The sequence below is a fragment of the Melitaea cinxia genome, chromosome 25 (assembly GCF_905220565.1).
Source record: "Melitaea cinxia chromosome 25, ilMelCinx1.1, whole genome shotgun sequence".
NCBI lineage: Eukaryota > Metazoa > Arthropoda > Insecta > Lepidoptera > Nymphalidae > Melitaea > Melitaea cinxia.
In genome coordinates this window covers 4117191-4256944 of record NC_059418.1, presented here as the reverse complement: position 1 = coordinate 4256944, position 139754 = coordinate 4117191, and the positions used below count along the sequence as shown (strand labels likewise).

Sequence of the window (139754 nt, the reverse complement as noted above, 5' to 3'; positions counted from 1 at the left end):
TTATGCGGTATAATACAACGTAGGTCGAGGAAAAAAGCGTCAAGTAAAAACACATTATTAGATATAACTCGAAAAGTAGTTGCTAGATCTCAAATAAATTTAAATGGGACCAATTGGCACACACCACCTTTCGATTAAAACAAAATTTGTCGAAATCGGTCTACCCGGTCAAAAGTTCTGATGTAACATACATAAAAAAAAAAAAAAAAAAAAATACATTCGAATTGAGAACCTTCTCCTTTTTTGGAAGTCGGTTAAAAAATAAGTTGCAAGCTTATAGCTCTAAAAATTAAGACACTTCTATACAACTTTTCATCCGCTCCTTTCAACCTTGTAACCTTTTAACCTTTTTCGCATTAAAAAGAAGCCTATATCCTTTCTCTTGCACTATACTATCTATGTACCAAATTTTATTTAAATCGGTTCAGTAGTTTTGGCGTGAAAGCGTGACAGACAGGCAGACAGAGGTACTTTCGCAATTCTTGCTTCAAAAGGACTAAGGATGATGAAAATGAAAGTAAAGTCGTACGTAACCAACTTCAAAATTATAAAATACTAGCTGACCCGGCGAACTTCGTATCGCCTAACACAAACTTTATCGTATGGTCTTAAAGTTCAAATTGACTTTTAAGTATTATGACAAATCTTTTGTATGGGAGTATAGAAAAGTGTTGTTTTTAGACTTTTTCAGGAAATATAATTTTTTTTTTTGAATTTTTCTCTCTGTAAGAACCATCCTCGTACTTCAAGGAATATTTTAAAAAAAGAATTAGCGAAATCGGTCCAACCGTTCTCGAGTTTTGCGCTTAGCAACACATTCAGCGACTCATTTTTAACCGACTTCCAAAAAAGGAGGAGGTTCTCAATTCGACTGTATTTTTTTTTTTTTTTTTTTTTTTTTTTTTTATGTATGTTACATCAGAACTTTTGACCGGGTAGACCGATTTCGACAAATTTTGTTTTAATCGAAAGGTTTTGTGTGCCAATTGGTCCCATGTAAATTTATTTGAGATCTAACAACTACTTTTCGAGTTATATCTAATAATGCGTTTTTACTTGACGCTTTTTTCGTCGACCTACGTTGTATTATACCACATAACTTTCTACTGGATGTACCGATTTAGATAATTCTTTTTTTGTTGGAAAGGGGATATCCTTAGTTTGGTACCATGATAAGCAAACTAGGATCTGATGATGGGATCCTAGACAAATCGAGGGAAACTCTCGAAAATCTGCAATAACTTTTTACTGGGTGTACCGATTTTGATAATTTTTAATTTAATCGAAAGCTGATGTTTATCATGTGGTCACATATAAATTTTATCGAGATCTGATAACTGCTTTTTGAGTAATCTTTGATAACGCGTTGTTACTTGACTATTTTTTCGTCGATCTACGTGGTATTACTAGTTGATGTAATTGAAGTCGGTTTTTTTTTCGTTTGCGAGCAAACACAATTATTATATTATAGATTTATTTAATCATTTCTGATTAACTAAATTAAAATATGAATTACTTTGTACTAAGTAAATTTATTTTTCACTTTTTAGTTTCCTTTTTGAAGTCGGTTTTTTTTTTCGATAAAAATTATTTCATTAAATAAATTTTTATACACGGATGGTGGTGGTTATCTTTAAAAAAATGTGTCAGTACTAGATTAATAGGAAATTAACAAATGTCCCACGGGCCATAGGACGGTATTTTTTTTTTTTGGAAAACTGATGGAAGGCACAGATTCAATTCTTTCAAGTATTGTTAAAAGTGTGTGTCAAGTTGTGTGAGGTTTGGGCGAATCTCGTACACAGCTTTAGATGAGGATTTAGTAAAATAATCATATATTGGACTGGATTGTTGGGAAATTATGTTTACGGTATATATTAATATGAGTTGTTTTCTTCTCAAATAAAGTGGCATTTCCCCCGATTCTGCCAAAATACTCATGATTGGACTTGTCTTAAATGCACCAATACTTAGCCTTAAAGCATTGTTATGAATACTTTCTAAACATTTTAAGCTACGTTGCTTAGCAGAATCATAGAATATAGAACCATAATCTAATTTTTGTCTAATACGAGCTTTGTATGTATTAATCAAACAATTTTTATCAGCACCCCACGATAGTGATGACAACACTTTTATTACATTTAATCTTTTATTACATTCAGTTTTTAATTTAATTATATGTATGTTCAAAGTCATTCTAGTGTCAAATTTTAGTCCTAATATTATAATATTCTTTACTTCTTTGATTTTGTGTTCATTCAAAGACAATTGTATCTAATAGTTTATTTATTTTCTTTTTTTTTTTGTTAAATATTATGTATTATGTTTTACTTTTTGAAAACTTAAATCTGGATTTTTTAGACCATTCTCGGAGATTATTAAGTGTATTTTGGATAAATTTGTCTCTAGAATTTCATTTGGCATATTCAGAAGACGGGAAGGTTTTACAGTTACAGTTTTTGAAGACTCACTGGTGGTAGGTGAATGTATGCGTTTAATTCGTTTTTGATCAGCTGGTGGCTGGGTAACAACTGCGTTAGGGCTTAGTATATGTGACGTCTCCGCTGACCCACTCCGACGCAGACGTACGGGGGCAAAGAGGAGACGGTTTGCCCACCTCCTCCCCCCTCGTAATAGTGGGGCCGATAGTCGGGGGACTTCGGCCGGCCGGGCGACACGGCCCCACACGTCTGAGGGGTGGCCTTGTGAGCGAGGCCACCCAACCATTGTGCCGGGGCCCGGAGGCTTTATCCGGGGTGAGGTGGCGTATGCTAACGCGACCCCATCTCGCCCCACCCAGGCGGACGACTGCTCACACGTGGTGGTTTTTAGTCAGTAGGAGTCTAACATAACCCTCTGGCGCCCCCGTGCTGGAGGGTATCCATGATGGATCTTCCACACGTAAAAAAAAGGGCTTAGTATACGTGTAGATTCTAAATTGTTATTATTAACAATAGTATTTTGAGTATCAATCGTTTTTTCTTCTTCCATGTCTTGGGGTGTAATTGAAGAAGTAGGTCCAGTTTTGGACAATTTTTTGCGATATGACCACTATTATTATGTATTGCATGAAAAACATTTAAGGGAATCTGATGATATATAGATCCAGTAGTTCGTACCATCAAAGTTTACCTCAAAGAATTCTGGGAGGTGCTTTTCATCTTCAGGACTTATATAAAGTTGTCTTTTGAAACTTAATTTGTGTGAAAAAACAGTATCAGGAACTCCAATTTTAACAAATGAAATAGGGGATACAATTTTTATTTTTACTTCTTTAAACTTTTCTTCTATTACATAATTAGGGATCACTGGATAAACGTTGGATAAAACTACGCGCTTATTTCGAGTAACTAGTGGTTTTATTTCTAATGTAATATTCTTAACCATTCATTTCTTTTTCTCATCAATAAGTTTTCTGCGGTTTTTTTGGAGTCTAAATAGATACAAATTCTTCCATTCGATATTCTTCATATAAATAATTATTATAAATAATTATATATATATTATATTTTAATATATTGATGAAGCAGGTATCAAGGATGACAGCGAAACAATATATTCTCTTATCGTTATCCCATCAATGGAGCCTAATATAATTGCCTGGTCTTTTTGTACACCTATGCTGACGCTAGACTATTTCCTTTGCCCTAAGGTTGCCTGGAAGAGATCGCTTTTTAGCGATAAGGCCGCCCTTTGTACCTAATGAATATATTGTCAATATTTTCTTTCTTTCTTTGATATGTATTATTTCTGTTTTTGGTGTACAATAAAGTGTATTATTATTATTATTATTTTCTTGGAAACGCTAATGACGACGTCACGTTGGCGTAACTTGTGAGTTTAGGTGCTGGTTGTAATTGTGCGGTGGGTTGAGACATAACGGTGGATTGAAGTAAATCTTTTATTTGTATTCAATTATATGTAAAATGTTATTTTTATATTTTTTTGTTGTTAACTTCGTCCTGACATTAGTGAACACAAAAAAAGAATAATCCATTTCGGTGCAAACGTTCGTAAGTTATGAGTGTACCTGTAGGTATTTGATGATTTATTTTGATTTGTATAAAATCTCAGAAAATAAAACGACAATTGTATAAAATGTTTCTTATTATTAATAATACTAATCAATAAATATAGTACATTAATATTCGCAATAATAATTTAATGTTAAGCCTTAATATAATAATCATTATGTCACTCTTAAATATTACGTCTTTTTCACATCACAATATTTATTTTTTTCTTGTAACACTTCAAAAATAATTATAATAAAATACGAATTTAATCTGGAAAAAAATAATAAGGGATACAAATTTGTGTCGAAAAGGTCCGAAAAAAAAATTTAAAAAAAATGGTGTTCGTAAAGTGGTGTCTGCAAAATTGATTTACGGACGATAGTTTAGCGTGATCATTACAAACGCAAGACTGGAGTTTACTCCTTCAGATGCAAAATGCACAAATAATTTTGTTTGCTCGTAAACGAAAAAAACCGACTTCAATTACATCGATAAGTAATACAACATGAGTTGAAGAAATAAATTAACAAACGCGCTAGTCGTCACTACAATTCATCATCAGATCCTGGTTTCCTATCATGGTACCACACTTGGGACATCTCATTTCCAACAAAGAAAAAGAATTATCAAAATCGGTTCATAAGCGACGAAGTTATTTTTAAAGTCGGTTAAAAAAGGCATACTAGTCGAAGAAAAAGATTAATACCATATCAAATGGTAAATAAACGAGTCAATTTCATTTAATTTCAAACAACGCCATCTATTTACGAGAAACGGAACTCATTCGTGCTGTGTGGCTACGGCACTAAAGAATTTAGCCACCCCCTCTCTTCCCGTGGGTGTCGTAAGAGGCGACTAAGGGATAGCAAGGTTCCACAACCACCTTGGAACTTAAGAAGCCGAATGGCGGGATAACCATCCACCTACTGGCTTTGAAATACACAAGCCGAAGACGGGCAGCGGCGTCTTCGGTGCGACAAAGCCAGCCCTGCGGTCACCAACCCGCCTGCCCAGCGTGGTGACTATGGGCAACACACATGAGTTCATGCCATTTTTGGCGCGAGCTTGTAGAGGCCTGTCTAGCAGTGGACTGCGAAAGTCTGATGTGAAGTAAGGAAAACATCCTCAACTTGATCGAAGTCTATTAAATAAACATAATAATTTGTAGATAATTCAAAAACCACTTGTCAGATCTTGCTCAAATTTAATAAATTTAATTGAGCTGAGATTTAAAAAAAATAACTTTTAAGACTCTTCCTTTTTTCGAGTCGGTTAAAATATGAGTCAGTTATCTTTAAAATCAACATACAATAATTGTGTTTGCTCGCAAACGAAAAAAAAACCGACTTCAATTACATCGAAGAGTAATAAATACAACGTAGATCGATGAAAAAATAGTAATACTTTGTTCGTATTCCATATAACGCGACATTATAAAATTGTAGAATTATGTAATGTTCTACTGTTATTTCTAACATTTTGTTAGCGATTGTAGGCAGAAATTTCATAAAAGGCCCGTCGTCGATTCGCGCGAAGCGCTGACATCGCTTATTACGGCGGGTTTTTTAGTTGAAGCGGATTTATATTGAATTACGGTTTATGTCTTTTTTATTAAAAATATGTACTGTTCATGTTTTCACACAGCTCCGATGCACGACTGGAGTTTACCCCTTCAGATCAACTGTCTAAATAGGCACAAAAAGGCTTACTAGTCTGAGAAATATATTATTACTATATCAAATTGTAAATAAATGAATCTAATAACGCCATCTATCAGAGCCTAATTGCGTTATTAGAAAACGTCTGAACGCCATCTCTAACAAGGTCATTCGTTCAGTAGATTTTACTGTTCAATTTTTTCATTCCGGGGCCGGCACGTAAAATAGCCAAGTAAATACCCAGTATTAGCGATAACTCAAAAATTAAAAGCACAAATATATTTATAACGAATAAACTGCTACTCTCTACTCTAGTGGAATATTGTAATTTGATCGATAGTCAACGAAGTAATTTCATTAAATTTTGATAGATGGCGTTGTGGCAAAGTATTGAACATGACCACAGTCGTCTTAACATCGTCATGTAAATACGTGTCATCAAAGATTACTCAAAAATTGCTCATTATATCTCAATCATGTTTAAAACGGACGACATGGCAAGTATTAGCTTTTGATTTATACAAAAAAGATCAAAATCAGTGCACCCAGTAAAAAGATATAACGTATAATACAATGTAGGGTGACGAAAAAACCGTCAAGTAAATACGCAATATTAGATATAACTCACAAATTACTAATCAAATCTCAATTAAATTTGAATGGGACCACGTGACGAATAGTAGCTTTTAATTTATATAAGAAACGTCAAAATCGGTGCACCCAGTAAAAAGTTATGAGGTATAATACAACGTAAGGTGACGAAAATAATGTCAAGTAAATACGCGTTATCAAAGATTAATCAAAAAGTAGTTATCAGATCTCGATAAAATTTATATGTGACCACATGATAAACATCAGCTTTCGATTAAAGTAAAAATTATCAAAATCGATACACCCAGTAAAAAGTTATTGCGAATTTTCAAGAGTTTCCCTCGATTCCTCTGGGATCCCATCATCAGATCCTAGTTTCCTTATCACGGTACCAAACTAGGGATATCCCCTTTCCAACAAAAAAAGAATTATCAAAATCGGTACATCCAGTAGAAAGTTATGCGGTATAATACAACGTAGGTCGACGAAAAAAGCGTCAAGTAAAAACACATTATTAGATATAACTCGAAAAGTAGTTGTTAGATCTCAAATAAATTTAAATGGGACCAATTGGCACACACCACCTTTCGATTAAAACAAAATTTGTCGAAATCGGTCCACACGGGCAAAAGTTCTGATGTAACATACATAAAAAAAAAAAAAAAAAAAAAAAAAAAAAAAAAAAATACAGTCGAATTGAGAACCTCCTCCTTTTTTGGAAGTCGGTTAAAAAGTACAAATACAAAATCATTCGCGTCGAGTGACGCTCAATCTAAACATTATATTTTAAGGTTATAATAAATAGGCTTGTCATCTATTATGTTGTTGATGTCTCCAATCTTGGGGTCGCAGTTGGTCCACATTGGTTGAGGGATGTCCATTTCACTCGCTCCTGCCAATGAATCTTGACCCATTAGTTGACCCTGTTAAAAGAAATTAAAATTAAGTTTCGCTACTGATAAATGCTCCGATCTTTTGCCGATGCAAATTTTTCTCGATAGAAAGAGGCGTCACAGAGTAAATCAGTCGATCAATCTGTCAAGACTGGCTGATTTTTACCCGCATAATCTGTTACCTATGTTAATCCTTGTTATTTTTACTTTTCGAGTTATATCTAATAATGCGTTTTTACTTGACTATTTTTTCGTCGACCTACGTTGTATTATAACCGCATAACTTTTTAATGGGTGTACCGATTTTGACGATTTTTGTTTTACGTACTTTGTATTACTTGTCTGATTTTTTTTTTTTTCGTTTGTCGTCAAATACAATTATTTAAATAATCATTCATTACGCTTATCCTACAGGTAAGTTATTATATAAGATGCAGATCGACATTCTGGAAGGTTTTAATTATATATTTATATTTATTAGGAACACATGCAGTTTTGATATACATTAGGACATTAGGAATGTTCGGTCTGAACTGATATTTTTTAACCGACTTCCAAAAAAGGAGGAGGTTCTCAATTCGACGTATTTTTTTTTTATGTATGTTACATCAGAACTTTTGACCGGGTAGACCGATTTCGACAAATTTTTATTTAATCGAAAGGTGGTGTGTGCCAATTGGTCCCATTTAAATTTATTTGAGATCTAACAACTACTTTTCGGGTTATATTTAATAATGCGTTTTTACTTGACGCTTTTTTCGTCGAGCTACGTTGTATTATACCGCATAACTTTCTACTGGATGTACCGATTTTGATAATTCTTTTTTGTTGGAAAGTAGATATCCCCAGTTTAGTACCATGATAAGGAAACCAGGATCTGATGATGATATCCCAGAGAAATCGAGGGAAACTCTTGAAAATCCGCAATAACTTTTTACCGGGTGTACCGATTTTAATAATTTTTAATTTCATCGAAAGCTGATGTTTGTCATGTGGTCACATATAAATTTTATTGAGATCTGATAACTACTTTTAGAGTAATCTTTGATAACGCGTAGTTACTTGACTATTTCTTCGTCGATCTACGTTGTATTACTCGTCGATGTAATTGAAGTCGGTTTTTTTTTAGTTTGCGAGCAAACTCAATTATTTATGTAATAATTGTGTTTGCTCGCAAACGAAAAAAAAACCGACTATTTATGTAATAATTGTGTTTGCTCGCAAACGAAAAAAAAACCGACTTCAATTACATCGACGAGTAATACAACGTAGATCGACGAAAAAATACTCAAGTAACTGCGCGTTATCAAAGATTACTCAAAAAGTAGTTATCAGATCTCAATGAAATTTATATGTGACTACATAACAAACATCAGCTTTCGATTAAATTAAAAATTATTGAAATCGGTACACCCAGTAAAAAGTTATTGCGGATTTTCAAGAAGTTCCCTCGATTTCTCTGGGATCCCATTATCAGATCCTGGTTTCCTTATCATGGTACTAAACTAAGGATATCTTCTTTCCAACAAAATAAGAATTATCAAAATCGGTACACCCAGTGAAAAGTTATTGCGGATTTTCAAGAATTTCCATCAATTTCTCTGGGATCCCATCATCAGATCCTGGTTTCCTTATCATGATACTAAACTAGGGATGTCTCCTTTCTAACAAAAAAAGAATTATCAAAATCGGTACATCCAGTAGAAAGTTATGCGGTATAATACAACGTAGGTCGACGAAAAAAGCGTCAAGTAAAAACGCATTATTAGATATAGCTCGAAAAGTAGTTGTTAGATCTCAAATAAATTTAAATGGGACCAATTGGCACACACCACCTTTCGATTAAAAGAAAATTTGTCGAAATCGCTCCACCCAGTCAAAAGTTCTGATGTAACATACATAAAAAAAAAAAAAAAAAAAAAAAAAAAAAAAAAAAAAAAAAAAAAAAACAGTCGAATTGAGAACCTCCTCCTTTTTTGGAAGTCGGTTAATGAAACCCTTTGCAAAAGTAAATTTTGTAGATTGATACCAGTTTGTAAAAATGTTTATTGAAATAAAGCTTATTATTATTATTATACATTAAAATTAAATTTAAGTGATTAAATAAGTTACCAGTGTAATTAAGTTACCAGTAAAGTCTTCACATAAGTGGCTTTGTGCCATTATTACTAAAAACTTTTTTCCGATTAAGTCATATTTTATGGTATATAATGTGGTACTCACGGGCCTGTCCGCCCGTCGCTTGCCCCTTGCCCTCTTCGGCCAGGGCTTCTTCAAGTGCACGTATGTTATATGGGCCCGTTTCTCACTCGCGTGCTTGAAGCACTTGCCGCACATCTCGCATTTGAACGGCTTCAGCCCTGTGTGGATCTGAAATGAAAACATACTCTCTAGTTCACTTGTCCACTACATATTGTTATTCATACAAATTTTGTGAAACTGTTGACTGGCAATAATTTTTACGTACGATCGGTTATGGCGTCACGTATCACACTCACGAACATGTGTCGCTGTCGGTTGCTGTGCGTGCTGAACGCCTTCCCGCAGAGCGCGCACGCGTACTGCCTGCGCGGCGCGTGCACGTGTGTCACACTCACGAACATGTGTCGCTGTCGGTTGCTGTGCGTGCTGAACGCCTTCCCGCAGAGCGCGCACGCGTACTGCCTGCGCGGCGCGTGCACGTGTGTCACACTCACGAACATGTGTCGCTGTCGGTTGCTGTGCGTGCTGAACGCCTTCCCGCAGAGCGCGCACGCGTACTGCCTGCGCGGCGCGTGCACGTGTGTCACACTCACGAACATGTGTCGCTGTCGGTTGCTGTGCGTGCTGAACGCCTTCCCGCAGAGCGCGCACGCGTACTGCCTGCGCGGCGCGTGCACGTGTGTCACACTCACGAACATGTGTCGCTGTCGGTTGCTGTGCGTGCTGAACGCCTTCCCGCAGAGCGCGCACGCGTACTGCCTGCGCGGCGCGTGCACGTGTGTCACACTCACGAACATGTGTCGCTGTCGGTTGCTGTGCGTGCTGAACGCCTTCCCGCAGAGCGCGCACGCGTACTGCCTGCGCGGCGCGTGCACGTGTGTCACACTCACGAACATGTGTCGCTGTCGGTTGCTGTGCGTGCTGAACGCCTTCCCGCAGAGCGCGCACGCGTACTGCCTGCGCGGCGCGTGCACGTGTGTCACACTCACGAACATGTGTCGCTGTCGGTTGCTGTGCGTGCTGAACGCCTTCCCGCAGAGCGCGCACGCGTACTGCCTGCGCGGCGCGTGCACGTGTGTCACACTCACGAACATGTGTCGCTGTCGGTTGCTGTGCGTGCTGAACGCCTTCCCGCAGAGCGCGCACGCGTACTGCCTGCGCGGCGCGTGCACGTGTGTCACACTCACGAACATGTGTCGCTGTCGGTTGCTGTGCGTGCTGAACGCCTTCCCGCAGAGCGCGCACGCGTACTGCCTGCGCGGCGCGTGCACGTGTGTCACACTCACGAACATGTGTCGCTGTCGGTTGCTGTGCGTGCTGAACGCCTTCCCGCAGAGCGCGCACGCGTACTGCCTGCGCGGCGCGTGCACGTGTGTCACACTCACGAACATGTGTCGCTGTCGGTTGCTGTGCGTGCTGAACGCCTTCCCGCAGAGCGCGCACGCGTACTGCCTGCGCGGCGCGTGCACGTGTGTCACACTCACGAACATGTGTCGCTGTCGGTTGCTGTGCGTGCTGAACGCCTTCCCGCAGAGCGCGCACGCGTACTGCCTGCGCGGCGCGTGCACGTGTGTCACACTCACGAACATGTGTCGCTGTCGGTTGCTGTGCGTGCTGAACGCCTTCCCGCAGAGCGCGCACGCGTACTGCCTGCGCGGCGCGTGCACGTGTGTCACACTCACGAACATGTGTCGCTGTCGGTTGCTGTGCGTGCTGAACGCCTTCCCGCAGAGCGCGCACGCGTACTGCCTGCGCGGCGCGTGCACGTGTGTCACACTCACGAACATGTGTCGCTGTCGGTTGCTGTGCGTGCTGAACGCCTTCCCGCAGAGCGCGCACGCGTACTGCCTGCGCGGCGCGTGCACGTGTGTCACACTCACGAACATGTGTCGCTGTCGGTTGCTGTGCGTGCTGAACGCCTTCCCGCAGAGCGCGCACGCGTACTGCCTGCGCGGCGCGTGCACGTGTGTCACACTCACGAACATGTGTCGCTGTCGGTTGCTGTGCGTGCTGAACGCCTTCCCGCAGAGCGCGCACGCGTACTGCCTGCGCGGCGCGTGCACGTGTGTCACACTCACGAACATGTGTCGCTGTCGGTTGCTGTGCGTGCTGAACGCCTTCCCGCAGAGCGCGCACGCGTACTGCCTGCGCGGCGCGTGCACGTGTGTCACACTCACGAACATGTGTCGCTGTCGGTTGCTGTGCGTGCTGAACGCCTTCCCGCAGAGCGCGCACGCGTACTGCCTGCGCGGCGCGTGCACGTGTGTCACACTCACGAACATGTGTCGCTGTCGGTTGCTGTGCGTGCTGAACGCCTTCCCGCAGAGCGCGCACGCGTACTGCCTGCGCGGCGCGTGCACGTGTGTCACACTCACGAACATGTGTCGCTGTCGGTTGCTGTGCGTGCTGAACGCCTTCCCGCAGAGCGCGCACGCGTACTGCCTGCGCGGCGCGTGCACGTGTGTCACACTCACGAACATGTGTCGCTGTCGGTTGCTGTGCGTGCTGAACGCCTTCCCGCAGAGCGCGCACGCGTACTGCCTGCGCGGCGCGTGCACGTGTGTCACACTCACGAACATGTGTCGCTGTCGGTTGCTGTGCGTGCTGAACGCCTTCCCGCAGAGCGCGCACGCGTACTGCCTGCGCGGCGCGTGCACGTGTGTCACACTCACGAACATGTGTCGCTGTCGGTTGCTGTGCGTGCTGAACGCCTTCCCGCAGAGCGCGCACGCGTACTGCCTGCGCGGCGCGTGCACGTGTGTCACACTCACGAACATGTGTCGCTGTCGGTTGCTGTGCGTGCTGAACGCCTTCCCGCAGAGCGCGCACGCGTACTGCCTGCGCGGCGCGTGCACGTGTGTCACACTCACGAACATGTGTCGCTGTCGGTTGCTGTGCGTGCTGAACGCCTTCCCGCAGAGCGCGCACGCGTACTGCCTGCGCGGCGCGTGCACGTGTGTCACACTCACGAACATGTGTCGCTGTCGGTTGCTGTGCGTGCTGAACGCCTTCCCGCAGAGCGCGCACGCGTACTGCCTGCGCGGCGCGTGCACGTGTGTCACACTCACGAACATGTGTCGCTGTCGGTTGCTGTGCGTGCTGAACGCCTTCCCGCAGAGCGCGCACGCGTACTGCCTGCGCGGCGCGTGCACGTGTGTCACACTCACGAACATGTGTCGCTGTCGGTTGCTGTGCGTGCTGAACGCCTTCCCGCAGAGCGCGCACGCGTACTGCCTGCGCGGCGCGTGCACGTGTGTCACACTCACGAACATGTGTCGCTGTCGGTTGCTGTGCGTGCTGAACGCCTTCCCGCAGAGCGCGCACGCGTACTGCCTGCGCGGCGCGTGCACGTGTGTCACACTCACGAACATGTGTCGCTGTCGGTTGCTGTGCGTGCTGAACGCCTTCCCGCAGAGCGCGCACGCGTACTGCCTGCGCGGCGCGTGCACGTGTGTCACACTCACGAACATGTGTCGCTGTCGGTTGCTGTGCGTGCTGAACGCCTTCCCGCAGAGCGCGCACGCGTACTGCCTGCGCGGCGCGTGCACGTGTGTCACACTCACGAACATGTGTCGCTGTCGGTTGCTGTGCGTGCTGAACGCCTTCCCGCAGAGCGCGCACGCGTACTGCCTGCGCGGCGCGTGCACGTGTGTCACACTCACGAACATGTGTCGCTGTCGGTTGCTGTGCGTGCTGAACGCCTTCCCGCAGAGCGCGCACGCGTACTGCCTGCGCGGCGCGTGCACGTGTGTCACACTCACGAACATGTGTCGCTGTCGGTTGCTGTGCGTGCTGAACGCCTTCCCGCAGAGCGCGCACGCGTACTGCCTGCGCGGCGCGTGCACGTGTGTCACACTCACGAACATGTGTCGCTGTCGGTTGCTGTGCGTGCTGAACGCCTTCCCGCAGAGCGCGCACGCGTACTGCCTGCGCGGCGCGTGCACACGGCGGTGCGCCACGAGCCGCTGCCGCATGCGGAACCGCTTCCCGCACGCATCGCACGCGAAAGGTCGCTCGCCGGTGTGCGTCCAGCGGTGATCCTTCAACAGCGCGTAGCTCTGGGCATAGCACACAAATACGGTTAGTTTACCGAGTGTATCAGCCAGGAAATTAGTCAAGTTAGGTGGTCTATCCACATCGAAGTATTTAAAAGGCAATTTAGACCTTTGGTGATGGCGTCACATATAATCCAGTGTTATGCGTTCCTATAGATGATAAACAGCACTCACAATCTTCCAGATGTCTGAACACCTAAACAACATTTTTTTTCATCTCTACTAATTGTTTGCGGGAAAAGTGCTCTTATTTCAAACGATATTAGTGTACCAATGTGTTAAAATACGGAAATTTTTCGACCAAGAGTTAAGATAATAGAATATCTAACTTAAATAAAATGAGAATCTTTGAAATCGGTCCAAGAAGTACAAAGTTATGAAATAACACACACACTTCCTCCTTTTTGAATTGGTTAAAAATTACCAGACAGTCTCATCACTGATTATTATGATTTCTTCCAGCATGACAACATATTATAAGATAACATAATATAACATAACATGAAATAACATAACATGACATAATATAACATAACATGACATAACATGACATAACATAACATGACATAACATAACATAACATGACATAACATAACATGACATAACATAACATGACATAACATAACATGACATAACATAATTGGTACTCACTTGAAACATTCGTCCGCACACTTCACACATGCAGGGCGACTTCATCGAGGGGTAGTTGGTGCGGTTCTTGTCCGGATGCATTCGCCGGAAGTGGCCATGATATGCTCGGGAATCTTCCAGTTGGAGGCCACACTGAACATATGTTACAGATTCCGTAGAAATATTTTGATATTTAGATTTTGGATTTGTAGGAAAATTATTTAAATATTTATTTCAAAGACTCCTCGCTTCAAATTCTTATTCGCTACACACTTGTGATGTAGAAATAGAGAGCTGAGACTCCTTGAATATATATTATCTATACATATAATAAAATGGTAGGAAATTCAAAACTGTACATTGAATATTTTTTTTTAAAAGAATACTTGGGGTGTGATCTACAATCGATACCGAAGCCAAAAATATAGTTTTTATAGTTTTTGTCTATTTGTCTGGTGGTGATGATGATGTAATTTAAAGCTTGAAAGAGGAGGATAGAGAAAATATTTGTGAGGATGGATGGATGTTTTCACTTTCACGCGAAAACAGCTGAACTAAATGAAATTAAATGAAGTATGTAAACAACCAGAGATCCAAAACACATAGGCTACTTTTTGTTCCATTACCATGAGATCGAATTGACGAGGTTCAAAGGCCGCGAGACGCGAAGCGTAGACAGTACGTACATGTATATTACCTGTTCACAAGGTATGGGTCCTTCAGCTTTCCTCATCTGACTGGGGTATAACTTCTTTCTTTCGTCATCATCTGTATTTTCAGTGTCTTGCTTCTTCTCTCTGACTGCACGAGTTCTTTTTCTCGATTTGTTCAATTCCTTCGAATCCCTATTTACATAATACCATATAATTAGGTAAGGCACAAAAGAACACATCTTGATCAAAGTCTAGAGTAAAAGGAGATAGAAAGCGTAAAGCAGCAACGGTATCTGCTTACCATTCGGTGAACCGTACGCTTGTCACCCTCGTGGCATAATATATTCTAATCTTAGGATCGACTCATTATTACCTAATTTACACCCCCTCTTCAATACATCGTAGCTTGATGTTTGAAAAACTAAAAATTTCAACACATATATAATCAAATCGGTAAGCGTGCTTACAAAGTACACATGTCAGAAGTGAAACTTGTTTGGCAAACTAATTTTTAAGTCTCGTTTATATTTATACAACTCTAAAGCTTTGGATTTCCGTTCCAGCGCCATCTAGTTAGTTTGCAATGTAATACTATCGATATTAATGTAACAACCTTTGTAATTTCTATAGTACACGCTAGGTGGCTCTGTTGTTCGACAAAAACAACAAGACGCTATATCGTCATCGTCATCACCATCACCATCACCATCACCATCATCATCATCATCATCATCATCATCATCATCATTATTATTATCTTACTGAATGTCACTCCGCCTTATTATTATTATTGCGCTTCATCTGTAAAAATTTTACCCTCATGCGCCCAAAGAAGTTTAACTTCCAAAAAAATTACTATTATATGAACTTTATGACTTTACTTGTGACGATATGGCTAATACTAATACCATTTGCTTAATCCATATGGATATATGGATATTTAATCTATACATGAAATAAAATTGAAATGTCCGTCTGTGACTTCAAAATAAGTGAGTTTTATCAAGTACATTTTATGATTTATAAGACACTAAAACACAAACAAATTATAAAAAAAATTGTGTCTATTTGTCTTTCTGTTTGTCTATTTCTGTTTTCAAAACGACAGAACCTAATGTTATAGGACTTTTACTAGAATAGAGGGGGTAGTGGAGCAACAGGCAACTTTTTAACCCGAAATTCACGCAAAATCTAAAATTCGCAGAGGACACCGTATTACCTACAGCTCAGATAGATATAAAATAACCAAACAATTGTTATTAAATACGACAATTCTTGCGAGCAAATATGTACTGATATTATAAAGCTGAAACATTTGTTTGTTTGTTTATAGGCGCTAATCTACTAAACTACTGATTAAAATCGAAAAAATATTTTGGTGTTGGATAGCCCATGTACCGAGGAAGATGTTAATTTGAGCAAAAATGGCCTATAAAGACCAACCGCGGGGCAAAGCTAGTTAGTACAATTTTATTTTCGTGTTACCCACACATTAAGGAATTCTAACATTTTTAACCGACTTCCAAAAAAGGAGGAGGTTCTCAATTCGACTGGGTTTTTTTTTGTATGTTACATCAGAACTTTAGACCGGGTGGACCGATTTCGAAAAATTTTTTTAAATCGAAAGGTGGTGTGTGTCAATTGGTCCCATTTAAATTTATTTGAGATCTAACAACCACTTTTCGAGTTATATCTAAGGGGATATCCCTAGTTTGGGACCATGATAAGGAAACCAGGATCTGATGATGGGATCCTAGAGAAATCGAGGGAAACTCTCGAAAATCCGCAATAACTTTTTACTGGGTGTACCGATTTTGATAATTTTTAATTTAATCGAAAGCTGATGTTTATCATGTGGTCACATATAAATTTTATCAAGATCTGATAACTACTTTTTGAGTAATCTTCGATAACGCGTAGTTACTTGACTATTTTTTCGTCGATCTACGTTGTATTACTCGTCGATTTAATTGAAGTCGGTTTTTTTTTCGTTTGCGAGCAAACACAATTATTTAATATCATATCAAAAATCACTTCCAGCGGGGATCGAACCTGAGTCTCCGACTGACCGTGTCGGTGCTTTAGCCAATTAAGCTATGGAACGATGCCGAGCGATGATGATGGTTTTATATTCGGTTCTAAGCGACCGTAGCGCCGTCTATAGTGAGTTCTTTACAGAAACCACATACAGACGGCGCCATGGTCGATTTTTGATATGATATTTTTTAAAAAAAGCTACTTAGTAAATACCTACTAACAAAGTTTATTTTATATTTATACTGAAAAAAACTATGCTTTGTTTGGACTCGACTCGTGAACGATTTGCAAAGCAATCTCCAGTCAATCGCCGAGCGCTCAATATCCGTGAATATAAGCATATCAGAGGATGATGGTGATGATGAGAGGATGGTGTTCAGGGGATGCATGAGTTTAGATGTGAACTTACGAGTCGCTGCTGTTATGCCTCGCGGAGACGTGCAGGTGTCTCCTGTATGCTTCTTGAGAGACGAACCTTACGTTGCACAACTCACAGAGCGGGCCGTCGTCGGGGATCTGGAACAGAGAATATTATTACACACTTACTGTCGAATGACTATATCGTTGGCGCAGTTTGTGGTGACCCTACTTTCTGCTTCGCGGGTTGTGGATTAGTTTCCTAACCCGAGTCTGGGTGTAATATACATTTTTTTTATAAAACCAGGTCGCCACACGAGAATACCGCTAACTTGATGGCTAACCTGATGGTAACCGACTAACGTAGCCTAATGGAAACGCGTTTATGACACAACCCTCAATCTCCCCAGGACCTCTTATCACACTTCTCGCGACAGAAACACAACACTGCTTGAAATCAAGTAATATGTAGTTGTGATTCTGTAAGGTCGAGGTACTTCCCCAGTCGGACTGTTCCAGATTTCAAGCAGGATATTTCCTAATATGTACGATTTTATTTTTGTGTTACCCACACATTAGGAATTCTAAACATTTTTGAATCTCATATGTGGTATCGTCTCCCGTCAAAGATTTTCATCTATCTATAATCTATAATATATATAAACGCGAAAGGTCATTCATCACGAAATCTCCGAAACTAAAACACCTACAAACTTGAAATTTGGCAGATAGGCTCCTCATAGGGCGTAGCCATTCACTAAGAACGGGTTTTACAAAACTTGACCTCTAAGGGGATAAAACGGGGGTTGGAAGTTTGTATGAAAGTCCTATGTTTTTGAAGTAAGAGACTTGAAATTTAAAATGTACGCTCTTTAGATAGTGAGAAGGTGTCCAAATAATGTATCTTTAGTAGTCAACTCCTTTTTGGGGTCAAAACGGGGAATGGTAGGTTGACTCCCTCATCACGAAATCTCCGAAACTATGACACCTACAAACTTGAAATTTGGCAGATAGGCTCCTTATAGAGTGTAGACATTTGCTAAGAACGGGTTTTACAAAACTCGACCCTTAAGGGGGTAAAACGGGGGTTGGAAGTTTGTATGAAAGTCCTATGTTTTTGAAGTAAGAGACTTGAAATTTAAAATGTATGCTCTATAGATAATGAGAAGGTGTTCAAATAATGTATTTTTAGAAATCAACTCCCTTTTGGGGTTAAAACGGGGGATAGTAGGTTGACTTACTCATCACGAAATTTCCGAAACTATAACAGCTACAAATTTGAAAATTGGCAAGTAGGTTCCTTATAGGGCATATACATTTGCTAAGAACGAATTTTATGAAACTCGATCCATAAGGGGATAAAACGGGGGTTGGAAGTTTATATGAAAGTCATATGTTATTAAGGTAAGAGACTTGAAATTTAAAATGTATGCTCTATAGATGGCGAGGAAGTGTCCAAATAATACATCGTAATCTATATATATAAAAATAGGTAAAAAACTTTTTAAGTTAAACGGTTTTATGTTAAACATACATTGCAATGTTTAAGATAAATGTACTAAAAACCAAAAAATAATAAAATAGATACAGTCGTGGGAATTATAAACATATGCATAGACTAGACTAAAATAAAACCGTGGGGCACGTCAATTGTCTACAAATTATCGACTTAATGTGCGATAGAAGAATCGTTTAATTCGTCGTTAAAATAGGCAATTGACGTGCCCCACGGTTTTATTTTAGTCTAGTCTATGCATATGTTTATAATTCCCACGACTGTATCTATTTTATTATTTTTTGGTTTTTAGTACATTTATCTTAAACATTGCAATGTATGTTTAACATAAAACCGTTTAACTTAAAAAGTTTTTTACCTATTTTTATTTTCTAGTTTTTAGTTTTTATTTCGCATTCTGTTTAATTCATTTAGTGCTTCATTATTGCAAGGCCCATCTTAAATATTGAGGTTGTATAGTGCACTGTATTCTTCTTGTCAAGCGCTTTTATTTGATACCCATATTGGTGGGATTGATAAAAAATTGTTATCAGACATTTGGTAGCGGCGGCCAGCTTAGATTTCAATTTTGCATAGTAAATTGTATTCTACTTGTTGAGACCTTTCATTTGATACCCATGTTGATGGGATTGATAAAACCTAAGTTATCCGCCATTTTGTAGAGGCCGCCATCTTGGATTTTAATTTTATATAGTACATTGATTATACTGGTTGAGCACATTCATTTGATACCCATATTGATGGGATCGATAAAACCTACGTTATCCGCCATTTTGTAGCGGCCGCCATCTTGTATTTCAATTTTTTATAGTATATTGTATTCTGCTTGTTGAGCCCTTTCATTTGATACCCATATTGATGGGATTGATAAAACCTACGTTATCCGCCATTTTGTAGCGGCCGCCATCTTGGATTTCAATTTTTTATAGTATATTGTATTCTGCTTGTTGAGCCCTTTCATTTGATACCCATATTGATGGGATTAATAAAACATAAATTATCCGCCATTTTGTAGCGGCGGCCATCTTGAATTTATAATGATAATGAATAAACATAATTGTATTGTCACCAAAATCCAAAGTGTATACAAAATTTCAGATTAATCGGTTGACAGGAAGAGGGTGATATTTGAATTACTAAATTTGACCCAAGAATAAAAAATAAAACAAACGGGGTGAGCTAAATAAAACCGTTTAATAAAAGAGAAAGGTCACTGATTGACATCACGAGAACTCAAAAACCGCTGGATGGTCCATCCATCCAAGATGGACAAAGATGAAATTTGGCACGGAGGTAGATTATAGTTAGTAGACGTCCGCTAAGAACGGATTTTGCGATATTCCATCGCTAAGGGGGTTTAATTGGGGTTGATAGATTGTATGAAACATATACAGTAGCAACAAGTTCGCCTGATAGGTTATTCATACTGCAGCCTGAAAATAAAACTAAAAATGTGGTGTATAGAGAGGTTTTATAAAAATAACTATTAAATTATACTAAATTGTGCTTTTGAAAAAGTTGCTCAGAGTGATAAGCATTTCACGTGACTGAAATAAAAAAATAATTTGCGTTAAGCATCTTAATAGTAATGCATATCTTCATAACCACGCGGACGTAGTCGCGGACAACAGTTAGTGTATTATAAAACAAAGTTCCCAAAAGCGTATGTGACCGATTCCCTCAAAATCTACTTAACGGATTTTCATGCGGTTTCACAAATGGAGAGAGGGCTTCAAGAGGAAGGTTTACGGAACGGCAAAGCCGATTTTGATGAGAGTTTCACTGGAAGTTTGCCGGGAAAACTTTGTGACAAACTGATTTCAACGCGGGCGAAGCCGCGGGCACAGCTAGTTGTAATATGAAACTTTGAATAGTTACGGGTCTCTGTAAAGAACTCACTATAGACGGCGCCACGGTTCGCTTAAACCGAAAGTAAAAATCATCATATCAAAAATTTCGCTCTAGCGAGTACATCGTTCCATAGGTTAATTGGCTAGAGCGCCGACACGGTCAGTCGGTGACGCGGGTTCGAATCCCGCTGGAGCGGTCAATTTTTGATATGATATTCAAAAATGTTTAGGATATTTCCTGTTGTGTCCTACCTCAGTACATTGTTTTTATTTTTATTTACATATGTATTATTCATATACATATTTATCGAAAATAAAAAATAGTACCCATAACACAAGCATTAAGTTGCTTACTTTAAGAACTGACGAACGAGTACGTATGTTAAAGATATAAGTGGTGTGTGAGCAGTGTGGGCGCCTAAACACCGACGGTCGCGGGTTCGACTACCTCTCGGGACGGATATTATTTATTTATTGTTTGACGGATTTATTGTATTTGTTCAAGAATTTTGAAGTAAACCTTCTTTATGCACGCTTGACTTGGGGAGTAAGCTGGTGAATTCGTGACGATAGCGTTACGAAAAGTGTGATCAGTCTAGGCGAACGGAAGTTGAGAGGGAGATTTAAGTTAGTGAAGATAGAGAGAGTTACGTTTCGTTTCGTAAGATTTACTTCAGTCATGTGGTCTAAAGGACACTCGTTTTTATTTGGTCAAGTTCGTCGATCGCGGTTTTCAATACACGTGTATAGGCCGATTTAAAACATACCACTCCGTCGTGCAGGCGATGCTTGAGTTTCTTGTGCAGCTCGATGCCCTTCTCGCTCACGAAGGAGTACCCGCACAGGCTGCACACAAAGTCTGAGGGATGCTTGATCCGAATATGACCCATGTACGTCGTGAACTTTCTGAAAACACACCATTTACTACAACTATATATATATATAGCTTTACTTATACCACTATGGTGGTAATTGCCGTTTGGTGTCGGCCGAGTAGAATAGCACCACCCCCTTTCTACCCGTGGGGGTCGTAAAAGGCGACCGAGGGATAAACCTAGCTCAAAATCATCAGGGTCCTGGAGAAGGAAAACTTTATTTGAAACCCGGAATGGGGTCTCCGTCAAGCATTCGTGGCATAGCTCTAAAATGCGAAAGACTCCTGCAGCCGAACTGACTCCACACGTATCGACCTTCGTTCCTGTGGGCCTAGCCAGTGAGGTCGAGAGGGTGGCGCAGAGCTTAGGCACCTCTGTGTTTTCCTGAAGAGTGTCCTAGGCAACACAGTGTCTGTCTGACACTGTCTAAATCGTCTGCAATAGACGGATTAAGGCCAATGATTGATTGATTGATTGATGGTGGTAAACAAACTTATGATGGTTAGCGGATACCGTAGCCTATGAATGCCTGTAATATCAGAAGCTCTGGCTACCTTACCACAGGAACACAACAATACCCCCTGTAACCTGTGACCCCCTGTAACCTGTGACCCCCTGTAAGGTTGAGGTACTTCTTCAGACGTGCTGCTTCAGATTTTGAGCAAGATTATTTCCTAGTCCTACCTGAATAACCGACATCTGTATGGTCTGTGGGGTATGGTCTGTGTGGTATGGTCTGTGTGGTATGATCTGTGTGGTATGATCTGTGTGGTATGATCTGTGTGGTATGATCTGTGTGGTATGGTCTGTGTGGTATGATCTGTGTGGTATGGTCTGTGTGGTATGATCTGTGTGGTATGATCTGTGTGGTATGGTCTCTGTGTGTGTGGGTGTTACAGACGTCCATAAGTTTTTGATTCTATGGGACTTACTGCGGGTTTTATTTTGAAACTACCGATATTTCAGCGAATTTGCAGGCGCCGTGGTCGTGGGTAACTCTCATTGAGTCCCGTAAAATCAAAAATGTCGATGCTGACCGTTAAAGATTATAATCTCATATCGTCTAGCAGACCGTATGCTTTTTGCCAAAATAGTTGTGTAAAAAATATATACAAAAAAAAATTGAAAATCCAAAAGTGCACGCCTCCTAGTTGTATTAATTATTGAGTTGTAATTAATTATTGAGTTTACCACTCATGAGAATACAATTTATAACTTATTGTCGTTGTTACGTTGTGACAAAGTTTTTGGGGAAAATATAAAATAATACAAAGAGTTATTTACATACAAGATTTATATACATATTTATTTACATACAAACAAATAAAATAATTAGTTGCTACGATCGATCGGCAACCGCGCGCTTTAACTAGTGTTAACATCCTACTACCGTATAAGGTAATCGTTTTGTTTTGGTTTATAGATAGCAAAGGAGTTACTAGCTCAAAGATAATTTAAAAAAAAATTAAAAGATTAACAACTGAAATTATTGTACACTATCAAAATTAGTGATAAAATGCCCTGCCTCCGCCCTCAATCCACTGCTGAACATTATTCAATTAGTTAGAACCAAATGTTGAACGAGTCATAATGCGAAGCATTAAAGATCGCAAACATTTGGTGCCTGTTTTCCTTAACTAAGTATTTTTGACATTGAACGCTTTTTAATTTAGAGAATTATTTATTTAATCGACGCTTTCCGTACATTTCATTTTGTGAGAATAAAGCAGTCTTCTCGGAGGCGTGCAACAAGTATAAAAATTACTTACACAAACTCATCTTGACAGTGAGGACACTGATACTTTGTGCCTTTGTGCCACCTCTCGTGTAGTCTCGCCGTCTGTCTGTTGGCAGTAATATGTTGAACATTTTGTTATTACTATGTTCTTAGTAGTCATGTGTCTAGAATTAATTGATAAATTGGTAAAATAATAAATTTACTTAATAAAGTGACAAAGTGTTTTAAAGTGATATCGCGTCCAGACATCGTAAATTTATTCCCTTCAGCCTATCGCAGTCCACTGCTGGACATAGGCCTCCCCAAGTTCGCGCCAAAAATGGCGTGAGCTCATGTATTTTGCCCATAGTCACCGCGCTTGGCAGACTGGTTCCGCAATTAGTTTTGCATAAACCATCCAATGTACGCGGAAGCCCGGTTACTATTAGATATTTATATTTATACTAGCGACCCACCTCGGCTTCGCACGTGAGCAAAAACTATCAGTATTTCTCTACTATATTGTGCATGTATTATACATATAAACTTTCCTCTGGAATCACTCTATTTATTGAAGAAAACCGCATCGAAGAAACGTTGCATAGTTTTAAAGATCTAAGCACACAGACAGCGGGAAGCGACTTTGGTTACGTAGTATAACTTTTTTTTTTTTTTTTTATTTACACAATACACACACGGCCGTCTGTTCCTAAAGTAAGCAACTCAATGCTTGTGTTATAGGTAACAGCCGACTGGTATATAGCTACATATATTTTTTCGATAAACATATAAATAATACATATATAAATATATAAATAAATATTTATATTACACCCAGACTCGCGGTGGGAATCGAACCCACAACCCTCGGAGCAGAAAGCAGGGTCACTACAAACTGCGCCAACGGGCTAGTCAACTGAAGTCAAGAAGTAATACGTCGAATAGTAAGTGAGGAGACCTGTGCGTGGTGACGTAGACGCAGCGGTTGCAGCTGAAGCGCTGCGTGTGGTGCGCCGTGATGTGCTTCCGCAGCGCGTGCGGGTGCTTGAAGTGAGTCTTGCAGATGTCGCACTCGTACTCGCCGCATTGCTGCTCGAGGACGATTAGGGATCGCGTCATGTATATAGCAACTTTGTGACCCCCCCCCCCCCCAACTTTGTACCCCTCCTTGGTGATATGTGCTGAGATTTTAGACTACCCTACCCCCATTTTTTAGTGCAAAGTATAATTAAATGTTTCGAATATTTTCTTTAAATAGAGGTATAATATGATTTTGGATAATTGTGTTTGCTCGCAAACGAAAAAAAAAACGACTTCAATTACATTGACGAATGACACCGTAGATCGACGAAAAAAATAGTCAAGTAACTACGCGTTATCAATAATTACTCAAAAAGTAGTTATCAGATCTCAATAAAATTTATATGTGACCACATGAAAAACATCAGCTTTCGATTAAATTAAAAATTCTTAAAATCGGCACACCCAGTAAAAAGTTATTGCGGATTTTCAAGAGTTTCCCTCGATTTCTCTAAGATCCCATCATCAGATCCTGGTTTCCTTATCATGGTACTAAACTTGGGATATCTCCTTTCCAACAAAAAAAGAATGATCAAAATTGGTACATCCATTAGAAAGTTATGCTATATAATACAACGTAGGTCGACGAAAAAGTAGTCAAGTGAAAACAGGATCCCTCGAGCGACAGGCTGGCCTCGGCGAAAAAGCCAGGCTTCTCCTCCATAGGGACTGTCTAGCTCACCTCTGAACAATCCCGACGACACCGTGTCTAGCAGGACCGAGTTCCCATCCCGGCCCGACACTGACACAGGGGCGTTACTAGAGGCCCATTAAGTAGCGGCTCCTACGCACCCCCGTTTGTCGCCTGCGGAGGGAGGCCTCATCGGCGAGGAGAGCCGTACACCTATTTACCCCCGCACTAATGAAAGAATCACAGGTTCAACTCAATATAACTACTTCTAAGACCAACTTACGTTAGTGTGTCTTGTCATGTGTCCGTTATACGCTGTTTCATCTAAGAATCCTTTGAAGCAAGCCGTACATTTGTACATAGAATTCTTATAATTTGATGTCTCCCGCCTCTTATTTATCTCTGCAACTTGTTCTTCAAACGTCAAGTCAGTTATAGTAAACAGTGTTTCATTCAAATCATCATTCAGGAAGGGTTTTCTCCGTCTATCTATCTTCGGTTCGTTCTGAATCTTTTCAACCTTTTTTCTCTTCTTTTCCTTCGTCTTCATCTTTTTGACTTTCTTCCTCTGAGTTTCTAGAGGTAAACTATCGTCTGACGAGTAATTTGTTACAACGAAATCATTATCATTATTTTCATTAATTATATCATTATTACTCTCGGTGTATATTTCATTAATGAATATTTCTTCATTCTTCTCGCTTTTAATATCTTCTATTTCCTGTATCGGAGTTTTGTCCGTTTGTTCGTCTTGTGCTTCATTATATTCTATGTAAGAATCATAGTGCTCGGGTTCAAATAACTTTTTAGTCAAAACCGAAGCTAGATGGTTGTCTTCACGATTGATTGCAGCGATACTCTGTACTGTTATCTGCAAATAATTAATACTACTTTGACTACGCGTTCGCGCAACGATCACAACACTGGCTTGTGGCTGTTGCGCTGGCGGTCGCGGGTTCGATCCCTGCACATGATTCATATGTATTTTCCATACTGATGATTGTAGTGGTCTGTGAGTTTTCGCTTAGTGCTATTGAGGGCCGTTGAGTGCAAAAAATAATTGTGTTTGCTCGCAAACGAAAAAAAAACAGACTTCAATTACATCGACGAGTAATACAACGTAGATCGATGAAAAAATAGTCAAGTAACAACGCATTATCAAAGATTACTCAAAAAGTAGTTATCAGATCTCGATGAAATTTAAATGTGACCACATGATAAACTTCGGCTTTCGATTAAATTAAAAATCATTAAAATCGGTAAACCTAATAAAAAGTTATTGCGGATTTTCAAGAAGTTCCCTCGATTTCTCTGGGATCCCATCATCAGATCCTGGTTTCCCTATCATGGTACTAAACTAGAGATATCTTCTTTCCAACAAAAAAAGAATTATCAAAATCGGTACACCTAGTAAAAAGTTATTGCAGATTTTCAAGAGTTTCGCTCGATTTCTCTAGGATCCCATCATCAGATCCTAGTTTCCTTATCATGGTACTAAACTAGAGATATCTTCTTTCCAACAAAAAAAGAATTATCAAAATCGGTACAGCTAGTAAAAAGTTATTGCGGATTTTCAAGAGTTTCCCTCGATTTCTCTGGGATCCCATCATCAGATCCTGGTTTTCTTATCATGGTACTAAACTAGGGATATCTCCTTTCCAACAAAAAAAGAATTATCAAAATCCGTACATCCAGTAGAAAGTTATGCGGTATAATACAACGTAGGTCGTCGAAAAAAGCGTCAAGTAAAAACGCATTATTAGCTATAGCTCGAAAAGTAGTTGTTAGATCTCAAATAAATTTAAATGAGACCAATTGGCACACACCGCCTTTCGATTGAAAGAAAATTTGTCGAAATCGCTCCACCGAGTCAAAAGTTCTGATGTAACATACATAAAATAAAAAAAAAATACAGTCGAATTGAGAACCTCCTCCTTTTTTGGAAGTCGGTTAAAAACTTATTTAGTTGTTTCTAGTTGGCTTAGCGGCTGTGTGGTTAGGGCAGATAAAAATATAGCCACCTCCTCTCTTCCCGTGGGTGTCGTAAGAGGCGACTAAGGGATAACACAGTTCCACTAAAACCTTGGAACTTAAAAATCCGACCGATGGGGGAACCATCCAACTGCTGGCTTTGAAATACCCAGGCCGAAGACGGGCAGCAGCGTCTTCGGTGCGACAAAGCCAGCCCTGCCGTCACCAACCCGCCTGCCCAGCGTGGTGATTATAATAATAATAATAATAATAAACCTGGCAGCTGTCAACTGAAATGACGCTTTTTTATCTTGTCATTAAATTTATTATTTTAAAATATATTTAAATATGAAAATACAATTAAAATATCACAAAAATGACTAATACCAAGAAGATAAAATGAATAAAGCCAGAGGACGACGCGCACAAAAAACACCAAAGGTTCCATCGAGCTCCGAAACACAGTCAACGACAGATGACGAATATCAAACACCGCCGTCCACCGCGGAATCGGATGCTGACGATGCTGACTCATCTACGAGACCATCTAACCGTCGACGAGTCATACGCCCGCCACCAGCTTGCTTGGAGATTCAGGGACAATGCGCTCCCACAAGAAATCCCGCTGCCGGTGGTGCTGTGCGCCGCATGAGATGGACTCAAAAAATGAATGAGAGTGTCATGCGAGCGTACTATGAGGCGACAGGTGGGGGAATTAACCTCACTGCGTATCGTTCAACGATGTTGTCTCTGTTTCAGGCGCTTGAACCAACCGTCACCGTAACTGCACAACGACTATCGGATCAAGTACGAGCCATTCAGCGTTGTCACCTCCTGGATGAATCAGTACTTGAGCGGCTGCGTACAAATTTACCACAACTTAATACTGTTAGTCACATTCGTGATATACAAACATCACAAAAAGAGCAAAGAGAGGTAATAAATTTTAATATAAATCATATATCTCCTAACAGTGTTGATTTGTCGGTAAACGAACAGGATAATGAGCCTATGAGGAGAGCTTTGGAGGATGCTATTTTGAAATATAGATCCTTGCCACCAAATATTAGGCCACAGCTACCTCGTTTGCCTATTCACAGACGTAATTTGGCTTTAGTAGGTGTTATGGATAAAATTTTACAACAATATTTAGACAGCACTCAAAATTTATCCGATACTCACTCACTTCTGTACTGTGGAGCTGCAGCTGTTTGTAATGTAGCTAATGTGAAGTTTAAATCAAATAAAATTACTTTACCATCCCATACAGCTCCAGCTTGGCAGGCCAGAATTGAAAAACGAATAAATTTAACCAGAACACTAATAGCCAAATTAACATGTTTCAGGGCAGGTAACAGGCGTCCAAAAATCATGCGGTTTGTACACCAGGCTTTTGCGGGTACAAATATAAGACCCAACGAGTACATAACATCAGTCTCAGACCGCATAGATTTTCTGAAGCAAAAACTCTGTGCATGGGCAAAACGCATTAAGAGGTATAAAAAACGCAGGGATCGATATCATCAAAATAGCATATTCCAAAGTGACCAACGAAAGGTATACAGGAATTGGGAACAGTGCACTACTAATGTGGTCAATGGTAATTTACCGACCCGAGAATCGATAAATAATTTTTGGCGAAATATTTGGTCGAACCCCATTGACCACATTGAGAGTGATTGGATGGATGTTGTCAGGAGGAGGTGCAGCTCACTTCCACAAATGGAACAAATTAAAATAAATTCAGAAGATATAAGTTATGCAATCCGTTCAACGTCGAATTGGAAATGTCCTGGACTGGACGGATTGCATAACTTTTGGCTTAAATGGTTTCATAGTTCGCACCTCATCCTGGCATCACAATTTCAAAATGCAATTTCAACTAATACTTTACCAAAATTTATGACGACTGGTACCACATTCCTGTTATACAAATCGGGATGTACCGCTGATCCTAAAAACTACCGCCCTATAACTTGCTTACCCACCATCTATAAGCTTCTTACATCTGTTCTCGTCACAAAAATTACAAAACATATTACTACAAATAATATTTGGCTACGACTCAGAACGGATGTAAGTCTGGTAGTCGCGGTACTAAGGAACTTCTCCTCATAGACATGACCATATGCCAACAGGTACGTCGAAACCGGAAAAATCTGGCTGCCGCTTGGATTGACTACAAGAAAGCGTATGATTCAGTGCCTCATACATGGCTTATGAAAGTAATGGAGCTATACAAAATTGATACTGCTTTGTGCTCTTTTCTGAGTACGTGTATGAGACAGTGGAACACTTTTTTACGTCATCCGGGTGCAGTTGATGTTTCAGGATCGACTGAACCGATAAGGATTATGCGGGGTATTTTTCAAGGTGATAGTTTGAGTCCATTGTGGTTTTGTCTAGCCTTGAACCCTTTAAGCACTTTATTAGAGGATTCAAGGTTGGGCTTTCACCTTCGTAGAGGAAGCAAAGCAATCTCTCACCTACTTTATATGGATGATTTGAAGCTTTTCGCATCCAAACTATCAGACTTATACAAGTTGTTAAAAATAACAGAAACCTTTAGCACTTGTATAAGAATGGAGTTTGGTGTGGATAAATGCGCTGTCATCCATGTAGAAAGAGGTAGAACTGTATCATCACAAAATTTAAAACTTAACAACTCTTTGTCTTTTAGATCTCTCAACGAAGGTGAAACCTATAAATATCTCGGAATGTCAGAGGCATTGGGCATTGATGACGGAGCCATGAAACAACTGATAAAGGAACGATTCTTTGGCCGGCTGAAGAAAGTTCTCAATAGCTTTCTTTCGGGCGGTAACAAGGTACGTGCCTTTAACAGTTGGGTTATGCCCTTAATCGTCTATACCTTTGGCATTTTGAGATGGACTCAAACGGAATTAGATACCCTTGATCGCCAAGTCCGTAAACTGTTAACAACGTACCGAATACACCATCCTCGATCGTCTGTGATGAGATTATATATCCCACGAAAATGTGGGGGTCGTGGCTTTTTAAACGCTAAAAATCTCCACAATCGTGAGGTGTATAATCTCAGAGAGTACTTTTTAAATATGAAGAGCGATATGCACATGGACGTTGTTGCAGTTGATAGGGGCTTTACTCCGCTGTCCTTAGGCAAAGAGAAATGGCGTAAGCCTATAGTAATGCGTACCGTTGACCGCGTGGCCGTATGGAAGAGCAAGGAATTACATGGCCGGTTCTACAAAGTTCTGACCGACCCAGATGTAGACCAGCCCAGCTCTATATCCTGGTTACAACACGGGAACCTCTTCGGAGAAACCGAAGGTTTTGTCTGTGCAATTATGGACGAAGTTATTAAGACGAATAACTACCGGAAACATATCATGAAAGACGGAACTCCAGACATATGCCGAGCTTGCCATAAGCCTGGAGAATCCATTAGACATGTTGTTTCCGGTTGTAGTCATCTTGCTAACGGTGAGTACTTGCACAGACATAACCAAGTAGCCAGGATTATACACCAACAACTTGCTATTCGTTACGGCCTCGTTGAAAATGAGTTGCCTTATTATAGGTATAGCCCAATGCCATTTCTTGAGAATGGTCGTGCATTGCTCTACTGGGATCGATCTATTGTCACTGACAGGTTTATTGCAGCCAATAAACCTGATATAGTGCTAGTAGACCGATCAGCGCGCCGAGCAATTATTGTTGACATTACAGTTCCACATGACGATAATCTCGTAAAGGCCGAAAAAGAAAAATTAAGTAAATATTTAGACCTTGCCCACGAGATTACCGACATGTGGAATGTAGACTCAACAATAATTGTTCCTATTGTTGTATCGGTTAATGGTCTATTAGCGAAGAGTTTCGACCAACACCTTAAGAAACTCTCACTTGACTGTTGGATCAAGGGTCGGATTCAAAAGGCAGTGTTGCTTGAAACGGCCCGCATTGTGAGGCGGTTCCTCAGCCTGGAACCTTAACTACCGGTGGCCTGGGCCTCAACCTGCCATCGGAGGACTACTATTTTTATATTTTTAAATATTTTTATTTGTCTTTTTTATAAATATATTTAAAAATGTAATCATAAGAAAATATATTGAATAAAAGAAATAATAATAATAATAATAATAATAATAATAATAATAATAATAATAATAATAATAATAACTTTATTTGCAAAACACACTGCTCCTAACATACACAATATATGCATATACATATAACATCAGAGGCAGGCATTACAATCAAAGTCTTAGGTCTAATACATTATGTGAGTAATAAAAAAACAAAAAAAAATAGAATAAAATAAAAAATAGACGATAAAAGAAGATAGTAGCGCGGCAACAGTGTGTCTCACAAAAAGGTGGGACCTCAGCTATTCTCGGGACTAAAAGCCCTGACACTGGTTTTCAGGACCACCATTCGTTTTCCCATTTTGGCGGCAATAGTAAAAAGCATAATTAAATAATAATAATGCGAAATTAAATTTAAACAAATATTAATTATTAATAATTATACTAATATATAATAAATACACTAAGGAAAAAATAAATTATAATATGTGACATATTAAAGACAAAATATGACCTACATGACAATACACATATACATGAACACATACACACGCACATACAATTATATAATACGATGACACACAATAGTACTGAGCACTTGTGACCAAATCAACGAATGCTGCTAAGTTGATAATGAATATATATAATTTATCACGTTTGCCATGATCAGACTATAATTTTAAATATTTTGTTGCCCTAGAAGTAAGATTCTTTTATAGACTTTTTTAAAACTTGATTTGGTTGTTAAATTACGTAGCGGTGGTGGCAAGTTATTCCAACACTTAGTTGCAGCATATTTAAAGCTACCGCGAAAAGCGGCTGTACGGTGCATGGGCAAGCTCAGGGCATACTGAGATGACCTTGTGCAGTGCGCGGTGTTAACGTTGCGTCTCCACTCAAGTTTGTCAACCAGATAAGTAGGTACGCCATGCTTAATGACTCCAAATAACATTGTGGCTAAGTGTAATCGCCTACGGTTCTCCATTTTCAAAATTGACGCCTGATTCAGGTAAGAAGTGACATGATCTCGCCGCGGTACGCGGTAATACGGTAGTCCTTCGAAACTTTATGCAACGTCGTACATAACATGCAGTCGGAGACATGCACAAAGAGAGAATGATTTGACTTATCCTTCAATTTCATGCCTCCGACTGCATATTATCTACGACGTTGCATAAAGTTTCGAAGGACTACCGTATTAATATACTTTAAATGTACAGCACAAAATGTTTGATATTGTTTCTATTTATTTCGCTGACTTTGTGTGCATATTGAATTTTTATCTTGTTTCAGCTTTTTCAGTTGATTTTCTATTAGTTGTTCTTCACGCAGGCGGGTTTTTGTTTTGTTTTTAATTATTATTTTATTTATGTCTTTTTAGTCAGATAAATTACGTAATCGGTTCAATTCATTAAAACAGTTTACATCATGTGGTTGATTAAGTAATTTTTTAGGGTCAAGAGAACTGATAGCAAGCCCGGAGAAAGATCTCACTCTGCTCAAAGCAGCGTAAGCCTGACCTTTAGCAAATAGGTGACTGCTTAAGTCAACAACTATTAGTTTTAATATAATGAAATTATTATGAAAATTATTTGTTTGTATTTGGTATTATGTATTTGTTATTGATTTTATTAATGTAATTGTAAATTGGTGTGACATTTATTAATTTTTATTTGTAATTTTAATTGTATGTTTTTTTAACCATTGTATTTTATTAGAAAGGCTACACCCCGAAGTTGATCGTCGCCAAGGAGGCGAGTTTGGCATGGCATAGGCGTGGGAAATAGCAAAGTCCACATTTTTTAAACTTTAATATTGTATTTCTTTATTAGTATTACGGTAATAATAATCATGATATACCTTTTTAAAATCCTTGTATTGTGCCCTTCAATTTGATACCCATATTGTAGTATTCGAGAAAAAAATTTTTTTTCATTAACTACAATGGCTTCGCGCAGCCACCATGTTTGATTTTTTTTTAATGTCACCTATCTAAGAACACTTGGGCAGCTAAGACGAACCTAACAATACCTCAATTGTGTAAATCCGTTCAGTGGTTCTGGAAATATGAGGTAGTAAAGAATATTACATACAAATATACATACATACATACAAGATACGCGCGAAAAACATAACCCTTCCTTGGCAGTCGGGTAAAAAGTAAGTAAATGACAACATGACACGCGATTCATTAAAAAATATTGAAGTTGGTCCACCCATTCAAAAGTTAACATTTACTAAAAAAATATTTTTGAACTCAGTTAAAAATAGGCTATATAACAACACAGCATGACATAGAAAAGTAGCTGTACTTACAATCTTCTGCTTCTTAACTATTTCTTGCAGCAACGAATTGGCCCTTAGACTTCTGCTCCGTAATTTATCACTATTCAGTAACCTTCTAGCACATTCTGTGCACAGCTTCTGTGGTAACTCATCTTCATTAGATAACTGTAACAATAAGATACAATATAGATAGCGCCAAATTTAGGACTGGACATGATATTTCATGATTTTAATGTTCCAGAAAGTTGTATATTTTTCAAGTCCTACTATTAGCCGGCACTCTCGGTATATATTTATTGTCTTGCTCAAATTTCCGATAAAGGATTTAGTATAATTTGATTGCAAAGTACAACAATTGATAAGTAAATTTATTAATAAGCATTTATTTATAAGTATAATTTTTCATAAGCACTAATAAAAAATGAATATGACAATATCGTTAATATGTATCAATTACGATGTGCTAATCCAATAACAATTCAGAAATACATGATACAATTGTATTTGCTAGCAAACGAAAAAAAAAACCGACTTTAATTACAGCGACAAGTAATACAACGTAAGTAGACGAAAAAAATTAACAAACGCTCTAGTCGTCACTACGATTTTCGAAGGTTAACCTCGATTTCTCCGGGATAACACCATCATCCTGGTCTCCTTGTCATGGTTGGTACCATTTGGTACCATTGGGATATAAACGCATCATTAGATATAACTCGAAAAGTAGTTGTTAGATCTCAAATAAATTTAAATGGGACCAAATGACACACACGACCTTTCGATTAAAAAAAAAAAGTTTGTCGAAATCGGTTCACCCAGTCAAGTTCTGATGTAACATACATAAAAAAATACAGTCGAATTGAGAAACTCCTAAACATTTTTGAATATCATATCAAAAATTGACCGCTCCAGCGGGATTCGAACCCGCGTCTCCGACTGACCGTGTCGGCGCTCTAGCCAATTAAGCTATGGAACGATGTACTCGCTAAAGCGAAATTTTTGATATGATGATTTTTATTTTCGGTTTAAGCGAACCGTGGCGCCGTCTATAGTGAGTTCTTTACAGAGACCCGTAACTATTCAAAGTTTCATATTACAATGAAAATCTTTGACAAGAGACGACACCATGCTATATATGCTATTTTTAATATGTACAATTTTTATTTTTGTGTTACCCACACATTAGGGATTCTAAACATTTTTGAATATCATATCAAAAATTGACCGCTCCAGCGAGATAAAGGGAGATAAGATAGAAACTCCAATATAAGGGAGAAACTCCTTTTTTGGAAGTCGGTTAAAAATTCGTCGTCTATCGGATATTGAGTTCTGATAGATGGCGTTACGAGAAACGTAACGAGGTCATTTATGCAGTAGATTTTACTCCTCATTTTTTTTTCATACCGGGGGCCTTATATGAAGATCGATTCACTCCAATTAAAAAGTACATAAATTAATTTAAATAAGAAAAGAGAAATTTAACTATAAGTCAATTGAAAATTTACAAATTACATAGTTAGGTGCGTGATACAACTTATATCATTGCAATGAAGAGCTGGTAACTAAGAGATATAGAATTCATTCTGTCAAACTACGAATTAGACAGCAGTTCCCCAACCATTAGATTAGACATGTTAAATACTATTTTAAATAAATGAGTTAAAATAAACAGTTACTAATAAAAACATAGAAATTCAATTGCATACCCCAATCAATTTTCTTTTTTCATAACTCATTTATAAGCAGTGTATGAATCGCGTGAAGTTTTTCAGTTCAATTAATTTTTATAAGTTAATTTTATAAACAAAGTAACACAACTACATTTATTTTACCGTGATTCCAGTTAGGTTTTCATAGGCTTTTTCCAATTTACACATACTCATGGGGTGTAGATGTAAATCCACGGCTAGACATATTCTGCATACCTGAAACAAATTAACATTTTTGTGCTTGTGACAAGAGAAAAAAATATAATTGTCTCTCTTGGTCTGGCTCTCTTCTTGGACAAGAGATAGCTTTCGAGAACGGATGTTAAAATCTATATTAATGAAAAAAAATTAAATAATGACACCCTAATCATCTAGCGGTATGAAATATGCTCTACGGCCTATTGTCATAACGACAAAGTAAAGATGTAATCATTAAAATCGGCCAAGCCGACCTCAGAGATTTCGATAAATGTCGAAGACTGTGATTAATCGGTTTTAAAACTGAGCTTGTTCTAACAATATAATAAATTGTGTTTGCTCGCAAAACGAAAAAAAAAATCCAACTTAAATTATATCGACAAGTACGTAGACAAAAGAAAAGTCAAGTTAATACGAATTACTAGATATAACTCAAAAAGTACTGGTCATGTCTCGATTAAATTTAAATGGGACCACATGATAGGCACCACCTTTCGATTAAAAATAGTATGAGAGTAAAGCACAGCCTCCTTGGAGGCGTGCAATAAACAAATAAAGATAACAATCTTACCTTCGAACTGACCGATTCACCACAATCGATTGAAGTATCCTAAAAATGAAAATTATAATGAATATATACCTACATATATGATGCTGTGTGGCTACGGTTGTAAAGAATATAGTCACCCTCCTGTCTTCCCGTGGGTGTCGTAAGAGGCGACTAAGGGATAACACAGTTCCACTACCACCTTGAAACTTATAAAGCCGACCGATGGCGGGATAACCATACAAGTGTTTGCGTTGAAATACACAGACCACGGGCAGCAGCGTTTTCGGTGCCACAAAGCCAGCCCTGCGGTCAAAAAACACGCCTGCCCAGCTGCCGGTGACTATGGGCAAAACACATGAGTTCACGCCATTTTTGGCTCGAACTTGCGGAGGCCTATGTCCAGTAGTGGACTGCGATGGGCTGATGTGATGATGTGATGATACAAATATGATGTATAGAACTAATTGTACTATGCGGTTTAATCAATGCATTAGATAACAACCTAAAGAAATGTTTGCAATCAGCCAGTGTTTGGACGCCTACACGGCACACGCACCACTACACTAAAACGATGTCGCAAAACATCTTTATAGAAATATAATTGCTGTATTATATACCCTACACGCTCCGACATCGTCAATGACATGCATGCATGCATACCTAGTGCAGTGGTTCTCAACCAGTGGTCCGCTGACTACTGGCGTTCTCTGGAAGAACCCAGTGCTTCGCGAAAGTGGGGTGCAGAATGAATGAGTATCGCCAGGTTGTAATTAAGTACTGCAACCTCTATTATCTAGGAATCTACTCCATTTGTCCCCAGTTGCTCGGCAAACTATAGGCAAAACTCCTTTCTTTTGAGGTCCGCAGATCAAATCAATAAGCTGAATGACTTCCCCGACTTTGACCTATTTAACACTTCTGTCAAAACAATCAGAACGAAACTGGCAAGACACTGGTTCGATATGGTATCATAAACCTCTTTTCCTTATTTTAAGTTCATATATAGTGTATGTAGTTAATTTCATGATGGATTTTTTTTTTTAATTTTTAATTGTCTTAAAGCATTCAAAATAATAGATTTGTACTTAACAAAATAAAATAATTAATAAATATTTTACCCCAAAGAAATTGGCGATCCGGAACAATTCATATTATGCATATGGTCTCTCATCACTGCAAGGTTAAGACCCACTGATCTAGTGCAAGTGCAATAATTGAGGTGAGGAATATCCTGCTGAAAATCTGGAGCAGCCCGACTGGGGAATTACCTTGACCTCACAGAAGATCACAGCTTAATAATACTGCTTTCAAGCAGTGTTGTGTTCCTGTGGTGAGTAAGGTGAACAGAGCTCCTGGGGGATTAGGGATAGGGCCGGCAACCACTTGCAATGCTTCTGGTGTTGCAGGCGTATATATAAGCTATGGTAATCGCTTACCATCAGGTGAGCTGGTGAGTCGTGCTTGTCTGCCGACCTAGTAGTATAAAAAAGCAATTACCTGCGTACGTATAGGAACGGCACCAGTCTTAACCTTTTTTAGACCACTCTTAGTCTCATATAAATCACTTGGTGAGAAATGTTCTGAACAGACAGTGCTCCTGTCTCGCGGCGACCACGAGTCCTTTCCAACCGCTTTCAACCACGAGGCACGGAGGTTTGGTTCCAATGGGAAGCTAGATAAGAAAAAATATATATATAAAAAAGCTCATGAGGCGAATTTGGTACCGCAAACAAATAAATAAAACAGAAAATTTCACTATAAAACGTATGTACCTATTACAATATTCTGTGTCAACCCCTCTTAGAAATTAACAAGAAGAATTTGTAATTTTAGCTATAAAACAAAGATAAACTTTTACCTTTCGTCCTCAAAAATTGAAAAGAAAACCATCCCATCAGGATAATTACTAAATAATTGTGTTTGCTCGCAAACGAAAAGATAATTGTGTTTGCGCGCAAACGAAAAAAAAACCGACTTCAATTACATCGACAAGTAATACAACGCAGATCGACGAAAAAATAGTCAAGCAACTACGCGTTATCAAAGATTACTCAAAAAGTAGTTATCAGATCTCGATAAAATTTATATGTGACCACATGATAAACATCAGCTTTCGATTAAATTAAAAATTATCAAAATCGGTACACCCAGTAAAAAGTTATTGCGGATTTTCGAGAGTTTCCCTCGATTTCTCTGGGATCCCATCATCAGATCCTGGTTTCCTTATCACGGTACCAAACTAGGGATATCCCCTTTCCAACAAAAAAAGAATTATCAAAATCGGTACATCCAGTAGAAAGTTATGTGGTATAATACAACGTAGGTCGACGAAAAAAGCGTCAAGTAAAAACGCATTATTGGATATAACTCGAAAAGTAGTTGTTAGATCTCAAATAAATTTAAATGGGACCAATTGGCACACACCACCTTTCGATTAAAACAAAATTTGTCGAAATCGGTCTACCCGGTCAAAAGTTCTGATGTAACATACATAAAAAAAAAAAAAAAAAAAAAAAAAAAAAAAAAAATACAGTCGAATTGAGAACCTCCTCCTTTTTTGGAAGTCGGTTAAAAACCGACTTCAATTACATCGACAAGTAATACAACGTAGATCGACGAAAAAATAGTCAAGCAACTACGCGTTATCAAAGATTACTGAAAAAGTAGTTATCAGATCTCGATAAAATTTATATGTGACCACATGATAAACATCAGCTTTCGATTAAATTAAAAATTATCAAAATCGGTACACCCAGTAAAAAGTTATTACAAACTTTCGAGAGTTTCCCTTGATTTCTCTGGGATCCCATCATCAGATCCTGGTTTCCTTATCACGGTACCAAACTAGGGATATCCCCTTTCCAACAAAAAAAGAATTATCAAAATCGGTACATCCAGTAGAAAGTTATGCGGTATAATATAACGTAGGTCGACGAAAAAAGCGTCAAGTAAAAACGCATCATTAGATATAACTCGAAAAGTAGTTGTTAGATCTCAAATAAATTTAAATGGGACCAATTGGCACACACCACCTTTCGATTAAAACAAAATTTGTCGAAATCGGTCTACCTGGTCAAAAGTTCTGATGTAACATACATAAAATAAGAATAATTGTGTTTGCTCGCAAACGAAAAAAAAACCGACTTCAATTACATCGAAGAGTAATACAACGTAGATCGACGAAAAAATAGTAATACTTTGTTCGTATTCCATATAACGCGACATTATAAAATTGTAGAATTATACCTATAATGTTCTACTGTTATTTCTAACATTTTGTTAGCGATTGTAGGCAAAAATTTCATAAAAGGCCCGTCGTCGATTCGCGCGAAGCGCTGACATCGCTTATTACGGCGGGTTTTTTAGTTGAAGCGGATTTATATTGAATTACGGTTTATGTCTTTTTTATTAAAAATATGTAATGTTCATGTTTTCACACAGCTCCGATGCACGACTGGAGTTTACCCCTTCAGATCAACTGTCTAAATAGGCACAAAAAGGCTTACTAGTCTAAGAAATATATTATTACTATATCAAATTGTAAATAAATGAATGCAATAACGCCACCTATCGGAACCTAATTGCGTTATTAGAAAACGTCTGAACGCCATCTCTAACAAGGTCATTCGTTCAGTAGATTTTACTGTTCAATTTTTTCATTCCGGGGCCTTAAATGAAAATCGATTCTTAAGAAGAAAACTCCAAAAACAGTCAAGTAAATACGCCATATCAGATATAGCTCAAAAAGTTCGAGTCAAATCTCAATTATATTTAAATGGGACCACATGACAAGCACCACCTATCGATTAAAAAAAGAATCATCGATATCGATCCACCCAGTAAAATAGTAATGAGGTTAATATAACGTTGGTCGACGTAAAATAGCCAAGTAAATACCCAGTATTAGCGATAACTCAAAAATTAAAAGCTCAAATATATTTATAACGAATAAACTTCTACTCTCTACTCTAGTGGAATATTGTAATTTGATCGATAGTGAACGAAGTAATTTCATTACATTTTGATAGATGGCGTTGTGGCAAAGTATTGAACATGACCACAGTCGTCTTAACATCGTTATGTAAATACGTGTCATCAAAAATTACTCAAAAATTGCTCATTATATCTCAATCATATTTAAAACGGACGACATGACAAGTATTAGCTTTTGATTAATACAAAAAAGATCAAAATCAGTGCACCCAGTAAAAAGATATAACGTTTAATACAACGTAGGGTGACGAAAAAACCGTCAAGTAAATACGCAATATTAGATATAACTCACAAATTACGAATCAAATCTCAATTAAATTTGAATGGGACCACGTGACGAATAGAAGCTTTTAATTTATATAAGAAACGTCAAAATCGGTGCACCCAGTAAAAAGTTATGAGGTATAATACAACGTAAGGTGACGAAAATAATGTCAAGTAAATACGCGTTATCAAAGATTAATCAAAAAGTAGTTATCAGATCTCGATAAAATTTATATGTGACCACATGATAAACATCAGCTTTCGATTAAAGTAAAAATTATCATAATTGTGTTTGCTCGCAAACGAAAAAAAAAACCGACTTCAATTACATCGACGAGTAATACAACGTAGATCGACGAAAAAATAGTCAAGCAACTACGCGTTATCAAAGATTACTCAAAAAGTAGTTATTAGATCTCGATAAAATTTATATGTGACCACATGATAAGCATCAGCTTTCGATTAAATTAAAAATTATCAAAATCGGTACACCCAGTAAAAAGTTATTACGGATTTTCGAGAGTTTCCCTCGATTTCTCTGGGATCCCATCATCAGATCCTGGTTTCCTTTTCACAGTACCAAACTAAGGATATCTCCTTTCCAACAAAAAAAGAATTATCAAAATCGGTACATCCAGTAGAAAGTTATGCGGTATAATACAACGTTGGTCGACGAAAAAAGCGTCAAGTAAAAACGCATTATTAGATATAACTCGAAAAGTAGTTGTTAGATCTCAAATAAATTTAAATGGGACCAATTGGCACACACCACCTTTCGATTAAAACAAAATTTGTCGAAATCGGTCTACCCGGTCAAAAGTTCTGATGTAACATACATAAAAAAAAAAAAAAAAAAAAAAAATACAGTCGAATTGAGAACCTCCTCCTTTTTTGGAAGTCGGTTAAAAATCGATACACCCAGTAAAAAGTTATTGCGGATTTTCAAGAGTTTCTCTCGATTTCTCTGGGATCCCATCATCAGATCCTGGTTTCCTTATCATGGTACCAAACTAGGGATATCCCCTTTCCAACAAAAAAAGAATTATCAAAATCGGTACACCCAGTAGAAAGTTATGTGGTATAATACAACGTAGGTCGACGAAAAAAGCGTCAAGTAAAAACGCATTATTAGATATAATTCGAAAAGTAGTTGTTAGATCTCAAATAAATTTAAATGGGACCAATTGGCACACACCACCTTTCGATTAAAACAAAATTTGTCGAAATCGGTCTACCTGGTCAAAAGTTCTGATGTAACATACATAAAAAAAAAAAAAAAAAAAAATACAGTCGAATTGAGAACCTCCTCCTTTTTTGGAAGTCGGTTAAAAAAAAGAAAATACAGTCGAATTGAGAACCTCCTCCTTTTTTGGAAGTCGGTTAAAAAGTGTGCTACAAAGTATGCGTTGATTATGTATAATGTCCCTATGGGACAAATTTTTAGTTCTGTATCAAACATGATTGTGTGCTATTTAAAACTATTTCTTTTTTAACTGACTTCCAAAAAAGGAGGAGGGTCTCAATTCGACTGTATTTTTTTAACCGACTTCCAAAAAAGGAGGAGGTTCTCAATTCGACTGTATTTTTTTTTTTTTTTTTCTAATGTATGTTACATCAGAACTTTTGACCGGGTAGACCGATTTCGACAAATTTTGTTTTAATCGAAAGGTGGTGTGTGTCATTTGGTCCCATTTAAATTTATTTGAGATCTAACAACTACTTTTCGAGTTATATCTAATAATGCATTTTTACTTGACGCTTTTTTCGTCGACCTATGTTGTATTATACCGCATAACTTTCTACTGGATGTACCGATTTTAATAATTCTTTTTTGTAGGAAAGGGGATATCTCTAGTTTAGTACCATGATACGGGAACCAGGATCTGATGATGGGATCTCAGAGAAATCGAGGGAAACTCTCGAAAATCCGCAACAGCTTTTTACTGGGTGTACCGATTTTGATAATTTTTAATTTAATCGAAAGCTGATGTTCATCATGTCACTCATCATCATCACTTCAGCCTATCGCAGTCCACTGCTGGACATAGGCCTCCCCAAGTTCGCGCCACACATCCCGGTCTTCCGCAATCCTCATCCAGCCTACACCGGCAATCTTACGTAGATCGTCGGTCCAACGGGCCGGAGGACGTCCCACACTGCGTTTGCCAAGTCGCGGTCTCCACTCTAGGACCCGTCTACTCCAACGGCCATCGGTCCTGCGACACAGATGACCAGCCCACTGCCACTTCAACTTGCTAATTCTGTGGGCTATGTCGGCTACTTTCGTTCTCTCGTGGATAGTCTCATTTCTAATCCTGTCTTTGAGAGAGACCCCAAGCATAGCCCGTTCCATTGCACGTTGAGCGACTTTAAACTTGTGGACCAGTCCCTTCGTCAGTGTCCACGTCTCGGCTCCGTATGTTAACACAGGAAGGACGCATTGCTCGAAAACTTTTGTCTTCAAGCATTGCGGAATCTTCGAAGTGAAGACTCGACGGAGTCTGCCAAACGCCGCCCAGCCCAACCGAATCCTCCTATCGGCCTCCTTCTCGAAGTTGTTGCGGCCTAGTTGGATAGTATGGCCTAGGTAAATATAATCCTAAACAACCTCGAGAAGGGTACCATCAACCGATACCGGTATCGGTATGACTTGGTTGTTAAACATAACTTTCGTCTTATCCAAGTTCATACAGAGACCGACACGTCGGGAGGACTCGTTTAGGGCGGCCAGCATTTGGCCAACTCATCCAGCGTCTCCGCAAAGATGACAATATCGTCGGCGAAACGAAGGTGAGAGATGAATTCACCGTTGACGTTGATGCCTCGTTCCCCCCAATCCAAGGTCTTAAAAACATCCTCTAGCGCAGTGGTAAACAGTTTCGGTGATATTACATCCCCCTGTCTTACCCCACGCCGGAGGGAAATAGGTCTAGTTCTTTGGTCATTGACATGAACGGTCATCGTCGCCGCGTCGTACATAGATTTTAGTACCTCGATATATCGCCAGTCGACATGACATCTCTGCAGAGAGTCCAGGACAGCCCAGGTCTCGACAGAGTCGAAGGCTTTCTCGTAGTCCACAAATGCTATACACAGCGGTTGATTATATTCTTCCGTCTTTTGGATAATCTGCCGAACAGTATGGATGTGGTCCACGGTGCTGTAGCCATTTCGAAACCCAGCCTGCTCTGGTGGTTGGAATTTGTCGAGTCTTCTGGCCAGACGATTCGTTACAACCCTCGAAAACAGCTTATAGACGTGGCTCAGAAGTGAGATCGGTCTGTAATTCTTTAACAGAGACTTATCGCCTCTCTTAAAGAACAGCACCATCACACTCCTGGACCACGCCTCCGGCGTGGTACCTCGGTGGATGACGGCGTTAAATAGTCTTGCCAAGGCTTTCAGGACTGGTCGCCCTGCGGCTTTAAGGAGTGCCGTACAGAGAAAATAAGGCTGTTGGCACACCTGGGTTTCTTTTATTCAAATATATTGTTTAATTATCTTCGTATGAAGTTAAGTCGGAGGCACACTGATACCAGAGGGTTAGGCTAGTGTAACAGACTTCAATTACATCGACGAATAATACAACGTAGATCGATAAAAAAATAATCAAGTAACTACGCGTTATCAAAGATTACTCAAAAAGTAGTTATCAGATCTCAATAAAATTTATATGTGACCACATGACAAACATCAGCTATCGATTAAACTAAAAATTATCAAAATCGGTACACCCAGTAAAAAGTTATTGCGGATTTTCAAGAAGTTTCCTCGATTTTTCTAGGATCCCATCATCAGATCCTGGTTTCCTTATGATGGTACTAAACTAGGGATATCTTCTTTCCAACAAAAAAAGAATTATCAAAATCGGTACACCCAGTAAAAAGTTATTGCAGATTTTCAAGAGTTTCCCTCGATTTCTCTGGGATCTCATCATCAGATCCTGGTTTCCTTATCATGGTACTAAATTTGGGATATCTCCTTCCAACAAAAAAAGAATTATCAAAATCGGTACATCCAGTAGAAAGTTACCTGGTATAATACAACGTAGGTCGACAAAAAAAGCATCAAGTAAAAACTCATTATTAGATATAGCTCGAAAAGTAGTTGTTAGATCTCAAATAAATTTAAATGGGACCAATTGGCACACACCACCTTTCGATTAAAATATAATTTGTCGAAATTGGTCTACATGGTCAAAAGTTCTGATGTAACATACATAAAAAAAAAGAAAAAAAATACAGTCGAATTGAGAACCTCCTCCTTTTTTGGAAGTCGGTTAAAAAGGGTGATTGTGGTTAAAGGTTAAATAAAGTAAAAAATTATAAAACAAACTTTGTATTTAACTCATAAAAACAAATTTGATTATTTTATTTATTCACATTAAAACAATAACTGAGAGAATATTTTACTATAGGCTTTATAAGAATTAAAAATTATAAACTTTGTAAGAATATACTATAAGAAATTTAAAGTAAAATAAAGATTCTATACTGTATAGTTTGTAAATAAACATTTATCTTTAGTACACAATAATCATATCAATAACATGTATTTATTGTTATACTTACACGTGAAAAGTTATTCCTTGAGATTTGGATATGTGCTTTGAGTCGTTCTTACACGACGGCACACAGCACCGCATTTTAAATACGCTTATTAATAAGATTTTTAAATTTAGCTTTCATTCCCATAAATACAATTCAAACGACGACATTTCCTCAGCGAATTACAGTTTTTTAAATAAAATTAAGCACATTTTATACAGTTTAAATCTGTTATTATTTAAGAATTTTTTTTACTATAAAAATACGTGTCTTTAATTCATATTAAATGCTATATATACGATTTTTTTTTAAATACAACAATAGTTGTTGTTGTTGTTTTAAAATTTATCCCCAATAGGGAAAGGCAAAGGACTATAATCCATACAGCCTAGTCTGAATTTGTAAGTTTCGTTCTGATATATCAAAAGGCCGGAGCCAAGTCTGAAGTAACTTTATTGTTCTTCTGATTCGATGACTGGTAGAGTAAGGCCGAAACCAAGTCTGAAATTTCATATTTTCGTCTACTCTTCTTTGTCTATAAGTGATAGGCGAGGTCGAAACCAAGTCTGTAATAGGCCGAAGCCTGAAATATCAAAATAAAATTTCACATCCGATGAATGAAGGTCCTGATCCTGTTTCAAATATCATTGATAGTATTGCAAATAAATTCAAATATACTAGTATAGTTATCCAAATTAGTCAATAAATCTTGTGTATTGCGCGGGACATTTTTTGGTCCAGAAGTTGATAACAAGTTGGCTATAAATAAGAGGCGTTCCAGATTAAAAGCGGAGCATTCAAAAAATATGTGATCTAAAGACTGTGTAGAGTTGTTGGTGCAATGTGGGCAAACGGGCGATGAGATGATACGCATACGATTCAAATGTGCATTAAATCTGCAATGTCCAAATCTCAAGCGGCATAGTATTGTATAATATTTTCTGCTTCTATGTTGATGCGATTTAGTAAACCAAGGACTTTTTCCAATATCTTGATTTATCTGAGCATACCAAGATCCTTTTCTTAACAAGGTTTGTCGCCAAAGATCACGCCAATCAGATAGGATTTTTGATTTAATAGCAACTAATAGATCAGTGTATGGTACGGCAACATTCTCATCAACAGGGCTGCCGCTGTCACTGTCAACAATTGAACGTGCCAGAAAGTCCACATGTTCATTTCCCCTTACTCCTATATGTGAAGGTGTCCACAATAATTTGATGTTGTAGTTTCTTCTGGATAGTTGATAAAGGAGATGTCTTATTTCTAAAATGATGAAGTTTGTATTAGCACTGAATTGATAATTATCTAAAGCCTTTAGAACGCTCATACTGTCAGTAATGATCAGCCAATATTGATTAGTTTGTTTTTTAATGAATTCTAGGGCAGCAGTAATTGCTAGAGCTTCAGCTGTAAATATTGATATCTCCTTTTTCAATCTGACGCCTTGGCCAAACTTCAGATGAGGTACATAATAGGCCATGGAAACATTTATATCATTTTTTGATCCATCTGTGTAAACTTGTTTGAACTTATCAGAGTATTGTGCTATGAGGTTGTAAACTTCCTGGCGCTCTTTTAGCTTATGGTCAATAATAATATCGATTTGATTAATAAGACAGTCAAACTCCTTTTCGTAACACATCCAATTGCTAGAACTGTGTATTTTGTGTTGGTTATTTAGATTTAACATGAATGAATATTCGAAGAGAATAAATGGGTTATTAGAAGTTAATGGAGCATTTACAGGATATTTACTATGTAAGTAATTAAGCTTTTTAATTAGAGGATGATTACTAATGGAAAACAGTTTTAGCAAAAAACAGTATTTCAAATATTTAAATCTAAGGTGTAAAGGGGAAATGTTGCACTCGACCTGTAACGAATTAATTGGGGTTGTTTTCATGGCGCCAGTGATAAGTCTCAGGCTGTGATTTTGAATAATATTTAATTTGTTAACCAACTTGTCATTAGCAGAAAAACATAGAAATCCATATTCAAAATGACTGCGTACAAGAGATTTATATAGGGTAAGAAGGATTTTTGGATCAGAACCCCAATATGTTTTTGCAAGAGACTTTAAAATATTAAGAGCCTTAAGAGCTCTATCAACTATGTGGTCTACATATTTGTTCCATGATAAGTTATTCATGAATATAACACCTAAAAATTTAACTTCATTTGTGATAAGAAGAGATATATTATTATAGTTTATTTTAATTCTTTCAGACCCTACTTTATTAAAAACTATGACTTTAGACTTTTCAAAGCTAATGTCCAATGCAAGATAATTAAAATAAGAATTTAATTTAACTAAAGCTTCGTTTAACTTAAGATTTAGGGTAGTTATATTATTACTAGAACAATAGACTACCAAATCATCAGCAAACTGTAAATTGTATATATGAGAGCCTAGAATTAAGTTTAATCTATGTATATAAAGTGTGAAAATCAATGGACTCAAAATGCTACCTTGACATGTACCTTTATGAGAAAGCCTTGGACCAATAAGTCTATTATTATACTTAACAAATACCTTCCTACTGTGCAAAAAATTAAAAATCCATTGTATAACTTTTACAGGTAAACCAATCGCAGCTAATTCCGTGGATAGAATATGATGGTTAACATTATTAAAGGCTCCAACTACATCGAAGAAAACTCCAGCGAGAGCTTGCTTTGATTGTATAGCATTATAAATATCAAGATGTAAGTGAGCAATGCTCTCCCTTGAAGACCTGCCTCTTCTAAAACCAAACTGATTAGAAGGTAAAATATGATTAGACTCTATGAAATGTTCCAATCTTTGTTTTAAAAGTTGTTCAAATATTTTTCCCATGCAAGAAGTCAATGCTATAGGTCTATATGAATCAAAGTTAAACTTGTCCTTGTTGGGTTTTAAGATAGGTACTAAACAATCAACCTTCCAATCCATAGGAATAAGATTATGCTCCCAAAGAAGATTCAGGATATTTAATAAAATTAGTTTAGATTGAGAAGACAGGTGTTTAAGCATTTTATATGAAATGTAGTCAAGGCCAGGTGTAGAGTCTTTTCTGGATGAAATAGCAGAATTTAATTCGACAATGGTAAAAGATTTTATAATAAAATTTTGATTAGGAAGAATATGGCAGAAAGAATTAAGATTAAAGGCTGGCTCTACAGTATCTGGAGTATATTTTTTGAGAAAATCAAAGATCCAAGAATAGTCAGAGTTGTTATGGGAAGGTGGAGAATAGCTTTTGTTAAATTTTCGCATATACGTCCAAATGACTGATATAGGAGTCGATCTGTTAAATTGTTCACAAAGTTTTATCCAACTGTTTCTTCTCTCATTTCTGATAATATATTTTTTGGTGGCTTGTAGTCTTTTAAAATTAATGTAATTAGCCTCAGTGGGATCAGATTTAAAAGTCAAATAAGCGTTTTTGCTATTTAATACGGCTTTGGTGCAATTGAAATTCCACCAAGGAAGAAGTTTTTTTTTTTTATTTAAGTTAGAAGGAGAGCATGAAGATAAAGCTGTATTAACCAAAGAGTGCTTAGAAATAGAAGATGATTTCCACAGTGCTGAGTGTAAAATATCTGTAAATTTTGTGTAGTTATGAAGGGGGTCTTGTGTATCAAGAGAAAATTCAGTGAGCAATAGTTGGACATTTAAATTATAAATGTTCCAATCAACGTTGTTCAGGTTAGGGAAGCAGGGTAGTGAGCTACTATTGGGAATAGGAGTGGCATTGTAATGATTGTTATTAAGTAAAATTTTTGTGATTACAGGAAAGTGGTAGCTGCCTAAGGGATCGTCATGTACTGACCAGTCACACTCTAGAGCCAATGAAGGTGATACTATGGTTAAGTCAAGAGCATTCTGTCTCCATATGTGCGAACCAACAGTGGTCATACTTCCGTCATTAAGTATAACCAAATTATTGTTATTGATAGACTCTAAAATGTCTTTGCCTCGACAATTAGAAGTAGAACAGCCCCAGGCTGAGTTTAGGCCATTAAAATCTCCTGCTAGGAAGATTGGTTCTGGTAAACTTTTAATTAACCTGTCTAGTTTAGATTTAGAAAAAGCAGGATTGCAATTAGTTGGACTGTAAAAGCTTATGATAGTAAGTTCTTTGTTGCTAGAGTATTTTATACGAACAACAACATTTTGAATGGAGTCATCATAAAAAGTATCAATTTTAGAATAAGAAATAGAGCTATGTATTAATATGGCTACGCCATTGTGGGTGTTTCCTGAATCAAGACGAATTACATTGTAATGACGTATCTTAAATTTTTGACAAGGCTTTAACCAAGTCTCACAAATTAACGCAATGTGAATATTTTTGTCCAAAAGGAAATAATTAAAAATATGTTGATTGTGTAGAATACTCTGAGCATTCCATTGCACAATATTTAAAGTATCCATAAAGTACAAATTATTTATTAGTAACCTTTTTTAATGTATCTTGCAGGACATTTTTAATATTTTGGGAAGAGATAGGTATTTCATTATTTTTGTTTAGTGTTATAAGTTTTACTAAAGCTTCTGTAATAGATTTGAGTATTATTTCGGAATTTAAAAGAGATAAGAACTGATCAGTTTTGTTTAATGATGGAAAGTGAGAGCTGTTTAAAACATCAACAAAGCTTTTTTTCTGAAATTTATCTCTGTTAAGCTGGATTTTTTCTTTTTTAACAGGGCATGCAGGGGATATGGCAATGTGATTGCCAGAGCAGTGACAGCAACTGGCTGCAGTATAAGGAGTCTGACAATCTTTAAAATTGTGACCTTCGCCACAAATGCTGCATCTTTGTGAATTTTTACAGAATTTTGCAATATGACCATATCTTAAACACTTTAGACACTGCTTTACTGGCGGGATGTACTGCCGTACTTCGAACCGCCAGCTGTTGAGGTCCACACTATCTGGTAAATTGGGACAGGAAAAGGTTATAGAAATTGTTTTTGTGGGGATTAATTTTATTTCTCCATTTTCTCTTACACGTCGCATAAATCTACGTATAGATATAATATTTTTCGTGCTAGTTAGAGCTGAATATATTTCTTTATTGGATAATTCTATAGGCACATGAGAAATTACCCCAGTGACCTCTGTAGCGGCAGCCGGAAGGGAAGCTTTAAGTTTGTACCCATCAAGATATTTTTTGTTGCCTAAGACCGCGTTAGCAAAAGCAGGTCTATCAAAGATAACTCCAACTTTACTTTTATTAATGCGTTTTAGTTGTTTCACGCCTTTATTATATTTTTTTATGCTATTAGCGAGTGTCATCATGTCTCTTGTTCCGATTGGCTTGTCAGCCTCTGTACTCTCCAGGAATACAATATAGTCAAAATTACCCCCGTTCTCAGGGTAGTGCCGCACGTAATCGGCTACCCGAAACGGGGCATACCTTTCGGCGTCTGTTAGCTCAACAGATTTTATGGACTCGGAGTCGGAGCTCAACGAGTCGTCCTCAGCGTTACCTTCCTCCTTCTTTTTCCTTTTCTTACTTCTCCCCATCTCTTGATTAATTTATAAGTATTTATTTATAAAAAACTCCAGTGAATGAATTATAAAATTAATAAAATATTTTTGAAAAAAAAAGACCGCCTTTTCACTTCAAAGTTCCCGCGCTTTTTCTCAATACAACAATAGTATCGGTTTGACATTTATACACCGTCTACCAATACCACAGACTTCACAGAATACAGACTTATTATCCGAGCAGCCGAGCTTATTACAGTCCTAACTCGCCACAAAATAATAGAGCCGAGAGCCGATTGAACTTATGTCATCGGGACGTAAATAGCCTTTAAATAGCAAAGTATAATATATATAATATATATTATAACCATACAACTCGGTATTCGATACTCACGATAAATCGATTTAAGTTTGTATGAGTATTTGCTCGATTTGAATATGTAATGTAGTATGAAAATCTACCCTCGTCTCTCGCGGTATGAACAGTGTTTTGTTTAGCTCCGTATATTAAAATATTTTATTATAGTTTACAGTGGTTTAAGATAACCAAAAACATTATTGTTAGCCAACTTCCAAAAAAGGAGGAGGTTCTCAATTCGACTGTATTTTTTTTTTATGTATGTTACATCAGAACTTTTGACCGGGTAGACCGATTTCGACAAATTTTGTTTTAATCGAAAGGTGGTGTGTGCCAATTGGTCCCATTTAAATTTATTTGAGATCTAACAACTGCTTTTCGAGTTATATCTAATAATGCGTTTTTACTTGACGCTTTTTTCGTCGACCTACGTTGTATTATACCGCATAACTTTCTACTGGATGTACCGATTTTGATAATTCTTTTTTCGTTGGAAAGGGGATATCCCTAGTTTGGTACCATGATAAGGAAACTAGGATCTGATGATGGGATCCCAGAGAAATCGAGGGAAACTCTCAAAAATCCGCAATAACTTTTTACTGGGTGTACCGATTTTGATAATTTTTAATTTAATCGAAAGCTGATGTTTATCATGTGGTCACATATAAATTTTATCGAGATCTGATAACTACTTTTTGAGTAATCTTTGATAACGCGTAGTTACTTGACTATTTTTTCGTCGATCTACGTTGTATTACTCTTCAATGTAATTAAAATCGGTTTTTTTTCGTTTGCGAGCAAACACAATTATATGTGTTTTATTTCTATAATTTATATCATTTTTGATATTTTCTTCACGACGTCTTGCATAATATAACGGTAAACTGCTTTTATATACATTACTACCTAAAATATTTTTAATAGTTAAATAGTTGAAATAATAAATAACATTGAGACAAATTGCAAATATTTGTACTAAACTGCAATCAAAACAATTTAATGGAATGTGCTCATAGGCATATTATTACGTAGGTATATGAATAATAAGAGTTGACCTAAAGGGTGTGGACACCAGGTCATAAAATCCCAAAAAAAATATATAATTTTACTTTGGTGCATGACATTGGCAGTTTGGCAGTACCATATTGGTACCATAGTTTTGATTTGTCCCTCTACAGGCCAAGTTTCACGCTAGGTATAATAAATAAAAATAAGCCAATAAGTTTAATAAATATAAAAATGTGTACTAAAACACTTAGTTGATTAAATGAATACCACAAATAGGGGGTTTATTGTTGTATTTAAGCTTAAATCATGTCATGTTTAAGTGATAAATACTTCCTAATTTGACTAATATAGCATCAACATAATTTTTATTTCGGCTCCTATGGATATTTAACGTGTATTGTTTCTTAAATATGAGGTGTTGTGTACAAAGTTGTATTAATGATACAAGAAGAACGACAAAAAGTCATGGAATTACATTTCATATGTAAGTTTATTATTAAATTATAATAATTTTTATTTACCTTTAAAATAATTGTGTTGTATCCTTCTTTTTTATATTCATATCTACATCAGTTTTAATATCTGTTAAGTTTGCAAGGAATTTAGTAAGATTTTGATGGACTGAAGTTTTCTAATGCACATAACTAGGCATAATCTTCACTGCTTAAAGGATAAAAATTATTTGATATCTACATTTTATTATATTTGTATATCACTACATAATATAAAACAAAGTCTTTAGGATTTCTTTAGTAAATAGAGTAATTCCAGAAGAAGGTTATATTATGTATAATACGTGCATAATATAGTACACACATACACACACACGGGAACACTGATAGTTTTAGAGGTTTCTAATGTGATGTCGTAAATAAACACATTTTTTAATGCATATATTATATTTATTTTATTAGATTTTTAAAGATTAGATAATTTAATTAAAATTAATAGCTGCCCGGACAGACATCGTTCTGTTTAAAGTTAATAGTAAATAATTTTTTCTTTTTTTTTCTTAGTATTAAAACCTTCTAATGGGCTTAAGAAACGGACAAAAAAAATTTGCCGAATTGTTCAAGGCAATCTCGAGTTATGCGCTTAGCAACATACATTTCTATTTATATAGAATTTGTATCAGCATTGCACCCGTGCGAAGCCAGGGCAGGTTGCAAGTTAAAGATTAATCACGAAAGGTTTAATGGCTGGAAAATTCCGGGCCAGGCTATATTATATTCGCCAACCGCCGTTCAAGCCAAATTTTAATGTAAGATTTATTTATTAAACATGTGGGTGAAAGTAACTAGAACAATATATATTAATTAACTAGCTGACTCGGCAAACGTTGTCTTGCCGCTAAACGCTATTTAAAAATAGGGGTTGGTGGTAGAAGAGTGAAAATTTAGGGTTGTAGGTATTTTTCAATGCCAAATCATAATAAAATAAAAAATAAATAATTTATCTAAAAATTAAAAAAAAAATTAGGGGTGGACTACCCTTAACATTTAGGGGGATGAAAAATAAATGCTGTTTGATTCTCAGACCTACCCAATATACACACAAAATTTCATGAGAATCGGTCAAGATGTTTCGGAGGAGTTTAACTACAAACACCGCAACACGAGAATTACAAATAAATATAAAATCTAAATTTAGAAAAGCCTTTATATCTTTAAAAACACGCCCTTTGGGTTAAAACGGGAACTTTCTTATTCGAGGAGGGATAAAGGGCTATTATCATTATCGTGCCGGACTCCTATTTAAGTTTTATCGGCACGCACATTTAGTTTTTAACTGACTTCCAAAAAAGGAGGAGGTTCTCAATTCGACTGTATTTTTTTTTTTTTTTTTTTTTTTTTTTTTTTATGTATGTTACATCAGAACTTTTGACCGTGTGGACCGATTTCGACAAATGTTTTTTTAATCGAAAGGTGGTGTGTGCCAATTGGTCCCATTTAAATTTATTTGCGATCTAACAACTACTTTTCGAGTTATATCTAATAATGCGTTTTTACTTGACGCTTTTTTCGTCGACCTACGTTGTATTATACCGCATAACTTTCTACTGGGTGTACCGATTTTGATAATTCTTTTTTTGTTGGAAAGGAGATATCCCTAGTTTAGTACCATGATAAGAAAACCAGGATCTGATGATGGGATCCCAGAGAAATCGAGGGAAACTCTTGAAAATCCGCAATAACTTTTTACTAGCTGTACCGATTTTGATAATTCTTTTTTTGTTGGAAAGAAGATATCTCTAGTTTAGTACCATGATAAGGAAACCAGGATCTGATGATGGGATCCCGGAGAAATCGAGGGAAACTCGAAAATCCGCAATAACTTTTTACTGGGTGTACCGATTTTGATAATTTTTAATTTAATCGAAAGCTAATATTTATCATATGGTCACATATAAATTTTATCGAGATCTGATAACTACTTACTACTACTGTTTTTTTTTTCGTTTGCGAGCAAACACAATTATTATCTACTAGCTGTGCCCGCGGCTTCGCCCGCGTTGAAATTAGTGTGTCACAAAGTTTTGCCGGCAAACTTCCAGTGAAACTCTCATCAAAATCGGCTTAGCCGTTCAGTAAACCTTCCTCTTGCCAATGGTGGAGCCCTCTACAATGGTGAAACCGCATGAAAATCCGTTCAGTAAATTTTGAGCGAATCACATCACATACACTTTTGGGGACTTTGTTTATAATACACTATTTTACACTGTTGCCCGCGATTACGTCCTCGTGGTTATGAAGATATGTATTACTATTAAGATGTTTAACGCAAATTATTTTTTTATTTCAGTCACTTGAAATGCTTATCAAACTGAGTAACTTTTTAAAAGGCACAATTTAGTATAATTTAATAGTTATTTTTATAAAACCTCTCTATACACCACATTTTTAGTTTTATTTTCAGGCTGCAGGATAAATAACCTATCAGGCGAACTTATAGCTGCTGTATATGTTTCATACAAACTGTCAACCCCAATTAAACTCCCTTAGCGATGGAATATCGTAAAATCCGTTCCTAGCGGACGTCTGCTAACTATAATCTACATCCCTGCCAAACTTTATCTTTGTCCAACCTGGATGGATAGACCATCCAGCGGTTTTTGAATTCTCGTGATGAGTGAGTCAGTGACCTTTCTCTTATATATATATATAGATTACGATGCATTATTTGGACACCTCCTCACCATCTATAGAGCATATATTTTTAATTTCAAGTCTCTTACTTCAAAAACATAGGACTTTCATACAAACTTCCAACCCCCTTTTTACCCCTTTAGGGGTCGAATTTCGTAAAACCCATTCTTAGCGAATGTTTACTCCCTAAAAGGAGCCTATTTGCCAAATTTCAAGTTTGTAGGTGATATAGTTTCGGAGATTTCGTGATGAGTGAGTGACCTTTCGCTTTTATATATATTATAGATTATAGATTATAGATAAAGATAGATCAATGTTATTATCTATGTTTTACTATATAAGCTTTGTGAGTCTCGGTATGAAACTGAAACTAGCAGCTAGCAGCTAGCAGCCAAAATTAAATGACACTGAAACTAGAAGCCACGCTTTATATCTCTTAAAAAAGCAACAGATTAAGTTGTAACTGTACAGAAATTAGTGACGTTATATCATCTCGCTATGATAAAGATCTAAAGGGTAAATTCCACCCCTTCTATTTTTTTATATTTAAAAACCCAAACAGGGAGGTTAATTCGATATAAAAGCAAAAAATCTATGTCTTTAAGCATGAAATAAGGTTAAAATTTAAATCAAAGGTCGTTTAGAATATTAAAAAAAATTAGAAAAAAAGGTAAAAAAATAAATAATCCACTTCGATTATTTTTTTAATATTGCAATTTCCCTAAGGAGGCAATTATATTGTATTTGTAAAAGTAATCATATCTCTGCTCGTGGACACTACATTTTGTTGTAACTTCGTAGAAACTTTTCTATTCCTGTCTAGAAACGATGATAAAAATTTCAAAAGGGATACTCAATTCCTTCTATTTTTTTTTGATTTTTTTTTCTCTAAGACAATGCCTATATACTACTTCTTCAAATGTCTATATCTCTGCTCGTGGACACTACATTTTGTTGTAACTTCGTAGAAACCTTTCTATTACTGTCTAGAAACGATGATAAAAATTTCAAAAGGGATACTCAACCCGTTCTATTTTTTTTATTTTTTTTTTTTTCTCTACGACAACGCCTATGTACCATTTCTTCAAATGTCTATATCTGTGCTCGTGGACACTACATTTTGTTGTAACTTCGCAGAAACCTTTCTGTTACTATCTAGAAACGATGATAAAAATTTCAAAAGGGATACTCAATCCCTTCTATTTTTTTTTATTTTTTTTTTTTCTCTAAGACAATGCCTATATACTACTTCTTCAAATGTCTATATCTCTGCTCGTGGACACTACATTTTGTTGTAACTTCGTAGAAACCTTTCTATTACTGTCTAGAAACGATGATAAAAGTTTCAAAAGGGATACTCAATCCCTTCTATTTTTTTTATTTTTTTTTCTCTAAGACAATGCCTATATACTACTTCTTCAAATGTCTATATCTCTGCTCGTGGACACTACATTTTGTTGTAACTTCGTAGAAACCTCTCTATTACTGTCTAGAAACGATGATAAAAATTTCAAAAGGGATACTCAATCCCTTCTATTTTTTTTTATTTTTTTTTCTCTAAGACAATGCCTATATACTACTTCTTTAAATGTCTATATCTCTGCTCGTGGACACTACATTTTGTTGTAACTTCGTAGAAACCTTTCTATTACTGTCTAGAAACGATGATAAAATTTTCAAAAGGGATACTCAATCCCTTCTATTTTTTTTTTTTTTTTTTCTCTAAGACAATGCCTATATACTACTTCTTCAAATGTCTATATCTCTGCTCGTGGACACTACATTTTGTTGTAACTTCGTAGAAACCTTTCTATTCCTGTCTAGAAACGATGATAAAAATTTCAAAAGGGATACTCAATCCCTTCTAATTTTTTTTTATTTTTTTTTCTCTAAGACAATGCCTATATACTACTTTTTCAAATGTCTGTATCTCTGCTCGTGGACACTACATTTTGTTGTAACTTCGTAGAAACCTTTCTATTCCTGTCTAGAAACGATGATAAAAATTTCAAAAGGGATACTCAATCCCTTCTATTTTTTTTATTTTTTTTTTTCTCTAAGACAATGCCTGTATACTACTTCTTCAAATGTCTATATCTCTGCTCGTGGACACTACATTTTGCTGTAACTTCGTAGAAACCTTTCTATTACTGTCTAGAAACGATGATAAAAATTTCAAAAGGGATACTCAACCCGTTCTATTTTTTTTATTTTTTTTTTTTTCTCTAAGACAACGCCTATGTACCATTTCTTCAAATGTCTATATCTGTGCTCGTGGACACTACATTTTGTTGTAACTTCGCAGAAACCTTTCTGTTACTATCTAGAAACGATGATAAAAATTTCAAAAGGGATTCTCAATCCCTTCTATTTTTTTTTATTTTTTTTTTTTCTCTAAGACAATGCCTATATACTACTTCTTCAAATGTCTATATCTCTGCTCGTGGACACTTCATTTTGTTGTAACTTCGTAGAAACCTTTCTATTACTGTCTAGAAACGATGATAAAAATTTCAAAAGGGATACTCAATCCCTTCTATTTTTTTTATTTTTTTTCTCTAAGACAATGCCTATATACTACTTCTTCAAATGTCTATATCTCTGCTCGTGGACACTACATTTTGTTGTAACTTCGTAGAAACCTTTCTATTACTGTCTAGAAACGATGATAAAAGTTTCAAAAGGGATACTCAATCCCTTCTATTTTTTTTTTATTTTTTTTTTCTCTAAGACAATGCCTATATACTACTTCTTTAAATGTCTATATCTCTGCTCGTGGACACTACATTTTGTTGTAACTTCGTAGAAACCTTTCTATTACTGTCTAGAAACGATGATAAAATTTTCAAAAGGGATACTCAATCCCTTCTATTTTTTTTAATTTTTTTTTTTTCGCTAAGACAATGCCTATATACTACTTCTTTAAATGTCTATATCTCTGCTCGTGGACACTACATTTTGTTGTAACTTCGTAGAAACCTTTCTATTCCTGTCTACAAACGATGATAAAAATTTCAAAAGGGATACTCAATCCCTTCTAATTTTTTTTTATTTTTTTTTCTCTAAGACAATGCCTATATACTACTTTTTCAAATGTCTGTATCTCTGCTCGTGGACACTACATTTTGTTGTAACTTCGTAGAAACCTTTCTATTACTGTCTAGAAACGATGATAAAAATTTCAAAAGGGATACTCAATCCCTTCTATTTTTTTTTTTTTTTTTTTCGCTAAGACAATGCCTATATACTACTTCTTTAAATGTCTATATCTCTGCTCGTGGACACTACATTTTGTTGTAACTTCGTAGAAACCTTTCTATTCCTGTCTAGAAACGATGATAAAAATTTCAAAAGGGATACTCAATCCCTTCTATTTTTTTTTATTTTTTTTTCTTTAAGACAATGCCTATATACTACTTCTTCAAATGTCTATATCTCTGCTCGTGGACACTACATTTTGTTGTTACTTCGTAGAAACCTTTCTATTACTGTCTAGAAACGATGATAAAAATTTCAAAAGGGATACTCAACCCGTTCTATTTTTTTTATTTTTTTTTTTTTCTCTAAGACAACGCCTATGTACCATTTCTTCAAATGTCTATATCTGTGCTCGTGGACACTACATTTTGTTGTAACTTCGCAGAAACCTTTCTGTTACTATCTAGAAACGATGATAAAAATTTCAAAAGGGATACTCAATCCCTTCTATTTTTTTTTATTTTTTTTTTTCTCTAAGACAATGCCTATATACTACTTCTTCAAATGTCTATATCTCTGCTCGTGGACACTACATTTTGTTGTAACTTCGTAGAAACCTTTCTATTACTGTCTAGAAACGATGATAAAAATTTCAAAAGGGATACTCAATCCCTTCTATTTTTTTTATTTTTTTTCTCTAAGACAATGCCTATATACTACTTCTTCAAATGTCTATATCTCTGCTCGTGGACACTACATTTTGCTGTAACTTCGTAGAAACCTTTATATTACTATCTAAAAACGATGATAAAAATTTCAAAAGGGTTGTAACTAGAGAAAAAAAAAAAAAAATAAACACAAAATTTTACAACAAAATGTAGTGTCCACGAGCAGAGATATAGACATTTGAAGAAGTAGTATATAGGCATTGTCTTAGAGAAAAAAAAAATAAAAAAAAATAGAAGGGATTGAGTATCCCTTTTGAAATTTTTATCATCGTTTCTAGATAGTAATATAAAGGTTTCTACGAAGTTACAACAAAATGTAGTGTCCACGAGCAGAGATATAGACATTTGAAGAAGTAGTATATAGGCATTGTCTTAGAGAAAAAAAAAAATAAAAAAAAAATAGAAGGGATTGAGTATCCCTTTTGAAATTTTTATCATCGTTTCTAGATAGTAATATAAAGGTTTCTACGAAGTTACAACAAAATGTAGTGTCCACGAGCAGAGATATAGACATTTATAGAAGTAGTATATAGGCATTGTCTTAAAGAAAAAAAAAAAATAGAAGGGATTGAGTATCCCTTTTGAAATTTTTATCATCGTTTCTAGATAGTAATATAAAGGTTTCTACGAAGTTACAACAAAATGTAGTGTCCACGAGCAGAGATATAGACATTTGAAGAAATGGTACATAGGCATTGTCTTAGAGAAAAAAATAAAATAAAATAAAATAGAAGGGATTGAGTATCCCTTTTGAAATTTTTATCATCGTTTCTTGATAGTAATATAAAGGTTTCTACGAAGTTACAACAAAATGTAGTGTCCACGAGCAGAGATATAGACATTTGAAGAAGTAGTATATAGGCATTGTCTTAAAGAAAAAAAAAAATAGAAGGGATTGAGTATCCCTTTTGAAATTTTTATCATCGTTTCTAGACAGTATTAGAAAGGTTTCTACGAAGTTACAACAAAATGTAGTGTCCACGAGCAGAGATATAGACATTTGAAGAAGTAGTATATAGGCATTGTCTTAGAGAAAAAAAAAATAAAAAAAAATAGAAGGGATTGAGTATCCCTTTTGAAATTTTTATCATCGTTTCTAGATAGTAATATAAAGGTTTCTACGAAGTTACAACAAAATGTAGTGTCCACGAGCAGAGATATAGACATTTGAAGAAGTAGTATATAGGCATTGTCTTAGAGAAAAAAAAAATAAAAAAAAAAATAGAAGGGATTGAGTATCCCTTTTGAAATTTTTATCATCGTTTTTAGATAGTAACAGAAAGGTTTCTGCGAAGTTACAACAAAATGTAGTGTCCACGAGCAGAGATATAGACATTTGAAGAAATGGTACATAGGCGTTGTCTTAGAGAAAAAAAAAATTAAAAAAAATAGAACGGGTTGAGTATCCCTTTTGAAATTTTTATCATCGTTTCTAGATAGTAATATAAAGGTTTCTACGAAGTTACAACAAAATGTAGTGTCCACGAGCAGAGATATAGACATTTGAAGAAATGGTACATAGGCATTGTCTTAGAGAAAAAAAAAATAAAAAAAATAGAAGGGATTGAGTATCCCTTTTGAAATTTTTATCATCGTTTCTAGACAGTAATAGAAAGGTTTCTGCGAAGTTACAACAAAATGTAGTGTCCACGAGCAGAGATATAGACATTTGAAGAAATGGTACATAGGCGTTGTCTTAGAGAAAAAAAAATTAAAAAAAATAGAACGGGTTTAGTATCCCTTTTGAAATTTTTATCATCGTTTCTAGATAGTAATATAAAGGTTTCTACGAACTTACAACAAAATGTAGTGTCCACGAGCAGAGATATAGACATTTGAAGAAATGGTACATAGGCGTTGTCTTAGAGAAAAAAAAAATTAAAAAAAATAGAACGGGTTGAGTATCCCTTTTGAAATTTTTATCATCGTTTCTAGATAGTAATATAAAGGTTTCTACGAAGTTACAACAAAATGTAGTGTCCACGAGCAGAGATATAGACATTTAAAGAAGTAGTATATAGGCATTGTCTTAAAGAAAAAAAAAATAGAAGGGATTGAGTATCCCTTTTGAAATTTTTATCATCGTTTCTAGATAGTAATATAAAGGTTTCTACGAAGTTACAACAAAATGTAGTGTCCACGAGCAGAGATATAGACATTTGAAGAAATGGTACATAGGCATTGTCTTAGAGAAAAAAATAAAATAAAATAAAATAGAAGGGATTGAGTATCCCTTTTGAAATTTTTATCATCGTTTCTTGATAGTAATATAAAGGTTTCTACGAAGTTACAACAAAATGTAGTGTCCACGAGCAGAGATATAGACATTTGAAGAAGTAGTATATAGGCATTGTCTTAAAGAAAAAAAAAAAATAGAAGGGATTGAGTATCCCTTTTGAAAATTTTATCATCGTTTCTAGACAGTAATAGAAAGGTTTCTACGAAGTTACAACAAAATGTAGTGTCCACGAGCAGAGATATAGACATTTGAAGAAGTAGTATATAGGCATTGTCTTAGAGAAAAAAAAATAAAAAAAAATAGAAGGGATTGAGTATCCCTTTTGAAATTTTTATCATCGTTTCTAGACAGTAATAGAGAGGTTTCTACGAAGTTACAACAAAATGTAGTGTCCACGAGCAGAGATATAGACATTTGAAGAAGTAGTATATAGGCATTGTCTTAGAGAAAAAAAATAAAAAAAATAGAAGGGATTGAGTATCCCTTTTGAAATTTTTATCATCGTTTCTAGACAGTAATAGAAAGGTTTCTACGAAGTAACAACAAAATGTAGTGTCCACGAGCAGAGATATAGACATTTGAAGAAATGGTACATAGGCGTTGTCTTAGAGAAAAAAAAAATAAAAAAAAATAGAGGGGGTTGAATATCCGCTTTGAAAATTGTCTTATCTTTTCTTGATAGTAAAGAAAAGGTTTCTGCAAAGTTACAACAAAATGCAGTGTCTATGAGCCGAGATATGATAACTTTAATAAATTTTATTTAATCGTCTGCTTAGAAAAAATCCCAAATTAAAAAAAAATTAAAGTAAATTTTTTTTTCTAATCTTTCTTGTTATTATAAATTACCTTTGTTTTCAAATTTTAACCCTATTTTATGCTTAGTAACATTAATTTTTTAGCTTTTATATCGAATTAACCTCCTTTTTTAGTTTTTAAATTTAAAAAAAAAGAAGGGGTGGTATTTACCCTTTGGATTTTTTTCCATAGTTAGATGAACAAACGATACTAATTTGTGTAAAGTTACAAATCAATCTGTTGTTTAGAAGCAGAGATATAAAGAGTGGCTGCTAGTTTCAGCGTCATAGTCTCGGTCTAGTATGAAAATCTACATACAGCACTATATGTGTCTTACAGGTTTCCAAAAGAGGTGAGCCTTAGGACTGCGTGGATTGAAGCCCTCGGTCTCAACGAATGGGAGCCAAAGGAAAGAAGGTAACGATTTATACTTATAAAATAACTTCTTAGTGAAATATATCAGCCTGTTAAACGTACCACTGCTATGTAAAGGTATTTTGACTAGCCCGTTGGCGCAATTTATAGTGTACCGAAGTACCTTATTTTCTACCCTGGGGGTTATGGGTTCGATTCCCACCCGAGTCTGTGTAAAATATGTGTTGGCACTTGCGCCGTCGTAGGCAATTAGAAAAGAATTTATAAACAACAGATGCACCGATCACGCCACAGCACATCGTTCGATAGTCACCTACCCTCACTCATTCTATTACTCGAGTTATTCTGACGAGTATAAAACAATGGGTGCAACCCTGGCTAAGGCCATGGATTATACACTTATATACTGGGCTAAGGCAGTCTTGGCTCTGGCTTGGCACGATGCACTTGTTGTATCCTGCTAGCAGTTTAACCTAGTCCCTTTCAATAATTAGTCAAAACGATGATGAAACCATCGAATGCTAAGAAGTTCGTCTTCCCCCCGTTAAGTAATAACTATCCCGCGTTCTGTGCTGCGTTACCTTTCTATTAATTGATTCCTGTGTTATAAGAAATAGGTGATATCATAAATTGTGTCTACTTGTGCCAACATTGACCACTGAAGCCCACAGTAGACCGAGTACTCGGAGACGATGAGCGAGAGAGGTCTACCTCCGTCCGACATATGTATATATATATATTTATTTATTTGTATATGTATTATTAGATTGTATTTTTATCTAAAAAAAATTATATGTAGCTATACCAGTTGTCTGTTACCTACAACACAAGCATTTAGTTGCTTACTGTAGGAAAAGACAACCATGTATGTATGATGTAGATATTTATTTATTATTCTCAGTAGTTGACAGGAGCTAATTCCAATATACTGCTTCACTGCAAGTTGGCAGATAATTGCCTCAATGCGAATGATAGCTATCTGAATGATAATAACAAGTGTGATGGGATAATGTGTTATTCGAGGCACTTGGCAAAAATCACAAAGACTTGTAGTTTTTTTTTTGCAATCAAACACAGTTATTTTTGTTTCATAACGAACACTATTAAAATACATTAATTATTACTATTAAAATACATACTATTTTAAAATGAATAAAAAAAAAATATTTTTTTAATTCATACTAATAATACTACTACTACTAACTACTGTTACTTTCTTTAAATAATAATCTTTTTTGTTCCACAGCGCCGTCTGTTCTGAACATTTTCAACAAGATGCCTTCTACGAAACGAAATGTGGCCTGAGGAGGATTAAAAATGGCGCTTTGCCGCTACCTCTCGTTGTGAGTACGATTGACATGTATTAATATAAGATTATTTATTTATTTATTTAATTTTTGTAGTTTAAGAATTGATTTTCATATAATTGATTTCATATAAGGGATGAAAAAATATGAGGAATAAAATCTACTGAACGAATGACCTTTCCGATAGATTATCCGATAGATAGATAGATGTTACGAGTAACGTAACGTACGTTACTCGTAACGCCATCTACCGGAACTCGATAGCGTTCCACGACAGTTATGCGAATCAAATATCGCCGATAGATGGCGTTATTTCATCCGTCTATTTTCCGTTTGATTTGTTATTAATCTTTTTCTTAGACTAGTAAGCCTTTTTTGTGCCTATTTAGACAGTCTATCTAAAGGAGTAAACTCCAGTCGTGCGTCGGAGCTGACACACACACTTTTTTTTTATTGTAAAGCCCACCTGATGATAAGCGGTTACCGAAGCCTATAGGCGCCTGTGACACAAGAAGCATCGCAAGTGCGTTACCGACCCACCCTTTCCAAGAGCTCTCTACCTCACTCACACAGGAACACAACACTACTTGAGATCTTTGTTATGTAGCTGTGATCTTCTGTAAGGCTGAGATAATTCCCTAGTCTGGCTGCTCTAAATTTTGAGCAGGATATCTCCTGGCCCTAACACAATGAAATTTTTGAAAAGTGATTATTTCAAGTAATTAAACTAACTTGAGGAGATTGTCATTTCGAGACATACGATATTGATGTAACTTGTCTCTAATGACTGTGGATCTGAAGCCACGTTTAGATACAACAGGCGGTCTTATCGCTAAACAGCGATCTCTTCCAGACAATCAGCGTGGAGGAAATAATGTGAAAAAAGCGGAAAGGGTGTACAGAATTAAAATGAAAGAAATATATATAGTTAAATATATATATTACTAGCTGTGCCCGCGGCTTCGCCCGCGTTGAAATCAGTGTTTCACAAAGTTTTACCAGCAAACTTCCAGTGAAACTTTCATCAAAATCGGCTTAGTCATTCCGTAAACCTTCCTCCTGAAGCACTCTCTCCATTGGTGAAACCGCATGAAAATCCGTTCAGTACATTTTGAGGGAATCGACCACATACGCTTTTGGGGACTTTGTTTTGTAGTACACTAACTGTTGCCCGCGACTACGTTCGCGTGGTTATGAAGATATGCATTACTATTGAGATGTTTAACGCAAACTTTTTTTTATTTCAGTCACTTGAAATGCTTATCACACTGAGTAACTTTTTAAAAGGCACAATTTAGTATAATTTAATAGTTATTTTTATAAAACCTCTCTATACACCACATTTTTAGCTTTATTTTCAGGCTGCAGTATAAATAACCTATCAGGCGAACTTATAGCTGCTGTTTATGTTTCATACAAACTATAATCCCCAATTGAACCCTCTTAGCGGTGGAATATCGCAAAATCCGTTCTTAGCGGACGTCTACTTACTATAATCTACCTACCTACCAAATTTCATCTTTGTCCATCCTGGATGGATTAAAAACCACTGGATGGTCCCAGCGGTTTTGAGTTCTCGTGATGAGTGAGTCAGTGACCTTTCTCTTTTATATATATAGATTACGATACATTATTTGAACACCTTCTCATCATTTATAGAGCATACATTTTAAATATCAAGCATCTTACTTCAAAAACATAGAACTTTCATACAAACTTCCAACCCCCGTTTTAACCCTTTAGGGGTCGAGTTTCGTAAAATCCGTTCTTAGCAAATGTCTACGCTCTATAAGAAACCTACCTGCCAAATTTCAAGTTTGTAGCTGTTATAGTTTCGGAGATTTCGTGATGAGTGAGTCAACCTACCATACCCCGTTTAACCCCAAAAGGGAGTTGATTTCTAAAGATACATTATTTGAACACCATCTCACTATCTATAGAGCATACATTTTAAATTTCAATTCTCTTACTTCAAAATCATAGGACTTTCATACAAACTTGCAACCCCCATTTCACCCCCTTAGGGGTCGAGTTTCGTAAAATCCGTTCTTAGCAGATGCCTACGTCTTATAAGGAGCCTACCTGCCAAATTTCAAGTTTGTAGGTGTTATAGTTTCGCAGATTTCGTGATGAGTGACCTTTCGCTTTTATATATACTAGCTGTGCCCGCGGCTTCGCCCGCGTTGAAATTAGTGTGTCACAAAGTTTTCCCGGCAAAATTATAGTTAAACTCTCATCAAAATCGGCTTAGCGGTTCCGTAAACCTTCCTATTAGCCCTCTCTCCAATGGTGAAACCGCATGAAAATCCGTTCAGTAGATTTTGAGCAAATCGGTCAGATACACTTTTGGGGACTTTGTTTTATAATACACTAACTGTTGCCCGCGATTACGTCCGCGTGGTTATGAAGATATGCATTACCATTAAGTTGTTTAACGCAAATTATTTTTTATTTCAGTCACTTGAAATGCTTATCAAACTGAGTAACTTTTTAAAAGGCACAATGTAGTATAATTTAATAGTTATTTTTATAAAACCTCTCTATACACCACATTTTTAGTTTTATTTTCAGGCTGTATATGTTTCATACAAACTATCAACCCCATTAAACCCCCTTAGCGGTGGAATATCGTAAAATCCGTTCATAATCTACCTCCGTGCCAAATTTTATCTTTGTCCAACCTGGATGGATAGACCATCCAGCGGTTTTTGAGTTCTCGTGATGAGTGAGTTAGTGACCTTTCTCTTTTATATTTATAGATTACGATGCATTATTTGGACACCTCCTCACCATCTATAGAGCATATATTTTAAATTTCAAGTCTCTTACTTCAAAAACATAAGACTTTCATACAAACTTCCGATCCCCGTTTTATCCCTTTAGATTAACGGATGTCTACGCCCTATAAGGAACGTACCTGCCAAATTTCAAGTTTATAGCTGTTATAGTTTTGGAGGTTTCGTGATAAGTGAGTCAACCTACCATCTCCCGTTTTAACTCAAAAAGAGAGTTGATTTCTAAGATACATTATTTGGACACCTTTTCATCATCTATAAGGTATACATTTTAAATCTCAAGTCTCTTACTTCAAAAACATGGAACTTTCACACAAACTTCCAACCCCCGTTTTACCCCCTTAAGGGTCGAATTTCATAAAATCAGTCCTTAAAAAATGTCTACGCCCTGTAAGGAACCTACCTGCCAAATTTCAAGCTTGTAGGTGTTATAATTTCGAAGATTTCGTGATGAGTGAGTCAACCTACCATCCCCCGTTTTAACCCCAAAAGGGGGTTGATTTCTAAAGATACAGTATTTGGACACCTTCTCACCATCTATAGACCATACATTTTAAATTTCAAGTCTCTTACTTCAAAAACATAGAACTTTCATACAAACTTGCAACCCCCGTTTTACCCCCTTACTGGTCGAGTTTCGTAAAATCCGTTCTTAGCGGATGTTTACGTCCTATAAAGAGCCTACTTGTCAAATTTCAAGTTTATAGGTGGTATAGTTTCGGAGATTTCGTGATGAGTAAGTGACATTTCGCTTTTATATATATTATAGATCAAGATGCATTATTTGGACACCTCCTCACCATCTACAGAGCATACATTTTAAATTTCAAGTCTCTTACTTCAAAAACATAGGACTTTCATACAAACTTCCAACCCCCGTTTTATCCCCTTAGGGGTCAAGTTCCGTAAAAGTCCGTTCTTAGTGGATGCCTACGCCTTATAAAAAACCTACCTGACAAATTTTAAGTTTATAACTGTTATAGTTTCGGAGATTTCGTGATGAGTGAGTCAACCTACAATCCCCCGTTTTAACCCCAAAAGGGAGTTGATTTCTAAGAAACATTATTTGGGCACCTTGTTACCATCTATAGAGCATACATTTTAAATTTCAAGTCTCTTACTTCAAAAACATGGGACTTTCATACAAACTTCCAACCCCCGTTTTACCCCCTTAGGGGTCGAGTTTCGTCAAATCCATTCTTAGCAATAGATTACGCCCTATAAGAAGCCTACCTGCTAAATTTCAAGTTTGTAAGCATTATAGTTTCGGAGATTTCGTGATCAGTGAGTCAACGTAACATCCCCCGTTTTAACCCCAAAAGGGAGTTGATTTCTAAAGATACATTATTTGAACACCTTGTTACCATCTATAGAGCATACATTTTAAATTTCAAGTCTCTTACGTCAAAAACATGGGACTCTCATACAAACTTCCAACCCCCATTTTACCCCCTTAGGGGTTGAGTTTCGTAAAATCCGTTCTTAGCGGATGTCTACTTCCTATAAGGAGCCTACCTGTCAAATTTCAAGTTTGTAGGTGTTATAGTTTCGGAGATTTCGTGATGAATGACCTTTCGCGTTTATATATATTATTACCCGACTGCCAAGGAAGGGTTATGTTTTTCGCGCGTATCTTGTATGTATATTTGTATGTAATATTTTTTACTACCTCATATTTCCAGAACCACTGAACGGATTTACATAATTGAGGTATCGTTAGCTTCGTCTTAGCTGCCCAAGTTGTAGCATATATTTTTAATAGCGCCTGGTTTCGTTCCTGCTGGTGTATAATAGCACAGTTATGCATTAGCGTTGCTATTTACTTTTTCTAGGCGACTGATTTAATTTTGGAATACCCTCGTATTGTATTACGTCGCGGTGCACCTTAGGGGGTAGTTGTGTCGCGACACACTGGGTTTGCTGTATATAAGGCTCAGGACGTGTGTTGCGGTCTCTTGGCTCTTTTCTTTTTTGGGTTGGTTTCTCTCGCCGTCTTAAGATCTGAGTGCAATTAATTGTGGGTGAGTCATTGTAGTTCTTATAGGTTTAAGCTTTGCTTTAGTGTAAGTTGATTTTGTGAGTTGTTGAAAAAGAAGATTAAGTTTCTGTAGGATTTCTTTTTTACTCTCTCTCTTGTGTCTCGTGTTGGAAATTGTGGATGACTCTCTAACCCAGCAAGCAATTTTTAACACGTAGCACTGGCGCCCAACGTAAATTCTATAATATTTAAAATTATTTGTTTGTCGGTGAATTATTTTAATTATTTTATTTTGTAGGGTATCGCATTGGCACTCATTTTTTTTTTTTTTTCTTATTCCTGGCAAGTGGTTTTCTCTGGGTATGTAAAGGGTCTTGTCCTTGTGTCTTTGTGTGTTTTGTGTTTTGTGAATTGTGTTAAATTATTACTTTTCATTTTTATTAATTAAATTTGATTACTGTTTCGTTTAGGTTGTGTATTTATATTATTAGTATGTTTAAAATTTAAAGTTAATATTTAAAAGTTTTTATTTGAATTTAAAAGATTTGTCCGAACGTAGTCACGGTTTTTGCATTGTTAATCGTTCCTTGCTAAAAATTTTCAGTTACCTACTTTTTGTATTAATTATTTCTTGCTCAATAATTTTTGCCGTAACTAAATTTTTTTTGACTACCCTCTAATCACGAATATTTTGGCTTACTTTGTACTTCTTTGTTACATTTTAACATTAATTTAAATCGAACTTTTTTTTGTACTTTTTGTTTCGTTTAAATTTTATTATTTGTGCTACGATGACTCACTTAATAAAATTCGTATCCCTGCCTAAGGCTGAGTTAGAATATGAGGTGGTTGTTCGGAATGAGGAGCCAGCTGCCACAGTTTTAGCTTTACGTAAACAAATATTACAATTGTCGGAATTGTTACCGTCAGAGGAGATTTCGGTCAGTCCGTTGGATATTATAACCGATTTGGCAGGTATTAGTGACACTTTGATAAAAGTGAAATCAATTATTAATATATTTTAGTTATAATAAATTTTAGTTTTCGGTTAGTGTCGTGTGGTTCGCATTATTTGGACTCTGATAGTATAGAAAATATGATTTTTACTCCTCGTGACTGTTATGCGGAGAACTTAGGTCGGTTGGCGAGTATTTTCGATAAAGTTCAATTTCGGTTGTACGCCGCTCATTTAAAAAATACTTCAAGTTATAATTTGCGTCGTAGGACTGCGGAATTTAATGTTGGTGATCTTGTTTATAAGAAAACTTACTTCTTGAGTGATAAAGATAAATACCTTTCTAAGAAATTAGCGCCTAAATTTATCAAATGTCGAATTGTTGGTAAAAGATCTCCTCTTGTATACGTATTACAGGATATGAATGGTAAAGATCTTGGGGTTTGGCATATTAAAGATTTGAAGTTAACAGGAAGTTCTGGTAGTAAGGGTAATTGATATTTGTTTTCTTTTTGTTTTAAATCTATATTACGTATTCCATTTTTGAGACGGGTGATGATCTCATTTTTTTTATTTTGTGCTTATACAAGTACATGACTTATGATAGTTGTGTGTTGGGTACATCTCTAATGTACTTTTGGTGTTTATTTTTGTTGAGTTATTCCACTGAGCAATAACTTAATTTGTGTGTGTTGGGTGCATCTCTAACGTATCTACCCACTCATATTATTTTGTTTAAAGCCTACGCCATAAGTTGTTGTTGTTGTGTTACAACTTAATTCTGGAACGGGTGGCGATTCCACATATTATTTTATTCTGTCGAATATATATTCGATTCTAATTGTGTTATGCACATTCTAAAGCCTACATCGGGAATACGGTATTAAATGTGGATTAAAAGAAAAAAAAATTGTTAAATTAAAAATTTTTGCTGAGTGGTGCTCATTTATAGACCGTCACTCTGTGTGTCAGGGCGTTAATTGTCTAGGTCGGTTAACGCACATTGATAGTTGAATTTCAGGATGTTGTATGTTAGTGACGTATGATTGGGTCGTAAGACAGTGTTGCAGTGAATTCAAAATTATATGTGGTGTTTTGGTAATTCGATTATCTCTTATGATTAATCTATCAAAAAAAAAATTTTTTTTCTCTTAGTATGGAGTTAAATTTTATAATCCCTTCCTGAGCTTACCAGATTCTCTCCTTACATTAGTTTTTTTTTTAGAATTTTGCCAGAGATGCAAAATTCTTCTCTGTCGGGGGGGGTATTGTAGCATATATTTTTAATAGCGCCTGGTTTCGTTCCTGCTGGTGTATAATAGCACAGTTATGCATTAGCGTTGCTATTTACTTTTTCTAGGCGACTGATTTAATTTTGGAATACCCTCGTATTGTATTACGTCGCGGTGCACCTTAGGGGGTAGTTGTGTCGCGACACACTGGGTTTGCTGTATATAAGGCTCAGGACGTGTGTTGCGGTCTCTTGGCTCTTTTCTTTTTTGGGTTGGTTTCTCTCGCCGTCTTAAGATCTGAGTGCAATTAATTGTGGGTGAGTCATTGTAGTTCTTATAGGTTTAAGCTTTGCTTTAGTGTAAGTTGATTTTGTGAGTTGTTGAAAAAGAAGATTAAGTTTCTGTAGGATTTCTTTTTTACTCTCTCTCTTGTGTCTCGTGTTGGAAATTGTGGATGACTCTCTAACCCAGCAAGCAATTTTTAACACGTAGCACTGGCGCCCAACGTAAATTCTATAATATTTAAAATTATTTGTTTGTCGGTGAATTATTTTAATTATTTTATTTTGTAGGGTATCGCATTGGCACTCATTTTTTTTTTTTTTTCTTATTTCTGGCAAGTGGTTTTCTCTGGGTATGTAAAGGGTCTTGTCCTTGTGTCTTTGTGTGTTTTGTGTTTTGTGAATTGTGTTAAATTATTACTTTTCATTTTTATTAATTAAATTTGATTACTGTTTCGTTTAGGTTGTGTATTTATATTATTAGTATGTTTAAAATTTAAAGTTAATATTTAAAAGTTTTTATTTGAATTTAAAAGATTTGTCCGAACGTAGTCACGGTTTTTGCATTGTTAATCGTTCCTTGCTAAAAATTTTCAGTTACCTACTTTTTGTATTAATTATTTCTTGCTCAATAATTTTTGCCGTAACTAAATTTTTTTTGACTACCCTCTAATCACGAATATTTTGGCTTACTTTGTACTTCTTTGTTACATTTTAACATTAATTTAAATCGAACTTTTTTTTGTACTTTTTGTTTCGTTTAAATTTTATTATTTGTGCTACGATGACTCACTTAATAAAATTCGTATCCCTGCCTAAGGCTGAGTTAGAATATGAGGTGGTTGTTCGGAATGAGGAGCCAGCTGCCACAGTTTTAGCTTTACGTAAACAAATATTACAATTGTCGGAATTGTTACCGTCAGAGGAGATTTCGGTCAGTCCGTTGGATATTATAACCGATTTGGCAGGTATTAGTGACACTTTGATAAAAGTGAAATCAATTATTAATATATTTTAGTTATAATAAATTTTAGTTTTCGGTTAGTGTCGTGTGGTTCGCATTATTTGGACTCTGATAGTATAGAAAATATGATTTTTACTCCTCGTGACTGTTATGCGGAGAACTTAGGTCGGTTGGCGAGTATTTTCGATAAAGTTCAATTTCGGTTGTACGCCGCTCATTTAAAAAATACTTCAAGTTATAATTTGCGTCGTAGGACTGCGGAATTTAATGTTGGTGATCTTGTTTATAAGAAAACTTACTTCTTGAGTGATAAAGATAAATACCTTTCTAAGAAATTAGCGCCTAAATTTATCAAATGTCGAATTGTTGGTAAAAGATCTCCTCTTGTATACGTATTACAGGATATGAATGGTAAAGATCTTGGGGTTTGGCATATTAAAGATTTGAAGTTAACAGGAAGTTCTGGTAGTAAGGGTAATTGATATTTGTTTTCTTTTTGTTTTAAATCTATATTACGTATTCCATTTTTGAGACGGGTGATGATCTCATTTTTTTTATTTTGTGCTTATACAAGTACATGACTTATGATAGTTGTGTGTTGGGTACATCTCTAATGTACTTTTGGTGTTTATTTTTGTTGAGTTATTCCACTGAGCAATAACTTAATTTGTGTGTGTTGGGTGCATCTCTAACGTATCTACCCACTCATATTATTTTGTTTAAAGCCTACGCCATAAGTTGTTGTTGTTGTGTTACAACTTAATTCTGGAACGGGTGGCGATTCCACATATTATTTTATTCTGTCGAATATATATTCGATTCTAATTGTGTTATGCACATTCTAAAGCCTACATCGGGAATACGGTATTAAATGTGGATTAAAAGAAAAAAAAATTGTTAAATTAAAAATTTTTGCTGAGTGGTGCTCATTTATAGACCGTCACTCTGTGTGTCAGGGCGTTAATTGTCTAGGTCGGTTAACGCACATTGATAGTTGAATTTCAGGATGTTGTATGTTAGTGACGTATGATTGGGTCGTAAGACAGTGTTGCAGTGAATTCAAAATTATATGTGGTGTTTTGGTAATTCGATTATCTCTTATGATTAATCTATCAAAAAAAAAATTTTTTTTCTCTTAGTATGGAGTTAAATTTTATAATCCCTTCCTGAGCTTACCAGATTCTCTCCTTACATTAGTTTTTTTTTTAGAATTTTGCCAGAGATGCAAAATTCTTCTCTGTCGGGGGGGGTATTGTAGCATATATTTTTAATAGCGCCTGGTTTCGTTCCTGCTGGTGTATAATAGCACAGTTATGCATTAGCGTTGCTATTTACTTTTTCTAGGCGACTGATTTAATTTTGGAATACCCTCGTATTGTATTACGTCGCGGTGCACCTTAGGGGGTAGTTGTGTCGCGACACACTGGGTTTGCTGTATATAAGGCTCAGGACGTGTGTTGCGGTCTCTTGGCTCTTTTCTTTTTTGGGTTGGTTTCTCTCGCCGTCTTAAGATCTGAGTGCAATTAATTGTGGGTGAGTCATTGTAGTTCTTATAGGTTTAAGCTTTGCTTTAGTGTAAGTTGATTTTGTGAGTTGTTGAAAAAGAAGATTAAGTTTCTGTAGGATTTCTTTTTTACTCTCTCTCTTGTGTCTCGTGTTGGAAATTGTGGATGACTCTCTAACCCAGCAAGCAATTTTTAACACGTAGCAAAGTGTTCTTAGATAGGTGACATTAAAAAAAATCAAACATGGCGGCTGCGCGAAGCCATTGTAGTTAATGAAAAAAAAATTTTTTTCTCGAATACTTCGATATGGATATCAAATTGAAGGGCACAATACAAGGATTTTAAAAAGGTATATCATGATTATTATTACCGTAATACTAATAAAGAAATAAAATATTAAATTTTAAAAAATGTGGACTTTGCTCTTTCCCACGCCTATGCCATGCCAAACTCGCCTCTTAGGCGACGATCAACTTCGGGGTGTAGCCTTTCTAATAAAATGCAATGGTTAAAAAAAACACAATTAAAATTACAAATAAAAATTAATAAAATAATGTCACACCAATTTACAATTACATTAATAAAATCAATAACAAATACATAATACCAAATACAAACAAATAATTTTAATAATAATTTCATTATATTAAAACTAATAGTTGTTGACTTAAGCAGTCACCTATTTGCTAAAGGTCAGGCTTACGTTGCTTTGAGCAGAGTGAGATCTTTCTCCGGGCTTGCTATCAGTTCTCTTGACCCTAAAAAATTACTTAATCAACCACATGATGTAAACTGTTTAAATGAATTGAACCGATTACGTAATTTGTCTGACTAAAAAGACATAAATAAAAAATAATTAAAAAAAACAAAAAACCCGCCTGCGTGAAGAACAACTAATAGAAAATCAACTGAAAAAGCTGGAACAAGATAAAAATTCAATATGCACACAAAGTCAGCGAAATAATTAGAAACAATATCAAACATTTTGTGCTGTACATTTAAAATATATTAATACGGTAGTCCTTCGAAACTTTATGCAACGTCGTAGATAATATGCAGTCGGAGGCATGAAATTGAAGGATAAGTCAAATCATTCTCTCTTTGTGCATGTCTCCGACAGCATGTTATGTACGACGTTTCATAAAGTTTCGAAGGCCTACCGTATTAATATTTTTTAAATGTACAGCACAAAATGTTTGATATTGTTTCTAATTATTTCGCTGACTTTGTGTGCATATTGAATTTTTATCTTGTTCCAGCTTTTTCAGTTGATTTTCTATTAGTTGTTCTTCACGCAGGCGGGTTTTTTGTTTTTTTTAATTATTTTTTATAGATTATAGATAACTCAATGATAAACGTTAAATTAATAAAGTTAATAGTAAAATTAAATAATTACAGGACTTATCTGAAGACCTGGACGCTCCTGCCACACTAAGAGTAAGTTCGTTTATATTTTTATACGAAACATAAATACATTGTAACATACACATAAATCAACTCAATGCTTGTATTTTTAACCGACTTCCAAATAATTGTGTTTGCAGACAAACGAAAAAAAAACCGACTTCAATTACATCGACAAGTAATACAACGTAGATCGACGAAAAAATAGTCAAGTAACTAAGCGTTATCAAAGATTACTCAAAAGGTAGTCATCAGATCTCGATAAAATTTAAATATGACCACATGATGAACATCAGCTTTTCATTAAATTAAAAATTATCAAAATCGAAACTCCCAGTAAAAAGTTATTGTGGATTTTCGAGAGTTTACCTCGATTTCTCTGGGATCCCATCATCAGATCCTGGTTTCCTTATCATTGTACTAAACTAGAGATATCCTCTTTCTAACAAAAAAAGAATTATCCAAATCGGTATATCGGCAAAGCGTCAAGTAAAAACGCATCATTAGATATAACTCGAAAAGTAGTTGTTAGATATCAAATAAATTTAAATGGGACCAAATGACACACACCCTCTTTCGATTAAAAAAAAGTTTGTCGAAATCGCTCCACCCAGTCAAAAGTTCTGAAGTAACGTACATAAAAAAAATACAGTCGAATTGAGAACCTCCTCCTTTTTTGGAATGCGGTTAAAAATAAGCTAAGTATAATTGTTGATGAAAGGTTAGTTAAAAACTGGCCAATTAAATTATAATAATCTTAAACTACTGGTCAGATTTCGCTTAAATGTCAACGGGACAGCACTACAATCACCAGATTTTAAGTATTTCTTGACAACGTGTAATAAATCGATGAACGCCGGCGGCATGCACGAAAAAGAATGACTCATTGTAACGTTACGCTCACCGTCCCGTTGCGCTCATTGATATTATAGGCTTGCGCCGCATCTATCTATAATCCACTCGATTGGCCTATACGTCCGAAGAGATGTTTTGTTCTGACGTTGTCACGTTAAACTGTCGTCCGTAAACCAAATACAAACGACTAATTTTATCAAAATCGGTACACGCAGTGAAAAGTTACAAGTTAACAAGGTGCAGTCAAATTGAGAACCTCTTTCTTTTTTGAAATCGATTAAAATTAATGTTAAATGAAATCATAATCACTTCCAGATTAATATTGTGTTATGTAATTTTATGTAATCTAATGTTATGTAATGTAATGTTATGTAATGTTGTTATGTAATGTTATGTAATTTCATATACAAGGTGTGTAGGATATGCCTCACGATGGATGCAAAGATGTACCACATGTCTGATCACAAGCTGAGTCTGGTGTACGAGCAAGTGACCGGTGTGCCAGTGAGTAATAATAATAATAATACAGTATTCTTTATTGGCATCAAAAAAAATATATAAATACAATACGATATAGCACAAAATCTCTTTCAGGCAAACTTTGGATGGAATGGGGTAGTTCATTAATCACTTTAACTTTTTGACCTCCAACCCCCCCTTGATAGTGATATTTGGTGAGTTTTTAGACTACAAATCCACCCCTTGTGTTATTTTATATTGTTTTTCAAAACCGCCCTTTCCGGCGTCATGTGATTAATGGACGATCCCATAACTGAAAAGTTGTTATACATATACTATTTAATTAATACTAGCCACTAGGTATTATTTACTCGATATGTCAAGGTAACATGCGAAAGCGATCCCGTGGCGCCCCGCAATGACGATGAGGGCACCGTTGGGTTTTAGTGAGTATTCTGGGTTGTTCATTCCGGGTGGCTCACACGCCGGCTTCATCGGCGAGATTCGTAAAAGAATATCCTAGGGAAAAATAAAAATAGTTATCTCCATATACTTATAAAAATTTCGTGTCACGATGTTTGTCCGGGCTAATTTTAACTAAGGTAGGGCACAGCAGGAATTTCCTGCTCAAAATATGGAGCAGCCCGACTGGGGTAGTACCTCCACCTTACAGAAGATCACAGCAAAATAATACTGTTTTCAAGCAGTATTGTATTCCTGTTGGTGTGTAAGGTGACCAGAGCTCCTCGGGGGATTGGGGATTGGGTCGGCTACGCGCTTGCGATGCTTTGGTGTTACGGTAACATACGCTACGGTAATCTCTTACCATCAGGTGAGCCGTATGCTTGTTTGCCGACCTAGTGACATAAAACAAAAAATGTGACACTACTGGACCAATTTTTATGAAGTTTTTCACATATATGTCACTTTGTCCAACTTAAAATATAGTTAAAGGTTATATTTAATTTCGATTATGACCCCCAATGTATGATATTTTTATTGCAAAATAAAAATAAAAATTGGCGGTATAAAGTTCGCCAGGTCATCTATAAATATGTATTTGTGGTTTCAGGTGAATATAGATGATAAGTTGCCTCAGAAGCTATGCTACGAGTGTGCAGCGAGGTTGCGTTCAGCTAATGTCTTCAGATCAAAGGCGTTGAGGACTCAAGGGCTGTTATTGGACAAGCTGGATGCAGACAGATTTGTAAGTAGGCTTTCGGAATAATTGATTTCTGGGGAGTCATGTATCCGTCAGATAAAATTAATCACACTGAATTTCAATTTAATTTTATTGAGGTTGGGCAAAGCAGAAAATATCTTGATCAAATTCTGGAAAAGTCCGACTGGGGAAGTACCTCAACGCTATAAAAGATCACAGATAAATGATACTGCCCTCGAGAGGTGTTTTGTTCCTGTGGTGAGTAAGGTGGCCCTACGCAGTATATGTATTTTGTTTCATACTACAAGGGTGGCAAACAGTACGGTCCACCTAATGATAAGCAGATACCGCCTATGAATGCCTGTAACACAAGAATCATCGCAAGCACATTGCCGACCCTACCCCCAATCCCCCAGGAGCTCTTTACCTTACTCACATAGGAACATAACAGAGCTGAGTTAACTGTCTCTGATCTTCTGTAAGATATCTACATCCAGATTCCATTAAGTATATATACTTGCCCAGATGAGGTGCATCAAATTTTAGCAAGATATTTGCTACCGTACATCCTCCTCCTAATACCTCAGTGGCTAAGTAGCTTGATATACTGATGTATCTTTGTATATGTGCATATATGTATATTTCGCTTAGTTTTTCTTTATTTTTATTTTATTTCAGATGACTATAAGAGACGTGAAATCGATAAGCAGAGCTTACAACAAACTAATATCAACTCTAGGACAGAAGATTTACGAAGTGAACGACTGTGATTTACACATTAATGACAATGAAGTCATTAAAATAGAGAGAGAGGCTAGTAATGATAATGATAATGAAGAAATACACTTTAATGATGACGATGAGGAGATTGAAGATTTCAAAAATGACATAGAAATCAAAGATGAGAGTAATAACGAGATATTCTTTGAAGAGTATCCAGTGTTCGACAGTGATGATGATAGAACACTCAGTGTCTTAAAGAAGAAAAGTAGGGTTAAGAAGAAGAAAGTGAAAGTCGAGAAGAAAGTAAGGGAAGTGAAAGAAGTTAGAGAGAAGAAGCGTTGTGAAGAAGATAATCCGTCAACTACTATGGATAAGTAGGTGTATTTTTGATCTAACATTTTAATGTATTACTATGTTGTCTAGATGCGACGTCTAACTGGCATATTCTTTTTTTTTCGAAATGGTTATGATGTTGGCACTAATGACTTTTACAACGTTACGGTTTGGGTAGGGGGGGGGGGGGTGAATACTGAGACCCAGCCAAGAAAAGTCAGGACTTTAAAATGACCGAAAAGTGGAGATTCGTCCTAAAGACTGTCTCCTAACAAGATCACACATTGGCCTAGAAATCGGAATGGCTAACTCCCGTATTGTAACGTTCATTATGTATCTTTACTCTTAAGTAAAAGTACATAGACTGTTTAAATTATAACCTACCTTTTGGCTATGTCGTAGTCGGGTAATAAATAACAATAAAAAATTGTATGTTAATTATTCAGGTACAAGAAATCCGACGTTAAACGACGGAAAACGACAGACGGTCTCGACGAGTCGCTGTTCACAATAACGACACTGACATACGAGGAGCAAATAGCGGAAGTGGAGCGGAGACAGGAGGCCAGCGCGTACAAACACGCGCCCTACAAGTGCACCACCTGCTACCGGGGCTTCCAGATAAGGGACAGATACGACGCCCACGTCGTGAGGCATAGCGAGGTTGGTGGGTTCGATTTATTTCGATCAACAGAAACGTTATTTACTGGCTGTGCCCCGGGTGAAACCCGGCTATAGCCTTCCTTGGTAAATGGACTATACAATACAGAAAAGATATTAATTGGAATCAGGAGTTCAGTTGAGATTAGTGCGCTTAAACGAAAAAACTTCATCTTTATAATATTAGTATAGTCTGTTCAACGAGAAGAGATACCAAACGTAAACAAAGCCCATATTTTGAGCAGGAAATTTCTGCTGTGCCCTACCTCAGTTAAAGTTTTTCGCTGCGGCACAACTGCCGAACTCGGGACTTATTGCGTTATTGATTGATTGCGATGGTCGATAAAGTTTTCACTTCTGCCGTGGGGTCCTCAGTACACACTCTTATTTTTGTGGGGGTAAAAATTTTTTTTCACTTTTGATATACGTACTTTGTACAGACGTTTTTTATACTTGTTTTCTATTCTAGTGCTATATATAAAAAACTTCGTTTAAAAAGTCAATTAGTAATTTCTCTAAATTTAATTTTTGTGTATGTTGTTACAGCAAAGCGGTGCTTATGAATGTTTTATATGCAAGACAAGGTTGAAAACGGCGCGCGCCCTGAGGAAACATCTGACCGCTCAACACACCGAGAAGTTCAGCTGTAAGGGCTGTCCGTTTGTGACTAGAAACAGGTGTGTTATAGTACTCACGGTGACCCAATATGTGGGTAGATAAGAAAAATTATATATATTTGTATTTCACATATAAATTTTCAATACAACGTAGGTCGACTCGAAAAGTACTTGGCTGATCTTAATTAGATTTAAATGGGACCATGTGACACGCCTTGACATGACCTTTCGACTAAAAAAAGAATCATCGAATTCGGTTCACCCAGTAAAAAGTTCTGGAGCCAACTGAATGCCATTAAATCAATCAATCAGTCGATCAAAAGTTCCGAGGTAACAAACATACATAAAAAAATACAGTCGAATTGAGAAGCCTTTTGAAGTCGGTTAAATATAGTTGTAATCGTAATATTTGTTCACAGAGGTGTCGCTAGGGAGCACGAGAAGTGGCACGCCGGTACGAAATACCAGTGTCCTCACTGCCCCAGCGAGTTTGAGTGAGTCATCATCTTCCTGCCCTTATCCCACTTATGTAGGGTCGGCACAACATGTTTTCCTCTTCCATTCCTCTATTATTCGTCACTTCAGTGCTTACTCCTTTCTTTCTCATATCCTCACTCACACAATCCATCAATCGCTTTTTCGGTCTGCCGATCGCTCTTCGTCCTTCGACATTCATCCCTAACATTCTTTTACCGACATAGCGGTCATCCTTCCTCATTACATGCCCATACCACGCTAACCTATTGCTCCTCATTTTCTCTGTCACGGGTGCTACTTTCAAACTTCCCCTTATATACTCATTTCTAATCCGATCTTTCCTCGTTACTTCGTTTCTCGAGTTTGAGTGAGTGTTCAACGGAAACTGGTATAATTCTTGAGTTTTTACTTGTGTACTAGATTACCTCTTCGATATTCCGGCGCCTAAATTGACTTTTCAATATATACGACCTTTTTAAATTTTAAGATTCGAATCGCGTATTTTAATAAAACGATCTTATCGGTAATTATAAAGTTTATTCCTTGCTTATTCTTACTGTTAGTCTAGCTATTATAGTGAATTATTTTATAAACTAGCTGTGTCCCGCGATGTCAGACGCGCTAATTAGACCAAAGAAAAATAGCATAACCTTTCTCGCTAAATGAGCTACAAAAATAATTGTGCAATTCGAATCACTGGGTTCTGAGATTATAGCGTTTATTCAATCAAACAAACTGTTCTGCTTAATAATATTTATATAGATAAAGTAACTTACTTGTAGTGTGTATATGTATGTATGTAAGTTCTACACGTATTATGTAAATAGATAGTTGGAGATCTAGATTTATTTATTTATTTATTTATCCCATCATACATCTAACATTACAGAATATTATCCTAATGCATTAGTGTCGTTGTCGTATTAAATACATGTCATACGCAGATAAAAATACAAAAATTGATATCACATTCAATTCCATTATTTCATTTAACAAAACAAAACTAAGTTATTACTAAAAATTCACAATACATAGTTCACATAAATTCAAATTACATAATCTATATTAATAAAAATTATAATAATTTCGTGAGATTGACATATGGCCTACTTTTATCCCGAGATTCCCACGGGATTGGAAATTCCGCGGGCAGAACCGCGTGGCGCAGCTAGTGTTAGTATAAATGTAGATGTGTTGCAGCAAACTGACGACCTACATGGGGCACATACGGATCAAGCACGTTTCGGACTTCGTCTGCGAGCTCTGCGGGTACACGTTCGTCAGCAAGAAGGGCATCGACGTCCACAAGAAGAAGAAACACCGATTGGCGGACAAGACTGTGAGTTCTAGTTTATTCATTCATTTATTTTATTTTCTTACAAATAATATTACAGGTTTGGGGGCGTGATGGACAGGGTGTTGAGTTCCACTTCCCCCCATCACAAAGGGAGGATCCTCCGGCCAGACGGAAGTCGTGTCTGGCGGGCTAACGCCCCGACGGTTGTTGTCGGGATCTTGTATATATACTTAATCACTTTGAAAACTCTGATAGCGCGATGTAGCATACGTCAGTTTTCTCTAATTACGTAGTTTGTATTCGTTCGTATTTCGCGCGATAGATGTCGCCACACAGGCATAACCCAATTCATTAGACATAGTAAAGGAGACAAACAGCAAAAGGATAAAAAAAATGTAAAACTACAATTAAAAAAAGAATTGGCTGACTTGAACAATAATACTAAAAACAAAAACAATGTAACATTAATAAATATAATCTTTAATTCTTTTGCGCCGTAAATATTATTTGACGAAAAAAAACTGAAAAAAGCACGTGGAGCAAAAATTTTGTACCCCTTTTTACGAAAAATGCGCGATATAGAGAAGGAGTGCGGAATGCTAATATATATTTTTAATTATGCATAAAAATATATTCAATAAGCAAAAAAAAAATATTACACACACTACAATGCATTTGACACACACACGTATATTATACTATCTTGTTGATTGTCAGTCTGTAGTCAAATTGTTTTTTTTTTTTTAAAGGTTCTTTATTTTCATAATTTTTGGGTTTTATTTAATTTAAATTTTTAATTATGGTCTAATTTCGACCTCTGGGCGATCACTAGTTAAATTTAATATAGGCTGACGTAATAGAATGCGCATATTTAAAAAATGTATTAAAAATACATACAAAAGGTACAGTTAAAATAAAACTAAGGAATCGTAAAGTAATAAATGAAGTATATTTTTAATAATAACATCGTCTAAATGATGTCTCTCTACGACGGCACTCCTCCAACCGCGAACGAAAATTATTGAAAAATTTCATTAGTAATGCTGATTTAATTGCTGCCATTTCACCGCGGATATTCTCCTTGAACTGAGCGATGTTTATCGGATTATTAGTGTAGACTTTGTATTTGAAGTATTCTCTTAAAGAAAAGTCACAAGGAAATCTGGACTACGATGGGGCCATGGGATGACACCACTTTTCGAAATCAGTCTGCCTTGGAACATCTGTTCCACAACTACCATGGAGTATTTGTATCCACCATTTGACGTATGACTGGTAGCTCCGTCTCGTTGAAACCAGAATTCACTATTCTTGGAGTTTCAAGTTCTGCAGCCAAAAAACCTTCCAACATCGCAACATAGCATTCGGTATTAACAGTGAAGTTGTATTGATTTTTCAAAGAAAAAAGTACCAATTGTTCCCCAGCCCGAAATAGTTGCCCATATTGTCGTTTTAGGACTACACAGTGGTTTCTGGTGTTTGAGTTTGGGATTCTCACTGTCCCAGTAATGACAATTTTGACGGTTTACGAACCCATTGATATGGAAATGGGCCTCATCAGAGAAAAGGATATTGTCAAAATTGGAAAATCGATTAAGCATTTCAAGCCTGTTTCTGAAGTCACACTCATTCAATTCTTGTGTTATTGCAGCTTTTATGAATTTAGTTTAAGAACCAATTTTAATGATGTTCTAGGACAACCTTTTGCTTATGGTTTAAACGTTGAACTAGTCTGTTCAAAACGCTTTACTCATATTTCAATTAAATCAGCACTCGCGTCTTACCTAATTCGCCGCAGTCCATATTCAGAACAATATAGTCTCCTAGTAACGATGTATGATTCTGTCTCCAATAGAAACATACTTTGAAATATAGTTACCATTTTCGGCTTTTCATGATCAAATCAGGCGAAGGCCGTTTCTTAGAAAGTTTGCAGTCTTTTATCATAGTCTTAAGCTGATAATCATATTATAATTTCAGGTTAGCTTAGAAGGTCCTTATTGCGAAGTGTGCGAAGTACGTTTCATATCGGAGGAAGCGCATTCGAGGCACCTGAAGCTGTCTTCGCGTCATAGTAGTGATAATGATCCGTAAGTACACGGTCACCATCATCACTTCAGCCTAATACAGTCCACTGCTGGACATAGGCCTCCACAAGTTCGCGCCAAAAATGGCGTGAAGTCATGTGTTGGTGACCGCAAGGCTGGCTTTGTCGCACCGAAGACGCTGCTGCCCGTCTTCGGCCTGTGTATTTCAAAGCCAGTAGTTGGATGGTTATCCCGCCATCGGTCGGCTTTGTAAGTTCCAAGGTGGTAGTGGAACTGTGTTATCCCTTAGTCGCCACATGTGACACCCATGGGAAGAGATGGGGTAGCTATATTCTTAGTGCCGTAACCACACAGCTGTAGCTTCCGTATTTTGAATAATCGTAAAAGTACACGGTACTATATTATCTTAAGATCACAGCTAAGTAATAATGCCCTCAAGAAGTGTTCTGTTTCTTTGATGAGTTTGGTAGCCAGTTACCGGAAATGCGTTGTGCGACGGCAGTTTGTAGGATCGGCAACGCGCTTATAATACAACTCAATTTCCCCTGGTACAAGTGTCATGCTGTCGTTCAAATTTGACGATGCGTTGGTGCAGCAGTGATAACAATGGCGGATAACCGGTCGCGGGTTCGATCCCCGCACATGGTAAACATTTGCATAGACCATACAAGTGTTTACCTTAATCTGTCCGCTTGCGCTTGTGTATTGTGTTTCCGGACTCCCGACACACGAGTAAATCTTATTGAATGCCGTTGATTTTGAAGCATTATTGTCAATGATTATGACATTAAATAAAATAACGAAATCTAATATATATAAATCTCGTGTCACAATGTTTGTCCTCAATGGACTCCTAAACTACTTAACCGATTTTAGTCAAATTTGCACACCGTGTGCAGTTTGATCCAACTTAAAAGATAGGCTATATTTTATTTTGATATATTATGTTATTATTATATTTCAGAAAAAAATAAGGTGATACGAAGTTCGCCAGGTCAGCTAGTAATATATATAAATTCATAGATGTCTCACAAAACCATAGTGAAATAGTCTAACTTCTCTTATCTTCAGCAATAGGATAAGGAATGACTCACAAAGCATGAACACGGAGCGGAACGGACGTATAATGAGGAAGATCGAGCGCAGGCCCGTGATCCACCCGCGGTCGCCCACTATGGGCCACGACAACAGCGGCTCGCCGGTCACCTGCGAACAGGTTGGGTGTTTTGGTTCATTGGATCAAACTTAGGTATTCTGGCTCACTGGATAAACTAAGAATACATTTTGTAACGTAATACAATTATCAATATGAAAGTGTTACATAATACACACACACATAATCACAGGTGAATTTAAAATGCAAGTAACATGTATTTATATTTTTATATAAAACAAAAATAACGAACAATAAAAAATGTAATCAATTGCTCTCTAGAACTTAACATATCTGCATTAAAAAAAGTTTTTGAATTTGTACATTGATATATTCCTAGTTTGGTTTATTACTAAAATAATTTTATCATAGTAACTTCCGTGAGCCAATAAATTTTTTTTTGTTTTGCCAATACAAGAATGATATACCTATGCTTTTAGAGTGGACACTTACCAAATATATTTTTGACTTCTGCTCGTCCAAACTGCAGGACTGATTTAAAACGCAAAACATTTAAAATAATTAAAAGTCAAAATTAACATTTAAAATTTTCCAAATAGTAATCGTTTCATTAATCTAGGATACAATATTTGTCGTATTTTCTGTACAGTGCGGAATGCAGTTGCGTGACTTAAGACTGTACGCGCAACACTTCCGGCGCGCTCACCCCGACAAGAATCGAACCAAGTACCCCGCTATGAAAACGCCCTGCATGTGCGAGCAGTGCGGCCGGATCTTCCAGGTGACACACGCACGCACGCACACACGCACACACGCACACACGCACACACGCACGCACACACGCACACATGCACATACGCAAGCACGCACGCACGCACGCACGCACGCACGCACGCACGCACGCACGCACGCACACACACACACACGCACGCACACACGCACGCACACGCTCGAGATGGATATTTGTATTTGTATCTGTTGTCTGACCGTGCTTCGGAGACTACGTCAAGCTGTCGGTCCCGGCTGTTATCATACACAACTGATAGCGATCGTTACTCGCAGTAGGGAATATATCTGAAAACTCGCAGTGGGACAGCGCGTGGTGGATTAAGCTCCAATTCTTTTCACACATTGAGAAATTGACCTGCGCCCAGCAGTAGGCAAATAAGGAGCTGTGACTAGTGCAGTTTTTACAGTTTGCAAAAAAGGGCTAGTCGCGGTATTTATGATCTTGGAGCCCGAGTCTCCTTGCGGTGTGTTTTTTATAAGGGAGACGTATTAATAATTACGTCACAATTTATTTATAACAATAGTATACATATTCACAAGAATATTGATTGTTTTGGCATAAATGGTAAACACGAGAAAGAATACCAAAATTGTAACTCTAAGCTACCGACTGCGCAATGAAAACTTGTCCTTTCTGAGTCATAACCCACACACAATACCACAGTATTCGCTTGTGTAATAAAATCCCACAAACCCCGACGGCTGTTGTAGGGTTCTTGCATATATGTTAAATCTTCGGATAACTTTGTTATCGCGATGTGTGATATGTCAGTTCTTAGTTCGTAGTTCGTGTGTTGAGCGATAGATGTCGCAACAGAGTAACTGCGGAGTTTCTTGCTGGTTATTCTCTGCAGAATCTACATTTCGAATCGGTGTTAGCTACACTTTTAAAAATAACAATCACTTTATAAAATTTTAATTAGTAAAATGACGAGTCTAAAATGCTTTTTAGCCTATTTGAATAAAATTCTTTTGATTTTGAGTGGGAAGTTTAAAACTTAACCCGTTCCAGAGCATGGCCCTGCTGAAGGACCACATGTGGGTCCACACGGGGGAAAAGCGTTTCAAGTGCGACCGGTGCGACAAGAGCTTCACTCAGAAAACAAACCTCGTGTTCCACATGCGCGTGCACAGCGCCTCGCGCCCCAGCTACGAGTGTCCGCTGTGCGGGAAGTCGTTTGCCTTTTTCAACAATCGACGCCGGCACATGTTTGTGAGTTCCTTTGATTATCATATGTATACTCATTGTTGTCGGTCGATGGTACCCTTCTCGAAGTTGTTCAGGATTATACTTACCTAGGCCATACTATCCAACTAGGCCGCAACAACTTCGAGAAAGAGGCCGACAGGAGGATTCGGTTGGGCTGGGCAGCGTTTGGCAGGCTTCGTCGAGTCTTCACTTCGAAGATTCCGCAATGCTTGAAGACAAAAGTCTTCGAGTAATGCGTCCTGTCTGTGTTAACATACGGAGCCGAGACGTGAACACTGACGAAGGGACTGGTCCACAAATTTAATGTCGCGCAACGTGCAATGGGACGGGCTATGCTTGGGGTCTCGCTCAAAGATAGGATTAGAAATGAGAATATCCGCGAGAGAACGAAAGTAACCGACATAGCCCACAGAATTAGCAAGTTGAAGTGGCAGTGGGCTGGTCATCTGTGTCGTAGGACCGATGGCCGTTGGAGTAGACGGGTCCTGGAGTGGAGACCGCGTCTTGGCAAACGCAGTGTGGGACTTCCTCCGGCCCGTTGGACCGACAATCTACGTAAGATTGCCGGTGTAGGCTGGATGAGGATTGCGGAAAACCGGGATGTCTGGCGCGAACTTGGGGAGGCCAATGTCCAGCAGTGGACTGCCATAGGCTGAAGTGATGGAGTGATACTTATTGTTGAAGTAAAACGTCTTTACGCACGCTTGACTTGGGGAGTAAACTGGCGAATGCGTGACGAGAGCGTTACGGAAATTGTGATTGGGCGAGGCGATCGGAAGTTGAGAGGGTATATAGTACTATGGGTATAGTACCTAACTTATTTGTTGGATTCACCCATTTTAACTAACAGAAAAACAAATGAAAAGTGGTGGGAAACTACTTTTAATTATTAATTTAATTTTTATAATATCACCTTTTCATGGTATCAAAACCAACCAGTTACAAACAATACAACCAAAAGATTTTATTGCAATTTTTTACTAGAAAATACGAAAATACTTTTTCCTCGGTCTATTAAACACATCGGCTCGTTCTTTACAGAACATTGACTGGCAGTTCCGAGTACTAAGTCACTTCTGCAATAATTCACGATATTTGTAAAGATTGTGTGTACGTTTTCGAGTACTTCGTAAAGTTTCGAATCATTCGAAATTTAATGAGATGCGTGTCGTCCGTAGATCCACACGGGCTTGAAGCCTTTCAAGTGCGACACGTGCGGCAAGTGCTTCACGACGGCGGGCGAGCAGCGAGCGCACGTCGAGCACGTGCACCTCAAGAAGCCCTGGCCGCGCCGCGCGCGCGCGCGCCCGCACGAGCACTGCCTCGCGTGAGTACACACACACACGCGCCCGTCGAGCACGTGCACCTCAAGAAGCCCTGGCCGCGCCGCGCGCGCGCGCGCCCGCCCGAGCACTGCCTCGCGTGAGTACACACACACACGCGCCCGTCGAGCACGTGCACCTCAAGAAGCCCTGGCCGCGCGCCCGCCCGAGCACTGCCTCGCGTGAGTACACACACACACGCGCACGTCGAGCACGTGCACCTCAAGAAGCCTTGGCCGGTTTAAATATTTTTTTAACCATACTTCACTTCTTGGTATACTGTCAGCTTTTCATCATCTGACGTCCTGGCATATGTGCGTCAGTGTTGCCACTTGTAAGTTTAAAAACTATATTTGAATATACCTGGAAAAAGCATTAGATTTTTTAGAGATTAATGTCTACGTGACGCAAACCTATGACTACTCCCCGCCCCTGTGACCAAGCCTGGTATTTTTAAAGTTCAGAGTGTTCAAGGTTTTAAAGTTCGTGGTTTTTTCCACCCTCGGAACAGATCATGTGATGTGGATATGTTCCGTTATATAATTCTATATTCGAATAACGATAATTTTTGTTATTGAATACTATTTTAATTTAACGTTTAGTGACTATAACGTACTTTTTAAAACTTGCCCATAGTTAAAGTTTTATATTTTTTTCTTTTTCAGGTAACCGGAACAGTAGACATCTTAGAAATAATTCATACTCATAAAAAATAGTATTTAATAATTTATAACACAAGTGATTCTCAAAGTATTATTAAAAAAAAATTGATGATAATTGATATATTTTTAAGGAAATCATGAATTAGGAAATCGTAGAGTGCGATATAGTTAAATAGTTTTGGAGCAAAAAGATCTCATATATTTGTGTTTTTTTTTTATAATTTAATTTAAACTAAGATTTATATGTAATATTGACTTAAAGTATTGTGTATAAATTAGCTGTAAGATCAAAATTATGTTGTAATGTGTTTGTGAGCGTATTGTGTTTGTGTGCGTTGATAGAAAGTAATACGATTGATATTTATACTCGAATAATGTTTATCATTTGACATCTGAAAAACTTTTTAATTTTTATTACGAACTCCTAACACTATCACAAAGTATTCACTGCTTATTTACTTTACTATATGTTAAACAATGATATCTTTAAAAAATATGTATTACCTACTATGGCAGCTGTAATTAAAATAATCATCATCATAATCATCAGCTCACGGACGCCCATTGCTGGGCATAAGCCTCCCCTAAAGCTTTCCACGACGATCGGTTCAGCGCAGCACGCATCCAGCAGCTTCCCGTGACCCTGACCAGATAGTCGGTCCACCTCGTGGGGGGCCTGCCAACGTTGCGGCCATCGGTTCGTCGAGCTATGTGTCCTGCCCATTGCCACTTCAGCTGTACAATCCTTGTTGAGCAATGTCGGTTACCTTGGTTCTCCTCCGGATCTCTTCATTTCTGACTTTGTCACGTAGGGAAATACCGAGCATTGCCCTCTCCATCGCCCGCTGAACGACTTTGAGCCTTCTTATGAGGCCCATATTTAGCGACCACGTCTTGGATCCATATGTCATCATTGGCAACACACACTGGTTGAAGACTTTCGTCTTCAGACACTGCGGGATATTGGACGCGAAGATTCTCCGTAATTTCCCGAACGCTGCCCATTCGAGTTGGATTCGACGAGAGATCTCGTTCTCGAAGTTGAACCTACCTAACTGAATCTACTGTCCGAGGTACACGTAATGGTCAACAACTTCGAGAACAGTGCTCCCAATGCGAACTGGAGCGGGTGCGACATGGACGTTAGACATAATTTTCGTCTTGTCCATGTTCAGTTTAAGACCCACTCTTTGGGAAACACTGTTGAGATGCTCGAGCATTGTGTTCAGGTCTTCCAAGGTCTCAGCCATAAGGACTACGTCATCGGCAAACCGGCAAAAAATAATAATTTAAGTAACTGTGGAGGTGCTTATATTCTATTTTTTTGGAATAGTCTTAAATAGTAAACAAATATGGCGTACTTCCGACCAGACAATAGAGTAATATTGTAAGTGTAGTAAAGTGACACAAAGAGCAAATGAATGAACAATATTAATAAGCCATAGCTTTAGCCTGTAATATCCCACTACTTACTGGGCATAGGTCTCTTTCCTCATATAGGACAAGGATCAGAGCTTAATCCACCACACTGCTCTAATGCAGGTCGGCAGATATACTCCCTACTGAGAAAAACGATCACTATCAGGTGCACATGATACCCACAAGGACTGCACAAACACCCAGACGACGGTAAACACCTGTATGGCCAATACAAATGTTTGTCATGTGCGGGGATCGAACCCGCAACCGCCAGCGCAACAGGTACAATTCATGGCTGTAACTGTTGCGCAACGCAGCGTTATAAGCCATAGACGAATATACAATTCATTTTATGTTCAACTATTTAACGCTAACATATTGCTAAAATTATTTCAAAACCTAATAATATATTGAATATTTTTGCTAAGAATTAGTAGAGGTACAGAATTACGAAAAAAAATAAAAATATTAATCGAGCATCGAGCATAAAAGGCACCAAAGAGTGTAGCAGTATAAGCACGGGTCAGATGCCCCTGGGGGAATTTATGTCAAAATTTTGATGACGAAATCACCGTGTTAAGAGGAACATTTCCCTAGACACACCTCTGAACGCGCTAGTTTTTCAAAAAAAAATTTTTTTCAAATTTTGAAAAAAAAATTTTTTTTCTCTTGCAATATAATATTTATTTGTAATTTTTCTACCAATCGCTAGATACACTAAAGAAGCATTAAATAAGGTACTTTTGAAGTCTTCGCAGCAATTGATATATCGGAATATCACAAATTCAAAATTTTAAAATTTTAAATCTCACGTATTTTAAGAGACACTATCACGAATTTTTTTTTATAAATAGCCCTTACTACGCTCTATAAAATATATTTTTTTCAAAATTTTCTCTAGGGTAGATCAGTGTTAAAAAAAATATTATTACTATCCTCATATGAATAATTGAGCATCTGAGTAATACTGCTTTTATTTTTTAAATGTAATTTTAATAATAAGAACAATAATAATAACAATAATAATAATAATAATAATAATAATAATAGTAATAATAATAATAATTAATCTTCGCCACTGTCTTCTTCAATCGTTACTGTGATATTGTCTTTTGAGAATAATCGACTGAGTGTAAAATATTTTTCACATCTTTCGCTGTAATTTTTGTGTCATAGGAATATATTTTAATTAACTGTAAATCGTCTTCATAGAACCGATTATTAATTATATGGGTTGAACAACAACGGTTCCCTGTAGGAATGAAAATAGACTTCTTTGAATAACAGTGTAAGCGTGCATTGTCAGGTACAGTAATTAAATCTCTAGTGCTTGAACAAATAAAACAATATCTATGTGTAGATATAGTTCTTGGTATGAAGAGATCTAAATAATGTTCTGAAAATTCGTTAGAATCACTCCGTACTTTATAAGTAACGGATGGGTCCGAATCTGGAATCGGCTCAATTTCTGTTTCATCGAAAGCTTCTGAAGCTTTGCGCTTATACATTTTTATACGACAGGCTCCACATACTGCACTATTTGGAAAATAGTTTTTGGTTTTTCTAGCACACTTTGACATAATTTGATATCTTCCGGGGTTGTTAAAATTTTTTTTTGACCTTTCACTTTAAACACAGATCTATCACACACAACACATTTGAGATTCTTGTCACTCTGCATTTTTATCAACGAAGATAAATAGCTAAGATCACATGAAATGTTACTATTTAAATACAATGTCACTATGTTACATTACTGCGTTTTCGCCTTTAAATGTTAGTTTTAAATAATTTATTTAAAATTATTTTTATTCAAAATCACAGTATAAAAATATTAGAATCACTATATCAGAATCACTAATATTGAACTATATGGCAGTCAACTTCGTAATAAGATGATTTCGTATCAGCAGACAAAAGAAACATACGTTTAGACCGCGAATTCAAGAAAACAACAAAGTAAACAAACACGCATCAACTTGTCGCGTATTGGGAGCGACGACTAGATGCTCGCTCGAAACAAATGTAACAATAAACCGAGAACTAAAATAGTAACAATATACATATAAATTAACCTCATATAAAACATTCCCAAATAAAACATAAACTAAAAAAAATTCTTTAGACGTAGCTAAAATAATCTTTTAATTTTCATGCCTCTTGAGTAGAAATACAACTTAATGCATAAAACAAGTAAAAGTTCATCATTAAGAATTAAAAAAAAATTTTAAACATAAAAAACAAAAATCGCACATCAATTTCTTACTGTTATAATTATTAATATCGTAAATATTAAAATTACATTTAAAAATTATAGCAGTATTACTTGCTCAGATGCTTAATTATTCATATGAGGATAGTAATAATATTTTTTTTAACACTGATCTACCCTAGAGAAAATTTTGAAAAAAATATATTTTATAGAGCGTAGTAAGGGCTATTTATGAAAAAAAATTCGTGATAGTGTCTCTTAAAATACGTGAGATTTAAAATTTTAAAATTTTGAATTTGTGATATTCCGATATATCAATTGCTGCGAAGACTTCAAAAGTACCTTATTTAATGCTTCTTTAGTGTATCTAGCGATTGGTAGAAAAATTACAAATAAATATTATATTGCAAGAGAAAAAAAATTTTTTTTTCAAAATTTGAAAAAAATTTTTTTTTTAAAAACTAGCGCGTTCAGAGGTGTGGTAACCTAGGGAAATGTTCCTCTTAACACGGTGATTTCGTCATCAAAATTTTGACATAAATTCCCCCAGGGGCATCTGACCCGTGCTTATACTGCTACACTCTTTATATTTCGTTTATTTGAAATGGTCGGTAATAAAAAAGTCGTCAAAAATAACATTTACAACAAAATAAGGCCGCCTGTGTCTAGAAAAAAAGTTGACCCTATTAATATTAATTGTGACATTATTTGTATTTACTATGAATAAACAACCTTGCGCCGGCGGCACACTCTCTCTAACATCTAAAAAAAGGACTAATAACATTGTTCTCCACGAAGCTCTCATTGGGTAATCCTAAGTCTCATCAGTCTCAAAAAAAAAAATTTGTTAACTACAGTAAACTTTTATGTCATTGCTATGTGGTATACTGTAATATTATCCCACCAAATAATTTTCATGTAAAATGTTGCCAAGACGAGATCATATGGCTCGCACTGTCAAAAAGTTATCAGATCTCATGTAGAGCCAAGCTTCTACTCTACACGCTCTAACTCTACAATCCCTAACTTCACAAACTCTACACCTTAGTCAAAATATGTGGCTTGGCCGTTTCGCTACCGTCACGTACGGTGAAAAATTTATTCACTGTTTATTACTTTTCTGTTATACAAGAGTTCTATTAAAGAAAAAATAAAAAGAAGAAGAATAATTGATATATAATACAAATAAAAAGAGAACATATATATATATATATATATATATATATATATATATATATATATATATATATATATATAACATAACTATAACATAACTATATAGAACATATATATATATATATGTGTGTGTGCATAATGTATATTTTAGGACACTACATTTTTTTCGTGGAAAATTGTAGCCAAATGTTCATGTAACAACACATATCTTGGAAATTAATTTTCACACAAAATTAATTTTGAAAAAAATAAAACTTCGTTAAAACGAGTAAATTCAGGTCATTTTTATATATAGGACATGCCTATATTATTCTTTATAATTAATCCTCGTATGTCGTATATTTAAAGGACATTAATTTCATATAAAAGTTCGTATCATTTCTACTAGATGGCGTTTTTAATTTATTCGTAAAATCGAATGTACTGAATTTGGATGCACTATTTACTTTCATTAAAAACGCATCTCCGTTACATACCTACTTCACAAATAAACTTATTCATCACTGATATATTAATATTTTCACTAATAACAAGAACGCACAAACGAAAAACTCAAAGTGATGATGAGTCATAATATTCATCATTACAGCCTATACAGTCCACTGCTGGACATAGGCCTCCACAAGTTTACGCCACAAATAACGTGAACTCATGTGTTTTGCCCATAGTCACCACTGGCCTTGTCGCACCGAAGACGCTGCTGCCCGTCTTCGGCCTGTGTATTTCAAAGCCAGTAGTTGGATGGTTATCCCGCCATCGCTCGGCTTCTTAAGTTCCAAGGTGGTTGTGGAACCTTGTTATCCCTTAGTCGCCTCTTACGACACCCACGGGAAGAGAGGGGGTGGCTAAATTCTTTAGTGCCGTAGCCACACAGCTCCATAATATTACTCTGTGGAATTATTCGAATGGCGGATGCGATTATGCGACCGTGTCAAAAATCATAATTATTAGTAACAACTGTATAGAATTTCATCATCATCATTCCAGCCTATTGTATAGAATTTAGGACAATGTAATTGGACAGGTTATTCTTAGGCCGTGCCTCCTGTCATTGTTAAGCCGACCAATGTTAAAAACACAATATTTGTTCGTATTCCATATGACGCGCGACATTACAAAATTGTAGGATTATAAAAAGTAGTAATAAATAGTTTCATAAAAGGCCCGTTGATTCGCGCGAAGCGCTGATTTCACAATAAATATGACGCCGGGTTTTTCAATTGAAGCGGACTTAAATTAAATTATGGTTTATATCTTTTTCAAAAATATGTAATGTTCATGTTTTATATATCATTTTTAGTAACATGACAAGGTAGGCAGTATCTTTCTGAGTATATGGAAAGCACGCTACGGAGTAAACTGTACACAAAAAAAAAAAAAAAAACGCAAAAACGCCATCTATCGTTCGCGTATCGCGAAGCGCTGATTTCACAATAAATATGACGCCGGGTTTTTCAATTGAAGCGGACTTAAATTGCATTATGGTTTATATCTTTTTCAAAAATATGTAATGTTCATGTTTTATATATCATTTTTAGTAACATGACAAGGTAGGCAGTATCTTTCTGCGTATATGGAAAGCACGCTACGGAGTAAACTATACACCAAAAAAAAAAACAAGCAAAAACGCCATCTAATCAGCTTAAACTACTTCAATGAATATCATGCATGCCATCTACCTAAATTACGTTAAACTACTTCAATAAATATTTATAGAAAAATTAAATGGGTATTAATTATTATTACCAAACTATTTAGTCGTTATGTATAATGCATACATTTACAATAGTTATGAACAACGAAGCAAATACTGTCTTGATTGCATCATAAATTTGTTTACGTTATAGCTACAGGATATTCCCTGAAAATAACGACGTTTGTGGCCATCTTTTACTCTAGATTTTCTCACACGTTTTAGATTTTGCGTGGGGTCCAATTTTTATGTTATGTTTATGCTCATTTGTGTTGTGATTGGTTCATTCAACTAAAAAGACCGAAATTTTTTTTTGATGTCTGTGAAAATTTTCAGTAGCGTAAAAGGCGACCAGTAGCTAATTAGATAGTTTTGTCGCCGATTTCCACTTCGAAGTTCGAGAGCCTAAATGGGCAATACTGCGTAGCGGCGGCGGCGGCGCAGGAGCGCGGCCGTTGGTTGCGCTGTACTGTAAGGCTGTCGACGCTTCAACGGACATTCGATTAACGTCTGTTACGCCTAATAACGGTCATTTTTCGTAGAACGGACATTTGTTACATACCTAAATACAACATGAATATCTAGAAACATTATAATACGCGAAACATTAATTTTGTTTGATATAGGTACATATAGTCGCATATTTTTTTATTTCTTTTATTACATAGCTACTTAAATATTATTTTATGAACTTCAAAAATAATTAAATTAAATTAAAAAATGAATATTGAACCAGAGTCACACGAAATTTAAAACAGTAGATAGGTACCTAATTATTGTTTTGAGTTCGCCATTATAATTTCGGAATACATTATAATTTTGAATTAAGGGAACGTAAACTACCTAGTATCTAATGATAAAAATCTGACCCGTCATTTTATAATATTTTTTGTTGGGTGGACCGATTTCGAAGAATCTTTTTTTAATCAAAAGGTGGTGCTTGTCATATTATGCTGTCATTTAAATTTGATCTTGTACTTTTCGAGTAATGTATACTAATATTATAAAGCTGAAGAGTTTGATTGTTTGAACGCACTAATCTCAGAAACTACCTACTGATCCGTAAAGTTTTGCAAAAATCATGTATGACGATGTGCGACAGCAAATATCTATCTTTTAAGGTTGGCTCACTATAACCTTTTTTATGCTAACCGAGTTTGTTTTAAAATAATGCATTATTTGCGAAGATGTTTTTATAAACACGATATTAATCCATAACTAAATAAATACGTTATTCATCACAAGTACCTATTTAGTTTAAAACAAAATTGATTCGATTTCAATGAGTATCTCAGGAGATATTGCAGTTTTAAAATAACATCGCAGCAAAATAATGATCTAGACGGTATTGCGCGTGCCTGTGTTCCACGCGGACGAAGTCGCGCGCAGAAGCTAGTATCTAATAATGCGCATTTACATGACTATTTTTTCGTCTTCCAACCTTATTTTATTGAACGATATAATTGAAGTTGTTTTTTTTTTCGTTTGCGAATAAACACAATTACATTGTTTAATATTATTTATTTTATTGCAATATCTTTGAAAAAGTTGTTTTTATTACCAACCAAATTCAAGTACTTCAATAATAATTATTGAGGAAAAACTGAATATACAAGTATTTTTTTCTCATTAGGTGTCCTATCCTATCTTGGGTCCCGTCAAATACGTTTCCAAAAATAAGGGGAAGGGGATCTTAAGGTTAAACAAGTCGCTCATCTTTCCATACAAACGTATAAACTATAACAGTACCTTCTACAATGTTTGACGTTGACCATTCATAATTAAGGATAATATCAATTGATCTCGTCGTTATCTATGTATTTATGTACCCAAAACCGTAAAAAAGTGTACATTTAAAAATACAAGCTTCTAAACTTTCGTATTTCAACACTGATTTTAGCCCAACTTTGGGCGAAAATAAATAGTATACGGAGAAAGAAAACTCTAAAATAAAGCCCATACCGATATAGTTTAGTTATTCAAAAGTGGAAATAAATTTATTTCGAAAAGATACATTTAGTAGTTTTTCTATAATAACAGTTATGCTAAAAGTCTATTCACATTTTTTACGCGGTCGTTTTAGGAATGAATCTATGTGCCTTTCAACCTACGCGCGGGGAGTGGGAGGGAAGGCAAGCGCCGAGCCATTCGCGCGCGCGGCCTTACATTATTATTAAACAATGTCTTATGTTCTGCTTACTGTCTTAATATTACTATGGAATTCCCATTTTGAGTGAAACTTACGTTGCGTTTGAATTTTGACTTTGTCTCGCTAATCGCTATTATTAGTACCTACAGTGAAGGGAAGTGACTTGTATATTGTTTCTCTATAAAACAATCAATAATAATAATAATAATTATTATTTTTATAATAAATTCTTTATTTGACCAAATACTGTACAATTTTATAATCCGCCAAACTGCGTGACAGTTTATCAGCGGAATTAATGCTTGTCAATAAGTACAGTACCTATCCTAGTCGTTTACTAAGTTCTTAGTAACCTGCTAGCAACATTTTACACAATAACTAAATAGGTATATAAGACTCGCAATTTTTTATGAATTCTGTGAACATAGCCTCGAACGATTGGTGGTCCTTGCTAAACCGTTCACAATATTTTTTTGACAAGAAATAGGCAATAGTCGCGGCGTTGTCGCGTGTCGCGGCAGTAGGTATAGTTCGCGTCATGTAAAAAGAACGCTGAAAGAAACTGGAGGGGGTGCGTTTGCGCATGGGTATACTCGCGCACAAGTACTACTGTTTTATTTTTTAATTAGGCTTTCACTCGCGGCTTCGTATAATGGTTATTGGCAGGTACATTAAAAAATACTAGAAATACAAGTGCGAATAATTCGGACTAAATAAGTATAATAATTATCACTTTACAAAATCACAATTTTTTTTTAAACAAAAGCAATAACAAATTTTTTAGTTATTGAAATGTCGTATTCAAAAATAATAATTATCTGTACTCCCGATATTCGTATCTTAATAGTTTTTATGTGTTTAAAATGATAAATTGATAATTGTTTTTTAGTGAAATAAATAGTAAATGGAGAATTTTGTAATTTAAAACTTTTGTGCGCGATAACATTTTGAGTCGACGTCGAACTGTCAACCGCTGTCAACCAATAGCACACCGGCAAGCATGCGACACCTGATAAACACTCCCGTCCCCCTACCCGTACCACCAAATAGACCGATAAATCGCTTCTGCGCAGCTTCAAGGCCAGCGTTCTTTTTACATGACGCGAACTATACCTACATTAAAGGTAGGTACGTATTTACGTTAACACGAATCTCTTATTCCTTGCAGCGGTTGATCGTTCGTGTTCGCGCGAAATTTATAAGTAGTGTGAAAAATATTTTGTGGTTTTAATTTTTTATTGCGTTCTACAAGGAAATAAAGTAGAAAGTAATCTGAAGTAAATCATTCTAAAAACTATATTTATTAGTTGTACAATTTACCTAAATGATATCTTTGGGACACTTGGGAAAAAGGGATTTTGGGTTATAATAAATCATCACTTTCTCTAATACTCCGAAAAAAAAACAATTTAATCGAAATTTTGTTTTTATCGTGATTTATAGAAAATAGTTTACAATTGTGGTAAATTTCCTTTCCCTTTAAGTCGTACCTAATTTTAATCCTTGTAGGATCCTGTAGGCAATGCGTACCTACCGCAGCGTATGTAGCTTTAATTTATTTACTAGCTACATGCCTAAATCTGTACCTCCTCCAACCTCCGTAGCGCGGTGGCTAAGACGCCAGCTGAGCGACTCGTGAAGTCACAGGTTCGATACCCGCACGGCGCAACAAAAAAAAATGTAGGCTAAGAACCTTAGATTATGAACCGTCGATTTATGGGTATTTGTGAGCATAATCTAAAGTTTAACCAATATGTATATTCCGAGTCTAGGTGTGTATGTATTTATGTATGAATTTTTTTTTTTTTTTATTTCACTAGTTCGGCAAACAAGCGTACGGCTCACCTGATGGTAAGAGATTACCGTAGCTTATAGACGCCTGCAACAGTAAAAGCATCGCAAGCGCGTTGCCGACCCTATACCCAATCCCCCCCAGGAGCTCTGGTCACTATACTCACCAACAGGGACACAATACTGCTTGAAAACAGTATTATTTAGCTGTGGTCTTCTGTAATGTCGAGGTACTACCCCAGTCGTCAATATTCTAGGATCACCCCTAGCTCACTAGGTACATGGTAACATAACACAAGCATTTGCTTTTAGTTAATGTGATTGTTTGGGGAAGTTATTCTTTATTTTAGTACTTATAGTTAGTAGTCTCACTACTTCCGACCTACAATACAATTAATCTTTATTGCAAACTAAGTAAAACAGATTCACAGGACAGGATAAGACCAATAAAGATAAATAATACTAATACAGATTATGTTGTACAAATTTTTTTGTCCTCTGTTCTTTCCTACTCCTCAAATCCTATAAATCAACTTCAACTATCACCAATTAGTAGGTAAGTACTATTTTATACGTTACTAGCGACCCGCCCCGGCTTCGCACGGGTGCAATGCTGATACTAAATATACTTACCTACTACAGAATGTCTTTATACACAACGTTCACAGCTTTTAACCGACTTCCAAAAAAGGTGGAGGTTCCCAATTTGATTGTATTTTTTTACGTATGTTACTTCAGAATTTTTGACTGGTCGGATCGATTTTTTTTTAACCGACTTCCAAAAAAGGAGGAGGTTCTCAATTCGACTATATTTTTTTTTTTTTTTATGTATGTTACATCAGAACTTTTGACTGGGTGGAGCGATTTCGACAAATTTTCTTTTAATCGAAAGGTGGTGTGTGCCAATTGGTCCCATTTAAATTTATTTGAGATCTAACAACTACTTTTCGAGCTATATCTAATAATGCGTTTTTACTTGACGCTTTTTTCGTCGACCTACGTTGTATTATACCGCATAACTTTCTACTGGATGTACCGATTTTGATAATTCTTTTTTTGTTGGAAAGGGGATATCCCTAGTTTGGTACCATGATAAGGAAACCAGGATCTGATGAAGGATCCCAGATAAACCGAGGGAAACTCTCGAAAATCCGCAATAACTTTTTACTGGGTGTACCGATTTTCATAATTTTTAATTGAATCGAAAGCTGATGTTTATCATGTGGTCACATATAAATTTTATTGAGATCTGATAACTAGTTTTTGAGTAATCTTTGATAACGCGTAGTTACTTGACTATTTTTTCGTCGATCTACGTTGTATTACTTGTAGATGTAATTGAAGTCGGTTTTTTTTCGTTTGCGAGCAAACATAATTATTATTATTATTTATTTAGGCACGCGACGCCGCCGGCTGCCCGGCCTGTACCGCCGCAACCGTTATGTCCTTGCATTTTATAAATCTGTAATATCTTCGAAAATATTCATTTAAATTACATGCTGTAAATAGCTATATTGATCTATATTAAATGCACAGTATATTTAAGGTAATTAATGGGACAAGGATTAATTCTGTTTTGCTTAAAATTGCTTCGTAAATAAGCCATTATTTCTCGTGAAAAGTAAAGGATAAAAAATGGTTTATCGTGGGTTATCCCTAAGATATAGACATATACCATCGCGGACTTTTTTGGAGATCTTTTTAAGATGTACAATACTGTAGTACATTATTTTGATCCATCTCGTAGGGTTCAGCCAGCGTTTGCAACGTAAGCGAAAAAGAAGGCGACATCACATTAGAAACCTCTAAAATTATCAGTGTTTCTCTACTATATTATGCATGTATTATGTATACATTTAAAACAACGCAACGGATTTTGATGTGATTTTTTTTATTAAGAGTAGGTACAATCCAAGTTTAAATGCGGCAAATTCAAATGGCCACTTTTTCAGTATATGAACAATGCATTACAATCTCATTTTAATTTTGTCGAATAATACAAATTGAATCGGATCTTCTCAATGAAGTCGATTTTTTATTATTATCATTTTTTCTTTTTATTATTCTTTTTTAATTATGTTAATTAAATTTAGTCCTTTTTTGTATTTAGCATAAAGATACCGGAACTCTGCAAAGTACGTTTGCAAATGGTAACAACAAATTTGGTTCTGTATGTATACATAAATGTGTTGTTGATAACAGCATTACTAAGTTTTTTTTTTCATCTAACATTACAGGATATTGTTGGAGGGTTGAAGATCATCTGATCTGAATCACTCGAGACTTTTTTTAAATCATTTCATCTATTTATACATATACTAGCTGTGCCCGCGGCTTCGCCCGCGTTTAAATTAGTGTGTCACAAAGTTTTTCCGGCAAACTTCCAGTGAAACTCTCATCAAAATCGGCTTAGCCGTTCCATAAACTTTTCTCTTGCCAATGGTGGAGCCCTCTCTCGTGTGGTGAAACCGCATCAAAATCCGTTCAGTAGATTTTGAAGGAATCGATCACATACACTTTTGGGGACTTTATTTTATAATACACTAACTATTGCCCGCACCTACTTCCGCGTGGTTATGAAGATATGCATTACTATTAAGATGTTTAACGCAAATTATTTTTTTATTTCAGTCACTTGAAATGCTTATCAAACTGAAAAACTTTTTAAAAGGCACAATTTGTATAATTTAATACTTATTTTTAAAAAACCTTTCTATACACCACATTTTTAGTTTTATTTTCAGGCTGTATATGTTTCATACAAACTATCAACCCCAATTAAACCCCCTTAGCGGTGGAATATCGTAAAATCCGTTCTTAGCGAACGTCTGCTAACTATAATCTACCTCCCTGCCAAACAACAGATAAAAATCTGTGTCCAACCTGGATGGATAGACCATCCAGCGGTTTTTGAGTTCTCGTGATGAGTGAGTTAGTGACCTTTCTCTTTTATATATATAGATTACGATGCATTATTTGGACACCTCCTCACCATCTATAGAGCATATATTTTAAATTTCAAGTCTCTCACTTCAGAAACAAAAGACTTTCATACAAACTTCCGATCCCCGTTTTATCCCCTTAGGGGTCGATTTCCGTAAAATCAGTTCTTAGCGGATGTCTAAGCTTTATAAGGAACCTACCTACCAAATTTCAACTTTGTAGCTGTTATAATTTCGGAGGTTTCGTGATGAGCGAGTCAACCTACCATCCTCCGTTTTAACTCCAAAAGAGAGTTGATTTCTAAAGATACATTATTTGGACACCTTCTCACCATCTAAAGAGCGAACATTTTAAATTTAAAGTCTCTTACTTCAAAAACATAGGACTTCCATACAAAATTTCAAACCCCGTTTTACCCTCTTAAGGGTCGAATTTCGTAAAATCTGTTCTTAGCGGATGTCTACGCCCTATAAGGAACCTATCTGCTAAATTTCAAGTTTGTAGGTGTTATAGTTTCGGAGATTTTGTGATGAGTGAATCAACCTACCATCCCCCGTTTTAACCCCAAAAGGGAGTTTATTTCTAAAGATACATTATTTGGACACCTTTTCATCATCTATAGAGCATACATTTTAAATTTCAAGTCTCTTACTTCAAAAACATAGGACTTTCATACAAACTTCCAACCCCCGTTTAACCCCCTTAGGGGTCGAGTTTCATAAAAACCGTTCTTAGCGGATGCTTACGTCTTATAAGGAGCCTACCTGCCAAATTTCAAGTTTGTAGGTGTTATAGTTTCGGAGATTTCGTGATGAGTGAGTGACCTTTCGCTTTTATATATATTATATATTATTATTATTAATATAGATTATAGATAAAAGCGAAAGGTCACTCATAACGAAATCTCCGAAACTATAACACCTACAAACTTGAAATTTAGCAGGTAGGCTCCTTATAGATCGTAGACATTCGCTAAGAACGGATTTTACGAAATTCGACCCCTAAGGGGATAAAACGGGGTTGGAAGTTTGTATGAAAATCCTATGTTTTTGAAGTAAGAGACTTGAAATTTAAAATGTATGCTCTATAGATGGTGAGAAGGTGTCCAAATAATGTATCTTTAGAAAATAAATCCATTTTGGGGCTACAACGGGGGATGGTAGGTTGACTTAGTCATCACGAAATCTCCGAAACTATAACACCTACAAGCTTGAAATTTGGCAGGTATACTCCTTATAAGGCTTAAACATCCCTAAGAATGGATTTTACAAAACTCAATCCCTAAGGGGGTAAAACAGGGGTTGGTAGTTTGTATGAAAGTCCTATGTTTTTGAAGTAAGAGACTTTAAATTTGAACAAAACTAAACAGAATAAAGAACAGAACAGAATAGAACAGAACAGAATAGAACAGAACAGAATAGAACAGAACAGAATAGTAAAGAACAGAATAGTACAGAACAGAATAGAACAGAACAGAATAGTACAGAACAGAATAGAACAGCAAAGAACAGAACAGATTAGGATAAGAACAGAACAGAACAGAATAGACTAGAATATAACAGGATAAGAACAGAATAGAATAAGAACAGAACAGAACAGAAGAGAACAGAATAAGAACAGAATAGAATAGAATAAGGACAGAATAGAATAGAATAAGAACAGAACAGAAGAGAAGAGAACAGAATAGAACAGAATAGAATAGAACAGAATAAGAACAGAACAGAATAGAACAGAATAGACTAGAATAGAAAAGAATAAGAACAGAACAGAATAGAACAGAACGGAATAGAATAATATACCTTTCATGATATTTCACATAATCGTGATATACCTTTTTAAAATCCTTGTATTGTGCCCTTCAATTTGATACCCATATTGTAGTATTCGAGAAAAAATTTTTTTTTTCATTAACTACAATGGCTTCGCGCAGCCGCCATGTTTGATTTTTTTTAATGTCACCTATCTTATCTAATATGTCCCCTAAAACTGACCATAATTTGAAGTCTAAAGGGTTGAGGTCTGGGCTAGATCAGGGCCAGTCTTCAACTCTTATAAAGTCCGGAACGTTGGTTTCAAGCCGGGCTTGGGTAGTTCGTGCCTTGTGACCGGCTGCAGAGTCCTGCTGGAAAGTCCACGGTATATTTTTAAAAAGTGTATTGCTGAGAGGTTTCACAACGTGATCCAAGACTGTATCTTGATACACTTTGGCTGAAGTTTTCACTCATTTTTCACAAAAATGTAGTTTAGTGACCCTTGATAAGACACGCCCCACCAAACCATCACTGACGCAGGATGATGACTACGTTGCACCTTTCCGACAACTTGAGCAGCTTCTTTAGAACTGTAAGTGTACACTTTATCATTTTGCTTATTGTAGTGTTCTTCGATCGTGAAAATTTTTTCATCGGTAAAGAGGATATTTCTGGGCCTTTCACCTACGTATCACGACAGAAGGCGTTTTGATCGATCCACTCTCTTTAATTGTAAAGATTGATTTAGGGCATGTCGTGTATATCGGCGATAAGCACCGAGCTTCAGGTTTTGTTTTATGATACGCGACAGAGTCCTAGCGGGAATCTCTCTCGATAAGATTTTTTGCTTCCTAATGGGGTTTCGACGAATTCTGGCTTTAATAGCATTAACAGCCTTTGCAGTTCTAACAACACGCGGCCGTCCCAATCTTTTCTGGTCTTCGACAGATGAAGTGTTGCTGTATCTGTTGATAGTACGATATAAGAACATACGGCTGATACCAAGCTTTTGAAGTGTCTGGAATATGATCGACGGCTCTATACCCACTTTGTGCAAGGCGCATGTAAGTCGATATTGTAATTTGATAATGAACACGAAAAAATATGTGAAATGGCGCAAAATCGAAATAAGTTTTTAAAATAATATACGTGTTCCAATTTCAAAATAATTAAAAAGTTGAAAAAAAAAAGTTTTTATGTAACAGTATTTATGGCCAGACTAGTTATGTATGTATGTACTAACACAAAAGCTAATATAAATTAAAACAACATATTTAAATAGAAAAAATACTATTTATTAAACAACTTTTTACATAAATTTTATATTTAGTATTTATTTACACAGTAAACGATCTTAACCTAACTTATTATATTGCACCTTCGGTGCAACAAAGTCAAAAATAGCCAAACTGCAAAATTGAGGTAAGTACCTATGCCAAATTGTCTCTGAATCATGCCTATACTTGGGGCAACAATAACATCCACAAAAGTATCTCAAAATTTTACTAGATGAGGGGGCTTTGTGGTTATTGGCGGTTCTTCCATGGGTTATGGGCCGACAACGTCTCATTGGACAGTAGTGCCCTCGTCCGCGAGTGTTTGACGTACGTTGGAGCTACAGCCACACAACGGAATTTATGACCATTTTTATTCTCACTTATTGGAGCGATAAAAACGTATCTATTTTTAATACCTCAGTTATTTTTTATAAATTACAAAAAATTTGGAGCTACAAAGGTGTTTGTTACAAACGCTTTTTTATTGATCCAACATTATATATCCGCGACTTGCAACTACAAAATCACTAACTAGTGTTTTTTAGGTCCATTAATATAATTATTTCAACTATTCTATTGGATCTACAAAGTTTTAAACTCTAAAAATGTTGTAAAGGTCCAATATTAGTATTTAGAATGTGATAATAATAAAAAGAATTGTGATTTTAATACCATTTTTCGTAGCATAAGTACTAGCTGCTTAGTTTAAAAACAACATTGAGGCATTCTTACTCCGTAATCATTCTCATTCAATTATTCTAACGGAGTGGGCCTGTGTGCTGCCAGCCGACTTCGAGGTGATCAGCACAAGCAGGCTAGGTGCTCTGCGCGAGTCTGCAGTTGGTAACTGCAGGAAGAAGAAGCTACGGAGTGCCAAACTCAGAAAGGCTGAGTCCACTCTTACCGCATGGCAGGAGCGTTGGGACATGTCGATCCATGGGATATAGTGGAGGGTCATGATCCGTGGGAGTTATACCGGTTTTTCCCAAGATGAAGATTCGCTTCAAGGCGTCTTGGATCAAGACTGATTCCCCATATCTTGACAGGTCATGGGTGTTTCAGGGGGAGGCTTCACAGAATGAAATTGACCGCTGTGGGGTCATGCTACTGCGGCGATGCCGCTGAGGAAGACGTACACCACACACTCTAGGCATGTCCTCTGTACAAGGATGAGCGTACAAAATTACTGGACGGCATCAAAGTCTAAGAGGTGGGACTGGTCTACTATCATGATCTTGAAGCTTCGGCGGCATCCTTTGGTCGACTACGGGATTTCGCGCGGCGATGGGACATAATAGAAGCGACCTCGAGAAGAACGGAGGCAACGAAGCGCAAACCAAAAACAGTAGAGAAGACCATCGCAGATAGCACAGCGCACTGTCGACAGACACCGAAGGCGTTTCTGTAACGTCCGCCCCAAAAAAACCCGAAAGGGGAGAAGGACTAAGGCAGAAGAAGATAAGATACAAATATCTCACTCGACGAAGACCAAAAACTGACAAATGGGGGAAATAAATCGTGTAAAAGCAATTGTAACTTATAAAATCATTACATAATTTATATAACAGAAAAGCTTTTTGCGAGATTAGAGTACTCGTATTTCCTTAATTTGAAAATTATCGTGAAAATCAATCGCATAAGTTACTTAATTTACTTCTCGACAAGTAAAGTAGTAGGCGTCACTTTCCCTGCTATCGGACGAGGCAAGTGCACTTTCCGCTGCATGCTCCGCCACCGCCAGGGCGAGCGTTTTACGACAACGCATGGGGGTGACGGAGCACGTAGCCAGGCTAGTCCCTGGGTTCTCTGCGGAGTGGTGCGACACCCTTCGAGCTTGGGGGTGTAATCCAGGTTGGCTACGGTTGAGATACCGTAGTAGTCCCGATGGGTGGTCTTCGAGCTTGCTTGGAGTCCATCAAGTCTAGCGGTTTTCTTCGGTTGGGAACTAGCGAAAACCGTGGGCGAGCCCGGTGGCTGGGTTTGCGGCCCGGCCACATAAGGGAATCTTACCGTTGCAATGAATCCAAATAAAGAGAATTTGGACCGCCCCGACCTCCCACAGGAGTCGGGGAGCACGGTCAATCCCTCCCCGGTGGCTCGACCCGGCACTTCCGGCGGGAGTGTTGGGCGGGCGCCTGGTTGGACCTGCCCAGTTTGTGGGCGTACATTTGATACCAAGACGGGGCTCGGTGTTCACAAGCGTAGAGCCCCTCCCGTCGAAGCCAAGTGCGGAGGCCGCTCCACTGCAGGTAAAGCGCAGGTGGTGAGGAGGAGCTGTCGCTCATGGCGAGGACCGAGGCGCAGTTTACGGTGGATACTGGGAAGTATTCGAACGTAGACCTGCTCGCCAAATTGCCCCAACTCCAGAGGACGTTGGAGGCGATTAAGGGACAGCGGCGGAGTGTGAAGTACAAAGGGCTGGTGAAAGCCTGCCTGGAGGAGATAGCGCTCTCGTCGTCTGGCCCAGCGAGTAGGGGTTCGATATCGGAACAGCCCCCGGAAACGCGGCCCCTGGGACCGCCGGACGGCAGCACTGAAGTCCCACCTGTCGTGGACAAACCGGCAGAAGCAGTCGAAGCCTCACTAAGCCCGGAAGCAGCGCAAGCCCTCGAATCCCTGCTCCTGAGAGCGGAGAGGCGCAAGCGATGCCAGGGACGTGGGGCCAAGGCCGCAAAGCGGTCCCGCCGTACATCTCGGACTGACGACGACATCGCGCCGGTTTCGATTTCAAACCGCAAAAGAAGGCGAATGGAGTACGCACGGATGCAGGAACTGTTCCGGAAGTGTCCGAGTCGTGGAGCAGCCGAGGTAATAGACGGCCACGCCCGGGTCGTAAGGCACACCCTCGAGGATCTGGAGACCTATTGGCGACCGGTTCTCGAGGAGGTGTCGACCGCCCTGGGACCAACGCGGAAAGCGCTCGATGCCCTGACGCGGGGGGAAGTGGCCGACTATTCCGGGCTATGGGCGCCGATCACGGTCGAGGAGGTGAAGGCGTCCTGTGTTGACTCGCGGACAGCGGCAGGGCCGGACGGAATACGTTCGGAGGAATGGCGCGCAGTTCCCGCTCCATTGAAAGCGGAAATATTCTCGAACTGGTTAGCCAAAGGCGCTATTCCAGATCCGCTGCGACAGTGCATCTTTGTGCCGAAAAAGGACATCCCTGCCGGCCCGGGCGACTATCGACCAATCTCGGTTGCGTCGGTACCGCTCAGGCACATGCACGGCATACTGGCCAAGAGACTGCTGCGCTGTTGCCCCCTGGACGCGCGTCAGCGCGGCTTTGTGAGTGCCGATGGAGCGCTGGAGAACACTGCCGTGCTAGACGCGGTGCTGGGAGATAGCAGGAAGAAGCTGAGGGAATGCCATGTGGCGGTCCTCGGCTTTGCCAAGGCGTTCGACACAGTGTCGCACGGGGCATTGCTAGAATTGCTGAAGGCCAGGGGCCTGCCCGAGGGTTTCCTCAGTTATCTGGCTCACATGTACGAAACGGCGCAAACCACCTTAGCCGTTAATGGAAAGAACAGCCGTCCTGTGAAAGTGGGTCGAGGGGTGCGTCAAGGAGATCCCCTATCGCCGGTACTTTTCAACATGGCGATGGACCTAATTCTTGCGTCGCTGCCGAAGGGCGTCGGCTACGGGCTGGAAGGCGAGAAAGTAGCGGCACTGGCCTACGCCGACGACCTAATCCTCGTTGCGGGATCGAAGGTGGGGATGCAGGAATCCATCGACTGTGTTGTTGAGGTCGGGGAGATGATGGGGCTACGGCTGAATACCAGTAAGTCTTCCGTTTTGTCGATGGTGCCGGATGGGAAGCGCAAAAAGCACCACTACCCAACCAATCGGATGTTTACGGTGGGTAGGTCAAAATTGAGGAAGGTGACGAGCGTGGAACGATGGTGCTATCTAGGTGTCGATTTCGAATCAGCCGGAACGGCGATGCTCGAGCTACAGGTGCGTAAGGCCTTGGACAACATCACCAGGGCGCCTCTAAAGCCGCAACAACGGCTCGAGATAGTGAGGGGTCATCTGATTCCGAGGTTCATCCATGGCCTCGTGCTCGGAAGGATCTCGGACGACAGACTCAGAATGCTCGACATCGAAGTCCGGGGCGCTGTGAGGAAGTGGCTGAGGCTGCCGATTGACGTGCCGAAGGGGTACTTCCATGCGGAAGCTAAGGACGGTGGCCTAGCGATCCCGTCGCTGCAGGCGGTCACCTCGGAACTCATATTACGGAGATACGGGGGCCTTGCCTCGTCGCGATGGGCTGCTGCGAAGGCCGCCGCAAAGTCTGAAAGAATTCGGAAAAAGCTGAGCTGGGCCCGGAAGCAAGTCCGAAAGTTCACCAGGGACCACCCGGTGTCCAATTTAACATCTGTGTCGCAGTATTGGCGTGAGATGCTTCACGCGTCGACGGACGGCCACGAACTTCGTGAGTCGTCTCGGAATCCGGCCTCCACTAAGTGGATCAGGGAGCGATGCATGGAGTACAGCGGCCGGGACTACGTGCAGTTCGTGCACTGTCACATAAACGCCCTTCCCTCCCGAGTCAGGGCCTCGAGGGGTCGTAGGGTTGGTCGCGAGTCGGAGTTGAGCTGCCGTGCCGGTTGCATGGTCAGGGAGACAACGGCTCACGTCATCCAACAGTGTCACAGAACGCACGGCGGCCGCGTCAAGCGTCACGACTGCGTCACAACGTTTATCGCAGAGGCGATGACCGGGAAAGGGTGGAAGGTGATACTGGAACCTCGCTTCACGACCTCTATAGGGTGTCGGAAGCCCGACATTATCGCGTCAAGAGATGGTGTGGGAGTGATTGTCGACGCGCAGGTTGTCTCCGGTCAGAGGCCGCTGGACGATGCTCACCGTGAAAAGCGCCGCAAATACGGGAAGCACGAAGAGCTAGTCCAGTTGGTCGCTGAAAAACTAGAGCTGCCTTGTACGAAGAGCGTCCGATCTACTTCTTGCACGATTTCTTGGCGAGGTGTGTGGAGTGGAGCGTCCCTTAACGAGATGCAGAAGCTCCTCGGGCTCAATAGGGCAGTATTCGAGACTATACCTGGCATGGTATTAAGGGGCTCGCACATGAACTGGACCAGGTTCAACCAGATGACCGCCGTCGCGGCGGAAGCGTCGGACTGAGCGACCGGGGTCCTGTGGTAACAAGATAGGTTTACACAGGACCTATGTGGTACCGGACTCGAACGACAGTCTAACAGGTCGTTGCTACACAGATTCCCCGCCAAACCACCTGCGTACCGCAACTAACATCCAACCTGTGCAATGCCACCTGGGCTTTGTCTCTAGATACGGGAGTGGGGAACAGCTGGTCACTCCCGTGGCCTAAATATCTCATTATGAGACGCTTAGCACGAAGTTGGGAGGCGAAGGCAGGCGGCGGAATAGCCAAATGTCTCGTCATCTAATTAGTGACGCGCATGAATGGATTAACGAGATTCCCGCTGTCCCTATCTACTACTTCGGTGACAGCCGTCAACCGTGCAACATCGTTTTTGTAGTGCTCCGTATTTAAAAATCCGTTTTGTGGTTTTTCTCGTGTGTGTTACGAAAATATTGTGATTGCCATGTGCGATAGATCCTGGAGCGTCGATTGTCGTTGAAAACGCTCAAATCCGCCCAGGGATCGCCGGGAAATAAAGGGATAAAGGACCCATAAACTTGACAATATAGTGCGTGGACACATAGGTTAGTTTAGTTTAGTTAGTGACATTTTCCAGAGTATTCCCGAAATACTCTGGAATCGGTGAGTGTGGTATTAGGGACGCGTGGATACAGTGAAAATTGCTGGAAATATCAACGGATTTCCGGGATCTCCGTGGATTCATTTTCTCCGGAAACTGCGTGCAACCACAAGGGGGTAGACTGACATTTGACTCTTGTCATCTGTCACGTCCAATTTATATTATTTGCCTTACTAGTATATTAATCTGTATTATTTATGTTATTTTAAATTACTTTATTACATTAGTATTTTTAAGTTACCTGGTTACATGGCCATGGCCAGCCATAGCCATATAGACATCTATCTGGCTGTAGCCATATATTTATTAGTTACATTATAGTTAGTAGTATTGTAGTTTAGAATAGTTTGTTTTAGCATAGCAGTAGGTGGAACATGACAGACTCCGACGAGGGGGGGGGGGGCCTCCCAGTAGAACGCCGCTACCTTTTCGCCCGCGTGTCTCGTTGCTGCGAACGCCGCCGACTCCGAAAACATATCACACGAGTGCGGGGGAAGACTCAGAGGTGACTCAGGCAATAGCCAGCGCGACCGCGAGAAGGGTTTACGACGAAGTTATGCAGGCGCTGTCGCCGCCGAAGGGTACTCCCGCGACCACCTTGCCAGGCCCATCCAAAAGGGTATTGTCTCCGGAGGAGATGGGGGCGCAGAAGAAGCTGCGAAGACGACAGGGGAAGCAGTGTTCGGCAATTAAAACGACTCTCACTCTTCCTGGTGAAGTGGACGTCAGCGCTGTGGACCCGGGGACACCGGGGACTGCGGATTTCCGCACACCGTGTTCTACAGACGACGAGGATGGAAGGCGTGACGCCCCCGACAGCAGCATGGCCCACAGCACGCCGCGTGAACTACTGGCGCTAGCTAGCAGCGCTGCGAAGCATATCGGGGACATTATCAAGTCTCCGATCGCAAGGCTTAATAAAGCAGACAGCGCTAGCGTGACACAGAATCGTAGCGCATATGGCCATAGCCATATCGGAGGGAGAAAAGGCTATGGACATCGCGAAAGCTCGAGCAGTCTCTCTGCAGTCATGCCTGGAGGAGGAGAAGGCCAGATCAGCAAGCGCCGAATCGAAAGTTGGTCATGCTGCGGCCGCCATTGCCGCATCAGCTGGGAGGCAGCCGTCCTATGCCGAGAAGTTGAAGCAGCAATCGGGACCGGTGGTCGCGGTGTACCCCACCGATAAAGACGTAATGAAAACAGCTGAGCAAACGAAGACCATATTGAAGACCTCCGTAGCTCCCGCCGCTCTCAACATCAAAGTGGACAAAGTCAGAAGGCTTGCTGGAGCCGGGGTCCTCATTCAGACGAGAACCCGGGAGGACCTAGAGAGGCTGAAATCGGCTATCCCACCCACACTTAGGGCATCGGAGCCAAAAAAGCGACAGCCATTGGTGGCCATTGGCTCTCAAAAATTTGGAGGGCAAGGCGAGTGACTTCGAGGGCATCATGAAGGCTCTCCATGAGCAGAATTTTAAGGACGACCAGTCATGGACCTTTACAAAGATGATGGCTAGCTGCAAGTTGGCCTTCTTTAAAAACAGATTCGGAGGCGAGAGAACCACCGTGGTCATGGCGTGCGACCCAAAACTAAGAAGGTTGTTGCTAGACAAAGGCAAAGTTTATATAGGGTGGGAAATTATTACTGTGGAGGATTTCACCACAGCAATCTGTTTCCGACGGTGCCAGCTCTACGGCCATGGCGAGGTATCCTGTAAGGCGGAAGCCCCGACGTGTGGCAAATGCGGCGAGGCGGGACACAAGGTAGAAGAGTGCAAAGCCCAAACGTCGAAGTGCGCCACATGTGTCAAGTTCGGCCACACTAAGGAGGCCACCAGTCACAAGACAGCAAGTGCAGAATGTCCAGCCCGTCGACACGCAGAAAGGAGAATGGTAGAGCGCACTGAATACTGATGGCGCAACCACACATCACCGTCGGACAGATAAACCTGGCGGGAGCTAGAACGGCCACCACTGAGTTGCCCCTAGTCGCCGAGGAAATGGGGCTGGACGTCGTTCTGATCAAAGAGCATTACCCTAGCTCCAACATCATACATTGTGATAACAACGCAAAGGCGGGGGTATACCTGCGAAGAAAGGATGTCGCATGCGCGGTACTCAGCCACCTATCCAATAGGCACTGTATGGTGTATACATAAGAAGAGTAGGTTTATGTACACTCGTCAAACAAATTAAAAAAAAAAATTGGCAATCGACGTGTGTGAAACAAAATGTAGCAAGAGGCAACTGATATATTATTGCGCATGCTGAAAGCGAGGAAGGATTAGTACCAAATGCCTTATTAATTTTCAGTAACACAAACAAAAATGAAGACTTACCACTCCACAATGAATAATACTAACTATAATAAATGTATATATATAGTAGTAGTACACATCACACACACATTTCAATACACATTTTTATATCTTATTCAAATTATCAATCATTTATAAAATACTTTTTTTTTAGTTTTTTTTTAAACTTGTTAACAATTATTTACCATAAAACGTTTTATTTCTTACAAACAGTACGTATTCAAATTATCAATCGTTTATAAAACTTTTATTTAATCAGTATTTTTTTAAAACTAGTTAACAATAATTATTAACCATAAAACATTTTATTTCTTACAAACAGTATGTGTTCAAATTATCAATCGTTTATAAAACTTTTATTTAATCAGTATTTTTTTAAAACTAGTAACAATTATTAACCATAAAACGTTTTATTTCTTACAAACAGTACGTATTCAAATTATCAATCGTTGATAAAACTTTTATTTAATCAGTATTTTTTTTAAACTAGTTAACAATTATTAACCATAAAACATTTTATTTCTTACAAACAGTATGTGTTCAAATTATCAATCGTTAATAAAACTTTTATTTAATCAGTATTTTTTTTAAACTAGTTAACAATTATTAACCATAAAACGTTTTAATTCTTACAAACAGTATGTGTTCAAATTATCAATCGTTAATAAAACTTTTATTTAATCAGTATTTTTTTTAAACTAGTTAACAATTATTAACCATAAAACGTTTTAATTCTTATAAACAGTACGTATTCAAATTATCAACCATTAATAAAACTTTTATTTAATCAGTATTTTTTTTTAACTAGTTAACAATTATTAACCATAAAACGTTTTATTTCTTACAAACAGTACGTAGTGTATGTGGTTTAATTTAATCATTTTCGCTTGTACACAATCTGTATAATATACAAATAACATATAAAACAAACATTAGAGTCATACATTGATCTATAAGTACTATGTTTCACATGTGTATTCTTCACAATGGTCTGGGAAGCTGATAGCTCTGCATTGCGGACATATTTTCTTAAAACGCAGTGATTGTAACCAGCATACCTGAAAAAATTATTTGAAATTTAATATAATTTTTTTTTATTTGATGTTTACACTTCATTATTCTTTTTCTTTTCATCGTAACATACTTAAAAGCCTACTGTTAAATAATAATTGTGTTTGCTCGCAAACGAAAACAAAAACCGACTTCAATTACATCGACGAGTAATACAACGTAGATCGACGAAAAAATAGTCAAGTAACTACGCGTTAACAAAGATTACTCAAAAAGTAGTGATCAGATCTCAATAAAATTTATATGTGACCACATGACAAACATCAGCTTTCGATTAAATTAAAAATTATCGAAATCGGTACACCCAGTAAAAAGTTATTGCGGATTTTCAAGAGTTTCCCTCGATTTCTCTGGGATCCCATCATCAGATCCTGGTATCAAACTAGGGATATCCCTTTTCCAATAAAAAAAGAATTATCAAAATCGGTACATCCAGTAGAAAGTTATGCGGTATAATACAACGTAGGTCGACGAAAGAAGCGTCAAGTAAAAACGCATTATTAGATATAACTCGAAAAGTAGTTGTTAGATCTCAAATAAATTTAAATGGGTCCAATTGGCACACACCACCTTTCGTTTAAAATAAAATTTGTCGAAATCGGTCCACCCGGTCAAAAGTTCTGATGTAACATACATTAAAAAAAAAAAAAAAAAAAAAAAAAAAAAAAAAAAAAAAAAAAAAAAAAAAATACAGTCGAATTGAGAACCTCCTCCTTTTTTGGAAGTCGGTTAAAAATATATTTATTTATATAAAACTAGCTGACCCCACAAACGTTGTTTTGCCATAACACAAAATTTCAAATATTTTTCGCAATTTGATCGCAGCACCAACTGTCGGGCCAAACTGAAATTGAAATAGAATAATATTTAAAATTTAATGCTGCGATGGTAGTACAGTCTACCGGATCCAATGTAAAACATTCCAAATTTAACAACTACTTATAAATGAAAAATCTAAACTATCCTCGAATCCCCTTGAACTAACACAAAAAATTTCATCAAAATCGGTCCAGCCGTCTTACGGAGGAGTTCAGTGATATACACACGCACACAAGAAATATATATATATATAAATATTAGTACCTGGGTGACCGAGCTTAGCTCGGTATTTTTATTTATTATTTATTTATTATTTTACACTTTATTGTACACCAAAGAAACAAAATAAGCAAGCAACATTAGCAATAATCAGCGCTGCGCATTGGGCCTATTAGCACGTGTACGTAATCTTGCGAGTGAATTTCCAGTGCTTCTCAATATTTCTTGAAATTGGTCAAAATAATTATTATCAAAAATAAAGTGCAGCGTTTGTAGTTCTATTTACACTGATGGGGTGTACTGCAACGGTTGCCAACGTAATATGGACTTCTCCTGTGCATCGATTTCTGAAGCCGGTTACCGTAAACTCGGTCCCGATCGTAGAGCGGGTTGGAGGTGTCCGCAATGCAAGCTGGCGTCCGTAAGCCTTAAGCCAGCCAAAGGCTCCGAATGTGCTCCCCCCGGTGCCGTTAGTATTGAGATGGTTCTATCAGAGGTACAAGATCTAAAAGGTCAGTTCAGTAAGCTTTCAGAGATTCTCGAAGATGTAAAGTCAATCAAGAATGAAATACTGAATCTTAAGGAGTCCTTCGAGTTTAACAGTGCCAAGCTTGAAAGCTTGGAATCTAGAGTATCAGATGTCGAAAATCAAGTTGCTAAAATACATCAATCCGAATTAAAACTCTCAGAGGATGTTGCTTTACTTAAGAGGGATAATACTAACCGTGAGCAGTGGTCGCGTTTGAATAATTTAGAAATCAAGGGTGTTCCGCTTAAGACAAACGAGAACCTGTTCAATATAATTGAGGACATTTCAAAAATAGTGGGATACGCATTTCCGAGGACTCAGATTAATTACGTCGCTCGTGTTCCGACACATGGATCGAAAGACAAGTCGATTATAGTTAGTTTTATTAACCGATATATTAAAGAAGAATTTATCGCTGCATCGCGAGCTCATAAACGCATAACAGAAAAAGAAATTGGGTTTGCAGAAGATCGTTTTATATATATTAATGACCACCTTGTCCCGGAATTGAAGAAATTATTGACTAAAACTAAAGAGCTCGCTAAGAATAAAGAATACCGTTATGTATGGGTTAAGTATGGTAAAATACATGTAAGAAAGAATGACAAGTCTCCTGTTCAAATTATCTCAAAAGAATTAGATTTAAACAAACTTCTTTAATTTGTATTTTATTGTATGTATTTAGTATTATTTTTCTTTTATTTATTGTTTAAAAATTGCCAGACATAGTTTGAGAATCTATGTTTTATTACCTGCTTGCCGGCCGGGCGTCTATTGTTTAACCCGTCCCTCAACGACGAATCTATTTAACATATATCTATCGTCTTCGCACTTATTACATTTTATTGTCAACACCTCTTTGCTTCTAACTTACTACCCGCACTATTTAATTTCAAAGTACCTCATAGTGTTTTTGTTTGGTGTGCTGCTATTTTGCACCGGACATAATCATATACTAAATATTCTACGGGTTATAGCTGTTATAATTTATACAATATTATGTTTAATCATTATAATTATTATGTGTCAATGCAACTACTGGTCACCTTTTAGTAGATTATGGTAAATACTTCATTAATTAATATTTATTATCAAAACGTTCGGGGATTGCGCAAAAACTACGGTATTCTATCGTAATGTATGTTTATGTTCGTACGATATTATTATGTTGACTGAGACTTGGCTTCTTGACAGTATTTTTAACACAGAAATTTTCGATGGACGTTATATGGTATTTCGTAGGGATCGCGATTACAGCTCAACGGGGCAGACTAGGGGAGGTGGTGTGTTAATCGCAGTCCGCCGCGACTTGCTGGTCACCCCCCGGCCTGAGTTCCACTCGAGTGCGGAGGATTTATGGATAACGGTAACATATAGGACTGGTACTTTTGAACGCAAGTTGCACGTCTGTGTTCTTTACTTATGTAACCAAAATCAGGGCTTATCATTCTCACAACAATTGTGTAATTATTTCTCATGTGTTACTCGAATTTATATGGAATACCCAAATGATCAGTATTTGATTGTTGGGGACTTCAACCTCAGCGGAATTTTATGGATACCGTCTAACGATGACGACAGTAACTCGTTTAACCCCACCAACTACTATACCGAGGCCGAGACGTTCCTTATAGATGAAATAAACTCCTTAAATTTAAAACAATATAACGGTATCACGAACGACTATAAAAGAACGCTAGACCTCGTTTTATGTAATGTTTCTGTCACCGTATGTGACGCCAGTGCTTGCGCGTTGGTACCTGTCGATCAGCACCACGGCGCATTAACCATCGAAATGAGCACCGTTTGTTGTCCCATTCTGAACCGTCCTCGGTATAAGAAGTATCTATACCATCGCGCTAATTATAACGAAATTAACTCAGAACTGTTAAACATAAGCTGGGATTACATTGTTTCGGCTGAATCTATAAATGACTCTCTTGCGCACTTCTATAGTGTGCTGGACTCAATAAAAGATAAACATGTTCCCGTCAAATTATCTTCCAACGAAAGACATCCTAAGTGGTTCTCCCGAGCGTTAATCAAAGTTCTAAAAGAAAAATCTAAATACTATAAAAAGTTTAAGACGTATGGTAATAGGTCTGACGAAGAATCTTTTCGGATTCTACGTACTAGAGCCAAAATCTTGGAACAGGAATGTTACACCCGATACATGCGATCTATTGAAAGTTCAATTACAGAAAATCCGAAATACTTTTGGTCGTATTATAAATCAAGGTCGAAGTCTGCAGCCATGCCAAGTGTTTTGGAATACAATAACGATTTACTCAATACAGGTGAGGCTATTTGCAATGCCTTTTCCTCGTTTTTTCACTCAACGTTCCTCGCTTCTAGTACTTTCTCTCCTGACTTAAGTGAAGTCACGGCAGTAACCACTCCAAGTGTCTCAGATATTTCAAGCATAACGGTGTGCCCGAAGATAGTCGAAAAGATGCTGCTTAAACTAGATGTTTCTAAGTCGGCTGGACCTGATAAAATACCTGCTTGTTTTTTAAAAAAATGTGCAGTATCGCTTGCATTCCCTGTCTATCTACTATTTAAACGTTCCCTCAAAGAGTGTGTTGTGCCAAATATATGGAAGTCTGCCTATATATCACCTGTTCATAAAAAAAGCAGTAAACAAAAAATAATAAACTATAGGCCTATCTCAAAACTCTGTATTTTAGCAAAGTTATTTGAGAAAATTGTTTATGATCAGATTTATGCAGCGCTCCAGGGGTCTTTTAGTCTCAATCAACACGGCTTCTTGAAGGGTCGGTCAACTGTTTCAAACTTAATTCTTTTTAATGATTTTTTATTGGCTGCTATGGGGGATGGCGCTCAGGTAGATGTAGTCTATACTGACTACAGTAAAGCATTCGACCGGATACACCACAGACTCCTCCTAAACAAGTTAGATCAGGCCGGTATTAGAGGTGACCTGCATAGATGGTTCTCTTCGTATATAGATAATCGCTCTCAGGCGGTCATTGTCAACAATTATATATCTGGTTGGGTGACCATTCCGAGTGGAGTACCTCAGGGATCGTTGCTTGGTCCATTGTTGTTTGTAATTTTTGTTAATGATGTTAACTCCTGCCTCCATTCGTCTCAATTGCTCTGTTTCGCTGACGAAATGATGATATTTTCCAGAGTCGTAAGTGAGGATGATGCCAATAATCTACAAGCTGATCTCCTGAGACTTGAGGATTATTGTCGCAACAATCTCTTGGACTTAAATGCCTCCAAATGTAGTGTTATAACGTACACCAGGAAGAGAAACATTTTAATCTGCGATTACACTTTGAATGGTCAAACACTTCAGAGAGTGAGTTCTATTAAGGACCTTGGAGTAATGCTAGATTCTAAGCTTCTGTATGATACTCACATCAACAGTATCATAACCAAAGCGTCTAAGGCTTTAGGATTCGTGATGCGAACTTCTGTGGATTTCAATGAAATCAAAACTATAAAAATATTATACTGCTCACTAGTCCGCAGTCATTTGGAGTATGCCTCCGAGGTCTGGAACCCCAAGTACGGTACATACATCGCGCGTCTTGAGAACATACAAAGAAAATTTATTAAATTCATATGTTTCAAATCCAATCAACCATATAACTCGAAGAACTATCTGCAACTCTGCAAAAAATTTCATATTCTCCCACTTGAACTAAGACGTGAACTTAGTGACTTAATCTATCTTTTCAAAATTACAAATAACTTAATTGATTGCCCTGATCTTTTAGCCAAAGTCTCTTTAGGAGTTCCTACTAAACTTTGTAGCATATATTTTTATTAGCACGTAGTTTCGTTCCTGCTGATGTATAATAGCACAGTTATGCACTAGCGTTGCTATTTACTTTTTCTAGGCGACTGATTTAATTTTTTGGAATACCCTCGTATCGTATTACGTTGCGGTGCATCTTAGGGGGTAGTTGTGTCGCGACAGACTGGGTTTGCTGTATATAAGGCTCAGGACGTGTGTTGCGGGCCCTTTTTGCTCTTTTCCTTTTTGGGTTGGTTTCTCTCGCCGTCTTAAGATCTGAGTGCAATTAATTGTGGGTGAGGCATTGTAGTTCTTATAGGTTTAAGCTTTGCTTTAGTGTAAGGTGATTTTGTGTGTTTTGAAGAAAAAAAAAATTAAGATTCTGTAGGATTTTTTTTACTCTCTCTCTTGTGTCTCGTGTTAGGAGTTGTGGGTGACTCTCTAACCTAGCAAGCAATTTTTCTACACGTAGCAACTTTTTCGTAATAATCCGTTAGTGCACACACCACTAGTTTCCACAAACTATATGCAAAATTCATTTGTCTGGCGGGCGGGTAGTAAGTTTAATGCATATTCTAAAAAATTTGACTTAGACTTATTTAACACTAGCTGTGCGGCTGCAAGGAACCTAATTAGTAATTCTTTCTTTAATAAGTAATTGTGTAGTTTTAGAATTTTTCATATGCATAGTTTTAATGTGATTGTTTCTACTAGTTTGACTGCACCTAACTGTTTACTTACATCATTTTACTAACCACATTTTGTAATCTATACGTGTTATTGTTACTACGGCTTATATGTAGCGTAAGTTTTCTTTTTAATATTCTGTGACTACCAGTGGGGAACTATTGGTAGCTTTTTATTTCTATAATTTTGTACATTGTATTTCTCAGCTGTTGTTCCTCCCAAAAAATAAATAAATAAATAAAAATAATTTGTAGAAAAAAAATGTACAAAAGGCGGCCTTATTGCTTAAGAGCAATCTCTTCCAGGCAACCTTAGGGCAAAGGAGATGATATATTGATGGTGTAGGTGTAGTTTAATTTTATAAAAAAATAATAGGAAACAACTCAATAAATAGACATACATACTTACATAGAATAATTTGTTTTTGTAAATCGTGTTTCTTGGAAATCATTATTTATAAAATATGAACAATATTTTTTTTACCGACAATGATAAAAAATATAAGTTAATATATAAAAAATCAAAAATTAAATAAAAATAATTTAAAAATTATAAGAATATAATATGAATAATATTTTTCAATTTTACATATATTATTAAATAAAAAATAACGAGTGCAATTAGAAATAAAAAAAAGAAATAATAATCGACCAAGGATTTGAACCATGGTCTTTTCGATCGCGACTGGTCGATTACCCATCTGAGCTATTACAACTTTACTGACGGTTGCGAAATTTACCTTCGTATTCTAACAATATTTTTTCATTGTCTAAAAACTGGGATAAAACGCCAATCCTTTATTTATCTCCCCCGAAATTCCCTGCATACTAAATTTCATGAAAATCGTTGGAGTCGTGTCCGAGATTCAGATTATATATGTATATATATACAAGAATTGCTCGTTTAATAGTATAAGATATTATATTTTCGAAATAAAAAAATGCAAAATGGATCTAATAATGCGTGTCTACTTGACTATTTTTTTTTATTGTACCTACGTTGTTGTCTACGTACTTGTCTATGTAATTTAAGTCAGTTTTATTTCTCGTTTGTGAGCAAACGAAATAATTATATTTGCGAGCAAACACAAAAATACCTTTTTTGATGTAACATTTGTTCGGAGATCACTGAAAGTGTGACAACGTGACGTCCCTCTTAGATTGAGGGGTATAAAGGGTAAAATTTTGTGTAGTTCCTAAAAGAAATGTTTTTTCTATGAAAATTATTTAAATTTATACTATACTAGCTTTTACCTGCGGTTTCGCTCGCGTTGAATATTTTAAAATAAATAGTATCCATGTTACTTCTAATACCTCCAAGAATATGTGTACAAAGTTTCATGGTGATCGGTTAAGTAGTTTTCGCGTGAAAGCGTAACAAACTTACATTCATATTTATAATATTGGGATTAAATAAACACTCAGTTTTTGTCGAATAATACAATCCCCAGTGGCTTTGACCAACGTCCTTAAAAAATTAAAAAAAAAAAATTGTTTCGTGATTTCAATGTATTGTATATATACTTATGTAAATATATTTATTGTAGTCCTTACCTCACAGTTGACCTGCGAACACTGGATCACGACATACGGGGTAACAAATGGCCTCTGGCATAAGACACATTTTCCCTGAACACAAAAACATATTATTTATATATTATCATGACATACAAATCACATATACAAGACATTGTATATGCACAATAAGGAAAAATTTAATATACTTGGGTTGTTTGTAATGAAAATAGCACAAAAACTACTGGATTTTAAAAATTCTTTTACCACGAGAATACACTTCTCGTTCGTCTTAACTCCCAGGGAAAAGCATGAGGTGAGAAATTGACACTTTATATGACTTTATTTATTGTACACCACCACCACACACTGTATTTTGATACAAAATTGTGAAGTAAAAAGGAAAGTGCAAAATGAGGCGGTCTTATCACTTGATCGTGACTTCCTTCAGGTGATGTTAGGGTTACAATTTAGACGAAGACCAAGAGGTAGTTGGTGTAATATAATCGTTAATCTCACAGAAAAAGGTACATACTATAAAAAAAATACAACTATGTCATATTAAGAGAAATAAAAAATTTACCGTTTTGGACCACTTTCAGTGGCCTCTAACAAATATTACGGCACAAAAGACCCTCTCCTATAAAAAATATATGAAAAAATCTTCCCCCTGTCATATCTCGTCACGCTTAGCTAAGAACCCCACATTATAATATTAATTTTAGTATATTTTTAAAACTTCTTTACGCATGCTTAACTTGGAGAGTAAGCTGGCGAATGCGTAACGAAAGCGTTACGAAAAGTGCGATAGGGTGAGGCGAACGGAAGTTGAGAGGGAGATATGAAGAGTGAAGATAGAAAGAGAGTTACGTTTCGTAAGTTTTACTTCAGCCGTGTGGTCTAAAGCATTTCTGTATTAATCTGTCTTATTTTATTATCTTTATCGTCGTATGAGATCTTAGATTGTCGCCAAAATAAAATTAGATGTAAAATTCTCGTCGACGGCTGCGACCCCGTCACTTCCTGGTTGTCTGGTGTCTATCGTGACATATTAAATTTGACAGAACAAATAGAACTATCCTATTCGATGCGGTCATTCGGAAACAACATAGAAACTACATTGCGCGTACATACATTTCGGCGAATATATTCATATAGATGAGTGTTTAGAACACTTACATCAGGCCCTATCCTCGATGGCGAGCATTGCGGTGGTCCGTACAGCTCAGTGTCCTCGTCGCTGTCTACCACCTGGAAAACGATAATTATAATATAAGTTATTAATATTCACAATTATATTATATTATATTATAATTCAAAATAATTCAAACTGAATACAGGAACGATAAGTATTTGTGAAGTGAGTGTCAGCGAGCGTGCATGTGTTCATATGCCGGGACACGTGTTCGTGTGGGAGTGTTGCGTGCGTGTTGCGTGCGTGTCACGTGCGTGTCACGTGTGTGTCACGTGTGTCGCGTGCGGGTCGCGTGTCGCATGTCTCGCCTCACCAGCACTCGGTCGCTGGAGACGCGGAACACGGCGGTGGCGGGGCGCGCGTCGCATGCCGCCACGCGCACGCGCCTCTCTCTCGTCTCGCCGTTCTGATCACACACATTTGTAACAGTTACTCCTTCAGAAACGATAAGGCGTAGCCATGGTGTGAAATAAGTACTGGGAGTAAAATCGAGTGAAACGGTAATTTAAACCTGCCTTTAGAGTGGCCGCGCAATGTCTCTTGCGAGAGATAGATGCTATATTTTTGAATATCACGGCAACCAAGTTAATAAGGAGTAAACTCCGATCGAACTATGCTCTAGAGGCAACCTCAACCGGCAAATATAGCACGAAGAAGGCACAATAATTAGATTTCACTGTATATCCTAGTATCCGAAACGTCGGGAATCAAAAGTTAATAATAAACCGCGATAAAATCCGAAAAAAGTTGTTTCATTAAAAGAAGTTTTACTTCAAAAATACATATTTATAGACATAATACATATTTATAGATTATACATACAATACATAATACATATTTATAGATTGTTTAATTACCTCAACATCAATACTGCTTTCCTCAGAACTGGTGTCCGTTTCAGGGTCAGCTCGCATCAGACACAATAACAGATGCTTATGAAGTCTGGACTCTGGTAGAGAAGCCTTGCAGACAGGACACTTGCCCTGCTTGAGATAAAAACTACCCCATCTCATGAATTGGACAAAATTATAGACACGTACAAAATTTGATAAAAATTGGTTTAGTAGTTTCGGAGTTACATACCAATAGCAGCGCCACCTATCGGGTCCAATTAAGATAAAATCTACCCTATCTCCCAAGTTGGACCAAATTACAAATGCTTAAAAAATTTGATAAAAATTGGTTCAGTAGTTCCGTAGTTACATACATTTAAAATTTTCATTGTTAACGCCCACCCCCGTAATCCTTATTGGGCATGAGTTATCCTAAAATCCTCTTATCGATCATTTCTACACCCCATATAGGGCATTCGTACCACATTTGGAGTCGATAGTTTAAAAACGGGAATTTTGCCATTGTTAACGCCCCCGCAACAATATTTTTACTGTATGTAAATGAAATTAAAATGCGATCTACGAATAAGATCAATTTAATCAGTAATAACTTACGTAAAATGCGCCCTAATATTAATGCGCCCTAATTTAACATGAACTTTATTGAATAGCAATAAAGTTCAAATTGACTCTACATTTTAGTTAGAAAACGTTTGTATGGGAATAATTGTGTTTGCTCGCAAACGAAAAAAAAACCGACTTCAATTACATCGACAAGTAATATAACGTAGATCGACGAAAAAATAGTCAAGCAACTACGCGTTATCAAAGATTACTCAAAAAGTAGTTATCAGATCTCGATAAAATTTATATGTGACCACATGATAAGCATCAGCTTTCGATTAAATTAAAAATTATCAAAATCGGTACACCCAGTAAAAAGTTATTACGGATTTTCGAGAGTTTTCCTCGATTTCTCTAGGATTCCATCATCAGATCCTGGTTTCCTTATCATGGTACCAAGCTAGGAATATCCCCTTTCTAACAAAAAAGAATTATCAAAATCGGTACATCCAATAGAAAGTTATGCGGTATAATACAACGTAGGTCGACGAAAAAAGCGTCAAGTAAAAACGCATTATTAGATATAACTCGAAAAGTGGTTGTTAGATCTCAAATAAATTAAAATGAGACCAATTGGCACACACCACCTTTCGATTAAAACTAAATTTGTCGAAATCGGTCTACCCGGTCAAAAGTTCTGATGTAACATACATTAAAAAAAAAAAAAAAAATACAGTCGAATTGAGAACCTCCTCCTTTTTTGGAAGTCGGTTAAAAAGAAAAGGGCTGTTTTTAGGGTTTTCACGGAAATTATTCGAAATTTCTCGCCCTACCATCCTTGGACTTCAACAAAAATTTAAAAAAAAGAATTGGTAAAATTGGTCCAGACGTAGTTGAGTTATACTTACGAACACATTTTACGATTCATTTTTATATATAAGATAAATAAATAAATAAAGAGTATAATATGCTTGTGTGTGTCAAATACATGATAGTAGGTGTAATATATTTTTTTTTTCATTGATTTAATATATTTTAATGCATAATTTTTAAAATAATATTAGCATTCTGCACTCCTTCTCTATATAAACTACTTTTCCCGAACGTTCTAGTTCGCATGCTTCGAGAAGAATCGATTGATCGATTGTTCGAAATAGTGGGTCTCGATGGTTCGAGAGGGAGCTTTGTTTACGCTCAGAGGAGGTCTCGAGGACGAATGAGATACCAAAGCTTTGGACATTCAAACCAGAGATGACGACTCGATAGAATTTGATGGCCAGATCTTGAAACTTTGATTAAAATTTGGCGCCAAGACTTTAATAATTCTCTAACAAAAATAGTATTTTTTTTTTTTTGTTATTAATGGTATATTGTAACATAATACGCAGTATAATATAAAAATATCAGTCACAAACCATTAAAATAATACAGTTATATCGTGAACATAAATAAATATTACGTGAAATAAAGTAATAGAATTTATATTCTAAGAAACAGAACACAACGCCATCTATTGAGTGTATTTGCAACCTAGATGTCAAACAATATTGAAGAATTTTATCGATGAATAAACGTACACCGCTATCTATGAGAACTTCATAAAACTAAACATAAACACTTGCCTAAGAAACAATATATTGATACATTTTATTCGTTTACATTCACGACATAAGCGAATAATTGAGATGATAACTATCCTATCCAGTAAGTTAGACCAAAATACAAGTACATGTGAAATTTGATTGAAATTGGTTCAGTAGTTTTTGAAGTTTATTGGCAACATACATCGTGACACAAGATTTTTATATATATAAGATATATATATCAAATTAAATAAAATCACTTAAAACTTTTAATCTTGGAAATGTAACTAAAGGACACACGGACACATGTCATTTTCTCACGAAATTATATAGTTGATTTGTAGAATGATAATAATAGAAGATATATATACCTGTTTTGCTTTCCTCTTTTGTAATTTAGATGGAGGTTCATAATCACTGTCGTCACTATCATCATCTGAATCTGTAGTTTTTTGCTCAGACTCATCATCGCTAGTATCATCAGATGACTGAGGTTGAGACGGTTGAGGTTTCTTAGGCTTTTCAACCTCACTGCTATCATAACTATCAGATGAAAATTTCTTGGACACAACTACAGCTGGCACAGTTTTGATTACAGTTTTATTGGTCTTGGGTTTTCCATCCTCACTGCTGTGATCGCTATCTACAGAAGAGGATTTCTTTTCTTTTCTAGCTGGAGTTTTTTCAGGTTTTTTATCCTCACTGCTGTCATCACTGTCATCAGATGCATGCATTCTAAGTAAAAGTTTTCTGGCTGCTTTTGCAAGATTTTGTTGAGGTTTTTGCACAGTTTTGTTCTGTTTTGGGGTTTCATCATATCTATCTCCGTCTGATGATGACTCTTCCTTTGACACAGCAGGTTTCACTGGACGTTTTGTCTGCTTAGTTGGTCTTTTTGGCGTTGCCTTACTTTTTTCAACACTGCTGTCATTACTATCGTCTGATGATAATTCAGCTTTCTTGGTTACATTATTAACAGATTTGGCAGCAACTGCTTGCGCTTTACTAGCAAGTGGCTTAGGCTTATCATCTTCATCACTACTATCCTCTTCTGATGACGATTCAGGTTTTTTAGCTAGAGCAGACTTAGCACCAATCTTTGATGGTGTGAACGCGGGTTTTGAGGCTGGTTTCTGAGGAGCCTTTCTAGTAGTATCATCATTAGAATCATCACTCTCATCTGAAGACTCTTCATTTTGTACTTTAGGGGTTGCTTTAACAGATGTATTTGACTGTTTCTGTACTGGTTTTTGAACTTTTTTAGGTTCTTCATCACTACAGTCGCTATCAGAAGAATATTTTTGTTTCTTTACCTGAGCAAGTTTAGCAGGAGTATCCTTTGTTTGCCTATTCTTAGCTAGAGTAGATATAGATGGATTTAATTTAGTTTTTTCATTATCACTATCATCGCTGTCATCCGAGGATGATTCTTGTTTCTTAGGAGCAGGTTTCTGAGGTTTAGAAGATTCTTTTTTGTAATTCTTGATAGTACTTGTAGTTGAATTTACCTGAAAAATAAGCTTTAATTCAAATTTTTTTTCCAAACAACTTAACTGTGCTAAAATATAATAAAAATTCAGAGGTAGTGACGAAATAAGATAATATTATCATTGATTCAAAATTTATTTTGCATCATTAGTAATATGGTTATAGAAACTTTACTCTCATAAAGAATTACAATAAATTCAATTATATGAGAAATTTAACTATATAAAAAATTTGTAATTTATAACATAATTATTACTGCAAATCCAACACGAAAAAATAAATAAAACTAAAGTGGGTAGAATAGTGGGTATATGTATACAATATCCAAGATACAAAAAAAACTTTACAGCTACTAGTACGGGTTTCCAAATGCATGGAAACGGATCTTCTACTTAACAATCTACTACGAAACTATCTACTACTACGAAAGTACTAAGATAGCTATTATAGTTATAGATTATGATACGTAACAGTTGGTTTTTCATCTTCTGAATCTGAAGATTCCTGTTTCTTTGCTATGAATTGGCCATTTGAAGTGTTTAGTGCAGATTTTTCACTACGATAGCCATATAAAAAAATTAATAATATAAAAAGAAAAATTAAAAAACGAAAATTTGTTTATTACTTTATCACACGACCATTAAAAACTGACTTACAATTACAAAACGCACCTCAACTTATATTGTTAAAGAAAAATACAATGGAATAATCCCAGTTCATTCGAGATGCCAGATTATATTTAATTATTATGAACTTTTTTTTAATAACCACATCTGTAATTTTAACAGAGACAGATTTAAACATTATTTTAACAGAATACTTAAATAAAAATAATAACTCATACCTGTCTCCTTGCTTCTTTGCAGCTGGTTTATTTTGTAGCTTTTTGTATGCTAAAATGATATCTAGTAATGTGGGTAAATTCTTGTTTCTGGGTTTCTGTAATAGATGAAATGTTTTATATTTAAGAATGTTCAAAAAATAACACTGAAATTGAGTTACCTGAAAAATTAATAATAGATCTATACGGTCTTTCTAACATTAGTAAAGAAACACTTCACATGTGACAAAAACAAGTGCATGAGTAAATTGTTGTTTGTAAATTTATTTTGATTTAAATTTGATGTAATAAGCAGTGCAACAAAAACAAAGTACAGTTTAATAGTGCACTCTGTAATTGTACATTTTATGAGCTATTGCTGTAGTTGAAGAATAAATTATATAGATAAAATGGTACAGTACTATTTAAATAAAAAAAAAAAAAATAACACTTGGTTGTAAATTAGTAGAAAAACAAACCAGAACCTCAAATACTGCTGAACATGTACAAAGACAAATAGAAATGCAGTTGCATACCTCTCAAATATTTATCTCCTCAATATCATAATATATTTTGTCAGTTAGCTTTTTGCCAACATTAAAACAGCCAATGTTCTAGTATCACATAATATCATCTAAACAGATAATATAATGTAGTATGTTCTAAATTTCATGACACTTCTATTAAGTAAATCCTTTGCGCAGAAAGGATCAACAAAAAGTGTTATTATGAAATTCAGTGCAACATTGTATCATCCATCCATATTAGGGTGTAGAATAGTCTTGTATGCAACTATTGATAATTAGGTATTAATACATTATTATCACTATTATCACATAAATATGATAAACCCACATTCGTGCTTTATTACCCCTTAATATACAATAGTTTTATAAATAACTATTACAGCCCACAATATTGCTTTATAGAATGAATTTCATCTCTTCATCCAATAATATCCCACTATTGGACATAGGGCTCTTTCCCAATGTAGGAGAAGGATCAGAGCTTAATCCACGACGCTGCTCCAATGCAGGTTGGTGGATATATTTCCTACTATGAGTAATGATTGCTATCAGGTTAACATGATAACAACCGAGACCGACGGCTTAACATGCTCTCCGAGGCACTGTGGGGAGACCCACAAGGACTGCACAAACACCCGACACAGAATGAATTTATTTACAAAAAAAATTAATTCAATTCTGTCTGTTAAAGTTCCATAGAATTATAACACAGAACATTTCATATCAATGTGCCATGGACCAAAACCCTTGGGGTGTTAATTCGACACGCCTAGGCGGAATCGCGGTTCTCAGTGCACTTTCGCGATCCCGCTAGCGGTGTTCCTAAAGGCCCGTCGCCTTTGGCAACTCCAGAAAGGCTGCCAAAAAGCCAGCCCTGCAAAGCCTGCCCAGCAGTCACCAACCTGCCTGCCTAGCGTGGTGACTATGGGCAAAACACATGAGCTCACGTCATTTTCGGCGCGAATGTGTAGGTTTAGACCTCCACAAATTAAGTCAAGCAGTAGACTGCTTTAGGCTGAAGTAAGATGTTCACAAAGTTCAACTCTCTTCTCAGGACCGTGCAATACGGACGATCCTGCTTCCTGCTTGTCCAGCGTTACGGCGGCAGATTGGCCAGGTAGGTCCTGCGTCGCCGGCCGCGCCTTCCGCGACGAATCGGAAGCGAGTTTGGTCTTATCAATGTGCCACAAGTATTACACAATTTCGACAAAATCTTATAAAAATTATGAAATAGCTATATACTTAACTATTTCAAAATTTAAGTTGTAATTTTTTAGAACATAATATAATACTGATATTATTACTGCACTGTTCGTAAATAAAAGCTCTTAAATAAATTGTTTACCGATTATAATTATTATCTAATGATTTTATTTTTTAATTACTGTTAAATAAATGAAAATAATGAGTCTATTTGAGGGTACTTCGAATTGTTTAAAGAATTATATTGAATTGATAAAATAAATTTATAGTTTAAAGAACACATTTTTAGGCTGGTATATCTGGATATATAGAAAATCAGCATGTAAAATATACGACATGAGGAAGTCGCCATATTAGCTTGAGGCCTTGTACTGAGCTACTGAGGATTTATTATCCATTGCTACTATTTATTTTATCTTAAAACAGATTAATATTATTAACTTATTTTTAAAAACGAAAAAATTTATCAATATGAATTTTCATAGCGTGTATTAATCCTTGTAATTATATTTTTTCATGATAAAACCTCATTTTAGGCCCTATAAAAATACTGTATTTGAATTATTTTAATGTGAATGGCGACTGCCTCAAAGATTAATGATAGGATCACATTTTAATATTAAAACCTATATTAACACGTGTGGTGACCATTAGCGGCAAACACGTGGTTATACCAAATAACGTAGGTACTTACCGCTTTAGTTATGGTTGCAAATTTCTCAGCTAATGATTTTGTAATCGTTTCAATGTATTGATATACTAAAGAAATAGTCTCAGCCTGTATTTCGGAAGAAATATTCATTTTTATGTCTTACTGTAACAATTAACCGATGCTAACAGATCGTTGCACGAGCGTTCGTGAATCCGTAATTCCGTATTTCGTAATCCGTCTGAGTTACTGATTGACGAAAACTGAAAAGTACCCACAATTCAAAATGTAACGAATTATTGTAATAAAGACACACACATCTACACTTCAATCAGTGTGACCAGATTTCATTTAACGAATCTACTGCTAGTGGAGGTTAAAAACTACTAAATTCTACCAAAAGAGAATGAGAAAATAAATACTAAAAATCGTTTATCTTTTTTTGCTGTCGTTTTACAATCAAGAAGCATAATTTTTCTCTTTATTATAACGATAAAACAATAAGATAAAAAAAGAAAACACCATAAATTAGATAAATCAATGTTTAAAATCAAAATCTACAGAAATACAGGTACCTATTTTTAAATTGTGATCTAGTAAGGGTTATTCTTCTTTATGGTGGGTACCATTGTCATAAAACTGTTTTAAGTCCATTAATTTGATTTGAAAGCCCTATTTCTATCTATTCTACTTTTTATTGAAATTTTGTGTTTCATTCGGAATTGGTAACTGTGCGAACCCCCTACATTCCAAGGACAATAATATTCAATCCTTAGTACCTATAATATACAGCTTAGATTGGATTGTTCAATAGGAGACCAGTATAAAATGCTTCCGAGAATTACCATTTACGTACAGTTAAATTTGGGTACAAACAGTTTTACAAACCTCAAAATTCGTATAATTTAAGTTTTATGTGCTAAAATGGAGTAAATCGAGAGAATATATACTAAAATCGTATTATCGGTATTTATTCATCAATTAAATCTGGAGTTGCATCAATAAATCGGTAACTTTACATCAATGACTCGTGGCACGAACGGTTACAAAAAGAATAAAAATTAAAGACAAGCCTGCATAATCAATTTTTTTCAATACATGCGGGATTACTCCAACAGCTTTCCCTCTCGAAATATTAATAGTAGAAAGAGATAGAATCCATTCGATGAAAAGAAGAATACTCCGCATTTTTCGAGGTGTTTGCCATATGAAAAAAAAGTACCAGAATAGTTGAAAAGCGTGAATTCTACCAAAATATACCAATTAATTTTTACCTACTAGATACTGTTACCGACTAAGTAGACGCAGGCACCGTAAGCCCTTTCAGAGGCATCTGTAAATATATGAATTTCATTTACGTGATAAGAATACGAAATCCATCGTGGTATATTTAATTTATTTAAATGCGGAAATGTATTACAAAATGTATTCCACTAACTTGAGATTTCGAATGACACCTCTTCGTCCTAGTCACACTTATTTAACCACAATTTTTGTAAAATGACCTTGGCTTCCAACAAACATGGACTAACTAAATAAAGTGGGTCAAATATTTGACTAATGATGGACAAAATAATGCGTTTAGTGACATTCTTAGAGGGACTTGTATTTATTCAAAATGATAATGTATCTGTATTGCATAACCAATATAAACCTAACGTTTTTGGTGAAAAATCTGGAGTTGCACCGATAAATCGGTAACTTTATATCAATGGCTCATGGCACGAACGATTACAAGAAGAATAAAAATTAAAGACAAACCTGCATAATCAGTTTTTTTCAATACATGCGGGATTACTCTAACAGGTTTCCCTCTCGAAATATTTATAATAGAAAGAGATAGTTAGAATCCATTCGATGAAAAGAAGATTACTCCGCATTTTTTCAAGGTATTTGCCATATGAAGAAAAAAAAAGTACCAGAATAGTTGAAAAGCGTGAATTCTACCAAAATATACCAATTAATTTTTACCTACTAGATAATGTTACCGGTACCTCGAAATCTACCAAAAAAGTAGAAATCTACTAAATATGGTCACCCTGGCTACAATAAGAGTGCAGCCTTGTTATCGTTAGTTCGTTACCAATTACCATTATAAAATACCGGTTAAAGACCGTTAATTTTAACAGATACCTTTTTTATCGTTAAAAGTTTTAACGGTAATTCAGTAACGAAAACGTTTTTAAGCGGTTTTATTTAGCTTGACAAGTTTATTTATTTGTTTGGGTCAAATTTGATAATTGGAATTTTACCCCCTTCCTGATGACAGATTGATCTGATATTTAGTACTGTATAAACTTCTTGTTTGGTACATACGAAAATCGTTAAGCACGTGAAATTTGTATCATAACGTTTACCTACTCTGGATACGTTACGCCCAACGTTTTTATATTTGTCTGATCAATACCTCAGATTGATAAGAAGATTGGTGCGATCTGGTAGCTAGGACTTACCTAATTATTTTTCAAGCTTTTAGTATATAACCTAACTACATCATTTTTATTGTAATAAAACTGTTTAACATATTTTTTTAGTTTATTTTATTTAATGTTACATTTTACCGTTATGTAGAATTTTAACGGTACTAATAACGTTACCTCTGACGTCAAAATTAGGGATATTTTTATCGTTACCTCCAAGTTACCTCTACGAATTTGCCGCTCCGTGCAGATAACCTTCAACTCGACGCGCTGAATTCCCTGCACAGCGTGATCAGATTTAGTAGATTTCTACTTTTTAACCGACTTCCAAAAAAGGAGGAGGTTCTCAATTCGACTGTTTATTTTTAATGTATGTTACATCAGAACTTTTGACCGGGTGGACCGATTTCGACAATTTTTTTTTTAATCAAAAGGTGGTGTGTGTCAATTGGTCCCATTTAAATTTATTTGAGATCTAACAACTATTTTTCGAGTTCTATCTAATAATGCGTTTTTACTTGACGCTTTTTTCGTCAACCTACGTTGTATTATACCGCATAACTTTCTACTGGATGTACCGATTTTGGTAATTCTTTTTTTTTTTTGTTGGATAGGGGATACCCCTAGTTTGATACCATGATAAGGAAATCAGGATCTGATGATGGGATCCCAGAGAAATCGAGGGAAACTCTCGAAAATCCGCAATAACTTTTTACTGGGTGTACCGATTTTGATAATTCTTAATCGAAAGCTAATGTTTATCATGGTTTTGAGTAATCTTTGATAACGCGTAGTTACTTGACTATTTTTTCGTCGATCTACGTTGTATTACTCTTCGATGTAATTGAAGTCGTTTTTTTTTCGTTTGCGAGCAAACACAATTATTTGGTAGATTTCGAGGTACCGGTAACAGTATCTAATAGCTAATTTTTTTTTGTATATTTTGGTAGAATTCACGCTTTTCAACTAACCCGGTACTTTTTTTTCTTTATATCGCAAACCTCTCAAAAAAATGTGAGGTATTCTTCTTTTCATCAATTGGATTGTAACTATCGCTTTTGCAGGCAGACCAAGGAAGCTGCCGAGCTTCCGAGGATCAACATTGGATTGTCTCGCAAACTTCGCGGCTATGCGAGAGCCCAGCTCCTACTACTGGTCGGGGCTCTTACCGGACATGCCTTGCTTAACACAAGTACTTACACAATTTAGGTGTTACAGAAACCCCCCTTTGCAGAGCGTGCATGAAGGCAGAAGAAACGGCATCACGTATCCTGCCGGAATGCGGTAATATGGCGAACTACGGGGCACTACACCTCGGGACACCGAGGTCACTCCAGGAAGTCGTCGGCAACGTGAAATGTTTGCTAGACTTCCTTAAGGAACTAGGCTGGCACGAAAAGTGTCGACAGCCAGTCACACAAAATAGGCGCATAAAGACGTCGAGTTGCGGAAAACAGCCCGTGCCTAACAACAACAACAACGCTTTCTACTATTAATTGTTCGAGAGGGAAAGCTGTTGGGGGAATCACACATGTACTGAAAAAAATGATTAGTTAGGTTTGTCTTTAAATTTTTAATCTTTTCGTGACCGTTCGTGTCATGAGCCAGTGATGTAAAAGTTACCGGTTTATCGGTGGAACTCCTGATTTAATTGGTGAATAAATACCAATAAAATGATTTTAGGGTATAATTTCCCAATTTACTCCATTTTAGCACATGAAACATAAATTATACGAGTTTTTAGGTTGCAACACTGTTTGTGCCTAAATTTAACTATATAATAAATAAAAAATCGTACATATTAAAAATAGCATGGTGTCGTCTCCTGTCAAAGATTTTCATTGTAATAGTGAGAGATGAGTGAGTGATGCTCCGAATAAACGTGTTTCTTTCTTTCTTTCTTCTTTCTTAATATGAAACTTTGAATAGTTACGGGTTTTGTAAAGAACTCACTATAGACGGCGCCACGGTTCACTTAAACCGAATATAAAATCATCATATCAAAAATTTCGATCTAGCGGGTACATCGTTCCATAGCTTAATTGGCTAGAGCGCCGACACGGTCAGTCGGAGACGCGGGGTCGATCCCCGCTGGAGCGGTCAATTTTTGATATGACACTCAAAAATGTTTAAAATTCCTAATATGTGGGTAACACAAAAATAAAAATCGTACATGTACATAAAAGGTAATTTCCGGAGGCATTTAATACTGGTTTTTTTTTAAAACAAGCCAATCTACGCTGTATTTCATAGGTACTAAGGTTTGAATTCCGCCAATAAAATTTGACGCCGCGTTGGCGTAACGGTTACAGCTATAGATTGTATCTGTTGCGCTGGTGGTTGCAGGTTCGATCCCCGCACATGACAAACATTTGTATTGGCCATAAAGATGTTTGCCGTAGTCTGGGTGTTTGTGCAGTCCTTGTAGGTCTCCCCCACCGTGCCTCGGAGAGCACGTTAAGCCGTCGGTCTCGGTGGTTATAATGTACACCTAATAGCGATCGTTACTCATAGTATAGTAGGGAATATATCAGCCAACCTGCATTGGATCAGCGTGGTGGATTAAGCTCCGATCCTTCTCTTACATGGAGAAAGAGGCCTATGTCCAATGGTGAGATATTACAGGCTGAAGCGTAAGGTTTTAATATTATTATCTTTGGAATAGGGGCTTCCCAGAGTTATCAATTCCGAGTGAAACACAAAATTTCAATAAAAAGTAGAATAGATTAAAGATGCTAAGAAATAGGGCTTTCAAAACAAATTAATGGACTCAGCTTTATGACTATATATGCTATATTTCTGTAGATTTAAATTTTAAGTAATAAACATTGATTTATCTAATTTATGGTATTTTTTTGTTCATCTTATTGTTTTAGAGTTATAATCAAGAGGACAATTATGCTTCTTCGTTGTAACACAACAGCGAAAAAGTTGTAACGTATATAAATGTTACTGTTTAATTTAACTGGGTAATTTCGATGCGATATTGTTTTTTGTATGATGTGTGGCTCGGTGACGTAGCATAGATCATACGATTTCAAGCGGGGATCGTTGGATATTATCTACGACGCTGCATAAAGTTTCGAAGGACTATCGTATTAATATATTTTAAATGTACAGCACAAAATGTTTGATATTGTTTCTATTTATTTCGCTGACTTTGTGTGCATATTGAATTTTTATCTTGTTCCAGCTTTTTCAGTTGATTTTCTATTAGTTGTTCTTCACGCAGGCGGGTTTTTTGTTTTTTTTTTTAATTATTATTATATTTTTGTCTTTTTAGTCAGACAAATTAAGCAATCGGTTCAATTCGTTAAAACAGTTTACATCATGTGGTTGATTAAGTAATTTTTTAGGGTCAAGAGAACTGATAGCAAGCCCGGAGAAAGATCTCACTCTGCTCAAAGCAACGTAAGCCTGACCTTTAGCAAATAGGTGACTGCTTAAGTCAACAACTATTAGTTTTAATATAAATATAAATAAATAAAAATCATTTATTTCTATAATCTTAAGTACAAATCATCACCGAGTCTTCCCAGTAAGTAGTCAGAGACACTTGTATTGGGAATGACTCGCTACCTCCCTTACGGACGACTAAGACTATAGTACACTTAGCATTTTAACATTTTAAACTTTAAAATTAAACTAAGTGTAAGTGTTCTGTGTGAGTGTGTGTGTGTGTGTGTGTATGTGTGACTGTATATGTGTGTGTGTGTGTGAGAGTATGTGTGTGTGTGTGTGTGTGAATACACAGTCTTATCTATGATTTTTAAGTAAAGCTAAGTAGAGGATCATTGTACGTCGTATGACTTGTGACCAATAGCAGCGGTAGTGAAAAAAAAATATATTATAAACTGATTTTGGCAATAAGGTTTTCAACCTCCACAAAAGTGAGAGATTGCAACCATCTAGTTAATCTTCCTTTGCATTTATAACTTTGCATAGGGTATATATTAAGTATTTTGTTGACTCTGTTATACACGTAGGCGGACTGGGCAATATATTGTCTTCTAGCAAAGGCTGTACGAATTTTGCATGAGGGAACTACAATATCCCTTCTTCTTCGACTGGTTGGTTTGACATAAGTTAGAGATTTGTGGCACTGTAAAACGAGATTTAGAATATAGAGTTTCCTCACCGATAGAAGACCACTAATTCTATAAAGAGATTCAGTTGGAAATCTTAAAGGCTTAGAGTACATGACTTTAATAAGAGATCTCTGCGCTCTCTCCAGATCAAGAAAATAAGTTTTGTTTGCACCTCCCCAAATCGAGATGCAGTAGGTGAATATTGATTGTGCCAGAGCTAAGTAAATTTTATTCTTAAGTTTATTGGACATAACCTGTTGCAAGGACTTGAAAACCCACGTGAGTTTCCTGGTTCGATTAATTAGCAAATTCAAGTGGGAGTACCAGCTAAGCCGTTGGTCTAGTATGATACCTAGGTATTTCATTTCCTTAACTTTTTCAATGGGTGGACAGTTACAAATCGAAGCACCAGGTACTGGGCAGCAGTGTATTTTGATTTTATATTTGCAGTCTGGCTGCGACGAAGAATAAGGAGTGAAACAGATATAATGTGTTTTCTGAATATTAAGCGTTAGTAGGTTATCCCTAAGCCAATTAGATATTTTAGTTAAGCCTCGCTCAGCCTGAGCATGTACTATATCCCAAGTTTTACCCGTGAAGACAATAGCGGTGTCATCTGCGTAGGAGATTATCGTACCCCCGACATCTCGAAGATTGCATAATTCGTTAATGTATATTAAAAAGAGAGTTGGACCGAGGACACTTCCCTGGGGGACACCGAAGCTGACTCTGGCTTTATCACTGTGATAAATATCAATTTTTACCTCCTGGGTTCTGTCTTGAAGGTAACTTTCAAAAAGGGAAAGCGCAATATCTCTAACACCGATACCCTGCAGTCTTTGCAGGAGAATAGGGAAAGAGACGGTGTCAAAAGCCTTCCTCAGGTCTAGAAAAACAGTCAGGCATTTATTACCACAGTCAACCTCCTTCACTATGATAGAAGTCAGTTTCAGAATAGCATCTTGGGTCGACAGACCCTTCCTAAAACCATATTGTGATTTAGATAATATTTCAAATCTATTTAAGTAACTAACCAATCTGTTATTAAGCAACTTTTCAATGATTTTAGAGATTGAAGTAAGGACGGAGATTGGCCGATAATTGCTCACATCTGTTTGGTCTCCACTCTTGTATACAGGGGTAACAATAGATCTCTTAAGAGCGCTGGGGAAGACACCAGTTTTAAAACAAAGGTTTGCAAGATGACATATGCAGGGAACAACAAAGTCTTTAGCATGTTTTAAAAAGGCAGTACCAATCCCATCCCAACCCGGTGCACTTCCCGAGTCAAGACTCATTAAGACACTATGCACTTCCTCAACATCAGTGTCCAGCAATACGAAAGATGATGGAAGAGTATGGTAAAAAGAGGGAGTAACAGAGCCATGACCATATAATCCAGCCTGTTTGATAATAATGTCAGCCAGATTTGCTCCAACAGACACAAAATAATTATTTACAAAGTTAACAGAAGCTATTTGTTGCGGTTTAGAATTTAGAAGAGCCACGTTATTCGTCTTAGGAGGTTTATATTGAACAATATCGTTTACCGTGGTCCAGAATTTTCTTGGGTTATTGACAGATTTGTTAATGAGTTCACTGTGATATTGCCTCTTTAGCCTATTTATAATATTAGTACAAAAATTTCGAAAACGTTTATAAGTAATTTTTAATATTACATTGTGGGGGTCTTTTCTAAGCCCTAGCTGCATATTATTTCTAAGCCTAATACATTTTAAGACCCCGGAAGTTATCCAAGGTTTCAAAATCCTGTTTTTATTTTTGAAGTGTATTAATTTAGAATTTGCTTGAATACTTGATTTTATGACACTAATAAGAGAGTTTGCATAATCCTCAGGATTATTATGTAATTGTAGGGAGATTATATCAGTAGATTTAAGAGTTTGAAGGGCTTTATCATAATCAATAATAATTTTGGACCTTCTAGTAGCCTTAGGTGTATAAAAATTGGATAATTGGAGTAATATGAGATCATGATCAGTTATAGTAGCGTTAATAACAGCAACAAAAGCTGGGTTAAGACTTACATCCAATTTCAACATAACATGGTCAAGGCAGGCATTCTCTCTCGTAGGTAGATTATGACCGGGTAGGAGACCATGCAAGGAAAGCATGTTTAGGTAACTGTGTCTATTACGGCGTTCTTGAGGTTTTTCTGTCTCGGTCGGAATCAAATTTATGTTAATGTCTCCAATAACAAAAACGTTTTTGTATTGTAAGATAGTTTCAAGATGTGAGTCAAGAGAGCTGATGAAACTTTCAGCGTTAGGAGAAGATGGGGAGCGATAAATACCAAGAAAAACACAATCAGCAGTCACTATCTGAAGTCCAGTTGCATGAGAGAGGTCAAGTTCGGTAACAATTGCCTGATGATTATTTCTGATATACGCGACAACACCATCATTTTGATTTTGTAGTTTAGCTGTTTGATAGGAAGTATAATTATTTAATAATGGCAGCTGTTTATTTAAATTAATTCTACTTTCTGTTAGAATTAAAATGTCTGCTTCATACTGAATTTGTGCCAAAGTTACCTGTAGGTCATCAAAGTTTCTATATATGCTTCTTATATTTTGTGTTATTACAGTGAAATTATTGAGTGAAGATCCATTTATATGGTTAAAACAATCTTGTATGTCATATTTACCAGAGTGTGCCACCTGCATGCAGTCCAATTCCTGCGTAGTGAGATGACTATCCATTGAATTGAGGTTGTACATGAAGTGAGTTACTTATGATGTACTCACAGTAACACACTAACAAATTGCAATGGTAAATATTTATCAGATGCTTTTTTATATAGAAGTACAAGGTGATCGAGGATGTTAGTTTAAAAGTGCTCAATAAATGTTTTGTATGAGAGTAGATACTTAGTATGAAATATAGCAATTGTGCGATGTACATATATAAATACAAGCTTAGTTGTTTTTCAGTCTTGAGGTGTTGTTTATATGTAATTGTGATTCTGGATAAGAGTGAAATTTGTGTATATATATATTTTATAATTGTGTAAAAGTGTGTGAATTTGTGAAGTGTAGTTACAAATGATTCAGCATATGCAAAATTTATATTAAAAGTAATTAAACAAGAAAAATTTTTAAAGTGAAATTACCAAAATACCAAATAAGTGGTTGAAGACAGTCATATATCCTGGAGGAGCTGGTGTACTTGAGCCTCATTTTGAATGCAGATGATTTTGGATGCGTCATCCCTTCTCACGAAAACTCTTCCAAAAGCAGTCCAGCAGTACTTAAACTTTTTATTTTTGGCGAGATCACGCGCCAGGAAAAATAGCCGGGCACCTTTAGCAGTAAGCTGTTCTGACACGTATACAGGTGTATCTACATTTGTAGTAAAACCAAGATGCTTAGCTTGCAGCTTACACTTGTTTTTTATGTTAAATTCCTTGGTTTTTTTTTAACATGTCAGTTCTTAA

At 37.0% G+C, this 139754-nt stretch overlaps 1 protein-coding gene and 4 long non-coding RNA genes across 5 annotated transcripts; 2 read left to right on the top strand and 3 right to left on the bottom strand.

Annotated features, from left to right (window-relative positions):
• The first annotated feature begins 51608 nt into the window (after positions 1–51608).
• Positions 51609–82798, top strand: LOC123665966 (PR domain zinc finger protein 15-like). Its single transcript, XM_045600188.1, has 12 exons — positions 51609–51682; positions 61644–61721; positions 62926–63022; positions 74095–74133; positions 75367–75459; positions 76487–76621; positions 77255–77673; positions 78079–78295; positions 78839–78969; positions 79329–79403; positions 80587–80725; positions 82664–82798. The coding sequence occupies exons 1-12, from the start codon at positions 51609–51611 to the stop codon at positions 82775–82777; spliced, it is 1611 nt and encodes a 536-aa protein (XP_045456144.1). The 3' UTR covers positions 82778–82798.
• LOC123665968 lies at positions 82398–86602 on the bottom strand. Its single transcript, XR_006745138.1, has 3 exons — positions 86517–86602; positions 82736–82741; positions 82398–82410 (listed from the first exon to the last, which is right to left on the bottom strand). It is a non-coding gene; the product is annotated as an uncharacterized LOC123665968 (long non-coding RNA).
• Positions 86603–87189: 587 nt separating this feature from the next.
• On the top strand, positions 87190–88228 carry LOC123665967. The gene is made up of 2 exons (XR_006745137.1): positions 87190–87266; positions 87832–88228. It is a non-coding gene; the product is annotated as an uncharacterized LOC123665967 (long non-coding RNA).
• A 24432-nt stretch (positions 88229–112660) lies between these two features.
• Positions 112661–122489, bottom strand: LOC123666179. Its single transcript, XR_006745165.1, has 4 exons — positions 122436–122489; positions 122107–122178; positions 120967–121041; positions 112661–113377 (listed from the first exon to the last, which is right to left on the bottom strand). It is a non-coding gene; the product is annotated as an uncharacterized LOC123666179 (long non-coding RNA).
• A 4063-nt stretch (positions 122490–126552) lies between these two features.
• Positions 126553–129944, bottom strand: LOC123666178. Its single transcript, XR_006745164.1, has 3 exons — positions 129835–129944; positions 127435–127529; positions 126553–126610 (listed from the first exon to the last, which is right to left on the bottom strand). It is a non-coding gene; the product is annotated as an uncharacterized LOC123666178 (long non-coding RNA).
• Positions 129945–139754: the final 9810 nt, after the last annotated feature.

Excerpts from the sequence above, each read along its gene's own strand:
- LOC123665966 (XM_045600188.1), top strand. The coding sequence starts at position 51,609 with ATGAGGTGTTGTGTACAAAGTTGTATTAATGATACAAGAAGAACGACA. Across the intron at positions 76,622-77,254 it reads AGCTGGATGCAGACAGATTT|ATGACTATAAGAGACGTGAA; the intron begins GTAAGTAGGCTT and ends ATTTTATTTCAG. Across the intron at positions 78,970-79,328 it reads CCGTTTGTGACTAGAAACAG|AGGTGTCGCTAGGGAGCACG; the intron begins GTGTGTTATAGT and ends ATTTGTTCACAG.